This window comes from Salmo trutta, chromosome 10 (assembly GCF_901001165.1).
Source record: "Salmo trutta chromosome 10, fSalTru1.1, whole genome shotgun sequence".
Lineage (NCBI taxonomy): Eukaryota > Metazoa > Chordata > Actinopteri > Salmoniformes > Salmonidae > Salmo > Salmo trutta.
The window spans coordinates 23,127,666-23,249,561 of record NC_042966.1 but is presented as its reverse complement, the minus strand read 5'-3'; the positions used below and the strand labels follow the sequence as shown (position 1 = coordinate 23,249,561).

At 44.2% G+C, this 121,896-nt stretch overlaps 3 protein-coding genes, 1 long non-coding RNA gene and 1 other non-coding gene across 10 annotated transcripts; 2 read left to right on the top strand and 3 right to left on the bottom strand.

Moving 5' to 3' along the window:
- Positions 1 to 1,132: 1,132 nt before the first annotated feature.
- Positions 1,133 to 1,207, bottom strand: trnaa-ugc (transfer RNA alanine (anticodon UGC)). Its single transcript has one exon. It is a non-coding gene; the product is annotated as a tRNA-Ala (tRNA).
- A 2,676-nt stretch (positions 1,208 to 3,883) lies between these two features.
- On the bottom strand, positions 3,884 to 5,679 carry LOC115201419 (putative sodium-coupled neutral amino acid transporter 10). 2 transcript variants are annotated; one of them, XM_029765026.1, is made up of 3 exons: positions 5,537 to 5,679; positions 5,102 to 5,261; positions 3,884 to 4,018 (listed from the first exon to the last, which is right to left on the bottom strand). In XM_029765026.1, the coding sequence occupies exons 1-3, from the start codon at positions 5,669 to 5,671 to the stop codon at positions 3,897 to 3,899; spliced, it is 417 nt and encodes a 138-aa protein (XP_029620886.1). In that variant the 5' UTR covers positions 5,672 to 5,679; the 3' UTR covers positions 3,884 to 3,896. The 2 variants fall into 2 exon arrangements, with proteins under 2 accessions (XP_029620886.1, XP_029620887.1); XM_029765027.1 differs by having other exon boundaries at positions 3,884 to 4,015; positions 5,537 to 5,673.
- A 25,769-nt stretch (positions 5,680 to 31,448) lies between these two features.
- ndufaf8 (NADH:ubiquinone oxidoreductase complex assembly factor 8) lies at positions 31,449 to 33,998 on the top strand. Its single transcript, XM_029765031.1, has 3 exons — positions 31,449 to 31,755; positions 32,831 to 32,941; positions 33,034 to 33,998. The coding sequence occupies exons 1-3, from the start codon at positions 31,675 to 31,677 to the stop codon at positions 33,052 to 33,054; spliced, it is 213 nt and encodes a 70-aa protein (XP_029620891.1). The 5' UTR covers positions 31,449 to 31,674; the 3' UTR covers positions 33,055 to 33,998.
- A 1,001-nt stretch (positions 33,999 to 34,999) lies between these two features.
- On the bottom strand, positions 35,000 to 63,027 carry LOC115201395 (putative sodium-coupled neutral amino acid transporter 10). 5 transcript variants are annotated; one of them, XM_029764983.1, is made up of 17 exons: positions 62,814 to 63,027; positions 62,343 to 62,614; positions 61,846 to 62,009; positions 61,608 to 61,701; positions 57,773 to 57,916; positions 56,950 to 57,074; positions 46,643 to 46,745; positions 46,280 to 46,462; positions 46,048 to 46,159; positions 44,692 to 44,798; positions 44,229 to 44,388; positions 41,337 to 41,534; positions 40,743 to 41,123; positions 40,525 to 40,635; positions 38,494 to 38,514; positions 36,408 to 36,545; positions 35,000 to 36,245 (listed from the first exon to the last, which is right to left on the bottom strand). In XM_029764983.1, the coding sequence occupies exons 2-17, from the start codon at positions 62,436 to 62,438 to the stop codon at positions 35,101 to 35,103; spliced, it is 3,282 nt and encodes a 1,093-aa protein (XP_029620843.1). In that variant the 5' UTR covers positions 62,439 to 62,614; positions 62,814 to 63,027; the 3' UTR covers positions 35,000 to 35,100. The 5 variants fall into 5 exon arrangements, with proteins under 5 accessions (XP_029620843.1, XP_029620841.1, XP_029620842.1 ...); XM_029764981.1 differs by lacking the exon at positions 56,950 to 57,074 and adding an exon at positions 55,337 to 55,461 and having other exon boundaries at positions 62,814 to 63,026; XM_029764982.1 differs by lacking the exon at positions 56,950 to 57,074 and adding an exon at positions 55,337 to 55,461 and having other exon boundaries at positions 62,824 to 63,026.
- Positions 63,028 to 104,068: 41,041 nt separating this feature from the next.
- On the top strand, positions 104,069 to 108,744 carry LOC115201425 (uncharacterized). The gene is made up of 2 exons (XR_003879740.1): positions 104,069 to 104,621; positions 108,382 to 108,744. It is a non-coding gene; the product is annotated as an uncharacterized LOC115201425 (long non-coding RNA).
- Positions 108,745 to 121,896: the final 13,152 nt, after the last annotated feature.

Genomic DNA, 121,896 nt, shown 5'->3' with positions numbered 1-121,896 from the left:
TTTTCCACTGTCAAAGAGTATTGATCAAGTGTCCATCTCTGCTGCTGCTCACTCAACTGATCATGTCTGGGAGAAACGTGTGGACTCGCAGTCAAGAGAGGATGAGATGTCCCAGTGTTTCCCCTACCATTGTTTAACCAGGGTGGCCCGCCAAGGAATTTGTCTTGTGGCCCTGGATGATGCTTTGGGGGCCTCTGTGCCTCACTAAGAAAAACAATCAAGGGGAAACACTGCCTTGAACAATAATGTATATATTCTAACCAGCGCAATCATCCTCCAACAGAAGTTTGATCTAAATACTGACTTTTGAATATCATGTCCTCAGGCTGCAGCTTATGGGAAGTGTGTGACAGCTACTACCACAGGCAGACAGGAGCTGAGAAAGGACCTGTGTGTTAAAGAGTTTGATGCTCTGAAGTCTTGCTTCGTTACAGCAGTGAGTGGCATATTACAGGTGTTCCATCATTTTTTATTACATTTTGTCTGTCTTTGATGTATAAATTCAATTGACTTGATAATCTTGTCTTACAGGCCAAGAAGGGAGTGAAGTAGACCATTCCGCCCAACACATCTCTGCTGGACATATAGTGCATTCGCAAAGTATTACGGCCCCTCCCATTTTCCACATTTTGTTACGTTACAGGCTTATTCTAAAATGGATTAAATATTTATTTTTCCCTCATCAATCTACACACAGTACCCCATAATGTATTTTACCCCCTTTTTCTCCCCAATTTTGATCTTGTCTCATCGCTGGAACTCCCCAACAGGCTCGGGAGGCGAAACATGACCTGCCAAACAGGGCATTTCTTAACACTCGCCCGCTTAAACCGGAAGCCAGCCACACCAATGTGCCAGAGGAAACACCTTTCAACTGACTACCGAGGTCAGCCTGCAGGCGCCCGGTCTGCCTCAAGGAGTCGCTAGAGTGCAATGAACCAAGTAAAGCCTCTCCGGCCAAACCCTCCACTGACCCGGACGACGCTGGACCAATTGTGCGCCGCCCTATGGGACTCCTGATTTACACATTTTTACACATTTTAGTCATTTAGCAGACGCTCTTATCCAGAGCGACTTACAGTAGTGAATGCATACATTTCAATTCATTTCATACATTTTTTTTTCTCGTACTGGCCCCCCGTGGGAATCGAACCCACAACCCTGGCGTTGCAAACACCATGCTCTACCAACTGAGCCACAGGGAGGCTGATCACGGCTGGTTATGACACAGCCTGGGATCTATCCCGGGTCTGTAGTGACACCTCTAGCACTGCGATGCTTTAGACCACTGCGCCATTTGGGAGGCCCAAATGTTTGCAAATGTATACAACAAAGAAAATGTAATACCTTAATTACATAAGTATTCAAACCACTTTCTATGAGACTCGAAAATGAGCTCAGGTGCATCCTGTTTCCATTGATCATCCTTGAAATGTTTCTACAACTTGATTGAGGCCACCTATGGTAAATTCAATAGATTGGAGATGATTTGGAAAGGCCCACACCTGTCTATACAGTGCATTCGGAAAGTTCTCAGACCCCTTGACTTTTTCCACATTTTGTTACGTTACAGCCTTATTCTAAAATGTATTAACAATTTTTTTCCCTCATCAATCTACACACAATACCCCATGATGACAGCAAAAACTTCCCACAGTTCCAACCAGTGCAGTTGGTCCCACAGTTGACAGTGCATGTCAGGACAAAAACCAAGCCATGAGGTTGGAGGAATTGTCCGTAGAGCTCCGAGACAGGATTGTGTCAAGGCACAGATCTTTTTGAAGGGTACCAAAAAAATCCTGCAGCATCGAAGGTCCTCAAGAACAAAGCGGCCTCCCATCATTCTTAAATGGAAGAAGTTTGGAACCACAAAGACTCTTCCTAGAGCTGGCCGCCCGGCCAAACTGTGCACTCCGGGGAGAAGGGCTGATGGTCACTCTGACAGCGCTCCAGAGTTCCTCTGTGGGGATGGGAGAACCTTCCAGAAACCCAACCGTCTCTGCAGCACTCCACCAATCAGGCCTTTATGGTAGAATGGCAAGACGGAAGCCACTCCTCAGTAAAAGGCACATGACAGCTCGCTTGGAGTTAGACAAAGGGCACCTAAAGGACTCTCAGACCATGAGAAACAAGATTCTCTGGTCTTATGAAACCTAGATTGAACTCTTTGGCCTGAATGCCAAGCGTCACGTCTGGAGGAAACCTGGCACCATTCCTACGGTGTAGCATAGTTGTGGCAGCATCATGCTGTGGGGATGTTTTTCAGTGCCAGGGACTGGGAGGCTAGTCAGGATCGAGGGAAAGATTAACGGAGCGAAGTACAGAGAGATCCTTAATGAAAACCTGCTCCAGAGCGCTCAGGACATCAGACTGCGGGCGAAGGTTCATATTCCAACAAGACAACAACCCTAAGCACACAGCCAAGACGATGCAGAAGTGGCTTCGGGAAAAGTCTCAATGTCCTTGAGTGGCCCAGCCAGAGCCCGGACATGAAACCGATCTAAAATCTCTGGAGAGACCTGAAAATAGCTGTGCAGCGTCCTCCAGCTCAGCATCGTTCTTCCTCTTCTCTATCTGGACCTCGTCATGAGGGATGGGACGGCTCGTGCTGATGGGCCTCCCCACCAGGTACCGCCACACCTGAAGGGAGGGAGGAGGGGGACACACAGGTATAACACATGGGTTTTCAGGTGTTGATGTAAATAGTATTCCGGTCTTCTGGAAAAAACTGAAAAAATCTACCACTTATAGATTACTGGTTTTCTTGTATGTTCTAGTCTAGTGGATTCTGCCTGGTTGTCAGTTCCCCTCTTCCCACTGGGATTCTCTGCCTCTAACCCTTTTACAGGGGCTGAGTCACTGACTTACTGGTGTTCTTCCATGCCGTCCATGGGAGGGGTGCGTCACTTGAGTAGGTTGAGCCACTGACGTAGTCTTCCTGTCTGGGTTGGCGCCCCCCCCTTGGGTTGTGCCGTGGCGGAGATCTTTGTGGGCTATACTCGGCCTTGTCTTCGGACGGTAAGTTGGTGGTTGTAGATATCCCTCTAGTGGTGTGGGGGCTGTGCTTTGGCAAAGTGGGTGGGGTTATATCCTGCCTGTTTGGCCCTGTCCGGGGGTATCATCGGATGGGGCCACAGTGTCTTCTGATCCCTCCTGTCTCAGCCTCCAGTATTTATGCTGCAGTAGTTTATGTGTCGGGGGGCTAGGGTCAGTCTGTTACTTCTGGAGTATTCTCTTGTCTTATCCGGTGTCCTGTGTGAATGTAAATATGCTCTCTCTAATTCTCTCTTTCTCTCTTTCTTTCTCTCGGAGGACCTGAGCCCTAGGACCATGCCTCAGGATTACCTGGCATGATGACTCCTTGCTGTCCCCAGTCCACCTGGCCATGCTGCTGCTCCAGTTTCAACTGTTCTGCCTGCGGCTACGGAACCCTGACCTGTTCACCGGACGTGCTTGTTGCACCCTCGACAATTACTATGATTATTATTATTTGACCATGCTGGTCATTTACGAACATTTTAACATCTTGACCATGTTCTGTTATAATATCCACCCGGCACAGCCAGAAGAGGACTGGCCACCCCTCATAGCCTGGTTCCTCTCTAGGTTTCTTCCTAGGTTTTTGGCCTTTCTCAGGAGTTTTTCCTAGGGAGTTTTTCCCAGCCACCGTGCTTCTTTCACATGCATTGCTTGCTGTTTGGGGTTTTAGGCTGGGTTTCTGTACAGCACTTTGAGATTTCAGCTGATGTACGAAGGGCTATATAAATAAATTTGATTTGATTTGATTTGATTCTATAGGGTTCTAACGGATTCTCCATGGTTCCAACGGGTTCTCCCTAGTTCCGTACCTGCGTCGGGGCGGTCCAGCTGTACCTCCTTCTTATTTTTCATGTCTGTTACTCCTTGTTCAGGTCCTTTGATCTGGGGGGGCTCAGCCTGCTCCTGCTGTCTCTCCACTGGACTGGCCTCTCTTCCAACACAGGCTTCACCTCAGGCTGTTTCACTGGCTTCTCTACTGCTGGGAGGGAGAGGGGGGAGAGAAATGGAGAGATAGAGACAAAAGAGAGAGAGAATGCAGAACATCATTTTTATCTATCTACTAATATGTGTGAGTGTGAGATCCACTAGATGGTAGCAGAGATCTAAACTATAAAGAGATGCAACACTAATGCTGAAATACAATACCTGCTACAGTACAGTCTAAGAGAGAATCAGGAGAGGATGGAGAGAAAATGACGAGAGGGTACAGAGAGAGAGAGAAACTGTTCCACTGGCCTCACTTATCTGCAACAAACAGGAACCAGGTTTGGAAGGAAGTGTGCGACTATCAGTGAGAGGGAGAGAGAGATAAAGAAAGGAAGAGAGTGATAGAAAGAGGAAAACGGAAGGCAGGATGGGGCTGTGTGAACTGTCCTTGTTCCTATGTGTGGAGCTCTTTCTAATTTTTACGACCCCCCCTCTTCTCCTCTTACTCAAACCCCTCAAGCCCCTAACCCCAGCCCTCCTGTCTCACTCATCTCTCCCCTCATTTCCTCTGTCTGTACCTCTCAATCCCTCCCTCCATACCACTTCCATCTGATACCCCTGTTACAGGAAAGAGCTAGCAGGCATTTCAGCTGCCCAGGAGAGGGGGAAGAGGAGAGGGAGTAGGTGAGGGGGAAAGAGGGAGAAGGAAAGGGGGAGAGAGTGGGGGAGATAAGGGGAAGATGAGAAACCACTGGAGTTTGAAGGGCATCATTCTGGCTCCATCAATGTCAAACGCTGTTTCTCTATTCGATATTATCAAGTGGTTATCCTCTACCCCCGTCTGTCAGTCTGTCTAGCTGTCTGTCAGTCAAAAACCCAATATATTCCCCCATTTATCCACGGTTCCATATTTCTTTGTTTTAAGATTGCTTTCACCTTTTGGCTCTTGCTCTCTATACTCTCACTTTTCTGCACCTCTCTCTCCAACAATGACATCAAAATGTGAACTTTGGAGTTTGGACCATTGCAGATTTGGAACTGATTAGAATAGAATAACAAAGAACAGAATAAAATGGAAAGTTCACTTGGCGATGGAACATGGTCTGTGGCTATAATGGTAATATATGGTCTGTACCGTTCCGTAAATCAGGACTATCAGGAAGGACTCCAAAGATGGCACTCTTGACCGATGTAGGGGGAGGAGGGGCCTGCTTGGGGGTGGAGTCACTGGCTGAGATTGACAACGTGGTAAGGGTGCTGATCAGCAGGATGCCTAACCCCACCCATAACACCAGCTATAGAGGGAGAGAGAGAAAGATTATATAATAATAAAATATACCATTTAGCAGACGCTTATCCAAAAGTCTGTATACATTTTACATATGGGTGGTCCCAGGAATCAAACACACTATCCTGGTGTTGCAAGCACCATGGTCTATCAACTGAGCTACAGAAGACCACCAGAGAGAGAAAGAAAATAAAAGAGAGAGAGAGGGATGTTGGTCAGTGATGCGGTTAGTAGGGATAGTGTGTGTGTGTGTGTGTGTGTGTGTGTGTGTGTGTGTGGTACCTGTGCAGTGAATCCATTCTTCTGTATCTTTCTGTAGATGAGGGCAGGGCAGATGAAGCAGATGAGGGACCCCATGGTGGCTCCAGTCAGTCCCAGGATGGTCTCCACTACAGACATAAGAGCATAGAGAAACATTTAGTTACACACACACAATCTGTTGGTTGGCTAAAGCGACATACTCTAGCTGACAGTGTACCACGTGGGTCTGTGCGTCAGCCAGGCTAACAGTCCTCATCCTCCTCATCCGCTCTCATCTTTCTCTCCACCTCTTCCTGCACCTCCACATCATACATACAGTACAGGGACAGAGCTTAGCCTTCCTGTTCAATCAGAAGTCAGTATCTCCATACCATCTTTCAACCCATCTGGCCCATGGCCCTGTCCCAAATGAAGCACAAACATACACCCCCCTGATCTAATCTAGTACAAGCTTCACTTCCAGAACCTGAATTTGAAGCCAGTACCAGTGCCATCCTCCTCCCGACCCAACCCCTCCCTCCCCTAGCCTTACCACACAAGATGAAAAAACATTCAAACTCACCCCAACCTTCACATCTAGGGCATTATTACAGCACACAGACTAACGGAAACCGTTAAAGAACAAGGGTGTGTTGTGGGGGTCTATGAGCCAGAGTGTGTGTGTGTGTGTGTGTGTGTGTGTGTGTGTGTGTGTGTGTGTGTGTGTGTGTGTGTGTGTGTGTGTGTGTGTGTGTGTGTGTGTGTGTGTGTGTGAGGAAGGGAGAATAATAGCGCTATCTTCCTGTCTGTTCGTCCAGAGGAGATAAAAGTAGAGGTGTGATTTAAGGAGTGTGTTAGAGTGTGACAGTCACTGAGTCATAAACTCATATTCACACACGTCGTAAAAAGCTTGAGCTACAACAACACATAAAACAACAACACTCCTATCATTGTCATGCGGATGACACAAGTACTTTTCTCCTTCCCCTCTTCTCACACCAAGTGGCAGCACGAATCTCTGCATGCCTGGCAGATATCTCAGATTGGTTGTTGGCCCACCACCTCAAACTCAACAAGACGGAGCTACTCTTCATTCCGGGTAAGGCTGCCCACTCCAAGACCTCTCCATCACGGTTGACAACTCCACGGTGTCTCCCTCCAAGAGTGCAAAGGACAACACCCTGTCGTTCTCTGCAAACATCAACGCAGTGGCACCCCAATGGCGGAACCAGCTTCCCCCTGAAGCTAGGACAGCAGAGTCCCTGATATGGTCACAAGACACAGGCCTCCTTATTGTCCCCACAATTTCTAAGCAAACAGCTGGAGGCAGGGCTTTCTCCTGTTGAGTTCCATTTTTATGGAATGGTCTGCCTATCCATGTGAGCGACGTAGACTCGGTCTCGATCTTTAAGTCTTTATTGAAGGCTCATCTCTTCAGCAGGTCCTATGATTGCGTGTAGTCTGGCCCAGGGGTGTGAAGGTGAACGGAAAGGCACAGGAGCGACGAACCACCCTTGCTGTCTGCCTGGCCGGTTCCCCTCTCTCCACTGGGATTCTCTGCCTCTAACCCTATTACGGGGGCCGAGTCACTGGTTTACTGGTGCTCTTCCATGCCATCCCTAGAAGGGGTGTGTCACTTGAGTGGGTTGAGTCACTGGCATGATCTTCCTGTCCAGGTTGGTGCCCCCCCCGGTTTCATGCTGTGGGGGAGATCTTCGTGGGCTATACTTGGCCTTGTCTCAGGGTAGTAAGTTGGTGGTTTAAAGATAGTGGTGTGGGGGCTTTGCTTTGGCAAAGTGGGTGGGGTTATATCCTGCATGGTTGGCCCTCTCCAGGGGTAACATTGGTGTCTCCAGACCCACCCCTGTCTCAGCCTCCAGTATTTATGCTGCAATAGTTTGTGTCGTGGGGCTAGTGTCAGTCTATTATATCTGGAGTACTTCTCCTGTGTTATCTGGTGTCCTGTGTGAATGTAAGTATGCTTCCTCTAATTCTCTCTCTCTTTCTCTCTTCTCTCAGAGGACCTGAGCCCTAGGACCATGCCTCAGGACTACCTGGCCTGATGACTCCTTGCTGTCCCCAGTCCACCTGGTCGTGCTGCTGCTCCAGTTTCAACTGTTCTGCCTGCGGCTATAGAACCTTGACCTGTTCACTGGACGTTTTACCTTGTCCCGGACCTGTTGTTTTCGACTCTCTCTCTGAATGATCGGCTATGAAAAGCCAACTGACATGTACTCCTGTTGCACCCTTTACAACCACTGTGATTATTATTATTTGACCCTGTTGGTCATCTATGAACGTTTGAACATCTTGGCCATGTACTGTTATATTCTCCACCCGACACAGCCAGAAGAGGACTGGCCACCCCTTAGAGCCTGGTTCCCCTCTGTTTCTCCCTAGGTTCCTGCCTTTCTAGGGAGTTTTTCCTAGCCACCCTGCTTCTACGTGCTTCTATCTGCATTGCTTGCTGTTTGGGGTTTTAGGCTGGGTTTCTGTATAGCGCATTCTGACATCGGCTGATGTAAAAAGGACTTTATAAATAAATTGAATTGATGGTATAATTGTGATAACATACAGAAACTCAAGTCCTTTTGTTCACCCTACCTAGAATACCTCACAATCAAATGCCGACTGTATTATCTCCCAAGAGAATTTTCTTTGGTTATAGTCACGGCCATGTAAACTCAGCAAAAAAAGAAACGTCCTCTCACTGTCAACTGCGTTTATTTTCAGCAAACTTAGCATGTGTAATATTTGTATGGACATTACAAGATTCAACAACTGAGACATAAACTGAACAAGTTCCACAGACATGTGACTAACAGAAATTGAATAATGTGTCCTTGAACAAAGGTGGGGGGGTGGGGGGTCAAAATCAAAAGTAACAGTCAGTACCTGTTGTGGCCACCAGCTGCATTAAGTACTGCAGTGCATCTCCTCCTCATGGACTGCACCAGCTTTGCCAGTTCTTGCTGTGAGATATTACCCCACTCTTCCACCAAGGCACCGATCCAACAGGTTCCAGACATGCCCAATGGGATTGAGATCCAGGCTCTTCGCTGGCCATGGCAGAGCACTGACATTCCTGTCTTGCAGGAAATCACGCACAGAACAAGCAGTATGACTGGTGGCATTGTCATGCTGGAGGGTTAGGTCAGGATGAGCCTGCAGGAAGTGTACCACATGAGGGAGGAGGATGTCTTCCCTGTACCGCACAGTGTTGAGATTGCCTGCAATGACAACAAGCTCAGTCCGATGATGCTGTGACACACCGCCTCAGACAATGACGGACCCTCCACCTCCAAATCAATCCCGCTCCAGAGTACAGGCCTCGGTGTAACGCTCATTCCTTCAACGATAAACACAAATCTGACCATCACCCCTGGTGAGACAAAACCGCGACTCGTCAGTGAAGAGCACTTTTTGCCAGTCCTGTCTGGTCCAGTGACGGTGGGTTTGTGCCCATAGGCGATGTTGTTGCTGGTGATGTCTGGTGAGGGCCTGCCTTACAACAGGCCTACAAGCCCTCAGTCCAGTCTTTCTCAGCCTATTGCGGACAGTCTGAGCACTGATGGAGGGATTGTGCGTTCCTGGTATAACTCGGGCAGTTGTTGTTGCCATCCTGTACCTGTCCCGCAGGTGTTGTTCGGATGTACCAATCCTGTGCAGGTGTTGTTACATGTGGTCTGCCACTGCGAGGATGATCAGCTGTCCGTCCTGTCTCCCTGTAACGCTGTCTTAGGCGTCTCACAGTACAGACATTGCAATTCATTGCCCTGGCCACATCTGCAGTCCTCATGCTTCCTTTCAGCATGCCTAAGGCACGTTCACGCAGATGAGCAGGGACACTGGGCATCTTTCTTTTGGTGTTTTTCAGAGTCAGTAGAAAGGCCTCTTTAGTGTTCTAAGTTTTCATAACTGTGACCTTAATTGCCTAATGTCTGTAAGCTGTTAGTTTCTGAACAACTGTTCCACAGGTGCATGTTCATTAATTGTTTATGGTTCATTGAACAAGCATGGGAAACAGTGTTTAAACTCTTTACAATGAAGATCTGTGAAGTTATTTGGATTTTTACTAATTATCTTTGAAAGGCAGGGTCCTGAAAAAGGGACGTTTCTTTTCTTTGCTGAGTTTATATCCACCCTCAAGCCCATACCACGACGGCCCTCAAAGAACTTCACTGAACTTTATGCAAATTGGAAACCACATATCCTGAGGCTGAATTTATTGTAGCTGGGGATTTTAACAAAGCAAATTTGAGAAAAAGGCTGCCGTAGTTCTATCAACACATCGACTGTAGTACTTGCACTGCTAAAACACTCAACCACTGTTACTCCAACTTCTGGGATGCCTACAAGGCCCTCGCCCGCCCACCTTTCGGCAAATCTGACCACGACTCCATTTTGCTCCTCACTTCTTATAGGCAGAAACTCAAACAGGAAGTACCCGTACTAAGGACTATTCAATGCTGGTCTGACCAATCGGAATCCACGCTTCAAGATTGTTTTGATCATGCGGACTGGGATATGTTCCGGGTAGCTTCTAAGAATAATATTGACAAATATTCTGATATGTTGACTGAGTTTATCAGGAAGTGTAAAGGAGATATTGTACCCACTGTGACTATTAAAACCTACCCTAACCAGAAACCGTGGATATTATTTGGGCAAAACTGAAAGCATGAACCACTGCATTTAACCATGGCAAGGTGACTGGGAATATGGCAGAATACAGTATAGTTATTCCCTTCGCAAGGCAAACAGGCAAAACGTCAGTATAGAGACAATAGAGACAAAGTGGAGTCGCAATTCAACGGCTCAGACACGAGACGTATGTGGCAGGGTCTACAGACAATCATGGACTAATAAAGGAAAACCAGCCATGTCGTGGACACCGATGTCTTTCTTCCGGACAAGCTAAACACCTTCTTCACCCGCTTTGAAGATAACACGGTGCCACCGACGCGGCTCGCTACTAAGGACTATGGGCTCTACCTCTCCATGGCCGACTTGAGTAAGACGTTTAAGCACATTAACCCTCACAAAGCTGCTGGCCCAGACGGTATCCCTAGCCGTGTCCTCAGAGCATGCGTAGACATGCTGGCTAGTGTGTTTATGGACATATTCAATCTCTCTCTATCCCAGTCTGCTGTCCCCACTAGTGATGGGCATTCCAGCTCTTTTCAGTGAGCCGGCTTGTTCGGCTCAGCTCACCAAGTAGAGCCGGCTCAATTGGCTCCCAAATGGCTCTTTAAAAAAAATATGTTTTCTATTTTTTCAAGTCAAACTGTTTGACTATGATTGGTGTTAAAACAATTATAATTAAATCATACTATACCTCAACCACAATGTATTTAAAAATGCGTTGGTTTGTTATAAAAAAGAATGCTATTAAACATTTGCATTTAAAGTATAACTTTTTAATAAACAAAGAGCATATAAATCTAACCATTCAAAACGAATACAATCTGAACAACATAAGAATATTGCACCATATCAAATAAAAATAAAAACAATGTGCAAAACTGCAGCATCCCACTTAAAACATTAAACTGGTCCCTCTTTTCTCTCTCTTCTTTATTGACATGTTATAACCAGCAGCACACAGCAATGTTGACCATATTTTGCTTTTATGAGAGATTTGCATTCAGCAATGCAAGCTGCCTCACTTTCGAGGGGCTGATGCGGTTTCTTCTCTCAGTAATTATTTGTCCTGTTTTCAAGAAGACCCTCTCAGAGGGAACGGATGTGGCCACTATGCAGTCTCCCTGTCATGACTTTAGTAAGCCGTGGGTAGACAGAGGCCTTGTCCTTCCACCAGCTCAGAGGATCTGCAGATCTTTGGAGGAGGGGCTCCTCCAAATAGGACTGGACCTCCATTATGACATCTGCTGAGGGATTCCTTCGTGCTGCATCCCCAGTTGCTCGCTCGTCAAACAGCATCCAAACAGCAGACCGTTTGTGGCACTACTGCTGGTGCTTCTGCTTCATCTGATCCCTCTTCTTCCTGTTGCCCTGGTGCCTGAGCCAGCTGACTGCTGGGGCTGTCCCTCCCTGCTGCTGAGGTTATTCTTTGAAGAGCCTTAATTGCTCTGGCATCACTGAAGGCTAACTTCTTAAACCTGGGGTCAAGTGCAGTGGTTTCTGATAGCACGTGATTATATTCCATTCTGTGGAACTTTCTGTCCATTGATGAACATAGGGTGTCCATCAACTCTGTCACATGTCCTGTGGTTACATTTGCTTCTCTCTGGCGGCTGGCTGTGATTCGCTGTAGACCCTTACACAGGAGTATCATTTTTGAGGCTGTCACATAGCTGAAAAGAGAGAACAGTAACTTATTAGTTCAGGTTCATGTTTTGTCTACTGACACTACATTCTCATCTACTGCTCATATACATATATAATACTGGATTAAATAATGATGTAGTAATAACTGCTTACTGTACCTCTCTCCACTGATCTCCACAGTGACCTGCTCAAAGGGTTCCAGGACTCTGCACACCTCCTCCACCACATCCCATTCCTCTTGGGTCAGAGCATCAACAGGTGCAATGACAATGGCCAGGGTAGAGATGATGGCATCCTTTGACTCAAGAAACCGCTTCAACATATAACATGTTGAATTCCACCTTGTAGTGCAGTCTTGTTTAGGCCTCAGCTCAGGCATCCCCATCTGGCGTTGTGTAGACTTTAGTTTTTCTGCACATTTAGATTTAAGTCATTTAGCAGACGCTCTTATCCAGAGCGACTTACAAATTGGTGCATTCACCTTATGATATCCAGTGGAACAACCACTTTACAATAGTACATCTATATCTTTTTTTGGGGGGGGGGGGGGTTAGAAGGATTACTTTATCCTATCCCAGGTATTCCTTAAAGAGGTGGGGTTTCAAGTGTCTCCGGAAGGTGGTGATTGACTCCACTGTCCTGGCGTCGTGAGGGAGCTTGTTCCACCATTGGGGTGCCAGAGCAGCGAACAGTTTTGACTGGGCTGAGCGGGAACTGTGCTTCCGCAGAGGTAGGGAGGCGAGCAGGCCAGAGGTGGATGAACGCAGTGCCCTTCTTTGGGTGTAGGGACTGATCAGGGCCTGAAGGTACGGAGGTGCCGTTCCCCTCACAGCTCCGAAGGCAAGCACGATGGTCTTGTAGCAGATGCGAGCTTCAACTGGAAGCCAGTGGAGTGTGCGGAGGAGCGGGGTGACGTGAGAGAACTTGGGAAGGTTGAACACCAGACGGGCTGCGGCGTTCTGGATGAGTTGTAGGGGTTTAATGGCACAGGCAGGGAGCCCCGCCAGCAGCGAGTTGCAGTAATCGAAACGGGAGATGACAAGTGCCTGGATTAGGACCTGCGCCGCTTCCTGTGTAAGGCAGGGTCGTACTCTGCGAATGTTGTAGAGCATGAACCTACAGGATCGGGTCACCGCCTTGATGTTAGCGGAGAACGACAGGGTGTTGTCCAGGGTCACGCCAAGGCTCTTAGCACTCTGGGAGGAGGACACAATGGAGTTGTCAACCATGATGGCGAGATCATGGAACGGGCAGTTCTTCCCCGGGAGGAAGAGCAGCTCCGTCTTGCCGAGGTTCAGCTTGAGGTGGTGATCCGTCATCCACACTGATATGTCTGCCAGACATGCAGAGATGTGATTCGCCACCTGGTTATCAGAAGGGGGAAAGGAGAAGATTAATTGTGTGTCGTCTGCGTAGCAATGATAGGAGGGACCATGTAAGGATATGACAGAGCCAAGTGACGAGAGATGAGGATTCCAGTGAGATGAGGATTCCTGAGAGATGAGGATTCCAGTGCCACCACCCCGCTGACCAGATGCTCTCGGGGTATGCGAGAACACGTGGTCAGACGAGGAGAGAGCAGTAGGAGTAGCAGTGTTTTCTGTGGTAATCCATGTTTCCGTCAGCGCCAAGAAGTCGAGGGACTGGAGGGTAGCATAGGCTGAGATGAACTCTGCCTTGTTGGCCGCAGACCGGCAGTTCCAGAGGCTGCCGGAGACCTGGAACTCCACGTGGGTCGTGCGCGCTGGGACCACCACGTTAGAGTGGCAGCGGCCACGCGGTGTGAAGCGTTTGTGTGGCCTGTGCACAGAGGAGAGAACAGGGATAGACAGACACATAGTTGACAGGCTACAGGAGAGGCTACGCTAATGCAAAGGATATTGGAATGAAAATGAACTAAACAACTGGGGAAGCGAGAGCGCAGGGCCTCCCTCACTAACCATTCACTGAAACACTCAAATAACTTTTCCAACTTCCACTTTAGAAATATAATTGATGTAAACTACAGTGGTTCAATGTTTCCAGGAATAGGCTCAAACTTAGTTTATTCAGCTAGATAACTTGGTACAGTATTCTTCCGTGAAACCCACCCAGTGCACTGTGTCCTATGACGCCGTAGCTAACTAGCATGCTAGCATCCAATAACACACGGTTAGCACCAATACACAATGTTAGCACCAATACTTGGTTACAACAAACTACCAATGGATCATACGTGTCCGTGTCTAGTTCCTTTCATAATGCAGAAGTGATTAAACGTTGACTAGCTAACACAAAGTCAGTCCTGCTAGCTACACAAGTGGATTACACGTCTCGAAAGTTCAGAAAGTTAAGCTTACGTTGCAAAAATCTTATTGACTAAAAATGATACAGTGCTGCTAGAGTTGGCTAGCTAGCAATGGCTGTGTTTACCTTTATCTTTGATTAACATTACACTAATCAAATCGTTCCGTTGTAATGTATTTAGTTTCTACAGTACTGCTAGTTGATAAAGTTGGCTAGCTAGCAGTGGCTGTGGTGTTGTGGTGTTGATGCCGTTTGGAAAACGGCGCGAACGAACGAATACAGCTGGCTAGCTAACCTTGTTAGTTTCTCAAAGCTACACCTTTATCCTTGATACAAAGACAGCAAACTATGTAGCTAGCTAGCTAATCAAATCAAATCGTTCCGTTGTAATGTAATGAAACGTAATATTACCCGCGGAGCGAAGTACAGCACGACTACTCACTCCAGCATCCGGTCCGCTCTGCACCTACTGTGCTCTTGTGGAAGTATTCCACAGCTGCTTTCACTTTGTCCACAGTGGGCTTCATCACCTTCAGAGCATCTCTTACAATCAGGTTGATTGTGTGGGCAAGACATGGATGATGCGTCCATTTAAAAATGTTCATGGCTTTGGTTATGTTAGCTGCATTGTCGCTAACACAACAGACCACTTTTCCATATACTTGCCATTCTTTAGCCACTCTCAACAGTTCCTCTGCCACGTTCTCTGAGGTGTGTCTGTCGCTGAACTCAAAGCAGTCCGGAAGACAGCTAGACATCGAAAAATCTTCAATGGAGTGACATGTAACCGACATGTAAGAAGTGGTTACCCTTGATATCCAGCAGTCAGTGGTAAGGCAAACTGCAGTAGCTTTTTGGACTCTTTCCCGCACTGAAGCCTGTGTGCTCTCGTACAGTTGTGGAATAGGTGATTTTGAAAGGGTTTTCCTGCTTGGAATTGTGTACATTGGATTTAGACTATTGCTATAACTTCTAAAACCTCTGTCCTCCACGATCGAAAATGGCTGGAAATCAGTGGCAATCATTTTAGCCAATGCAATAGCAATTTGGCCTTGTTTTGCTACAGACATAGACGTTTGGCATAAACTGGTTCATAGAAGACTGCGTTGCTGTGGGTCATGGAGTAGGCCTACTTGACTGAGTGGATACATCTCCACGTGTGGAGGTGCTGGCTCCACCACTATCACCAGCAGGCCCGCTGGTTTCTTGAAGCTCCGCTATAGCTAGCTTCACAGTTGGGTGCACAGTTCGCATATGCCGGTGTAGGTTGTGCGTAGAACCGGCTTTATATGAGATTTTGTTTTGGCAAATTCTACACTGTTCTCTAACATTGTCTACATTATTAAAATGCATCCAAATGCTACTGTGCTTCCGACTCATTTTCTAGCTGCTGTTTTCACAGCTGTCCTTCCTCTCTCTCCTCGGCTGCTAAGTGTGTGACTGAGTGAATTGGCTCGGCCCTTCCTCACGCATCTTTGGTTCATTGTTTGACACTGCATGTCTGATTGACAGGAACAACAGGTGAGGCTGTTAGTCTGAGCAGACAGTCAGAACGAATGTGTGCGCGTGCTTGAGCATTTAGGCCTATTTTATTTTATAAATTTTTTTGTTCTTTGAATTAGTTAATTCTATTCATTTAAATCTTTCATTATTCATATCTTAATTTTTTTATAAATAGATTTGACTCTTCTGATATGCGAGCCGGCTCCCAACGTTCACCTACAAGAGCTCTTAGAGCCGACTCGTTCGCGAACGACCCATCACATCACGTCCTCACATGCTTTAAGATGGCCACCATTGTTCCTGTATCCAAGAAAGCAAAGGTAACTGAACTAAATGACTATCGCCCTGTAGCACTCACTTCTGTCATCATGAAGTGCTGACACCCTAGACCCACTTCAATTTGCTTACCGCCCCAATAGATCCACAGACGATGCAATCGCCATCACACTGCACACTGCCCTATCCCATCTGGACAAGGGGAATACCTACGTAAGAATGCTGTTCATTGACGATAGCTCAGCATTCAACACCATAGTACCCTCCAAGCTCATCATTTAGTTCGAGGCCCTGGGTCTAAACCCGTCCTGTGCAACTGGGTCCTGAACTTCCTGATGGGCCGCCCCCAGGTGGTGAAGGTAGGAAACAACACCTCCACTCTGCTGATCCTGAGCACTAGGGCCCCACAAGGGTGCGTGCTCAGCCCCCTCCTGTACTCCCTGTTCACCCATGACTGGGTGGCCAAGCACGCCTCCAACTCAATTATCAAGTTTGCAGATGACACAACAGTAGTAGGCTTGATTACCAACAATGATGAGACAGCCTACAGGGAGGAGGTGAGGGCTCTGGGAGCCAGGAAAATATCCTCACACTCAACATCAACAAAAGAAAGGAGATGATCGTGGACCTAAGGAAACAGCAGAGGGAGCACCCTTCTATCCATATCGATGGGACCGCAGTGGAGAAGGTGGAAAACTTCAAGTTCCTCTGCGTATAGATCACTGACAAACTGAAATGGTCCACCCACACAGACAGTGTAGTGAAGAAGGTGCACCAGTGCCTCTTCAACCTCTGAAGAAATTTGGCTTGGCACCAAAAACCCTCACAAACCTTTACAGATGCACAATTGAGAGCATCCTGTCGGGCTGTATCACTACTTGGTACGGCAACTGCACTGCCCGCAACTGCAGGGCTCTCCAGAGGGTGGTGCGGTCTGCCCAACGCATCACCGGGGGCAAATTACCTGCCCTCCAGGACACCTACAGCACCCGATGTCATAGGAAGGCCAAAAAAATCATCAAGGACATCAACCACCCGAGCCACTGCCTGTTCACCCCACTATCATCCAGAAGGCAAGGTCAGTACAGGTGCATCAAAGCCGGGACCGAGAGACTGAAAAACAGCTTCTATCTCAAGGCTATCAGATTGTTAAATAGCCATCACTAGCAGTTAGAGGCTGCTGCCTATATACATAGACTATAAGGGCACAGGGTGAGACCCAGATGCAGACACGGGAGGCAGATGGTTCGAGTTTCTGATGTTTATTAGTATCCAAGGGGCAGGCAGGAGAATGGTCGGGGATAGGCAAAAGATCATAACAAGGTCAGAGTCCAGGAGGTACAGAGTGGCAGGCAGGCTCGAGGTCAGGGCAGGCAGTATGGGCAGGCAGTAACGTCCCAGAGCACATCGTTTACCAGGTCCTGGAAGACTGCGTTGGTGAGTCCAAACGGCATGACCAGGTACTCATAATGTCCACTAGCAGTGTTGAAGGCTGTCTACTGCGAAGTCTGCCACACTACGGGAGTCTTGACGTAATTTAAGTAGTTTTCGGGCTGCCTCTCTCCTGGATACTGGAGAATCGAACACCTTCCTCACATCTGCCATGAAATCTTCCAGGTGACGACAAATGGCGGATTGTTGCTTGCAAACTGCCGTAGCCCAGGAGAGCGCCCTTTCCGTCAATAGCGTAGTAATATACGCTATCTTCGACCGGTCTGAAGGGAATGTTAATGGCTGTAGCTAATAAATAAGGGAGCACTGAGAAAGAAAACTCTGGCAGGATCCTCAGTTTCAGGATCCCCAGAATATCACTCCGGGGGAGGTGAGCGGGGTTCTCGGGGAGCCGGGGTAGGCTGTTCAAACCCACCACTTATAGTAGACAGATTACTGGGTGATTAAGAGGTCTCAGAGGTGGCAGGCTGCCTATGAGCTAACTCACTGATTTTCTCCGTAATCGCCTTGAACCCTTGATGTGGCGTTCGGTCAGGGAATGAAGCCCTTCCAAAAGGTCCAGCAGTTGCTCCTCATGCCTCCCCTGCAGGGAGACAGTGTGACGGAGCTGGTCCAAGTCTGCTGGGTCTGCCCTGGCTAGTTCGTACTATAAGGGCACAGGGTGAGACCCAGATGCAGACCCGGGAGGCAGATGGTTCGAGTCTCTGAAATGTATTAGTATCCAAGGGGCAGGCAAGAGAATGGTCGTGGACAGGCAAAAGATCATAACTAGGTCAGAGTCCAGGAGGTACAGAGTGGCAGGCAGGCTCGAGGTCAGGGCAGGCAGTATGGTCAGGCAGGCGGGTACAGAATCAAGGCAGGCAAGGGTCAAACCGGGAGGACTAGCAAAAAGACAGAAAACACAGGTATAAATACCCAGGGAATAATGGGGAAGATGGGTGACACCTGGATGGGGTGGAGACAAGCACAAGGACAGGTGAAACAGATCAGGGTGTGACAGACTTGAAATGACTGGCCACTTTAATATATGGAAAACTAGTCACTTTAAAACCTGTTTGGGATAGGAGGCAGTATTTTCACGGCCGGATGAAAAAAAGGTACCCGATTTAAACTGGTTACTACTCTTGCCCAGAAAGGAGAATATTCATATTATTAGTAGATTTGGATAGAAACCACTCTAAAGTTTCTAAAACTGTTTGAATGGTGTCTGTGAGTATAACAGAACTCATATGGCAGGCAAAAACCTGAGAAAATTCCAAGCAGGAAGTGGCCTGTCTGCGAATTTGTAGTTCTCCTTTTGCTTCTCTATCAAAACTACAGTATCTGTGGGGTTATGTGACACTTTCTAAGGCTTCCATTGGCTCTCTAAAGCCTTCAGAAACCGGATTGAGGTGTCTCCTGTCTCTGGGCAGATAATAGCAGCTCAGTTTGTCAGTGGACTGCCTGGTGACAAAGAGATTGGAGATGCGCATTCAAGAGACCACGCCATTTTTTATTTTCCTCTGTGGATGAACACAGCATTGTACGGTTGGAATATTATCGCTATTTTACGAGAAAAATAGCATAAAAATTGATTTTAAACAGCGTTTGACATGCTTCTAAGTACGGTAATGGAACATTTTGAATTTTTTGGCCTGGAAATGCACTCGCGCGTTACCCTTTGGATAGTGATCTGAACGCACAAACAAAACGGGGGTATTTGGACATAACTATGGATTATTTGGAACAAAAACAACTTTTGTTGTGGAAGTAGCAGTCCTGGGAGTGCATTCTGACAAAGAACAGCAAAGGTAATACAATTTTTCTAATACTAATTCGGAGTTTAGTGAGCCCCGAACTTGGCGCGTGTCAAAATAGCTAGCCGTGATGGCTGAGCTATGTACTCAGAATATTGCAAAATGTGCTTTCGCGGAAAAGCTATTTCAAAATCTGACATAGCAATTGCATAAAGGAGTTCTGTATCTATAATTCTTAAAATAATTGTTATGTATTTTGTCAACGTTTATGATGAGTAATTTAGTAAATTCACCGGAAGTTTTGGCTGGGAATGCATGTTCTGAGCATCACATGCTAATGTAAAAAGCTGTTTTTGGATATAAATATGAATTTGATTGAACAAAACATGCATGTATTGTATAACATAATGTCCTAGGAGTGTCATCTGATGAAGATCATCAAAGGTTAGTGCTGCATTTAGCTGTGTTTTGGGTTTTTGTGACATGTTTGCTTTGAAAATGTCTGTGTGATTATTTTTGGCTGTGTACTCTCCTAACATAATCTAATGTTTTGCTTTCGCTGTAAAGCCTTTTTGAAATCGGACAATGTGGTTGGATTAACGAGAGTCTTATCTTTCAAATGGTGTAAAATAGTCGTATGTTTGAGAAATTGAAATTATAGCATTTTTGAGGTTTGTATTTAGCGCCACGCTCTACCATTGGATATTGGCGAGGCGTTCCGCTAGCGGAACGTCTGTCCTCAACAGGTTTTAATAATGTTTACATATCTTGCATTACTCATCTCATATGTATATACAGTGAGGGAAAAAATTATTTGATCCCCTGCTGATTTTGTACGTTTGCCCACTGACAAAGAAATTATCAGTCTGTAATTTTAATGGTAAGTTTATTTGAACAGTGAGAGACAGAATAACAACATAAAAATCCAGAAAAACGCATGTCAAAAATATTATAAAATTATTTGCATTTTAATGAGGGAAATACGTATTTGACCCCTCTGCAAAACGTGACTTAGTACTTGGTGGCAAAACCCTTGTTGGCAATCACAGAGGTCAGACGTTTCTTGTAGTTGGCCACCAGGTTTGCACACATCTCAGGAGGGATTTTGTCCCACTCCTCTTTGCAGATCTTCTCCAAGTCATTAAGGTTTCGAGGCTGACGTTTGGCAACTCGAACCTTCAGCTCCCTCCACAGATTTTCTTTGGGATTAAGGTCTGGAGACTGGCTAGGCCACTCCAGGACCTTAATGTGCTTCTTCTTAAGCCACTCCTTTGTTGCCTTGGCCGTGTGTTTTGGGTCATTGTCATGCTGGAATACCCATCCACGACCCATTTTCAATGCCCTGGCTGGGGGAAGGAGGTTCTCACCCAAGATTTGACGGTACATGGCCCCGTCCAATGTCCCTTTGATGCGGTGAAGTTGTCCTGTCCCCTTAGCAGAAAAACACCCCAAAGCATAATGTTTCCACCTCCATGTTTGACGGTGGAGATGGTGTTCTTCGGGTCATAGGCAGCGTTCCTTCTCCTCCAAACACGGCGAGTTGAGTTGATGCCAAATAGCTCCATTTTGGTCTCATCTGACCACAATACTTTCACCCAGTTGTCCTCTGAATCATTCAGATGTTCATTGGAAAACTTCAGACGGGCATGTATATGTGCTTTCTTGAGCAGGGGGACCTTGCGGGCGCTGCAGGATTTCAGTCCTTCATGGCGTAATGTGTTACCAATTGTTTTCTTGGTGACTATGGTCCCAGCTGCCTTTAGATCATTGACAATATCCTCCCGTGTAGTTCTGGGCTGATTCCTCACCGTTCTCATGATCATTGCAACTCCACAAGGTGAGATCTTGCATGGAGCCCCAGGCCAAGGGAGATTGACAGTTCTTTTGTGTTTCTTCCATTTGCGAATAATCACACCAACTGTTGTCACCTTCTCACCAAGCTGCTTGGCGATGGTCTTGTAGCCCATTCCAGCCTTGTGTAGGTCTACAATCTTGTCCCTGACATCCTTGGAGAGCTCTTTGGTCTTGGCCATGGTGGAGAGTTTAGAATCTGATTGATTGATTGCTTCTGTGGACAGGTGTCTTTTATACAGGTAACAAACTGAAATTAGGAGCACTCCCTTTAAGAGTGTGCTCCTAATCTCAGCTTGTTACCTGTATAAAAGACACCTGGGAGCCAGAAATCTTTCTGATGTAGAGGGGGTCAAATACTTATTTCCCTCATTAAAATGCGAATCAATTTATAACATTTTTGACATGCGTTTTTCTGGATTTTTATGTTGTTATTCTGTCTCTCACTGTTCAAATAAACCTACCATTAAAATTATAGACTGATCATTTCTTTGTCAGTGGGCAAATGTACAAAATCAACAGGAGATCAAATACTTTTTTCCCTCACTGTACTGTATTCTATTCTACATTACTCATCTCATATGTATATACTGTTTTCTATACTATTCTACTGTATCTTAGTCTATGCTGCTCTGACATTGCTCGTCCATATATTTATATATTCTTAATTCCATTCCTTACTTAGATTTGTGTGTATTGGGTATATGTTGGGAAATTGTTAGATATTACTTGTTTGATATTACTACACTGTCGGAGCTAGAAACACAAGCATTTCGCTACACCCGCAGTAACATCTGTTAAACACGTGTACGTGACCAATAGAATTTCATTTGATTTTATCTTAAATAATCGCACCTTGCTGATAGCTACTTTATTGAGGAAAATCTTACTTACTATGATTGAGACATGTGGTTGTCAGACCTAGCTATCTTTAGATAAATGCACTAATTGTTAGTAGTGCTGGATTAGAGCACCTGCTAAATGACTAACATGTAAATGTTAGGTAGACATGCAGAACATGGAATAACAACAATATAATGTACTTGGGGATCGAGGGTAACCTAATCCCACTGACGGGATTGCTAGCAAGGCGGGAAATTCAAAACATCAAAAATCGAATAATTTCAATTTCTAAAACAATCAACTATTTTACACCATTTAAAAGATAAACATCTCCTTAATCGAACCACATTGTCCGATTTTCAAAGAGGCTTTACGGCGAAAGCATAAAGTTAGATTATGTTAGGAGAGTACATAGCCAAAAAAGTACACACATCCATATTCAATTCAAGGACAGGCGTCACCAAAAGCAGAAAACCAGCTAAAATTATGCACTAACATTTGACAATCTTCATCAGATGACACTCCTAGGACATTATGTTAGACAATACATGCATTTTTGTTCTATCAAGTTCATAATTATATCCAAAAACAGCATTTTACATCGGTGCGTGTCGTTGAGAAAATGTGTCTCCCCCAAAACTGCCAGTGAATTTACAAAAAAATACTCATTATAAAACGTGGTTAAAGTATTAAACTGTTATTCAAAGAATAACGGTTGCATTCTGAATGCGACCGCATTGACAGATTTCAAAATAACTTTACTGGGAAAGCATACTTTGCAATAATCTGAGTACTCTGGTCAGAAAAATACACTAGGCTATACAGCTAGCCGCTATGTTGGAATCATCTAATACTGAAAGATTAGTGGAATCTGTGTGGGTAGCTGGACAGGTAGGATGACTGACAGTGAGGGTGAACAGGTGGTCACGGGTCAGGTGACAGAGAAATGGATGAGACTGAGGCAGGAATTCCTTTAACCATAAAGTGGTATATTTACTGAGTAGTCTGTGCTGCATAACAAAGGAAACAGAATAACGTGTATCCAATCAAATCCATCATCACAAAGATCTAATCATAACAATCATTCATTGTTAACATCATTTAGGGAATTCAACAATCCAGTTAATTAATAAGTCAATAGGAATCGTCGGTGAGTAATTTAGGCTCGTAACTATTTATCATAAATCATGAAAGAATAATACAAACAGTGATCGGTTATTCAATCTATAAATCACCATTAGTTGGATATCAGAGCCGATCAGTTCAACAAACAATTACTTTCTTATTTCACCCTTTCAAGTGTCTTCATGTGTACACGGAATTTCATTACATATTAACTATACCAATTGCATAATTGTCCTATTATGATCCGTAGGGCCGGAATCATTGACCATTCACATTAGACAAAATGTTTGAAGCGTGCGCTCCAAGCCACGCGATAATAACTTCAAACAACAACTGATGGCCCACTCTCCCGATCGTAACAGATAGTTCAGATGAAAGTTCAGATGAAAGTTCAGATGAAAGGTCAGATGAAAGGTCAGATGAAAGGTCAGATGAAAGGTCAGATGAAAGGTCAGATGAAAGGTAACAGAGTCGGTGGACTTACGTGGATTCATGGACGCACAGAACTTCTGGATTTGACAGAGTGAAGGAAGAGAAAGCAGTGCGATCAGGCGATGGTGATTTCCTCCTTTTATGGAGTGGAGATCTGTCGGACATTTCCACCTGACCTAATTAAAGCGCCCCTGGCCCAGCTGAGTAAGTGGCAATGAATTAAAGGATTATTCCACCAACTCCATGGGCTTTTTCTACAAATACCATAAATAACATTAGCAATATTCCCTTACCTTTAATAATCTTCATCAGAAGGCACTTCCAGGAATCTCAGGTCCACAACAAATTTTTCGATTAAGTTCATAATTTATGTCCAAATAACTCCATGCTGTTCCGTGTTGTTAGCGCGTTCGGTAGGCTACTCAAAATGGGAGGGAAAAGTCACGACGAAAAGTAAAAAAAAAAATATCTATTTACGTTCGTTCAAACATGTCAAACGTTGTTTAGCATCAATCTTTTGGTCCATTTTTAACTTGAAACATCAGTAATATTTCAACCCGACCTCTCCTGTGTCTTGAAACAAGTTTTGAAAAATGTCTAGCCTCACATGAACGCGCATGTGCGCGCAATAATGAAGTGACGACCTCCCAGGGACGTCAACTTCCCTTCTTTCTCATTCGGTCTCTGTTCATCATAGACGCTTCAAACAACTTTATAAAGATCGTTGACATCTAGTGGAAGCCATAGGAAGTGCAAAATTAATCCTTTGTCACTGTGTGTTTTATTGCCAATGACTTGAAAATAGTACAGCCACAAAATGTTCATTTCCTGCTTGTATTTTTTCTCAGGTTATTGCCTGCCATATGAGTTCTGTTATACTTAGAGACACCATTCAAACAGTTTTAGAAACTTCAGAGTGTTTTCTATCCAAATCTACGAATAATATGCATATTCTATTTTCTGGGCCGGAGTAGTAACCTGTTTAAATTGGGTACGTTTTTCATCCGGCCGTGAAAGTACTGCCCCCTAGCCCCTAGAGGATAAGAGCACCTGCTAAATGACTAACATGTAAATGTAAGGTAGACATACAGAACATGGAATAACAACAATATAATGTACTCACCCATGTTGGGCATGGCTAGTTTGCATGGAGACGTGCTGCTCTGGGGAGAGGCTGTGCCTGTGAAAAGTAACCTGGCTGTGTCCTGGAGACAGATAATGACAGGATTAGCATTGTGTGTGAGATACATAGAGGGATAGTGATAGGCTTAGACATTGTCTATCATTTTTTTGGCTTACCTGTGCTGTGGCCCTCACTTTCTGATACAGAGCAATGCCATGGATGGGTTCAGGGGGACCACTGTAAACTGAAGGGAAAAACCCACAGTCAGTATAACACTCATAGCTCTCTGAAATGCTACTGTCGTAAATAGAAAGATGAAACGGAGACAGTGAGGTGTGTTAGTGGTCATATCATCATCATCGTCATGTTCATCATCTCATCTGAGGCCTGCTGGATGAAGGTGGAGTTCCGTCTAACTGCTGTCAGAAAGTGAGGCGATCCGTGGCCACAGAGATGGACGAAGATCTTCCAAGGCGATTCATCATCTGCTGTTGCTTTTATCAGAGTGGGAGCCTGAGAGAGAGATCATCAGGCATGGCCAAGTGAACCCCAGAATAGAGCAAGGATTGCTGTCATGTCATAGCATCAATTATTTAAAAAACAAAGTTTTACTTTACCCCTTTTTCTCCCCAATTGGTAGTTACAGTCTTGTCCCATTGCTGCAACTCCCCTACGGACACGGGCGAGGCGAAGGTCGAGAGCCATGCGTCCTCTGAAACACGACCCTGCCAAGCCACACTGCTTCTTGACACACTTCTCGTTTAACCCGGAAGCGAGCCACACCAATGGGTCGAAGGAAACACAGTTTCGCTTGCGATGAGGTCACCTTGCAGTCACCCGGCCTGCCACAAGGAGTAGCTAGAGCGCAATGGGACAAGGAAATCCCAGCCAGCCAAACTCTCCCCTAACCCAGACAACACTGGACCGATTGTGCGCCGCCTCATGGCTCTCCTGGTTACGGCTGGCTGTGACACAGCCTGGGATCAAACCCAGGTCTGTAGTGACACCTCAAGCACTTGGGAGGCCAAAGCATCAATTTTGTCTTTAGCACAAACAGGACACACAGGGTGGGTCCAGTGTGATACAGTGTGGGAAGAAATCATATCAACGGGCTGTAAAGCTCAAGTCTAGTCTGACGATGACATACGATTTCTGTTCAGAGAGTGTGATGTCATATGATGTGCTAGCAATCTAACGTTAGTTAGGCTGCTGTAGTGGTACAGTAAACAGTGGGCGTAATGGAATATACAAAACTATTTACTGTTTCCGCAAAACGTGACATATACACATTATATCAAAATATTATTTTTCTAAGTGTTTATATTTGTAAATAGCACCAACTTGTTGAAGGAAAGCCAGTCATTTCTTGAATATTGCTATGATTTTGCCATCCCGTTCTTCTTCTTCGTGAGGTTTAACGGCGGTTGGCATCCAATAAATGTTGCATTACCGCCACCAACTAGACTGGAGTAAAACTCCTTTGTACTTTCCTTGGACAAAGAGAAATAAGTCAACAAATACCCTACCATCTAACCCTACATTCATTAAAAACCCATCACCATACTCCACTATTTAAAACTACAGTATCTAGTCCTACCTCAGCCCAAAAGCCTGAAAGGATGGGACACGACCACTCAACACACCCTGTAACTCGTCTGACATCAAATCTCGTACATTTTGCAATCTTGACTGGAGGCTGCACTTCTCTTCAAATCAAATCAAATTGTATTGGTCACATACACATGGTTTGCAGATGTTATTGCGAGTGTAGCAAAACGCTTGTGAAAAGTTTCCTAAGGACTCGATTTGAGCCGACCCTCTCTGTCGGCGCCATCTTGAGGGACAGACAAGAGAGGCAGGGCTTGTAATGACAGGTAGCCAATCAAACAACAATGGGTAGTACTCATACAATGGAAAACAGAAAGGAAAACGAGCACACTGCTGCTCATGCTCCAGGTGATATTTATTTATAACAACATTTCAACCCTTAGGCCTTCATCAGGCATCCATATCCCAGGTTGGGGTAGAAGTACTCAGTGACATCACTTCCTGAAACAGGAGGTAAAAAATGTATAACATAGTTTCACAATATTAACATTCAATGTCTCAAAATATATGGTCATACACAGGGATTGTGATCAATATTTACAGTAATATACATACACATACAATATTCAGTTAGGAAAAAATTACTCATACAACATCATTGGCCCAATACTTTTGTGTTATGTGAACCATTGGGGAATAAAAAATAACAATCATTTTCCCCGTTGATTGACATGCAAGCAGAGGTCTTGAAGGCACAGGTGAACAAGAACACTGTTGTAGCTGTCTTTTTTGATGTGGGGAAGGCTTATGATATGATGTGAAAGGAGGGGTTGCTAATCAAGCTTGATATTATGGGGGTAGGAGGACAAACATATAACTGGATAAAGGACTTCCTGTTCTGAAGGTTTATCAAGATGAGGGTGGAGAAGTCTCTATCAGGCAGCTACCTGGTGGATGACGGTACCCCGCATGGGAGCCTGATTAGTCCTCTGTTGTTCTCAATCATGATCAATGATGTTCACTCTCAGGTACGGACAGATATTGGGAGGTCATTATTTGCAGATGAAGGGGCCTTATAGAAGATGGGAAGAAATGTGCCATACATAGTCAGGAAGGTACAGGAAGTGTCACTTCCTGACCAGTGAAAAGGGTCATTTGCCATAGTAGAATGGTCAGGGCGTGGCAGGGGGGTTGTTTTGGGTGTTTTGGGTTTTTTTGGTTCAAGGGGAATTTGTTCTAGTTTTCATTTTCTATGCTTCGTTTTCCATGTGTGGCCGAGTATGGTTTCCAATCAGAGGCAGGTGTCTTTCGTTGTCTCTGATTGGAAGCCATACTTAGGCAGCCTGTTTTCCTTTGGGTTTTGTGGGTGGTTGTTTTCTGTTTAGTATGATATGATACCTGACAGAACTGTTTGGCTGTCGTTTGTTTTTCTTTGTGAAGTGCTTTTTTCTTTCAAAAATAAAAGATGAGCACTCAACACGCTGCGCCTGTGACAGGAAGCAATTAATGAGGTAGAACGATGGGCATTAATGTCCGGATTCAGGTTCTCTGTAGAGAACTCAGACGGTGTCTAATCACATCTAATCCATCTGTGCTGAATGACTACCTCCCTTTCACCTTGACATCCTTAGTAATGAAATGCCTTGAGAAAATTATGAAAAGTCATATTCTCAGCGCCACCCAGAAGCTCCTCGACCCATTTCAGTTTGCCTATCAGCCCAGCAGAGGAGTTGATGATGCCATTCTTACTCTCCTCAACATGGTCTACAGACATCTAGAGGGTGTACTCTCCTCAACATGGTCTATAGACATCTAGAGGGTGTACTCTCCTCAACATGGTCTATAGACATCTAGAGGGTGTACTCTCCTCAGCATGATCTATAGACATCTAGAGGGGGTACTCTCCTCAACATTGTCTACAGACATCTAAATCAAATCAAATCAAATCAAATCAAATTTATTTATATAGCCCTTCGTACATCAGCTGAAATCTCAAAGTGCTGTACAGAAACCCAGCCTAAAACCCCAAACAGCAAGCAATGCATGTGAAAGAAGCACGGTGGCTGGGAAAAACTCCCTAGGAAAAACTCCTGAGAAAGGCCAAAAACCTAGGAAGAAACCTAGAGAGGAACCAGGCTATGAGGGGTGGCCAGTCCTCTTCTGGCTGTGCCGGGTGGATATTATAACAGAACATGGTCAAGATGTTAAAATGTTCGTAAATGACCAGCATGGTCAAATAATAATAATCATAGTAATTGTCGAGGGTGCAACAAGCACGTCCGGTGAACAGGTCAGGGTGTACTCTCCTCAACATGGTCTATAGACATCTAGAGGGTGTACTCTCCTCAACATGGTCTATAGACATCTAGAGGGTGTACTCTCCTCAGCATGATCTATAGACATCTAGAGGGGGTACTCTCCTCAACATGGTCTACAGACATCTAGAGAGTGTACTCTCCTCAACATGGTCTATAGACATCTAGAGGGTGTACTCTCCTCAGCATGATCTATAGACATCTAGAGGGGGTACTCTCCTCATCATGGTCTACAGACATCTAGAGGGTGTACTCTCCTCAACATGGTCTACAGACATCTAGAGGGTGTACTCTCCATAACATGGTCTACAGACATCTAGAGGGTGTACTCTCCTCAGCATGATCTATAGACATCTAGAGGGGGTACTCTCCTCAACATGGTCTACAGACATCTAGAGAGTGTACTCTCCTCAACATGGTCTATAGACATCTAGAGGGTGTACTCTCCTCAGCATGATCTATAGACATCTAGAGGGGGTACTCTCCTCATCATGGTCTACAGACATCTAGAGGGTGTACTCTCCTCAACATGGTCTACAGACATCTAGAGGGTGTACTCTCCTCAACATGGTCTACAGACATCTAGAGGGTGTACTCTCCATAACATGGTCTACAGACATCTAGAGGGTGTACTCTCCTCAACATGGTCTACAGACATCTAGAGGGTGTACTCTCCTCAACATGGTCTACAGACATCTAGAGGGTGTACTCTCCTCAACATGGTCTACAGACATCTAGAGGGTGTACTCTCCTCAACATGGTCTACAGACATCTAGAGGGTGTACTCTCCTCAACGTGGTCTACAGACATCTAGAGGGTGTACTCTCCTCAACATGGTCTACAGACATCTAGAGGGTGTACTCTCCTCAGCATGATCTATAGACATCTAGAGGGGGTACTCTCCTCATCATGGTCTACAGACATCTAGAGGGTGTACTCTCCTCAACATGGTCTACAGACATCTAGAGGGTGTACTCTCCATAACATGGTCTACAGACATCTAGAGGGTGTACTCTCCTCAACATGGTCTACAGACATCTAGAGGGTTCCAAATCCCATGTCAGGGTTTTGTTTGTTGACTTTTCTTCTGCCTTCAACACAATCCAGCCTTACATTCTGGCACAGAGACTCATTCGGGACTTATCTTTAGATGGGGGGCTGGTTTTGTGGCTGTTGGACTTCCTGAGTCAACGGTCACAGCGGGTCAAAATAGGTCCCCACGTGTCGGACATACGCAACACCAACACAGGCTCTCCTCAGGGATGTGTTTTGTCCCCACTTCTGTACATCTTGTACACTAATAGTTGTACAAGTTCCCATCCTGATAGACACCTCGTTAAATTTGCTGATGACACTGATGACACACATTGATCAGCCTGTTGCATGATGACGAGGAACACCATGGCCTGGTCCTAAATGACTTTGTAGAGTGGTGTGACCAATCACACTTTGCCCTCAATACCAATGGGACCAAAGAGATGTGCGTAGACTTCAGGAAGCATACAACATTTACCTCTGCAACATCTATCAGAGGTCAGAACATAGAGATTGTAGAGGAATACAAACATCTGGGTGTCCTCTTGGACAATAAGCTTCAGCGGAGTAAATGTACAGATCTCATCTACAAAAAGAGTCAACAGACTGTACTTTCTCAAAAAGCTGGGATCTTTTAATGTTAATCGTACTATACTGACTCTGTTTTACAAATCTTTCATTGAGAGTATTTTAACTTTTTGTATTGTTTGTTGGTTTGGCAATGCCACTGTCAGCCAGAGAAATATGCTGAGAAGGATTATCACCACAGCAAGCAAGGTACTTGGAGTCAAACAGGCAGGCCTGGATGAGATCTTTAAGGTCAAGGCCTTCAGCAAGGATCACAAAATAATTTTAGACCCAAGCCACCCCCTGTACCTGGACTTGGAACTACTCCCCTCTGGGAGCAGGTTTAGGGCACCCGTCGGCAGGAAAAACAGAACTGGACAAGAATTTGTGCCAGGTGTGAAATCCCTCCTAAATAGCTCGGGCTAATGTTCCTATCCACCCAGTAAGGCCAGCAGGCTAGTCTCTTTTTATTGGTATGTAACTGTTATGAAAGTTGTATTGTCAATTTGTTTTGTTATTTAAATGCCACTTTAAACGTGTACATGACACTGCAACAAAATTTCCCCATGGGGGACAATAAAGTCAGTAAAGTAAAGTGTTCTTCACCAGGAGGAAGGTGGTAGATGAGGTACGCTTGAGGTTATTACATTTACATTTACATAATTTAGCAGATGCTCTTCTCCAGAGCGACTTACAACTTGGTGCATTCACCTTATGATATCCATGGGAGAAACTTGGAGAGGGTGGGGGCCTTCAGGTTCCTTGGAGTGTACTTTGACACTAGGCTGACCAGGGCAGAACACATTGAGAGAATGGTGGGAAACTGTAATGTGATGTGCTGTCTGACGATGATTGAGTGGGGGGCTGGCCGATCCTCATTGAAGAACATGTACTGTATGTTGCATTGTTCCAATCTGTAATAGGCTAGGGCAGTATAGCGTATGGTTAGGCAGCCAAGGACCACGGACATCCAAGGACATACTGGGTCAGCATTTGCAGTGCAAGAATGTGGGGTGGCAGTCAGGAAATGTATTACAGATCATCTGGCTGTATAGACGGTGGAGCTGATGGCTGTACTGTTGGCCTTGCAGTGGGTGGAGGAAGTCAAGGCAGACAGAGAAGTTATTTGCTCTTATTCATGTGCAGTATTGATGAGTCTGCAGTCCTTTAGCTCATGTAGCAGCCGGTTGAATAAGACTATAAATGTGATAGAAAAGCATCCAGCAGGAAAGTGTGATTATTGCCAGGAAACAGAGACAGTGGAGCATGTACTGATACAGTGTGGGCAGTATAAGTGGGAAGAGAGAGGCTGAGATCCAGTATGAGGGAGAAGGGTATACAGGAAATTCGTTTAAAGAGTATACTGAGTAGAACGTCATTAGATACAGTATCAAATATGTTGTTATTTTTTTTAAACGGTCTAGCAGGTATGATTCAGTTTCTCCGTCTCCGACCCACACTCCAGTACAGTAGGTGGCAGTAATGCACCATAACGTTGGTTGCCAATCGCCGATAAACCCCCACAGAAGAAGATGGACGTGGAAATTAACAAATCACGTTTGTAGATTACATGCGTGTCATTTCCTGATTCAGGGTCAACAAAATGCTGGGCGAGCCAATGATTTGAGTGGATATTTTCCTACGAATGCCTTTTATTTCTATGACACTTCGCTAATATTGTTCAAGAGCTAATGCTGAGGCATTAGATTGTTATTCAATTGATTGTGTTCGTTGTTTTTCCACTGTCAAAGAGTATTGAACAAGTGTCCATCTCTGCTGCTGCTCACTCAACTGATCATGTCGGGGACAAATGTGTGGACTCGCAGTCGGGAGAGGATGAGAAGGTTCCCAGAGCTGTTTGCCCAGTGTTCTGGTGAGGTGCGTAGCCACCAAACAAATTCATACAGAAAAAATATATAAACGCAATATGCAACAATTTCAACGATTTTACTGAGTTACAGTTCATATAAGGAAAGCAGTCAATTGAAATAAATAAATTAGGCCATAATCTATGGATTTCACATGACTGGGCAGGGGTGCAACCATGGGTGGGCCTGGGAGGGTGGTCTAGCCAATCCGAATTCGTTTTTCCCCACAAAAGGGCTTTATTCCAGACATAAATACTCCTCAGTTTCATCAGCTGTCCAGGTGGCTGGTCTCAGACGATCCCGCAGTTGAAGTAGCTGGATGTGGAGATCCTGGGCTGGCGTGGTTAAACGTGGTCTGCGGTTGTGGGGCCGGTTGACATACTGCCAAATTCTCTAAAACGACATTGGAGTTGGCTTATGGTAGAGAAATTAACGTCACATTCTCTAGCAACAGCTCTGGTGGACATTCCTGCAGTCAGCATGCCAATTGCACGCTCCCTCAAAACATGAGACATCTGTGGCATAGTGTTGTGTGACAAAACTGCAGTGACCTTTTTATCCCCAGCACAAGGTGCACCTGTGTAATAATGCCGCTTTAATCAGCTTCTTGATATGCCACACCTGTCAAGTGGATGGGTTATCTTGGAAAAGGGGAAATGCTCACTAAGCGTGATGTAAACAAATGTCAAAAATTGAAGTAAGCTTTTTGTGCTTATGGAACATTTCTGGGATATTTTATTTCAGCTCATAAAACGTGGGACCAACACTTTACATGTTTACATTTTTGTTCAGTATAGATGGCCACTGTTTGCCATACAATATCCAAAAGCATAAAGCCAAGTTAAGTTGTCATTCTGCCAATGTGAGAACTTGTCCCAGTGTTTCTCCTACCATTGTATAACTGGGGCGGCCCACCAAGGAATTTGGCTTGTGTCCCTGGATGATGCTTTTTGGGGGGGGGGAGGCTTGCAAAAAAAAGGGGGGGGAAACACTGCCTTGAACAAAAATGTATCTTTTGTGTTTCTGCAATCATCCTCCAACAGAAGTTTGATCTAAATACTGACTTTTGAATATCATGTCCTCAGGCTGCAGCTTATGGGAAGTGTGTGACAGCTACTACCACAGGCAGACAGGAGCTGAGAAAGGACCTGTGTGTTAAAGAGTTTGATGCTCTGAAGACTTGCTTCGTTACAGCAGTGAGTGGCATATTACATGTGTTCCATGTTTTATTACATTTTGTCTGTCTTTGATGTATAAATTCAATTGACTTGATCATCTTGTCTTACAGGCCAAGAAGGGAGTGAAGTAGACCATTCCGCCCAACACATCTCTGCTGGACATCAACGGGTGTATTCACTAGGAACTAAACGGAAGGAAACAGGAGGGGCCTACCTGAATTTGTTCAATAGAAACTCTCAATTACATTTTCGGTTTGCATCTGTACTAATGATTACACCCCAGGCAGTGGACCTAAAGTCCCCGTTGTTCCACAAACATCAAGTAGTACTGTATCAGTAATGCAATGGCAGGTGCTGAAAGATATCTTGACTAGTCCCACAAGCATATGTTTGACCTGTTGTTGGTCCCAGAGGTAATGCTAGCATGGTGTTTCTACTCTTCAATAGTGCGTCAAGGTCATACCGTTTGACTATGTAATAACATGTAGCCCACCACCGAAGACTTGCAGGACTGTGTATTTATAATGTACTGTATAAATATGTGAATGTGAATTGGTGTATGGGGGCTCTTTGGTTAATGTACACAACACACATTGACAACCAACATTTCATATTTTGACATTTTCATGGATATGAGTCGACCCAGACTTAAAGAAGTCATGAAGCCACTGTCGACGTCCTCCCTCTATGACGTCCATTTCATTCACTGTTCTTATGGTAGCCACAGCACAGAGTACCATTGTAGAAGTCCAAGCCACTGTTTCAAATGCTACAAGAATAGAGAGCGAGAGATGACGACTAATTGCACTCGAGTTGTGGAAATTATACATTTATATCTCAATACAGGCATTCACTTCCACCCATTAATTTCACCCCAAGTTAGGATAGAGGCACAAAGCAGTAGAGCCCTCACACACAGGATATGACAAAACAAAAGAACCATACTCCTTTTAAGTCACAAAAAAACACTGCTGGAGCACATGTAAGGCACTGGCTGAGGGAGAAGAACCACAACATGGAATGTAGAATCACAGAGTTATGGATTCAGAACGTCTATATAAAAAATAAAATCCTATTGGAATTGTACCGTACGTGTATGATAAGGATACACATTTCTACAGCACTACATTCTTATTTTTATTAATCCAAAATATGATTCTGTTTTCAAAATCAAGTCAAATTATCTGGAAGAAGCACTGAAGCTAACCAATTGATCCCTAATTAAAATGTTCTTTGAACGCTTTCCAAAAATATGTAAAAACCAGTACGAGGACATTTAGCTACAGTTCAGAGAATTACAGCACACAATAACCAACATACATTGGGTTTAACAAAACCACTACAGTAACAAAACACCAGCAAGTAACCTTTCCAGAACCAAAATGAAAACGCCAAACCACTTAGAAGTATCAAGGGATTTAAAATGACTAAAATACAAGTCATTGGATAGATGGTACATCGCTCTCTCAAACACAGGAAAAAAGAAAACTGTGGTATTGCATAGCTTAACATACATTCTAGTCCAAATCTCACCCCAGAGAAAACAAAAAATAAGTTAACATTTACATACAAATATACTTTTAATAAAGACTTTAGATTTATGGCAGCATAATACAGCATATTCTTATAGAATAACATGATCATTGCTACATTATCTTTATCATCACTATTATCCTGTATCTTCTGGAATCATGGAAGGAGCACTAAAGAAAGCACTAGTATTTGGTAATAGAAGCCCACAGACACATGAAGACACAGTGGCTGCATTTATACAGGCAGCCCAACTCAGATCAGATCTTCTGCCAATAATTGTGAAAAAGATCAGAATTGGGTTGCCTGTGTAAACGCAGCCAGAATGTTCCCTATCACATCAATGCATCTCACACACTCACACTCCTCCTGTACTGGTCAGGTATTGTGAAGACAGGTGGTAAGGCAATAGAGTGTGATCCACGGTACATGACTGTGTGGGGGAGAGAAAGAGCGTGTGTATGCGTTGTGATTAGTATGAATATGTGTACATAATATATGTATACAAGGAATATGTGTACAAGGTTAGAGCAGTCTGACCCAGTGTGTGTTTGTTTAAATATAGGGATTCGCACAGTCCAACCCAATGGTCCGTGAGTATATGTTATACCGTATTCATGTGCGTGGATGCCGTTACCCAGTCCCAGTTACGCATCTCTCTCAAGCTCAGAGGTCTGTTTAATCTGGCGTGTGTGAACCAGTGCTCCCCCCAGGGCTGCATGGAGATCTGACCCCCCCATGTCCAAGAAGGGCTCCAGCTCACCCTCCCTGGACTCCCCTGCCCCTCCAGCACCTCCTACCCCCAGGGCTCTCCTTCTCCTCCTCAGGTCCATGTCTCCTTGGTCCCTGGCCTTCTCGTGGATCACCTGGGGCTGGGCTTCCACAAAGTCCCTGGAGTCTGACTGGACGGCTGCCCTCTCCTTCAGGTCCCGTCCACTCTTCTTCACAGCCCCTAGTTCTCCTACTCCTGGTTCGACAGGTCCTGGCCCAGCTACAGCCAGTTCCTCCCCTGTTCCTCCCCTCTCCGCTCTCTCCATCACCTCTCTCTCAGTCTTCTCCTTCTCCCACTGGATCCTCTCTCGCTCCGCTTTCTCCTTATCCGCCCTCTCCCTCTCTGCTCGCTCCTTTCCCAGCCTCTCTTTCTCCGCTCTCTCCTTCTTTACTTGGCCTTTTTCCATCTCCTGCTCTCTCGCCAGTTTCCCTCTCCTCTCCCTCTCTAACCGTTCTTTGTCCACTCTCGCCTGCACCTCTCTATTGATCCTCTCCTCCTCCAGTGTCTCTTTCTCCATCCTCTCCTTGTCCTTGTCTACTGCCTCTACCGATCCTTTCCCTGGCCCGTCCTCAGCTTTAGCAGGTGGTGGCTGCTCCTTTCTGTGTTTGGGTTGGTCTGGTTCTACCTTCACCCCCTCTGCCACCTTCTGACCCAGCGGTACCCCTCTAGCTCCCAGCTCCCTCTCCTTAGGGGCCTCAAACACTGCCCCTGCCACCACTGCTGCTCCTGCCACAATCGCCTGTTTAGGGACTTCCTGGACTACTTCCTTGGGGATCACAGGGAGAACCACTTTGACGACCTGCTCTTCTGCATTCTTCTCCACAGGGAGGACCTCATTCTGGGGCTGGATGTGAGGCTCAGCCCCTCCGGCCTGTAGAGCTCCAGCTCCTGCTCCTTTGGGCTCCCCAGGCTCCTTGGCGTCTGAGGCCAAGGCAGGGCCATCTTGATCTGGGTCTTTGGGCTTGGATGCTCCCCCCTCCTCCTGTACTCCCTTCTCTGCATCAGCCTCTGGAGCTCCATCTGATGTAACACAAGATACAAAGACCATTATTTACTTTCCCTTTAACTGACCTACCATTTCAATGACTCGTACTCAGCACTTAGACATGCATCAGAATATAAACTTAGAACATGTACGAGAGTGCACATACTGAGCACGAGTGAGTGTGTGTGTGTACACACCTGTCTTTTTGGGGTGCATCTCCTGGTGCTGTTCCTGTATGACAGCCAGCAGTTTCTCCTGCTGGTCCAACAGTCTCTTCTGCTGCTCCTGCTGCTCCTTTATAACCTGCAGCAGAACGGCATGGTCCAACTGACCCTCTACATGGGGGGGGAGACAGGGTTAGAACACACACAGGGGGAGTCAATTACAAGTGAGAGGAGTTGGAATGTACCAAATGGCACAGCGATGGGGTGAAGTTCATAAATCATATAGTGCATTCGGAAAGTATTCAGACAACTTCCATTTTTCCATATTTTGTTATGTTACAGCCATATTATAAAATGTATTAAATCATCAATCTACATACAATACCCCATAATGACAAAGCGAATATCTTTAATATTTTTTTTTCTTTCAAATGTATTAAAAATAAAGTATTCAGACCTTTTGCTATGAGACTCGAAATTGAACTCAGGTGCATCCTGTTTCCATTGGTCATCCTTGAGATGTTTCTACAATTTGATTGGAGTCAATCTGTGGTAAATTCAATTGATTGGACATGATTTGGAAAGTCCCACAGTTGACAGTGCATGTCAGAGCAAAAACCAAGTCATTATGTTGAAGGAATTGTCCGTAGAGCTCCGTGACAGGATTGTGTCGAAGCAAATAGCTGGGGAAGGCGACCAAAAAAATGTCTGCAGCATTGAAGGTCCCCAAGAACACATCATTCTTAAATGGAAGAAGTTTGGAACCACCAAAACTCTTCCTAGAGCTGGCCGCCCTGCCAAACTGAGCAATCGGGGGGCCTTGGTCAGGGAGGTGACCAAGAACCCAATGGTCACTCTGACAGAGCTCTAGAGTTCCTCTGTGAAGATGGTTGTCCTTCTGGAAGGTTTTCCCATCTCTGCAGCACTCCACCAATCAGACCTTTATGGTAGAGTGGCAAGACAGAAGCCACTCAGTAAAAGGCACATGACAGCCCACTTGAAGTTTGCAAAAAGGCACCTAAAGACTCTCAGACCATGAGGAACAAGATTCTCTGGTCTTATGAAACCAAGATTGAAGTCTTTGGCATGAATGCAAAGCGTCACGTCTGGAGGAAACCTGGCACCATCCCTACGGTGAAGCATGGTGGTGGCAGCATCATGCTGTGGGGATGTTTTTCAACAGCAGGGACTGGGAGACTAGTCAGGATCGAGGGAAAGATGAACAGAGCAAAGTACAGAGAGATCCTTGATGAAAACCTGCTCCAGAGTGCTCAGCACCTCAGACTGGGGTGAAGGTTCACCTTCCAACAGGACAACAACCCTAAGCACACAGCTAAGATAAAGCAGGAGTGGCTTCGGGACAAGTCTCTGAGCCCGGACTTGAACCCGATCAAACATCTCTGGAGAGACCTAGAAATAGATGTGCAGCAACGCTCCCCATCCAACCTGACAGAGCTTGAGAGGATCTGTAGAGAAGAATGGGAGAAACTCCACAAATACAGGTATTCTAAGCTTGTAGCGTCATACCCAAGAAGACTCAAGGCTGTAATCGCTGCCAAAGGTGCTTCAACAAAGTACAGAGTAAAGGGTCTGAATACCTATGTAAATGTGATCAATTTTTAACTAATTATTTGGCAACATTTTTGACAAACCTGTTTTTGCTTTCTTATTATGGGGTACTGTGTGTAGATAAATGATGAAAAATAAACAATTGAATACATTTTTGAATAAGGCTGTAACATAAAATGTGCAAAAGTCAAGGGGTCTGAATCCTTCCCGAATGCACTGTATATTAAGCAGTATTGGTATCTACATCGGAGGGAGAAGGAGCATTCGATTTATCCAGACAAACAGCATAGGAATGTGTTTAAGGGTGGGGGGCTGGAGGAGGGATAACTCAGTCAAACTAATGTAGGGTATGGTTGCTACAATCAAGATGTGAGCAGTTTAGACAAGATGGGGGGCTACTGTGTGAGAGGGTGTGAGGTGGGTTAGGACTTGGGGGTTATGGCAGAACTAGAAAATATGACTAAACTGGGTACTACGCTCTCATCTCCAGACTTCATTAGTTGATTGAATGACCAGATGTGAATACAGTAGGAGAGAGAGGAGTTCATACCTGCAACCATCTTTTTTATCACTGTGACAGGAGCCCAGCAGAGGAAAAGAAAAGGAGCGAGAAAGAGAGAAAAGAAAGAGTGAGTCAGAAGAGAGAAACCAAAAATGTGCTGCGGAGTGTCCTGAGTGAATCAAGCCAAAGAGCGAGAAAGTCCCACTTCAAAAACAACCAGCCAAAAGCTTGTTGCCAAAGACACACTTGAGATGGAAAGCGAGAATGACAGATATAGAGAGAGAGAGAATCAGACAGACAAAGAAGCGGTACAAGTCAGAGAAAGAATACAGACATAGCATGGAATGGTACAATTAAAGTGGGAAGTTTACATACACTTAGGTTGGAGTCATTAAAACTCGTTTTTCAACCACTCCACAAATTTCTCGTGAACAAACTCTAGTTTTGGCAAGTCGGTTAAGACATCCACTTTGTGCATGACAGAAGTGATTTTTCCAAAATATTATTTCACTTATAATTCACTGTATCACAATTCCAGTGGTTCAGAAGTTTACATACACTAAGTTGACTGTGCCTCTAAACAGCTTGGAAAATTCCAGAAAATATCATGGCTTTAGAAGCTTCTGATAGGCTAATTGACATCATTTGAGTCAATTGGAGGTGTACCTGTGGATGTATTTCAAAGCCTACCTTCAAACTCAGTGCCTCTTTGCTTGACATCATGGGAAAATCAAAAAGAAATCAGCCAAGACTTCAGAAAAAAAAAGTGTAGACCTCCACAAGTCGGGTTCATCCTTGGGAGCAATTTCCAAATGCCTGAAGGTACCATGTTCATCTGTACAAACAATAGTACGCAAGTATAAACACAATGGGACCACACAGCCGCCATATCGCTCAGGAAGGAGACACATTCTGTCTCCTAGAGATGAACGTACTTTGGTTCGACAAGTCCAAATCAATCCCAGAACAACAGCAAAGGACCTTGTGAAGATGCTGGAGGAAACAGGTACAAAAGTATCTATATCCACAGTGAAACGAGTCCTATATCGACATAACCTGAAAGGCCGCTCAACAAGGAGGAAGCCACTGCTCCAAAATCGCCATAAAAAAATCCAGACTACGGTTTGCAACTGCACATGGGGACAAAGATTGTACTTTTTGGAGAAATGTCCTCTGGTCTGATGAAACAAAAATATAACTGTTTGACCATAATGACCATTGTTATGTTTGGAGGAAAAAGGGGGAGGCTTGCAAGCCAAAGAACACCATCCCAACCGTGAAGCACGGGGGTGGCAGCATCATGTTATGGGGGTGCTTTGCTGCAGGAGGGACTGGTGCACTTCACAAATAGATGGCATCATGAGCAAGGAAAATTATGTAGATATGTTGAAGCAACATCTGAAGACATCAGTCAGGAAGTTAAAGCTTTGTCGCAAATGGGTCTTCCAAATGGACAATGACCCCAACCATACTTTCAAAGTTGTGGCAAAATGGCTTAAGGACAACAAAGTCAAGGTATTGGAGGGGCCATCAGAAAGCCCTGTCCTCAATCCCATAGAAAATGTGTGGGCAGAACTGAAAAAGCCTGTGCGAGCAAGGAGGCCTACAAACCTGACTCAGTTACACCAGCTCTGACAAGAGGAATGGGCCAAAATTCACCCAACTTATTGTGGGAAGCTTGTGGAAGGTTACCCGAAATGTTTGACCCAAATGAAACAATTTAAAGGCAATGCTACCAAATACTAATTGAGTGTGTGAACTTCTGACCCACTGGGAATATGATGAAAGAAATAAAAGCTGAAATAAATCATTCTCTACTATTATTTCACATTCTTAAAATAAAGTGGTGATTCTAACTGACCTAAGACAGGGCATTTTTACTAGGATTAAATGTCAGGAATTGTGAAAAACTGAGTTTAAATGTATTTGGTTAAGGTGTATGTAAACTTCCGACTTCACTGTATATCCACTATAACAAGAATTTATCATAAATCCATCCATTCTGCCAGTCTATGAGCTGCTAACCCTGGTCCTTGATCTGTACTTCAATTCTTTACTTCTTCTTACTCTTCCACTTACCATCCATTTTGTCCTCCACTGCTTCCTCCCTCCCTTCCTTTGCTTCTGGAGCAGCAGCCACCTCCGCTGCCCCAGGAACCACTGCTACAGGAACTGGGGCCGCCGGCTCACCTAAACCACAGGGTCAAAGGTCAGGTGACTTCAAACATCTACAGCCAATCAAATCCCTGAGCATCTGAGTTGATAGAATGTTCTGGATAAAGACCAGTCATACGCACGTTTCCCAGCAGCATCTGGGGCTTTGGCCGAATCCTCAACCAGCGCCTGCTCAGCCACCATATCCTTCACAGCAAGCACCTCTTTCACTGGGCCAAGTTTCTCCACTTCCTTTAGGGGCAGGACTTCTTGTTTCTTCCCCACCCCCGGGTCAGGCTTCTCCAGCACCTCATTGAACTGCACCGCGGCCTTTTCCACTTCCTCCTTTTTCGCCACCAGTTCCTCCTTCTCTCCTCCCTCAGACTGCCCCTCTTCTCCTCCCGCTGCAGGTTGGTTCTTCTCCTCCTCCAGCTCGGCGTCGTTCTTCCTCTTCTCTATCTGGACCTCGTCATGAGGGATGGGCGGCTCGTGCCGATGGGCCTCCCCATCAGGTACCGCCACACCTGAAGGGAGGGAGGAGGGGGAATTCACACACAGGTATAACACATGGGTCTTCAGGTGTTGATGTAAATAGTGTTCCTGACTTCTTTTTTTTTAAACCTAGCACTTATAGATTACTGGTTTTCTTGTATGTTCTAGTCTAGTGGATTCTGCCTGGTTCTATAGGGTTCTAACGGATTCTCCATGGTTCCAACGGGTTCTCCCTAGTTCCATACCTGCGTCGGGGCGGTCCAGCTGTACCTCCTTCTTATTTTTCATGTCTGTTACTCCTTGTTCAGGTCCTTTGATCTGGGGGGGCTCAGCCTGCTCCTGCTGTCTCTCCACTGGACGGTCTGGCTCTACTGCAGCAGGGGCATTAGGCCTCTCTTCCAACACAGGCTTCACCTCAGGCTGTTTCACTGGCTTCTCTACTGCTGGGAGGGAGAGGGGGGAGAGAAATGGAGAGATAGAGACAAAAGAGAGAATGCAGTGCATTTGGAAAGTATTCAGACCCCTTGACTTTTTCCACATTTTGTTACGTTATATAGCCTTATTCTAAAATGGATAAAATCGTTTTCCCCCTCATCAATCTACACACAATACCCCATAAAAGACAAAGCAAAAACACCTTTGGCAGCAATTATAGCCTCAAGTCTTCTTGGGTATGATGCTACAAGCTTGGCACACCTGTATTTGGGGAGTTTCTCCCATTCTTCTCTGCAGATCACCTCAAGCTCTGTCAGGTTGGATGGGGAAAGTCGCTGCACATCTATTTCCAGGTCTCTCCAGAGATGTTTGATCGGGTTCAAGTCTGGGCTCTGGCTGGGCCACTCAAGGACATTCCGAGACATGTCCCGAAGCCACGCCTGCATTGTTTTGGCTGTGTGCGGAGGGTCGTTGTCCTGTTGGAAGGTGAACATTCGCCCCCTTCTGAGGTCCCTGAGCACTCTGGAGCAGGTTTTCATCAAGGATCTCTCTGTACTTTGCTCCGTTCAACTTTCCCTGACTAGTCTCCTAGTCCCTACTTTTGAAAAACATCCCCACAGCATGCTGCTGCCACAACCATGCTTCACCGTAGGGATGGTGCCAGGTTTCCTCCAGATGTGACACTTGGCATTCAGGCCAAAGAGTTCAATCTTGGTTTCATCTGACCAGAGAATCTTGTTTCTCATGGTCTGACAGTCTTTAGGTGCCTTTTGGTGGGCTGTCATGTGCCTTTTACTGAGGAGTAGCTTCCGTCTGTCCACTCTACCATAAAGGCCTGATTGGTGGAGTGCTACAGAGATGGTTGCCCTTCTGGAAGGTTCTCCCATCTCCACAGAGGAACTCTGGAGCCCTGTCAGAGTGACCATCGGATTCTTGGTGACCTCCATGACCAAGGCCCTTCTCCACAGATTGCTCAGTTTTGCCGGGCGGCCAGTTCTAGGAAGATTCTTGGTGGTTCCAAACTTCTTCCATTTAAGAATGATGGAGGCCACTGTGTTCTTGGGGACCTTCAATGCTGCAGATGTTTTTTGGTAGCCTTCCCCAGATCTGTGCCTCGACACAATCCTGTCACGGAGCTCTACGGACAATTCCTTCAACCTCATGGCTTGGTTTTTGCTCTGACATGCACTGTCAACTGTGGGACTTTCCAATAAATGTCCAATCAATTGAATTTGTGTGGGAACTCCTTCAAGACTGTTGGAAAAGCATTCCTCATGAAGCTGGTTGAGCGAATGCCAAGAGTGTGCAAAGCTCTCATCAAGGCAAAGGGTGGCTACTTTGAAGAGTCTAAAATATATTTGGATTTGTTTAACACTTTTTTGGTTACTACATATGTGTTATATCATAGTTGTGATGTCTTCACTATTATTCTACAATGTAGAAAATAGTTAAAATAAAATAAAAACCTTGAATGAGTAGGTGTGTCCAAACTTCAATGGTACTGTATGTAAATAAGGTATCTTTTTTTTAATCAATTTGCAGAAATGTCTAAAAAGCTGTTTTCGCTTAGTAAATATGGGGTATTGTGTGAAGATTGATGAGGAACAATTTTATTTAATCCATTTTAGAATAATGCTGTAACGTACCAAAATGTGGAAAAAGTCAAAGGGTCTGAATACTTTCCTGAATGCACTGTATATACCAATATGTGTGAGTGTGAGATCCACTAGATGGTAGCAGAGATCTAAACTCTAAAAAAGATGCAACACTAATGCTGAAATACCTGCTACAGTACAGTCTAAGAGAGAATCAGGGGAGAATGGAGAGAAAATGACGAGAGGGTACAGAGAGAGAGAGACCCATGCTTCTGTTCTACTGGCCTCACTAATCTGCAATAAACAGGAAACAGGTGTGGAAGGAAGTTGGCGACTATCAGTCAGGGGGAGGGAGACAGCGAGATAAAGAAAGAGTGATAGAGGAAAACGGAAGGCAGGATGGGGCTGTGTGAACTGTCCTTGTTCCTATGTGTGGAGCTCTTTCTCATTTTTACGACCCCCCCTCCTCTCCTCTTACTCAAACCCCTCAAGCCCCTAACCCCAGCCCGCCTGTCTCACTCATCTCTCCCCTCATTTCCTCTGTCTGTACCTCTCAACCCCTCCCTCCATACCACTTCCATCTGATACCCCTGTTACAGGAAAGAGCTAGCAGGCATTTCAGCTGCCCAGGAGAGGGGGAAGAGGAGAGGGAGTAGGTGAGGGGGAAAGAGGGAGAAGGAAAGGGGGAGAGAGTGGGGGAGATAAGGGGAAGATGAGAAACCACTGGAGTTTGAAGGGCATCATTCTGGCTCCATCAATGTCAAACGCTGCTTCTCTATTCGATATTATCAAGTGGTTATCCTCTACCCCCGTCTGTCAGTCTGTCTAGCTGTCTGTCAGTCAAAAACCCAATATATTCCCCCATTTATCCACGGTTCCATATTTCTTTGTTTTAAGATTGCTTTCACCTTTTGGCTCTTGCTCTCTATACTCTCACTTTTCTGCACCTCTCTCTCCAACAATGACATCAAAATGTGAACTTTGGAGTTTGGACCATTGCAGATTTGGAACTGATTAGAATAGAATAACAAAGAACAGAATAAAATGGAAAGTTCACTTGGCAATGGAACATGGTCTGTGGCTATAATGGTAATATATGGTCTGTACCGTTCCGTAAATCAGGACTATCAGGAAGGACTCCAAAGATGGCACTCTTGACCGATGTAGGGGGAGGAGGGGCCTGCTTGGGGGTGGAGTCACTGGCTGAGATTGACAACGTGGTAAGGGTGCTGATCAGCAAGATGCCTAACCCCACCCATAACACCAGCTATAGAGGGAGAGAGAGAAAGATTAGATAATAATAAAATATACCATTTAGCAGACGCTTATCCAAAAGTGTGTATACATTTTACATATGGGTGGTCCCAGGAATCAAACACACTATCCTGGTGTTGCAAGCACCATGGTCTATCAACTGAGCTACAGAAGACCACCAGAGAGAGAAAGAAAATAAAAGAGAGAGAGAGGGATGTTGGTCAGTGATGCGGTTAGTAGGGACAGTGTGTGTGTGTGTGTGTGTGTGTGTGTGTGTGTGTGTGTGTGTGTGTGTGTGTGTGTGTGTGTGTGGTACCTGTGCAGTGAATCCATTCTTCTGTATCTTTCTGTAGATGAGGGCAGGGCAGATGAAGCAGATGAGGGACCCCATGGTGGCTCCAGTCAGTCCCAGGATGGTCTCCACTACAGACATAAGAGCATAGAGAAACATTTAGTTACACACACACAATCTGTTGGTTGGCTAAAGCGACATACTCTAGCTGACAGTGTACCACGTGGGTCTTTGCGTCAGCCAGGCTAACAGTCCTCATCCTCCTCATCCGCTCTCATCTTTCTCTCCACCTCTTCCTGCACCTCCACATCATACATACAGTACAGGGACAGAGCTTAGCCTTCCTGTTCAATCAGAAGTCAGTATCTCCATACCATCTTTCAACCCATCTGGCCCATGGCCCTGTCCCAAATGAAGCACAAACATACACCCCCCTGATCTAATCTAGTACAAGCTTCACTTCCAGAACCTGTGTTTCAAGCCAGTACCAGTGCCATCCTCCTCCCGACCCAACCCCTCCCTCCCCTGGGCAGGTCTGTCTGGGCGCTGGGCCCAGGCCCCATCTCTCATCCTGGGAACCCAGGCTATATTGTGTCCCTCAGATTTAGTGTCTGTTCCCCCTGGAGTCCCTCCTCCCCCTTCCTCTCTATTAGCCTGATTAGATACACACACCCCAGCCAAACACAGCAGTGTGTGTGTGTGCCCCTACCCAAACACAACCCTAACAAATAGCCTTACCACACAAGATGAATAAAACATTCAAACTCACCCCAACCTTCACATCTAGATCATTATTACAGCACACAGACAACTAACGGAGACCGCTAAAGAACAAATGCTCCGCTGTGGGGGTCTATGAGCCAGAGGGGGTGTGTGTGTGTGTGTGAGGAAGGGAGAATAATAGCGCTATCTTCCTGTCTGTTCGTCCAGAGGAGATAAAAGTAGAGGTGTGATTTAAGGAGTGTGTTAGAGTGTGACAGTCACTGAGTCATAAACTCATATTCAAACACGTCGTAAAAAGCTTGAGTTACAACACACACATAAAATAACACATGCATCTTAAAGGCCTGCGGACATACAAACATAAGAACACACAGAACAGTCGCGCGCACACACACACACGTGGACACAAACATAAGATCACACAGAACAGTCGCGCACACACACACACACACACACACACACACACACACACACACACACACACACACACACACACACACACACACACACACACACACACACACACACACACACACACACACACACAACTGGACACACACATAGGTGAACACACACACACAGACACACACGTGAACACACATATGAATACACACACGTAAATGCCCGCCTGCACCACACGCACATACAAACACACACCATTGGGGATGAGGATGCCTCCCAGCATGGTTCCGAAGACGATGGCGAGGGTGATCATCTTAAAACGAAGTGGAGGCATGTACCCCCCTGCAGCAAACGTCCCGTCCTTCTGCTGAGGGACAAAAAGATTCATTATAACAGTATTCTACAGTAAAGCTCTTCTGTTTAGGGAATGATAATATCTTATCACTATTTACTGTGTGTGTTAACCTGTATTTGTGTATAAAGTCACCTGTTGTTCGAACAGCATGGTGTTGATGGCCTGTCTACAGGGCAGTATCATCATGGGGAAGCCCACCGCCACTGACATCATGAAGCCCACCCGGATCATCTCTGTCACCAGGTTAGAAGGGAAGTTCATCAGAACGTTACCGGCTATGTCGTCCGTGAAACTGACGTAACCAAAGAAGCCCACCTAGAGAGGAGGAGACGAGGGAAGGAATAGAGGAAGGAAGGAGGGAAGAGGGGAATATCAAAGTGATAAATTCAAAAGTCACGCACACACATACACACCTAAACCATCATGCAGGATAGAACAATGTACTATGCGGTGAAGACATCGAGACAGGAAGTGACATCAGCGTGCCCCACTCACCGTGATGTAGAAGGTGGTGACGACGTTGAGGGAGGTGGTGAAGATGGTGCTCATGCGTTTGATGGAAGGCTCGTCCAGACTGTCGTAGGTAGGCAACACCTGCCTGTAAACAAACAACCAGCGCACAAACTACAGCTGCCACATCAGACAGGACTAGACAGGGCAAATTTCAGGGCAAACTTTGTGCTCTACTAGAAAAAGCTAAAGTTTTAGTACAAACTTTGTAGTCTAGAGAGAGGAGACTGAAGATGCAACAGCTGTCAACATTAACTGGAGATAATTCAATGTTTTGGGGTTTTTAAAGATCAAAATCAAATTTGTATATTTGAATCAAAGAATAAGACATTGGTCGAGGCAAATTGGTCATGAGAGGGTAAAAAGGTTTATCTGACGGTCTAGATCTCTACTCATTATAGATGGTGAGATTGAACAGCGAGGATCAGCATTGGTATCATATTAGATGAACACACATGGTATACAGACCTCAGGGAGAGAAAAACAGCCCATTTCACAAAAAGGCAGTTGTGGTTTCCGCAGTGTGTGCGACACCGTGTGTGCATGTGTGCGTTTCGTGCGATGCCATGCACACGTGTATGTGTGTGTGTGAGAATGAGAGTGACTGAGGCTGTCTGTCAGTCAGGGAGGGGTGCAGTAAAGTGCTGGTTATTATCTCTCAGAAACAAAGAAGCGACAGAACCGGCTGTCTGTCATCAAGCAGCACTGTAAAAGAACAGGCCAGCAGCACATTAAAAGGGGAATTTACAGGCCTTCTATATAACAGCTAGTGATAGACTAGGGTTAGAGCATTATAACCTTTCTTGGCTGTCTTTTTGCACTCACTTTTGTGTGTGTGTGTGTGTGGGGAAAAAGAGAGAAAGAGAGAGCATACAGTTACCGTACCTCTCTACCGCATTCTCTCCCTTTCATTCACGCCCTCTTTCTCTGTTTTTTATGGGTGTGCAGCACTGTCCCACGGTGCTTTTCTTTGACGCCTGTTTAAACTCAGGAACTATTCCAACTTACAGCTGAGCTCAAATAAAACAGCTTACTGGAACTACATCTCAAACCTGTAGAGTACTGTACATTCTCTCAGTATCCCTCATTCCAATGTTTCTTCATTCTATTTATAGTTTACACCATCTGTAAAATAGTCCAATGTTAGTACAATGTATGTTTTCTTATTCGGTTTATACGGTCTGTAAAACAGTGTTCAATACCTATTTATTTGAAATACTTCTTGACGTCAAACTGAAACTAACACTCTAGCATGTGTGGGTAGAGGGACAGACATTGCTTATCTCGTTTGTTTGACTCCACGGCAATATCACAGAGGGACATTTTCATTAGTGTTTGTCTATTCTATGACTGCACAGTTTCAGAACTGTAGTCTTGGCCTGGTTAATGGTGATATTAAGTCATGTTATAAATGAACGTAAACAGCTTTAATAAAAGGTAATAAAAAGCGTATGTGTTGAAAGCTGTTTAATCAGTGTGTGAATACATTAGATGGCAGCCGTCCATTGGTCTGATTAGTGGTTTGGCTGAAGCAGCATGGAGTCGAGCAGCGCTCCGCTCGCTGTCTGACCACTGGCCAACAGAGGGCCCTGCCAAATAACATTCATCACCGCTAGTGTGTGTACACACACACACACACACACACACACACAAGGACAGGCCCGTGCGTGCGTGTACACACACACACACACACACACACACACACACACACACACACACACACACACACACACACACACGAGTATTGTTACCTCAGTGGGATAATTATTCTTGTTCCAGTCTCAGCACCAGTCAGCCTCTCAAAAAAACCTCACCCAGTAAACCTTACCCAATCACCTCCAAAAAACTCACATCAAACTCCCTTAAGACACTTCATACATGCAAACCGTCAGCATATGTACCAAAGTCAACCCCAAAATCCCAACACACAACCCAGTCCAACCCCAAACACACCCCTAACCCCACCACCCACCCAAAACCTTTCCCTCCCTTCCCCTTTCATCCCAGGCACCATGACAATGACAGAAGAGAGGAGGCAGCGACAGAACATGCAGATGGAGGTGAAGATGGAGGGATTGGATAGAGGGAGGGATGGGTAGATTATGCTGTTGAATTCCATGCTGTTACTGTCACTTGTCCACTGAAGCTTAACATTGTTGTCATCTATGGTCCACCAGGTGCCTTTAGAGAGTTCCTCAATGAACTTGACACCTTGATAAGCTAATTTCCTGAACATGGCTCACCGCTCTTCATACTGGGTGACTTCAACCTTCCAACGTCTGCCTTAAATTAATTTCTTTCCACCTCTTTCTTTCCCCTCCTTGCCTCTTTTGACCTCTCTTTCCCAGTCCCATCCCACTCATAAGGCAGGAAATAGGCTTGACATCTTTACTAGAGGCTTTTTGTCTACTAATCTCACTGCAACCACCCTCCAGGTCTCTGATCACTAATTTGTTTCCTTTTCGGTCTCCATTTCCTCCAACCCTACCCACTCAGCCCCTACCCAGATGGTTGTGCGCCGTTGCAATCTTCTCCCTCCTCTTCAATCCTATCATCTCCCCCTTCTGCTAAATCCTCCCTCCTGATTCTGCCTCTTCGACTCTACTCTCCTCTCCTTCTGCATCCTATGACTCGCACAATCCCCTTTCCTCCCAGCCGGCTCGGCCCTTCCCTCCTGCCCCGTCGCTGAGTGACTCATTGCGAGCTTACAGAACAGGACTGCGGGCATGGAGGAAGCTAAACTATTGGAGAACCTATCATCCTTTCACTCCCTCCTGTCTATCTTCTCTCTGTATCCACTGCTAAAGCCACTTTCTATCACTCTAAATTTCAAGCTTCTACCTCAACCCCTAGGAAACTCTTACACCTTCTCCCCCCTCCTTAATCCTCCACCCATCTCCCTCTGCGGACGACTTTGCCAACCACTTTGAAAAGAAGGTTGACAACATACGCTCCTCATTCACTCAGCCTACTGATACCGCTGATCCCACTCACACAGAACTACCCTACATCTTGACCTCTTTCTCCCCTCTATCTCCAAATGAAATCCTGTGAGGTCTGGCCACCCGACAACCTGCCTGCTTGACCCCATTCCCCCTCCCTTCTCTAGACCATCTCCGGAGACCTCCTCCCATTCCTCACTTCCCCCATCCCTGAACACTGGCGGGCCGAGCACATCGATGGGGCTGTAGTGGAGCGGGTCGAGAGCTTCAAGTTCCTCAGTATCCACTTTCTAAGGATCTATCATGGGCCAAACACACCAAAACAAAGACGTGAAGAGGGAACGACAATGCCTCTTTCCTCTCAAGAGGCTGAAAAGGTTTGGCAGTCAGATCCTCAAAAAGTTCTACAGCTGCACCATTGAGAGCATCTTAACTGGCTGCATCAACACATGCTATGGCAACTGCTTGGCATCGGGCCGCAAGGCGCTACAGAGGGTAGTGCGTACGGCCCAGTACATCACTGGGGCCGAGCTCCCTGCCATCAAGGACCTCTATACCAGGCGGTGTCAGAGGAAGGCACAAAGAAATTCTCATAGGCTCTTCTCTCTGCTACCGCATGGCAAGCGGAACCAATGCACCAAGTCTGGAACCAATAGGACCCTGAACAGCATCTACTCTCAAGAAATAAAACGGGTAAATTGTTAGTTAAATAGTTAACCAAAGAGCTACCCAAACTATCTGAATTGACCCTTTTTTCAAAACTTTTTTTTGGACTCATCACATACACTGCTGCTACTGTTTAATACCTATCACGTTGCATAGTCACTTTATTCATAGGTTATATGTACATATCTACCTCAATTACCTCGTACCCCTGCACATCGACTCGGTACTTGTACCCCATGTACACTACATGACCAAAAGTATGTAGACACCTACTCATCGAACATCTCATTCCAAAATCATGAGCATTAATATGACTTGGTCTCCCCTTTGCTGCTATAACAGCCTAAACTCTTCTGGGAAGGCTTTCCACTAGATGTTGGAACATTGCTGCAGGGCCTTGCTTCCACTCAGCCACAAGAGCATTAGTGAGGTCAGGCACTGATGTTGGGCAATTAGGCCTGGCTCGCAGTCGGCATTCCAAATCATCCCAAAGGTGTTTGATGGGGTTGAGGTCAGGGCTCTGTGCAGGCCAGTCAAGTTTTTCTACACCGATCTTGACAAAGCATTTCTGTATGGCTCTTGCTTTGTGCACAGGGCCATTGTCATGCTGAAACAGGAAAGGGCTTTTCCCAAACTGTTGCTAAAACAGAATCGTCTAAAATGAAAAACAGCCCCAGAACATTAATTCTCCTACACCAAACTTTGTAGTTGGCATTATGCATTCGGGCAAGTAGCATTCTCCTGGCATCCGTCAAACCCAGATTCATCCATCGGACTTGCCAGATGGTGAAGCATGATTCATCACTCCAGAGAACGCATTTCCACTGCTCCACAGTCCAATTGCGTCAAGCTTTACACCACTCCAGCCGACGCTTGGCATTGCGAATGGTCAACTATATATGCATTGCGCATGCCTGATGCTTTAAGCTCACTGTTTGATGAAATAAGACACAAATGACTCAAGAGGGAGTCAGAGATCAAGATAACAAGAAGGGGGGAAAATGAACCTGTCCCAACCATCCTCTTCCTGCTCCTACTGGCTTTCGCAGATTCTGCCGTTACTCTCCTGAAGTTGACGGTAACAGGCTAAACAAGGAGTCGGCAACCTTTCTCACGTGGAATGGCAATTTATCTTACCATGTCTACCGATCTGTGTGCCAGTTATGGTTTTCATTGAACATTTTCGTAGGACAGTTTCCTTTCGTTTATAATAACGTATTCGTATCTTAAAATCACTGTCATATGGTTAACCAAAATTCTATCCAAATCTAAAATGATAAACTATGTAAAAATAGCCTATAAAGCCAACAAATAAAAACATTGCAGCCTGCAGGTAGAAAATATCCTGATAAAAATAAATATCCTATAAATCGCATTGGCTACACATAGCCTGTCTGCAATAACCTTGAAACATTGTATCAACTATTAATTTGGGTCTGGCCTGAAGCTCCTTGTAACATTGTATACAATTCTGGGCCCTCAGAGTGTAAAAACTTTGTTAACTTGCTGTTTGAGGTGATGAAAACATTATTTTGAGAAGCTCCACAGCTCATTAGTGGTGGTGCATTAATAAGCCAATAAAAAATTACTAAAATGTAAAATGTAAGCCAATCAGAAATACTATCAGACCCCCAAATGGGCCCATTTTATATGCCTACATTTGCAAGCAGGCCAGGTAGCCTATAGGCCTTATTCTATGCGTAACCAGGTGCGCATCAACAGTGAAGAGGCAACTCCGGGATGCTGGCCTTCTAGGAAGAGTTCCTCTGTCCAGTGTCTGTGTTCTTTTGCCCATCTTAATCTTTTATTTTTATTGGCCAGTCTGAGATATGGCTTCTTCTTTGCAACTCTGCCTAGAAGGCCAGCATCCCAGAGTCGCCTCTTCACTGTTGACGTTGAGCCTGGTGTTTTGCGGGTACTATTTAATGAAGCTGCCAGTTGTGGACTTGTGAGGCGTCTGTTTCTCAAACTAGACACTAATGTACTTGTCCTCTTGCTCAGTTGTGCACTGGGGCCTCCCAGTCCATTTTCTATTCTGGTTAGAGCCAGTTTGCGCTGTTCTGTGAAGGGAGTAGGACACAGCGTTGTACGAGATCTTCAGTTTCTTGGCAATTTCTCGCATGGAATAGCATTAATTTCTCAGAACAAGAATAGACTGACGGGTTTCATAAGAAAGGTCTTTGTTTCTAGACATTTTGAGCCTGTAATCAAACCCACAAATGCTGATGCTCCAGATACTCAACTAGTCTAAGGCCAGTTTTATTGCTTCTTTAATCAGAACAACAGTTTTCAGCTGTGCTAACATAATTGCAAAAGGGTTTTCTAATGATCAATTAGCCTTTTAAAATGATAAACTTGGATTAGCCAACACAACGTGCCATCGGAACACAGGAGTGATGGTTGCTGATAATGGGCCTTTGTATGCCTATGTAGATATTACATTAAAAATATATATTATCTGCCGTTTCCAACTACAATAGTCATTTACAACATTAACAATGTCTACACTGTATTTCTGATCAATTTGATGTTATTTTAATGGACGAAAATGTGCTTTTCTTTCAAAAACAAGGACATTTCTATGTGACCCCAAACTTTTGAACGGTAGTGTTTATATTTGCCTCTGCTCGACTAAAGAAAATCTTGGATCGACCAACAGCCTATCGACCAAACAATCGACCAGTCGAATAATTGGGGTCAGTCCTAGTATATTGCCAAGTTATTGTTATTCATTGTGTATTTATTATTACTTCTCTATTATTTCTCTATTTTCTTTCTCTCTGCATTGTTGGGAAGGGCCTGTAACGATTTAACTGTTAGTCTACACCTGTTGTTATACGAAACATGTAACAAATAACATTTGATTTGGCTTGTCCCCTCTGACTTCAAAATGTTCACTCCCCTCCTTAAGAAACCAACACTCAACCCCTCTGACTTCAAAATGTTCGCTCCCCTCCTTAAGAAACCAACACTCAACCCCTCTGCCGTCAAAAACGACCTACCGGTATCCCTTGTTTCTTTTCATCCCAAAACACTCTGACCAACTCTCTCACCAGCTCTCTCAGAACGATCTTCTTGACCCTAACCAGTCAGGCTTCAAGACGGGTCATTCAACTGAGACTACTCTCCTGTGTCACGGAGGCTCTCTGCACTGCCAAAGCTGACTCTCTCTGTTCTCATCCTCCTAGATCTATCCACTGCCTTTCGACACTGTCAGGACTGGGTGTCTCAGGTTCTGCACACTCTTGGATCGCATCCTAGCTGACACACCGCTCCTATCAGGTGAAGAGGATCTTTGTCTGCACCACGTTCTCTCACAGGGCTCGGTTCTAGGCCGTCTCTTCTCTCTATATACCAAGTCACTCGGCTCTGTCATATCCTCACATGGTCTCGCCCATCATTTGTATGCGGATGAAACTCAACTACTTTTCAACTTCCCCCCCTACTGACACCCAGGTAGCGAAACGCAGATATCTCAGCTGGGATGACGGCCCACCACCTCAAGCTCAAAAAGAAGGAGCTGCTCTTCCTCCCGGGGAAGGCCTGCTTGTTCAAAGACCTCTCCATCACGGTTGACAACTCCACGTGTCCACCTCCCAGAGTGCAATGAACCTTGGCGTGGCCCTGAACAACACCATGTCATTCTCTGCAAACAGCAAAGCAGTGACTCAATCCTGCAGGTTCATGCTCTACAACATCCGTAGAGTACGACCCTACCTCACACAGGAAGTGGCGCAGGTCCGTATCCTAGACTTGTCCTCTCCTGTCTGGACTACTGCAACTCGCTGTTGGCTGGGTTCTCCGCTTATGCCATCAAACCCCTGAAACTTATCCGGAACACTGCAGCCCACTTGGTGTTCAACCTTCCCAAGTTCTCTCATGTCACACCGCTCCTCAGCACACTCCACTGGTTTCAGGTCAAAGCTCGCATCCACTACAAGACCATCGTACTTGCCTATGGAGCAGCTACCTTCAGGCTAGGCTCAAACCCTACACCCCAACCCGAGTACTCTGTTTTGCCACCTCTGGTCTCTTAGCCCTCCCACCCCTACAGTAGAGTAGCTCTTCTCTGTCCTGGCTTCCCGCTGAGTCCCTGCCCATCTTCAGAAAACAATCTGAAACCCTACCTCTTCAAAGAGTATCTTAAATAATCCCAAAGCACCCTGCCTCGCACCACCCCTACCCCCCAAATGAATACAACAAATGATTGCCTTTCGGTTGTCCGATCTAGCTATTTTAAGATGAATGCACAAACTGTAAGTCACTCTGTATAAGAGCGTCTCCTAAATGACTCAAATGTCAAATGTAGAGGAAGAAAATGCTCTCTTGGTCCATCTCTCGCTAGTTACATTGTAGATCCTACTCTTTACTCCTCAAGATCTCCAATCAACATCTCGTCTCCAGGCTTCAACAGCCGGTATGCAAGCAGTGCTGTTGTGATAAATAACATATTTTCCCAGGGCTAGAATGCAGTTCCTGGCAACACATTAAAAAACCCACACCGAAACAACATGATGCACTTTTGTTAGACAGATACAACTACAGCAGGCGACTGCGTCTAGAAGTAGAAGTACCTGGCGATAGAACAGGGAATGAAGTAGCCGATTGGTTAAGTGTGAAGCCGTGAAAGTGAAACAGCAAACTCCCCCTACAAACATCCCCAGCCCCTAACTCTCCATCCGTCATTTTGCAGACTAACCCTATAGCCTTTGTGTTGTCTTTATGAATGCTGGTAGTCATGCTCCATTCAGTATATTTATCAGTGTTCTACATGCAACAATAGCACATTTACAACATATTAGGAGCAGCATGAAAGAAAGACCACATGAACTATAATGTCCATTCTACCCATTCTATTTCTGTCTCTAGACTCTACATCCTGGTCATGTTCAATAGGCACGAAACAGGAAACTTTTGAAAACTTATTGGACAAGTTTAGATTATTTTTATGTTTTTTTTTTTTTTATAAAGTGTCTCGGACTTCTTTTTGTGCCTAATGAACACAACCCATATCCTATCACCCTTTCAGGGACTGCGCAGGAGGGGCGGGAAGGGACTGGGAGGTACTTACGACTGACAGGCGAAGGCCATGCCACAGATAGGGAGGCAGCGAAAGACACCGTCCCAGCGCACCAAACTGACCCGCCCCAGCCAAAAGCCACTGAGTAGCCCGTGTTTGAATGAGGACAGCACCATCTGAGGGAGGGAGGGAGGGGGGAGAGCAGGGGGGAGTTATGGCTTGAACCAAAAGAAGAACAGGAGGGTTGAAGAGGAGGAGAGAAGCCCATTCTGAAGGCCTGTCAGATCATGAGTGAAAGAATGAAGAGGGGAGGAACCGGAGAAAATGAATTTGAACACAACATTTAAAAAATGAGACAGAATATGCCATGTTGATAAAAAAAAGTCTCCTCCTGCCCAAATAAGGCTGTGACGATATCAGAAATCATCCTCTCGAACCTGTTAAAGATTTACACATGCTCAATTCCCAACTAGTAGGGCTGCATATTTCATTGAATGGTAATCTAAATTGTGATATTGACATGCGCAATATCCATTCGACAAGAGGCTGCGATATTTTGAAACAGCCATCTGTAAGGCCTGTATTTTTACTTTGGATTTATTGCCCGAGTTGACAGAGTTCTCTCCGCTCCGTCACTCAACCAGGCAGTTTCTCGTGCTCCAGATTCACTCTGCATGCATTGACCAAACAGCATGCAGTCAACAGATTTTTCCCAAACAAGAACAATGCAACTTTCCACCTTACTTCTTAATATAAATCCACATATTTTCTATATTATACTATTTGTTTGTGTAACTTGCTCTTAGTCGGCCTTAGGAAACTGCAAATATGCCTAAAGGTTTCCTGTTAGCCCCTAATGCTAATCCACTTGTTATTAATGAGAGACAGCTTGTTCTTAATCAGAGAGGAAATGGTGAAGAATATTGTAAAATCTTTGTATGAATGTACCTATCCATTTAAATCTAATTAGGGTCCCATGGGAAAGACTGACCAACACTTTGGTTCCTGCTGTCACAAACATCTCCTCCCTTACTTTTCATTTGTTGTCATGCGAAAAAAAACTGCATTCCAAGTGCCCACTGTATTCCAACCATAAAATTAAAATCATTATTCATTTTCTATGATTCCAACAGTTTAACCAAGTATTTTGATCAATAATCGCAAGTAAAATAGCAATATTTGGTACAAAAATAGCAATTACATTTTTTGCCCATTTCATGCAGCCCAACCAACTAAAATGCAGAATTTAAAGACTGATCAAGAAAATAAATAAATATTTCTGAGGGGCAGATGTTTTGATCGGTACGGCATTAACTGTCTGTAGTTGATTCCCATATCCAGCTCCAGAGGACCAGAGAAAGAGAGCTCCATGAGCATCCGCCACATCAGAGGATGGCAGTTTGGTTTGGGGGGGCAGGGGTTGAGCAATCAATAATTGTGCACCCCCTTGCCTCCAAACCATAGACACACAAACAACCTAAAGACAAACATGAATTTGAAGAGGGGAGAGGAAATGGAAATGCGAGGATTGGAGATTGAGAGGGAGGATGCTATTAGTTTTGGGAGGTGGTAGGTGGGTCGAGGATTGAATTTTATCCCCTTAGCGTCGGAGTTGATACCTTCCCCCAGGTCGGAGTTCAATGATTGTTTCCAAGGTTACTTACGGGTGACAGCAGAAGGTGGTGGCGATAATGGGCAGGCACTGTATGACGCCCCTGACCCGCCACAGGTGTATACGCTCGAACCAGGAGCCTGAGATCAGGCCGTAACGCAGAGAAGACATGACTATCTACAGCAGCCAGCCAGACAGCAGTCAGCAGCAACACAGGAGAGGAGAGAAACAATCACAAGGGAGAGGAAGGTAGAGAGAATCGTAAAGGAGGTGTCAGAAAGGAAGGGGGTGGGGGGGGTCAGGAACGGCAGTGATAGAGAAAGAAGTAGAAGAGGAAGGGAGATACATCAGTTAGAGGGTTAGTGGTCTGGACCAAGGTGGGTGGAGGTCAGGGCCAGGACTGGGTCTAATCCCAGACACGACAGTACTCCAACTCACAGTGGTGTTCAGTAAAGATGTCATGGTTTTACTACAGGAGGTTGGGGCAGAGCACAGGATAGCACAAAGAGGCTACACTATACTACAGTAGCAGTGCTAAAGGCTAACTGTGTAAGCAGTGCAAATACTACAGAAATACAGAGCCATCGACAATAACATCAACAACAATCACAACAATACTCCCAACATCAATACATTTCACAATAGGGTCAAAGAAAAGGCAAGGGAGTCACAGTGTCAACAGCCATGATTCTAACAGTGTGAAACAGGAATTAGAAACTTAACACATATCATCATGATAGTTCTTTGTAAAAACCTATCGAGTAAAATGTATATTAGCAAAACTCTTAACATTTTACCCATCTGAGTATGGCCCTCTTACACCTGCTGCAGGCAGCCCTGTACCCCTTCCCCTCCCCGTGTGGTTGCGGTCTCACCGTGAACATGAAGAACGTGTAGAACATGAGGGCCATGGCAGAGAAGGACTGGATAGATGACATCATGTTCCTCTGCAGACTGAGAGGCAGAACGATGAACAGAGACACCGTGATCAGCAGCAGCACGCGGAAACCAAATGACACCTGTGGAGGGTGAAAAAGGACACAATCTCTAACCAATCATATCACACAAACAATCAGTTCAAACAAATCAGCAATAGTACAAGGAAACCAAGTGTTGTGCAAAAAGTACCTTTGAGTTGTGGAGACAACAAGAGGCAACACGACAGATTTATTCAATCACTTGAAGAAGAACCAACCCCTATTTTATGAAGACTGAGCCATAGCCAGCTACCCACAGTGCATTCTGAAAGTATTCAGACCCCTTGACTTTTTCCACATTCTTACATTACAGCCTCATTCTAAAATGGATAAAATTGTTTCCCCCCCTCATCAATCTACACACAATACCCCATATCGACAAAGCAAAAACAGGTTTTTAGAAATGTTAGCAAATTTATAAAAAATAAAAAAATATGAAATATCACATTTACACAAGTATTCAGACCCTTTACTCTGTACTTTGTTGAAGCACCTTTGGCAGTGATTACATCCTAGAGTCTTCTTGGGTATGATGCTACAAGCTTGGAACAACTGCATTTAAGGAGTTTCTCCCATTCTTCTCTACAAATCCTCTCAAGCTGTCAGGTTGGATGGGGAGTGTCGCTGCACAGCTATTTTCAGGTCTCTCCAGAGATGTTTGATCGGGTTCAAGTCCGGGTTCTGGCAGGGCCACTCAAGGACATTCAGATACTTGTCCAACCGCTACTCCTGCGTTGGCTTGGCTGTGTGCTTAGGGTCGTTGTCCTGTTGGAAGGTGAACCTTTGCTCCAGTCTGAGGTCCTGAGTGCTCTGGAGCAGGTTTTCATCAAGGATCTCTCCGTACTTTACTCCATTCATCTTTCCCTCGATCCTGACAAGTCTCCCAGTCCCTGCCGCTGAAAAACATCCACAGCATGCTGCTGCCACAACCATGCTTCACTGTAGGGATGGAGCCAGGTTTCCTCCAGACGTGATGCTTAGCATTCAGGCCAAAGAGTTCAATCTAGGTTTCATCAAGCCAGAGAATCTTGTTTCTCATGTTCGAAAAGTCCTTAAGGTGCCTTTTGGCAAACTCCAAGTGGGCTGTCATGTGCCTTTTACTGAGGAGTGGCTACAATCTGGCCACTCTACCATAAAGGCCTGATTGGTGGAGTGCTGCAGAAATGGTTGTCCTTCTGGAAGGTTCTCCCATCTCCACAGAGGAACTCTGGAGCTCTATCAGAGTGACCATCGGGTTCTTGGTCACCTCCCTGACCAAGGCCCTTCTACCCCGATTGCTCAGTTTGGTCGGGCGACCAGTTCCAGGAAGAGTCTTGGTGGTTCCAAACTTCTTCCATTTAAGAATGTTGGAGGCCACTGTGTTCTTGGGCACCTTCAATGCTGCAGACATGTACACTTCCCCAGATCTGTGCCTCGACACAACCGTGTCTCGGAGCTCTACGGACAATTCCTTTGACCTCATGGCTAGGTTTATGTGCTGACATGCACTGTCAACTATATAGACAGATATGTGCCTTTCCAAATCACGTCCAATAAAAATAATTTACTCCAATCATGTTGAAGAAACATCTCAAGGTTGATCAATGGAAAAAGGATGCACCTGATCTCAATTTTGAGTCTCATAGCAAAGGGTCTGAATACTTATGTAAATAAGGTATTTATAAAACATTTATAAAATTAGCAATAATGTCTAAAAACCTGTTTTCGCTTTGTCATTATGGGGTATTGTGCGTAGATTGATGAGGAAAACAATATTTAATCCATTTTAGAATAAGACCAACGTAACAAAATGTGAAAAAAGTCAAGGGATCTGAATACTTTCCGAATGCAGTGTACGTTAAGCAGGCATTGGTTGCTAATGCATTTTCAAGTGTAACACCCTACGAAAACACAACCCGCAGACACAGAAATCACAGAGGCTGTCACCCATCTATCATATAGCCAAAGACATGACTCATATCTACACTTACATGCACACTAGTAATTCTATATTAAACTGATTATGGCACTAGGCCGAGTATGGCATTAGACACGTAAACACCTTACTCTGTGTATCTTAATCTGCGTAAATCATACTCAAAGTAAGCGTACACCAATTAAAAGCACAAGCTTCCTTCTTCTTTTGTGCATGTGACGCATGAACATTAAAACCAAGAAAAACTGAATGCATTAATCTTCTAAATTGTTTTCATATAGAAACTTTACATGTCCGAACTCAGAATCAAATAGGCTACCCTGATTTCAGATGTATCCATGTAAACAGGATCATTAGGGAAATCAGTATTCTTGCAAATAACCTAAATGTTTAAATATGACTATTCACAATAATCATATTATTGTGTGCATGTAACTGTAGACGGCTTCAAGAAGATTATTAAAAAAAAGCTGGACAGGAGCTAAAAGACTGCATTTCTCACATTTTTCTCCCAAGTCGCCATGCCAACACTATATAACAAAATTAAGGGCGAAGTTGAAACAGAGTTCACACGTTGTTTACAACCTAGCCCTACATTCCTTTAAAAACTCCACTTGATGAGTAGTTCCAACTGAAAGGTCGGTGCTTGCAAACATCGTAAGCTTCTTCCCCAGAGATCACACATGAGAAAACATCACTCTGGGGTTGAGAGAAGCTTTAGTCACCCGGGGCCTGAATGAGGAGCAGCAAGTCTGAATTACAATAACGGCGCAAACGCGGTAAAGGCCATCGCGTTGTTGACTGGACCAAACGCAGTAAAGGCCATCGCGTTGTTGACTGGACCAAACGAGGTAAAGGCCATCACGTTGATGACTGGACCAAACGCGGTAAAGGCCATCGCGTTGATGACTGGACCAAACGCAGTAAAGGCCATCACGTTGATGACTGGACCAAACGCAGTAAAGGCCATCGCGTTGTTGACTGGACCAAACGCGGTAAAGGCCATCGCGTTGATGACTGGACCAAACGCGGTAAAGGCCATCGCGTTGATGACTGGACCAAACGCAGTAAAGGCCATCGCGTTGATGACTGGACCAAACGCGGTAAAGGCCATCGCGTTGATGACTGGACCAAACGAGGTAAAGGCCATCGCGTTTATGACTGGACCAAACGCGGTAAAGGCCATTGCGTTGATGACTGGACCAAACGCGGTAAAGGCCATCGCGTTGATGACTGGACCAAACGCGGTAAAGGCCATCGCGTTGATGACTGGACCAAACGCGGTAAAGGCCATCGCGTTGATGACTGGACCAAACGCGGTAAAGGCCATCGCGTTGATGACTGGACCAGACTCCAATGTTTTGGTCACAGGCTGCACCTTGCAATCAGTAGGCTATGTGTTAGATGTTTTTAAAGCAATTTGACTTCATTTAAATTATAACAATGATTGGGCCTACTTATACATAATTACACAATCATAAGCTTTCTATTCCATCAGTTAATATGTAGGTGTAATAATCCTATTTGCCATCATATGTATAACAATATTGGAAAATATTTGTTTAATTTGTTTTTTATTCAGTTAGCACGGTATGTATTAATTCATATGATCTCATTTTAGAAGTGATGTTCTCTACCCAGACACTTGTATTAACCATGGCTGATGGAATTACCACGCTTTTAAAAATCTCAATTCATAATCGCAATATCTGGCCCAAAAAATGTGCACTTGGATATTTTGTCCAAATCATGCAGCCCAGATTGTATTCTCTATTGTATTCTCTGATTGCTCTGTAATTCAAAACTCATGACTCCTACCGGTAGGCCCAACAACTGGGCGAAGAAATTAGAGCCCAGGTCAGCGATGACGACATAGAAGGCAATACAGGTCCCCAACATCAGACCTATCATACTGTAGAGGAAGAGCGAGAGGGAGAGAGACCAAGAGAGAGGGAGGAAGAGGGAGAGACATTCAGATATTAGCATTTGATCAAGGCTCTAAAGTCACAAGATATACATCACAACAGTATTGGCTCTCAAAGGAAAGGACACATACCTGGTCTCCACCAGTGTTTTGCCTGGTTTGCCATAGGCATGGAAAGCTAGGCCAGCATAGGTCCTGCGTTTGGTGCTGTTAGCCGTGTGGACCAGAAACATACACGACTGGTGGGTCATCCACGAACAGAAGAACAGCAACAAAGTCCCCAGCACTATCCCACACTAGAGCAAGAGAAGCAGAGACAGAGAGGGTTATTTCAAAACTGCAAATATGGAAACTCTGTCATACACATTTCATATTGACAGGGGCATGATGGGGGCCTAAAACTGCAATTCGGTACAAAGATGTCAAGATCAGCATAAAGCATGAGGTGCACAGCCTGCATAATGCACCTGTTAAGGCGCGTGGAAAGGTAAACACGGAACAAATGTTCACTCATTAACTGCCATCACACTAGTAGCTGATCGTGAGTTCAAAGTCGCTACACACGATAAGATAAACTACCTCTGCAATGGAATAATCGTGTGACCGGTGTAAGATAGCGGAAACCGTACCTGTTTGAAACAGAACGGCATGGTCAGAACGCTCACTCCAACGATGCTGTTGACCACGTTCATGATCAAACCCCAGTTTGAAGCCGCCGCCGTCATTTTGAATGGTTCGTTTTTCTTCACCACACAAAAAAACGTTCAACACTACGTAGAGAAATGACCACGGTAAAGTGGCGGCCGTTATTTGGTCCAAGTAACGATGATGACAGTAGTTGAATCCGTCTGATTCTGCTTTTTCCAAAGCGTATCCTTTTCCAGAGTTATGTGACGTGGCGCTAGTAGGATAGCAAGAGAAACAAAAACATACCGACAGGCAAACTAGATCATTCAACTAAAATACATGTAGCTATATATATTTCATGTCACGAAATAAAATACGTTTATCTGCATCGTGCATGCACGTTCAAAAGGAAAAATTGACAGCTGAAAGGAAATCGAGCTTTTGTTGTTGCAAAAACTTTGTTCAACACACACCTAACCTTACAGTATTCGATTCCCTTGATGTTGAAGCTTATGTGTATCATCGGTGACTCGTCTACTCTGGTCCACTTGGTTAAAATAGACCGTTATCAATGTATATCCATCACATAAAGCGATAAAGTTTTATTTTCATATTGACCATGAGATAAACAACTACAAAAGCTACGGAAATCACTATTTCCTGAATGTGTAAACAGGAAGTATGAATGTGGCTCTTACTCTTCTTCGTCTTTAAGGTTTTATGGCAGACTACACCTATTGGTGTATTGCCGCCACCTACTGTACGGGTACTGAACGAAAAATAAAAATACCAACGTCATATACAATACAAACAAAATAAATCCCCCAAATCCCCACCCCACTCCAGGTGCCTGTGTGGAAGGAACATTCATCGACAGGATTCCTTGTAATGCCTCTGCTGTACAATCGAGGAGTCCCGCACTCACAACGATTCCTATTTTCTCTGATTTGTTCTTTGTTAGAGCTGTGCAGTTTATTACCAATGCATCTGGCTCTTATTATACCAAGAGATACTTTTGATGACATGGGAAAGTCCTTTAAAATCGTATTAACGCCCATTGTGTAAGTTGTCCATGCGTCGCACGATGCATTCTGGGCTACTTTGGGACAAGGCGAGTTCTCCTTCAAAGAGGCAATAGGCGTCAATTGGGCGCTTGCTTAGAAACCCAACATTAGCATGAAATTCGGGAACAAGGAGTACAACATTACAAATCTTTTCCGAGATGTAAGATAACTAACCCATTCTCTATAATAACGTATAGCTTTGGAATCGTGGCATTACGTACTTTTGTGGAAAATAGTGAAGTTTCTCGACTCCTGACTTTGAGAAGGGATTGCGTGACGCAGAATGACAACGTGAACACAATTAGTCGATAGTCTGCTGGGTGGGGTGTTATACGGTCTTGTTCATTGCCAATTGGGATTCCTATCTCTTTTGTCGTTGCATCGTGACAAGACTGTTCATGATGCGCTTGGCCATCCTCTAGCGACCAGGCGTGTTGCAGCATTCCGGAAAAGTAGAGTCCCTAGATCCAACCAATGAACTGTGTTTGCGCAGCCGCAACCGTATGAAAAACCTTCAGGCAGAGAATAGACAATCTTATTTTCTGGTGTTAATTATGCATGTGATTAATTGTCCTGCACACACGATCAAAAAGTCCAACAAACTCGACATAATAGTATCTGCGGCTGAAAGGTTTTTGGGTTTCCAGGACTTCATTACCAAACATTGCAAAGATTACTGTCCGAAGATCTAGAGCCAAGTCAATTTTTTTAAACTGCATTGTTGGTTAAGGGCTTGTAAGTAAGCATTTCACTGTAAGGTCTACACCTGTTGTATTATATATTGTCCGGACCTCTGGGCTCAATTCTTGGGCCGACTCTCTTCTCTGTATACATCAATGATGTCGCTCTTGCTGCTGTTGAGTCTCTGATCCACCTCTACGCAGACAACACCATTCTGTATACTTCTGGCCCTTCTTTGGACACTGTGTTAACAACCCTCCAGACGAGCTTCAATGCCATACAACTCTCCTTCCGTGGCCTCCAACTGCTCTTAAATACAAGTAGAACTAAATGCATGCTCTTCAACCGATCGCTTCCTGCACCTGCCTGCCCGTCCATCATCACTACTCTGGACGGTTCTGACTTAGAATATGTGGACTACTACAAATACCTAGGTGTCTGGTTAGACTGTAAACTCTCCTTCCAGACTCACATCAAACATCTCCAATCCAAAGTTAAATCTAGAATTGGCTTCCTATTTCGCAACAAAGCATCCTTCACTCATGCTGCCAAACATACCCTCGTAAAACTGACCATCCTACCGATCCTCGACTTCGGCGATGTCATTTTCAAAATAGCCTCCAATACCCTACTCAATAAATTGGATGCAGTCTATCACAGTGCCATCCGTTTTGTCACCAAAGCCCCATATACTACCCACCACTTCGACCTGTACGCTGTCGTTGGCTGGCCCTCGCTTCATACTCGTCGCCAAACCCACTGGCTCCAGGTCATCTACAAGTCTCTGCTAGGTAAAGTCCCCCCTTATCTCAGCTCACTGGTCACCGTAGCAGCACCCACCTGTAGCACGCGCTCCAGCAGGTATATCTCACTGGTCACCCCCAAAGCCAATTCCTCCTTCGGCCGCCTCTCCTTCCAGTTCTCTGCTGCCAATGACTGGAACAAACTACAAAAATCTCTGAAACTGGAAACACTTATCTCCCTCACTAGCTTTAAGCACCAGCTGTCAGAGCAGCTCACAGATTACTGCACCTGTACATAGCCCATCTATAATTTAGCCCAAACAACTACCTCTTCCCCTACTGTATTTATTTATTTATTTATTTTTCTCCTTTGCACCCCATTATTTCTATTTGTACTTTGCACTTTCTTCCACTGCAAATCTACCATTCCAGTGTTTTACTTGTTATATTGTATGTACTTCGCCACCATGGCCTTTTTTTGCCTTTACCTCCCTTATCTCACCTCATTTGCTCACATTGCATATAGACTTATTTTTCTACTGTATTATTGACTGTATGTTTGTTTTACTCCATGTGTAACTCTGTGTTGTTGTATGTGTCGAACTGCTTTGCTTTATCTTGGCCAGGTCGCAATTGTAAATGAGAACTTGTTCTCAACTTGCCTACCTGGTTAAATAAAGGTGAAATAAAAATAAATAAAAAAATGTGGCGCATGTGACAAAGACAATTTGATTTGATTTGATTTGAAGATGCTCTTCCTTCTCAGGCACCAGGGCCTGTAGGGATGGGCATTGGCAGTTGAATCTGAATAAAGGAGTACATTGAGTTTAGTTTAGTTTATTTCATTTACTTTTATGTTAATTCTTTTTTGCTGATATACAGCCAAAACAGTAGGTGGAGGCATGCACCTATAGCATTTGTTTGCAGACCACAGTAATATCAAAGAAGAAGAACCCATACAGTAGGTGGCGGCAATACACCAATAGGTGTAGTATGCCATAAAACTTTAAAGAAGAATAGATGTTCTTTGCTTCAGTTTTGTGTATTTCTTCCAAATGTTACAGTTATGACTGGGGGAAAGGAAGATGATCCTAGGCTAGATCTGTGGTTAGGGTAACTTCCCTGAGCCCTAGTGGTTATTGTGTCATCTGACGACCAGGAAGGTGTGGGACCAGAGGAGGGGGATGGCCCGAGCACTTTACCCCAGTAAGGGCTCTGGGGAAGGGGGATTTGACAGGCAGGGATTCGATAGAGCTTTCGATGGTGGGAGAGGGAAGGGGAAAGAGTGTGTGTGTGTGGGTGCATGCGCAAGTGTGTGTGCGTCCCGGAGGTATGGGGAGGTTAAGACACGAAAAGCCTGGCCATTGTGCTCCAGTGACCCCTCAAAATCAATGTGACAGACTGGTTGATTGGCTGGAGGGTCCTGGCTGTCCACACCTAATCCCTCAAGGTAGGCCCATGGCCTCGGTTGGGATACGGCTGGGGTCTGAGGGAGTGTGTGTGTGTGCTTGCGTGCAATGAGGCCGGCAGAAGATGGGTGCATGAAGGTATGGAAGGCAGTTGCCTTGCTAAGACTGGCGGAGGCAGGACCAGGTACATGGCCGGCAGTTGTAGTTAGGGCCATTTTTCTGGGGACACATTTCAGGGCAGATTTGGGAGGATAATCCAGTCGGGGTGAAATTAGAAACAGGCATCTGGATTTGACCTACTGACCTCTGTAGGTGACCCCAGGTCGTGGTGGGGTCGCGGGACACAAAGCAGAGCGCTGACCCCTGAGAGGTCAAGCATGCGGACGGCTGAATGGAGGCCTTTCTGGGGCCAGGCATGCACACGATTTCCCATGAGCACCGGGGGCTTGAGGTCCTAAGTCTGCCCAGGAAACCAGTGGAGGGAGGGAGGGAGGGAGGGAGGGAGGGAGGGAGGGAGCCCTCTGCTCCAGTAATCACAGTTAATTACAACGCAGCATTAGCCCTGGCCATGAATGGGGTTTTCAACCAGCCTCCTATACAGAGAGAGAGACTGCATGGCCCTGCCTATCCAACTGAACATTGCCTACCTTTGTGCCTCTGGCCCCTCAACATTCTATTAACCCCCTGTCATTTGACCATCAGTAATACACTGGGGGCTAGAGGCTCTAATGACCACTCTGCTAATAGGCTACTAGACTACAGATAGAATGAAGGAATGGACAAAAGATGTCTTCTGGGCTGGATGGTTAGGTCTGGTGTTGTTGTTGTTAAATGGGGAGGCCATGTAGAATCGGAATGAAGCTTTAAAATGCAACTTCAGTTCATTTTAGTTGATTCTGCCTTTGAAAAATGGAGGGTTATGTTCTAAGTATTTGGGTCATGAAAAAGCTAGTTATGGGCATTTCCATGGAAAAGGACCCATGAGCACCAACATGTGAAGTTTAGAGGAACATATCAAATTGGGTGTCAAATAAGAGTCCATATTTTTTAAAATTAAGGCATAGAATACATTTTCAACCATTTTTCAGCTTATAAATTAGGTAGTACTGTAAGTGCTTTAATTTCTGGATAAACAGATGTTGGCAGGGAAAACATATAGCAGAAAAAGTCTTAAAAGGTAATACATCAGAAATACAGCAAAATACAATAATGTTGACGTGAAGACCCCTGCCAACTATACTGAACACATATATAAACGCGACATGCAACAATTTCAAAGATTTTACAGAGCTACAGTTCATATAAGGAAATCAGTCAATAGAAATTCATTCATTAGGCCCTAATCTATGGATTTCACACGACTGGGAATACAGATATGCATCTGTTGGTCACAGATACCTTTAAAATAAGGTAGGGGTGTGGATATGAAAACCAGTCAGTATCTGGTGTGACCACCATTTGCTTCATGCAGCGCAACACATCTCCTTCGCATAGAGTTGATCAGGCTGTTGATTGTGGCCTGTGGAATGTTGTCCCACTCCTCTTCAATGGCTGTGCGAAGTTGCTGGATATTGGCAGAAACTGGAACAAACTGTCATACACGTCGATACAGAGCATCCCAAACATTCTCAATTGGTGACATGTCTGGTGAGTATGCAGGCCATGGAAGAACTGGGACATTTTCAGCTTCCAGGAATTGTGTACAGATCTTTGTGACATGAGGCTGTGCATTATGAACATTCAATTCTCTGGCAACAGCTCTGGTGGACATTCCTGCAGTCAGCATGCCAATTGCACGCTCCCTCAAAACTTGAGACATCTGTGGCATTGTTGTGTGACAAAGCTGTACATTTTAGTGTGGCCTTTCATTGTCCTGTGTAATGATCATGCTGTTGAATCAGCTTCTTGATATGCCACACCTGTCAGGTGCATGGATTATCTTGGCAAAGGAGAAATGCTCACTAACAGGGATGTAAACACATTTGTGCACAAGATTTGAGAGAAATAAGCTTTTTGTGCGTATTGAACATTTCTGGAAACTTTTATTTCAGATAAATGAAACATGGGACCAACACTTTACATGTTACTTTTATATATTTTTTCAGTGTAATATCAACACTTATATTTCGTTTTGGAGAAATGTTTTACCTTCTGTAAGTTTAAGAAATATTGCCTTGTAATTCCGTTACCAAACCCCACATATCTTGAAGATATTTTCTAATTTCTCTCCCTCATGAGGAGGGAGGGTAATGAAAGTTCACAGAAGTAACAAGTAATGGTAGACCTACCAATTAGTTCCAGTGATTATTTTTTATATCTATTTTGGTTAAGAATTGTTAACTTATTCAGACGCGTAACTCTGTTACCAAATCAACAGAATTACCCCAAAATCAATAATGGAGTTACTGCAACTGAATTGGCTACAATGGGAAATCATAATATTCACAAATCACAGTTTGGTCACCTGCTACAGTCCTCCCTTCTACTGGAATACTGTTATGTTCAGCTCATAACTGTTTTCTTTGTCTTTCTGTTTTCTGGTGGTCAAACCAAGAGTGTGAGTCTGGACAACCCTTCATACTCTCTCTCCCTCTCTGCCTCTCACTCTCCAGTTAATGTAATCTCTCCCAGCTCTTACTGACACCTACCGATGGGCTCCCTCTTTTCCCATTTACTGTAACCAGAACCAACTGAGCACCTATCGACACCGGACGTCCATGGACGTTGGAAAGTAGTTGACATTCGGTCAGTCCACCCTGACCTTGATGTTAACGTCCACAGACTTTCATTTAATTTGATAGGTTCAGATTTGGTCAAATCAAATCAATCATAGATGTATGTTTCACAAGTTTGGATAGTATAGTGAGTAAAGCACAGAGTACAATACAGTACCAGTACAGTGAGTAGAGCACAGTAAAGTACAGTCCAATACAGCAGTACAATACAGTACAGTAAAGAAAGGTAGTGTACAGTACCGTAAAGAAAGGTAGTGTGGATATCATAAGGTGAATGCACCAATTTGTAAGTCGCTCTGGATAAGAGCGTCTGCTAAATGACGTAAATGTAAAATGTAAAGAAAGGTAGTGCACGGTACAGCAGAGTAAGGGAATTTTACTGTAAAAAAAGTTAGCATTGCACAGTTCTTCCACTAAATTCGTTTTTGTAATTTTTCAGTGGAAATTGTTAAAAATAGTTATTGTGCACGGAGTTGTATTGTTTGTTAAACTTTGAAATCAATGGTTTTTGTTTGGCATACATTTTAAAGTGAAAAAAAACTGACTGAAAGCGTAATTCCGTTACCGTGGAATCCTTAATCCTTTTCTTAATGTTGGCAGGTTTAATGCATTGTGATGAAGTTGTTATATCAAATATATACAGACACTCTTATAATGTCTTAATAAAGTTCCGTTATGGTCCTGTCTAAATAAAATCTATTTTCTGTGTGTGGAGCGGGAGCTTGGGACAGTAAAAGTGTCAGTGTAACATTTTTGGTAAGGAGGACAGCTCAATCCTCCCTCTAACACTCTTCTCCTATACGAATGGTGCCTCTTTCTAACCGTCACCTATTTTAGGCCTGGACACACACACACACACACACACACACACACACCCTCTTTCTATGAAATACCGCCTAAACTGACCATAAATCCAGTGTGTTTTTAAAAGGCCAGACTCATAAAGAGGAGAGGTGGAAACGCTGCACTGATGGCCCCTCTACACTGTCTACATCGGCTCAAACACACAGATACACACACACACACACACACACACACACACACACACACACACACACACACACACACACACACACACACACACACATACACACTCACACACACACACACTCACACACACACACACACACACACACACATACACACTCACACACACACACAGATACACACGTATGGGAACACACATAGGGATGCACACACGTACAGATACATACACACAGTCACACACACAGAACGATGTATATACACACACACACGCACAGACGGTATATTACCCTCCGGGGACAGCGTGCAGTGTGAATGGCGGAGACTGTTACCTGTGTGAGTGAATGGAACAGAGCGTCTGTGTGGATTCATGCTGGGTCTCCTCTATTAAACCAGGCTATAAGGTACAGTGTGTGTTTGAGTGCTGACACTCCTGCCCACACCTATGATCTACAGCCCGTGTGTGTCAGTGTGTGTGGTGATGAGTGTAGTTCAGTGTAGGGAGGAAATTCCTTCACATTTAAATGGAGATATAATTCTGTTTGGTGGAGTTCGAAATGTAGAAAATCAGGGATCTAGGGATGATCATTTACACAGGGTTTTCACTTTCACACTGACTGTCCGGGGTAAAACTGAAGTCACTCAGTGATTGGCGGAAATGAACCCTGCCATATTTCTTCCTACTTGACACCACCCCCACCCCCACTCACTCCCTTCATCCCTTCTTCCATCCTTTACTCCATCCTTCCATTTCTCTCTTTCATAACTTAGTCTACCAACACTCTGTGATTAGACTTTACTGCCTTTACTGGGGTGAAGTTGACCTCAACCCTTACTGAGCTAAGAGAAGTCGATGCCATCTTGGTCCTGTTGTTGACCCCTCACCTCTGCTGGTTTCCAGTTAAGCCCATTGACTGTATAGACAATATTCATCAACTAGGAGTTACCGGTAGATGAACTGGATTCATTAGTTAGTTTAACTCGCACACCTATCCTCCTTTCTCTCCTTTTTTTCCTCCTCTGTCTCACTATTCTGCATCATCCCGCAGCCCCTCATACTTTCTTCTCTCTCTCTCTCCTCTATATGTCTTCCTCCTTGCTCTCTCATTCTCCAAACTCTCCTTCTCTCACTCTCTCCTTCCTCTGCCCCCTTTCCTCTGTCACTCAACTATGCGTGTGGATGGCCCCACAGCAGCTGGTGGCTGAGAAGCAGTTGCTTCTGGGGAAAAAAACATTAAGGTTCTCATAAACAGGAAATATCTCTTTAATACCAGTAAATAGAACACAGACGCAGCCATTCATTATCCCAGGCGAACCCTGACCTCATAACATGGCTGCTTGTCCTGCTTCATGACAAAAATGTGAAGCAGCAGTGAACATTATGTTCAGCAATGTAAACAGATCATGATGGAGACTGTGGATCTTCATTATAAGGGAATGTGTAATGTATTACAAATTGTGCAATAAGGTCTAAATCATTAAGGTCTGAATCATAACTTGAGATGTGTACACTTAACACTGAATGTGTGTTCCTGGTTCCTGCCCAGATCCTATTTGTGTTTTGTCTGTGTACTCCTCACTCAATAAATATTTGTCGCCTACAACCCTGACCACACTAAACACTTTACAGTCCAGATGATCCACACACATCCCCCCTCCCCTCTTCTCCCATACTTAGTTCTAGTCTCCTTCCTTTCTTCTTCTCTCATCAAAATTCAGCTGTTTAATTCACTGTCGGTGGACCTGATTGATCTGCTTCCTACATATTTGAAAAACATCAACTTAAAGGGTTATTTTAGATCAGAGAGAGAAATGAGATAGAGGAGAAAGGGAGCGAGAGGGGGAGAAGAGGAGAGCAGTACCGCTGTGGTTTAAGAAGAAAAGACACGGGTTCCCTTTGTGGTTACATGTTCTGCCCCTCTTTTTGAATAGAACAGAAACAAGGGAGCAGCTAGCTATTGTAGGCCCACATAATGGGGACTTTTATTTACTTTCCTGAATGCAGCCTCTGCCAGAGACTCTTGTCTCCCTGTCTCTCTCTCTCTCTCTCTCTCTATCTCTACGTCCGTCTCTCTCTCTCTCTCTCTCTCTCTCTCTCTCTCTCTCTCTCTCTCTCTCTCTCTCTCTCTCTCTCTCTCTATCTATCTCTACGTCCGTCTCTCTCTTTCTCTCTCTCTTTCACAGACTCTTTGTCGGATCCCTCTGTGTTGGAGTATGGAGTCATGCGTACATGCATGCCTCTGATATCCAACCCCCCAATCACCCACCCACAAGGAAAACCCCATAGGGGAGAGAGATGTGTATCCCCCTGCAACATGTGGGTGCATTTATATATGACCTGTACCTCCTCTGTCCCCCTTCGCCCGAGAAACAAACACACACACCTAGATCACCTTTAGTCCACACAGAAATGCATACAAGGCTCTCCCTCGCCCTGCCTTTGGCAAATCTGACCATAACTCTATCCTCCTCATTCCTGCTTACAAGCAAAAATTCGAACAGGAAGTACTAGTGATGCGCTCAATACAGAAATGGTCCGATGAAGCGGATGCTACGCTACAGGAGTCCTTCGCTAGCACAGACTGGAATATGTTCCGGTACTCATCCAATAACATTGAGGAGTTTACCACATCAGTCACGACCTTCATTAATAAAGTGCATTGACGACATCGTCCCAACAGTGACCGTAAATACATATCCCAACCAAAAGCCATGGATTATAGGCAACATTCACACTGAGCTAAAGGTTGGAGCTGCCGCTTCCAAGGAGCGGGACACTAATCTGGATGCTTATAAGAAATCCTGTTACGACCTCCGACAAGACATCAAACAGGAGAAAACAGGAAAAACGGCAATACAGGAGTAAGATCAAATCCTACTACGCCGGGTTTGGTGCTCGTCGGATGTGGCAGGGCTTACAAACTATCACAGATTACAAAGGGAAAACCAGCTGCGAGCTGCCCAGTGATAGCCTATCAAACAAGCTAAATACCTTCTATGCTCGCTTCGAGGCAAGCAACTCTGAACCATGCATGAGAGAACCAGCTGAACCAACTGTGTGATCACGCTCTCCGTAGCTGATGTGAGTAAAACCTTTAAACAGGTTAACATTCACAAGGCCGTGGGGACAGACGGATTACCAGGATGCGTACTCTGAGCATGCGCTGACCAGCTGGCGGGTGTCTTCACTGACATTTTCAACCTCTCCCTGAACCAGTCTGTAATGCCTAAATGTTTCAAGCAGACCACCATAGTCCTTGTGTCCAAGACCGTGAAGGGAACCTGTCTAATTGACTTTTGCCCCGTAGCGCTCACATCTGTAGCCATTAAATGCTTTGACAGGCTGGTCATGGCTCACATCAACACAATCATCCCAGACACCCTGGACCCACTCCAATTCGCATACCGCCCCAACAGATCCACATATTACACAATCTCTATTGCACTCCACACTGCCCTTCCACCTGGACAAGAGGAACACCTATGTGAGAATGCGGTTCATTGACTACAGCTCAGCGTTCAACACCATAGTGCCCTCCAATCTCATCACTAAGCTAAGTACTCTGAAACTGAACACCTCCCTCTGCAACTGGATCCTGGACTTCCTGACGAGCCGCCCCCAGGTGGTGAGGGTAAGCAACCACACATCCGCCACACTAAGCCTCAACACGGGGGTCCCTCACGGGTGCATTCTTAGTCCCCTATTGTATTCTCTGTTTAGCCATGCACGACTCCAACACCATCATTAAATTTGCTGACGACAGGACGGTGGTAGGCCTAAGCACCAACGATGATGAGACCGCCTATAGAGACTCCTGCCACCCAAGTCACAGACTGTTCTCTCTGCCACCGCACAGCAAGCGGTACTGATGCACCAAGTCTGGATTTAACAGGACCCTGAACAGCTTCTACCGCTAAGCAATAAGGCTACTAAATAGTTAACCAAATAGCTACCCGAACTATCTCCGTTGACCCTCTTTGAACAAACTCTTTTGACTCATCACGTACTGCTGCTACTGTTTATTACATTTTTACATTTTAGTCATTTGGCAGACGCTCTTATCCAGAGCAACTTACAGTATTGAATACATACATTTCATGCATTTTATTTTTTGTACTGGCCCCCCGTGGGAATTGAACCCACAACCCTGGTGTTGCACACACCATGCTGATGTTGCAAACACCTTGCTCTACCAACTGAGCCACAAGTGACTATCCTGTTGCCTAGTCACTTTAACCCTACCTATATATACATGTCTACCTCAATTACTTCGTACCCCTGCACATGAACTCAGTACTGGTACCATGTGTATATAGCCAAGTTATTGTTACTCGTGTATTTATTCAGCGTGTTATTATTTGTTTCTATATTTTTCTCTCTGCATGTTTGGGAAGGGTCTGTATTGTAAGCATTTCACTGTTGTTTTCGAAGCATGTGACAAATACAATTTGATGTAGGGAGGAAATTCCCTAAATCCTTAGCTGCTATCCAGCCGCTGATCAGTGTCCCCTCCTGTCCAGACGCCACATAGTTAGTAGTTAGGCCATGGAGGGTTTTTTGGCCAATCCTGCTGCTGTGTGTGTGTGTGTGTGTGTGTGTGTGTGTGTGTGTGTGTGTGTGTGTGTGTGTGTGTGTGTGTGTGTGTGTGTGTGTGTGTGTGTGTGTGTGTGTGTGTGTGTGTGTGTGTGTGTGTGTGTCTGTGTCTGTGTGTCTGTGTCTGTGTGTCTGTGTGTGTGTCTATCCAATAGAAAATACTATGTAGCTATGGGTTATTCTATGCAACTCTCTGTAACGTTATGTAGCCCTATTTAGTTTCTGTATGCCTGCCTGCCCTTCCCTCTTGTAGGTACATGCTGTATTTGGAGCCCTCTCCCCTGGGGCTCAGAGTTACCTGCATTCAAAAGCAAGTAAACTACCACATAAAGATCATCCTTCATTTCTCTTGAAGTCACTCACACACACGCACACGCACACATACACACACACCTCTGACCCTGTTTGAGGTCACACAGAGGGGGACCAAAATTAGTTTCAAATGTTGGCATTATTTATTATTGGGTGTCATCTCACTGTACAAATCCCTTACAGATGTTTGCCTCCTGTGCATGCCTGTGTGTGTGCATGCCTGTGTGTGTGTGTGTGTCCCTGTGTCTGTGTGTGTTTGTGTGTGTGTGCTTGCACGTTTGCCTCTTTGCGCGCGTGTGTGCGTACGTGCCTCTTTCTGAGTGTGTGCACATGTCTATGTTATGACCAATCATATGCTGTATATCCTACAGGTGTTACAGTTTACTGATATGAACCTCTTTCCCTCCTCCACAAACTGAAGAGAAACTGTCCTCTTATTCTACAGCTGGCTGCCAGACATCCCAATGCAGACTCACAGACCTCCATGCAGATTGATCAACAGTTTCGGTAGTAATTGTAGTAGATCTGTATGTTGATCAGCTGGTAGACCAATGATAATCATTAAATATTTTACAAATATCTGTTTGCCGCCATTAGAACATTATATTGTTCACACACTATCCATACTCCTCTGCTGCCTCCTTCCTGCATCAACATGTAGTGTTATGTATTTACCAGTAGGGGGGGCCCCAAAGCATCCTTTCAGTCTCTCATCCAGAGTGATATCATTGAAGTATAGAGTGAGGTTGCTCATAGATCCTGTTCTAAGGTCAGTTTTGTGCTTTCACGTTAATTAATGTTTAAGTTTAGGATTGGGGGAGGGGAAGCTGTGGGGGAAACTGACCTAAGATCAGTATCTAGAGGCACCTTCATCTCCCTACTCCTCCCTCCATTTCTGTTTCTCATCCCATTCCAGCCTGTTGCATAATCTTCTGTTTGTCATGGCAACGCTGGATTGTTTGAGATTCCAACCAAGTCATCTGTTATGTCACCTGATCTCACCCTGAACTCTCTCTGACACACAGACACATACACATACACACACTCTTTCAGGCTGATGTCATTGCAAACACAGAGTCAGTTCCTGGAGAGGGCTGTGGCTGCAACAGTGTGATCTTCTGCCATGATGTCATATTGATGTGTGTGTGTGTGTGTGTGTGTGTGTGTGTGTGTGTGTGTGTGTGTGTGTGTGTGTGTGTGTGTGTGTGTGTGTGTGTGTGTGTGTGTGTGTGTGTGTGTGTGTGTGTGTGTGTGTGTGTGTGTGTGTGTGTGTGTGTGTGTGTGTGTGAGAGAGAGAGAGAGAGAGAGAGAGAGAGAGAGAGAGAGAGAAGTAATGGTTAGGTTAAGGTTTCTGTACATAGGTTCCATAAACAACTACGTGTGTGACAGTGTTTAATGTCATCCATTTCATCGGCAGGTAGGGAAGGGGAGGGGGAAAGACACACAACCCCCCCTTAAACATCTGGTTTGGCCATCGTTCCCTCTCTACTGATGTACCCCCTCCCCCTTTCTCCTAATCCCTTTCTCCTCACCCCTCACAAACACTAACTGTGAAGTTACAAATATTAATACTAAATAGGACTTATTAAGTGTCCGGTTTCATAGGGAAGATCCATCTTAAACCCCCCACGACCGCAACCTGCACACATTGTTGGAGGTAAAAGAACACTGTTAAACAATTAAAGGCAGATTGGCAGCACTGTTTCTATTAGAGAATTAGAAGTCTTGCTGTATAGGTTATAATGAAGCCATGAATGGTACATAAACTGTTGCATCAGCTTTTCAAGCTAGTCATCAGAAGAAAAAAACATTCAAGTATAATGACAACCTTAACCTTTGCACAATAATTTTGGTTGATGTCAAACTAGGGAAAAATACTCAGATTTCAACACTAAACTTTTCAGTGCTAACTTTTTCAATGCCAAATGCCATGAAATGTTTTCAGCTGTGCCATAAGATTCAAGCGGGTTGAATAAAGCTGAAGAAAGTGTGAAGAAAAAAAGAGGGAAATGTAGAAGTGCAGAGCTTTTAAAAAGTGACAACAGACAGGAGGGAGGAATTTGTATTTATTTTCATTGTCTGCGTATTAAAAAAACATCCCATGGTCAAGCACTCAGCATACAGAGACAGAAGGCTAGCAACAAGCGCCCTGTTTCCACCACGGCAATGCAGTTGTGCGCCTAGCCGTTAGGCAGGCAAGGAGGGGGGGGTATTTTTGGTAGGGAGGGAGGGATGTGGTCCAACAGAGCTAGCCACACTGACTGCACCCCTGTACAAAAGAAGACGCAACTCGAACTTGAATGTCTGTGTCTCTGTTCGAGGGGGCCCAGACCATTCCCCTCCCCCCTCTACATACACACACACATTAATTCTCCCCGTAGTGTTCTGGTCTCTCCACTCTCGATCATTGGCAAAGTAAACCCCCAGCACGTGAGGGTAATAAATGGACTATCCCACACCGGATACACACGTTAGGGAAGACCCCCTACCATTCCCTCACTCTCTCCTATCTTTTTCTTATTTTCTCTCCCTCTCTCTCCCTTTTGTCTTCACCTCTTCTCTCTCCCCTCGTTTATTCTTCCCCAGCCATCTCCCTCCTCTCTTCCTCTGCTGGCCCTGCTGACCTCCCCTGTCTCCTTCCTTCCTCTGAAAGCAGAACACCTGCCCCCTTCGTCTGCCCCAGTGGTCCTCTGGCCTGTCAGTCTCAGCCATGGGCCCTGGCTTGCATTGCTGCTGGCTGGGGTCTGGTTATCCCTGCCTGGGGTCTGGTGCCTGGGATAGGTAGGTGTGTGTGGTTCCACTGGACTCACTGGACTCCCCCATGACCTTAACATCTGACACTGCCCCCTGGTGGTGTGTGTGTGTGTGTGTGTGTGTGTGTGTGTGTGTGTGTGTGCGTGCGTGCGTGCGTGCGTGCGTGCGTGCGTGCGTGCGTGCGTGCGTGTGTGTGTGTGTGTGTGTGTGTGTGTGGTCTTGTTCTTCTATCCTCCTGCGGACCTGAAATCTGCAAAAGTCCCCACAAGGATAGTAAAACAAGGAAAATGATCGCTTGTGGGGACATTTCCCACATCCCCACGAGGACAAAGACTATTTTAAGTTTAGGGGTTAGGGCTAAAATGAGGTTTTGGTTTAGGGTTATAGTTAGGTTTAGGATTAAGGTTAGGGAAGATTGTAGGTCCCCACTAGGATAGAAAACGTTTATGTCTGCTTCTGTCTGTTGGTGTGTGTAGGCCTACATATGTGTCAGCGCAAAAAAAGGCAATGACTACAATGCCAAATGTGAGTTCATCTCTTTATTATTGGATATTATGATAACATTGTACATTACATTGTAACACAACAGCACAAAATGACACGAGACGTTGGCACATTTCAATTCAAACCGTACATTATAATAGATCAGCATAGAATAGTTATCAGAGGGGGTTCTAACCATTCACTGGAAATACTGAAACTCTGGGAGGTCCACAACTAATTAAATAAGCACCACTGCTCTTCTCCCTACAACCCCACACCCGACTCTCCTACACCTTGGAGAAAGAGAGAGGGAGGGAGGAGGGAGAGAGAGACGGGAGAGCAGGATAGAGACAGAGAGCTAAAGGTTCAGCAACAGAGGATTTGCGTGTGCTGATCTTTTTAAAATGATTTTTATTGCTGTCAAAACATTTGTAGTGGGATTTAATACAGGATGGAGGGTGGAGGAGAGGAGAGGTATAAAACGCCTCTCATCCATGGCCCATACCGCTGAGGGGGAGATTGAGAGAAAGAAAGAAAGAAAGAAAGAGATCGGGAAGAAGAGGCATGTCCATAGGTACAAGTCTGACAAAACATTTGTCATAGCCTCAATAAATTCAATTGCATTTACAGTTTATATAGGAAATCCTGAAATTACTTAGCTACTATATAAATGTCCAGACTATCATTAAATTACTTTCTGTCCCCATCATATTTTAGTAAAAGATTTGATGAATTGTATTATGTAAATTGAAAACATCATAAAATCAAGAATTCATATTTGGCTCAATTACAGATTAAAAAATCGTACAAAAAAAACTAAAACATAAAAGGCATTGAAACTGACAGGGGCATCAATTTGTACATACCAACCATCAACATTGTTCATATTAAGGAATGTAATTTATAGAAAAGGTGGCAGGCTATTGCTGTGACTTTAGATTGTTTAATCAGATTTTTTTTCTTTAACTATAAATCGGCATTTTTATCTCTAAATACACGATTAAAACAGACATTTGACCCATTGAAATTGAATCATAAAACAGTCCTACTTTTAAAGTAGAAGGTAAAATCACTTGACCAGGCATGGACTTCACGTGCCAAGATCCACGATGGAGATATGCTTCTGACGCACGTGCGCAATTGTCCTATATTCTAGCTACCTCAATAAATGTACCTTAATAATATTTCTCTTCACAGTTCCCAACACGCCTCGTCTCGCCCTGTTAACATGAATGTGTCTGCGAAATGAAAGGCTGAAGGAGGGAAACATTGAATCGATGTTGTTGTTTTATCACATTTTTCTACACCGACGAGGTAATTGGGTAAGGCTTGTACGTGAACATATCATGGTACATCTGCAAATGAAAAGCCTTATAGTTGCCTAGTATGCATACGCACATAGAAGAAACGGCTATTGAATGTGCATGGTTGGATCCATGGAAGCCTACTTGCAACAACAGCTTGTGAAATCCATAGTTTACCAGATTGAAACCAGAATGATGAAACCATGTCATTCTGTTCCATTATCGAAGTTATTTCATTAAATAAGTACGAGTTTATATCGTATGTAGGTGTACTTCTAAAATATCTGAGGTCTAGAAGGTAGACCCCTGCTTCTCTTTCAGCACTATGGCCTGCAGACCTGGGATAGAAGCCCTGCGTGTCTGTCTGTCAGGCCACGTCCCCCCCTTCTGTTTGTAATTATTGTTTACACTGTTTACCGCTAAACCATATTTTCCCTGTTCTCATTTCACGGTCGACAGCAACAAAATTATTTTGTTATTCGCAAATGTGTACATTTTTATTTTCCAACGTCTGGTAAAAAGGATAACTAGCAATCTAGCAATAAAACAATTTGACCTTAAACACTGACGCCTTGAAACAAACCTGGTTATTTAGACTGGAATTTGCAACAAAAGCGAAAGATGGTTTACCAGCGAGACTAAATGTGGTAAATGTATGCATATTTTACATAACGATTTTGCCTATTATTGCAATTTGAAAGATCCTAGTATGTGAGAAAGACTACCAATTTATAATTCATTGCAGTAAATCGCAGCGGAGACTGCATTTAATTGACGTTGTATTGTATTTCTTAGCTGGGCGCAGTATGCCTAGGGTGAGGATTCGCTCTCTGCCCGTCCCAACTCAGCGGGGTGGCGAGAGAAGCCCCCGCCGCGATGGAGGCCCCTTCCCCCGCTGCAGGCAGGCAGCTACTCTGCCTTGCTGGCCACCAAACAATCAACTGGTAGCGAAGGAAGGCATCTTGCATCTTTGACCACGGGTAGTTCTGGCCTGTCTTGCCTAAGAAAACTGTGCAGGCCTATCATCTACGTCGAGAAAAATAAGAAATACATTCTGATGCAGCCAAGTCCCCAAGGCAAAGTAGGCCTACTGGAAGTATTGTAGATTATCAGAGACGGTAGCCTAATGATTTATCTATGCAAATAAGGCAACTTAATGATCTGAACTGAAATCGGTTGACTACTTCGACGTGGCTGCTGCTATCCTCTACTATGGACCACACTATCTCCACTATTTTTTTAAAATCACATAACCTCTAGTCAAAAGTTTGTGCGTGATACAAAACATGGTGCAGTTGTATGAGGCGAGATGGTAGCCAGCTGGTATAACGCCCATATAAGCAGCTCATAGGCCTATTTGTGGAGAAATCCCCAAGCTGTGTAAAATAAGGCTCTCTTGGCCTATCCCCTGATGAACAAATAATGTTTCAGGAGGCTGGTGGGTTTCTTCAATATTTAAGACGCGTTCAGCTTACAAAACATCGTGCGTAAAGGGCCAGAGTACAAAATGGGGGTTTGGAACGCAAGCCTTCAAAGGACAGCCTACATCTACGGAGTCTGAATAGTCCTTGCTTTCTGATTTGAAGTGTTTTCATCACACCGGTGCTTCTCGTGAAACAAATGTAGTTGTTTAGAAACATATTCTATTAGCCTTTGTAGTAAATTATTGCAAGTTAAATGCAGGGGCTTATAGGCTATAGCTTCCTGCCATGTCCAAGTTGTTGATCAGTAGCCCTACCTCATTACATGATTCTGCAGGTCTCAACGCTATAATTGCCCCTTCCCCTCACATATTAGATGTAGGTATGTTTGGAATTCTACAACGAATTCGAGATAATGTTTTATCTTTACGCACAACAAAATATGTTCCTAATGTAACATTTTGGAAGTATTTGAATACTCGAAATACAAATAAAATTCTCAAAGCTTGGTCTATATCAAGGACATTGTAGGCTACATTTCTCTAAACTGGGAGGTGTTCTTGCAGCCATACCTAAATGTGTGATATACTATATTTACTGTAGGCCTGCGTTTTATATAAATATGAATATTTATACTTATTTTTGTATTTATATATTATTATTAATATTACACTGAATTTGGGCCTACTGGAATTTTGATCATATTTTTTTCTTTCAACAAATAAGCCATGGTTACTGACAATCTTATCTAAGGGGACTGAATTGTTTGTTTGGCTAGCTAAACGCTACGGAAAGTGCCCCCATCCAAAAGTAAAACATACAGCCCCCAGTTTTCTTCTGTGCATTTATGCTCCTAAAGAGTCATGCAATAACCATCTAACTACAATATATGTCTTAACATTTACATTTTAGTCATTTAGCAGACGCTCTTATCCAGAGCGACTTACAGTAGTGAATGCATACATTTCATGCATTTTTTGTTGTTGTACTGTCCCCCCGTGGGAACCGAACCCACAACCTTGGCGTTGCAAACGCCATGCTCTACCAACTGAGCCACAGTGAAGAGACAAATTAGAGGTAGCTCTACTCTTAAGATACTCAGGGTTTGTCCTATAGCCTACATTGAAATTCTGAAGACATTGTCTTGTAGTTATCTCTTTTTCAAGTGTTTTTTTTTCTTCATTTACGTAATGTAGCAGACGCTGTTATCCAGAGCGATTTACAGTAGTAAGTGCATACATTTTTGTACTGGTCCCCTGTGGGAATCGAACCCACATCCCTAGCGTTGCAAACACCATGCTCTACCAACTGAGCCACACGGGACAATGTTAACTCAAACGAGATCAATGTCGTGAAAATGTTGATATTCTCTTCCTAATATATTTAAGGTTAGGCCCTGTGTTCAGACTGGCGGTGTTATTATTATTGCTATTATCGCCGTCATCATGTCCATAGTCAAAAGCTCCCCCTCCCGCCGCAGTCACTTCGAATTAACTTCACTACAGCCGTGCACAGGTCCCTGCTTGAGCCTCCATAGGCTCCATTCCATTCCTCAAAAACGTTACGTTCAAACGTTCTGACAAAAAAAAGAGCTAGAGCTATTTCTAATTTGTCTCAATGCCCACTTGTTGTTAATCAAAAGCACACCACATAATGCAGACTTGTGTGTGTAGGCCCTATATGTCGTTCATAATCGACAATAAATAAACACGTCTTTTATTCTATGTGAATGGTAGTGTGCATGGTGGAATTTTGTTTAGGCCAAGATTAAACCAAGCAGTCAAACTGTGTTAAAGGCCTGTATGTGGGAACACGATATGAGAGAAGATAGTGAAGCAAGACGTTCCAAAATAACGTTTTTTGTTATAGCCTTATTATTATAATCATCATAATTATAATACATGTATAATAAGGATTTGTATACATTTTGAGAAGTCTCTTTAAACTCTGACTCATTAAGGTTTCTTTGTTTTTGCAATATGTGTTCACTTTAAGTCATGTTTATAAACACTAACTTGGTCATTTAGGATTTTATTTAAAAACAAAATATCATTCAACACTAACCTTTTGTAACTTTTTATTTTGCAGACTCTACTTTAGAATCTACTGTGGCCTTGACAACAGTGACTTATTTTTAAACACATTTAATAATGAAGAAATAATATTGCTAAAATTGTTTATTCTTAGATCATATATAGGCTTAATAGTAATGCAAAATAAATTGTAGCATTATCAAATAATGCAGTGTCAACGACTAGATACTAATCAATTAACATACTAATGTGCACACAAAATTGGCAAACTTAGTCATGGTTTTTAATTATACTGTATCACACTCACACATTAAAGTAGTCTTATCTATAAACAAATTGTAAAATCAAGTCAAATGAGTTGATTTTGAAATAAAATCTTCTAAACCTTTTATCCTCAAAAACAATTCAGGGTCACACCATGCTTAATGTTTAACCAGATATAGTTGATTGTATTGAAGTAAAAAAAAAAAAACCGTTTATGGTTAACAACAGGCTATATAGTCTTTATCTATATAGGCTACACAAAGGATTTCAACATGGAGAAAGAGGCGCGCTCACCCCGCCCGTTTGATCGATTTTAAGGTTTTATTGCTGTGGATTTTATGCCTTCAATGCACCAATGGCTCCTACAGGAGTGAAAGGGCACTTTCACAACAGTTCTGTAGATATGTATATATCTTATTAGTATATCTGGTTAGTATTCTACTCAGTTTGATATTTAAAACCAAGGAGAATTAAATGTACATAGTGAAACAAATCGAATTATTTCAAATTGAATAGAAACGCGTCCTAAACAACATACTTTGTTATGTGTATGGTAAATAATTGTATTACTGACATGCACACAATTTACAAATGCTGGATAATAATCTTTCTCAAATTGTCCATATTATAGTCAATAAGATATTAATTACTATAGCCTACATTTTCAAACTAACTATAGAAGTTATATTGTCTTTTTCATAATTCTACATTAAATTGTTGCAGATAATTTCATGCATTTTATGTTCTGTAAAGACTATCCAAATGAGCGAATACAAAATAAATTCAGATTAATGAATTAGCTCTGCAATCTGCATCACAACTATGAATGAATAATATAATAGGGGGGAGGGGGGAACACATTTAGTACATTGCCCACCTTTTCATGTTAAAAATAAATCCTTTGCAGCTCCGATTATTATTTGACTAAATATTTTCCATAAAGCGTTGCAATTGATTTGGAACTCATCTATATATGTTAACGCAAACTGGATAAAAACGCAATTGTTCGATTTTCCAGGATTTAAACTCATTCAGAGCTGGCAGATTGCATGTAACATGAGAAGTGAGCACGGATGCAGTTTAGCTCAAGAATACAAATATACCACATTATGCAAAAATTTGAATCTCGCGCCCTGGAGCTGACACCTCCTTGTCATGGGGGACGTTCCAAACGGCGTTGTGTCGCGCGCATAGGCTGCGTTCCTATGTTGTTGTAGAATTCGAATATGAAACCAATCCCTGGTATTTGCCGGTAGCCGAGCATGTTCCTTACGAAAACACACGTTACCAGACTAAATGTTTTGGCGTTCTTGCGTTTTTCTTAGTGAAAAGGGGTTGATTTGGGGTATCGATGGTGCCTTGTCCAATGTCCCCATCCCCCCTCTCTGAAAAGCGAACAGTTTTTCCGCAAGACGACTTTCCTTTGCCCAAAATTCTCCCATATCGAAGACCTAGATGCCCTCTTCAGATAAATATCCTCCCGCGTTGCCCTGGTCCACCCAGTCCTGGACCAGCCGTGTGCTTTACCTCTCACATTGCCGTGTAGCCCTATCCATATCCAAACAACGCCATTACCTCTGTTCAAGTGTTCTTGCAGACTGCACGGCAGCTGGGCTGCCAGGGGAGAGACGCGAAGAAGCGATCTCCCCCTCCCCTTCTCTTCTCTCAGCCGAGGGGGGGGGGGGGGTAGTTGGAGGGAGCCCCGGTGCGCTGAGCTGTGTAGCGTTCTGTAATCGTTGCTTCGAAATCCCGCATGAGGGCACGTGGGTTAAAGGGGGATCTGCATATTCACGCGAGGAGAGGAGATGAAGAGTTGGATTGGCAGCTGGTTTGATGGGGGAAATTCTACTGTGTTGTTGTTATTATCCATCTATAGATTATAGTATAAATATTACATCTAATTGAAAATCCATTAACCATTATGAATTCAGAGGTTTTCATCATGATTCAGCATTTGCCTTTAGGTCAGACAATCCCTCTAGCTATTATTGGGTGAAGTGGATCAGTCAAAAATCACACATTACCATAGCTAATACATACCCATACAAATGTATGGAGTCACCAAATTTACAACATTTATCCTCCGTCAAAGTATAGCTCCCCCCTCTTCACACTCCCATGGTGCCAGAGCATTAGCGGCTGTTCTGTGTTCTGCTGCAGCTCTCAGTTAGACAGAGTTGTTGTGGACGTGAACAGAATCTTTGACATTTATTGCGCAATGCTTTACAACATGACTGGAGCTATAATCGTATCACCAGCTAAGTCTTGCTCTCTTGAAGTAGTGGATATACGCTGGGTGGACAAGACATTAGGAACACCTGCTCTTCCCATGACGTACACGGACCAGGTGAATCCAGGTGAAAGCTATGATCTCTTATTGATGTCACCTGTTAAATCCACTTCAATCAGTGTAAATACAGGGGAGGAGGCAGGTTAAATAATATTTTTTAAGCCTTGAGACAATTGAGACATGGATTGTGTGTGTGCCATTCAGGGGGTGAATGGGCAAGACAAAAGATGGAAGTGCCTTTGAACGGGGTATGGTAGTAGGTGCCAGGCGCACCGGTTTGAGTGTGTCAAGAACTGCTACGCTGCTGGGTTTTTCACGCTCAACAGTTTCCCGTATGTATCAAGAATGGTCCACCACCCAAAGGACATCCAGCCAACTTGACACAACTGTGGGAAGCATTGGAGTCAACATGGGCTAGCATCCATGTGGAACGCTTTTGACACTTTGTAGTCTCATGCCCGACAAATTGAGACTGTTCTGAGGGCAAAAGGGGGTGCAACTCAATATTAGGAAGGTGTTCTTAATGTTTTGTACACTCAGTGTGTAGGTGATTAGTTGACATCTGTGTGTCTCGTCTGTGTGCACAGCACATTCTCCAGTGTTAAATTTGAAAGTGTGGACCCGTGTAGACACTGGAAAGTGTTAAATTATCACACTGCTTGGTGTAAAGCCTTATTTCCCAGAGTTCCTTGCCTTTTCAAGTGAATTGTAGAGTTACCACCCATGACTCTTTTTTTGTTTGTTTAAAAGACATGGTAGTTGCATTCATACATGTTCAGTCCTTAGGACATCACCAAGTGAGATATTGAGTGAATGTACAAATGTAATTTGTATTATTAAACACAATACAATATATATTTCATAAGACCTTATTTTGAGGGCCTACACTCTAAACACAACATTTAACTCTGTAAGTGTTGAATTAACACTCATGGGTGTAAAATAACCCCAATGTTGTTGTTAATATCCAGAGTTGAACCAAAACAATGGCCATTATTATCTTATTTCCCAGCATGCTCTATTGCAGGTTAATTTTAAGAATTGTTTGTTTCAATATCTATGTTTTAGCATGTACATTGATTTATTAATGAACGTTATGCTTCTCAAATATTTTGAAACTACACTGAACAAAAATATAAACTCAACATGTAATGTGTTGGTCCAATGTTTCATGAGCTGAAATTTTCCATATGCACAAAAAGCTTATTTCACTCAAATTTGGTGCACACATGTGTTTACATCCCTTTTAGTGAGCATTTCTCCTTTGCCAATATAGTCCATCCACCTGACAGGTGTGGCATATCAAGAAGCTGATGAAACGGCAGTATCATTACACAGGTGCACCTTGTGCTGGGGACAATAAAAGGTAAAATGTGCCGTTTTGTCACACAATACCATGCCACAGATGTCTCAAGTTTTGCAGGAGCATGCAATTGGCATGCAACCGGCCTCACAACCGCAGACCACGTGTAGGACCTCCACATCCGGCTTCTTTACTTGAGGGCGTGTGTGTGTGTGTGTGGGGGGGGGTGCTGAGGAGTATTTCTGTCTGTAATAAAGCCATTTTGTGGGGGAAAACTCATTCTGATTGGCTGGGCCTGGCTCTCCAGTGGGTGCACCCCTGCCCAGTCATGTGAAATCAGTAGATTAGGGCCTAATAAATGTATTTAAATGGAATGATTTTCTTATATGAACTGTAACTCAGTAAAAAAAATGAAATTGTTGCATGTTGCGTTTATATATTTTTTCAGTATAATCCAATATGTTACTTGGATTTATTACACCCGTTACTGAAATGGCTGTTCCAGTTTAGATTATTTTGGTAGTCTCATATTTCAGTCTTCCCAAACCTGGCAGTTGTTCTGAATGCAGGATGCGGGTGATAAAGAATTCACAAAGTTGGATATCCCCAAGCTGGCCTGGGTAATGTGACAGGTTGCGTTAATCACCCACCATGTTATGTTGTTCAGATTACCCAAACATGGGTTCATTTGACCATCAATTGTGTTTCTATTAAAAAAATTGTTGAAGACTTCAGTTACCCAAATCATAGACTGTTCTCTCTGCTACCGCACTGCAAGCGGTACCGGAGTACCAAGTCTAGGTCCAAAAGGCTGGTTCAAATCCAGGCTGTATCACATCCAGCTGTGATTGGGAGTCCCATAGGATGTCGTCCAGGTTTGGCTGAGGTAGTCCATCATTGTAAATAAGAATTTGTTCTTAACTGACTTGCCTAGTTAAATAAAGGTAACATTAAAATATTAAGACTTCTGAACAATTATTCAAATGCACACCCAGACTAGTTGATCTGCTGGGTCATATCTCAATAACCCAGGATCAACAAACCAACCTTGCTCTTTTTAAAACAACCCAACTAAGTGACCCAATCCAAACAACCCAGTATTTCTTAGTGTAAACCCTCAAAATAAGTCCTTATGAAATACATATTGTATTGTGTTAACTAATTCAATTTTAATGATACAATATTCACCTAGGATCTCACATGGTGAAGTCCATGGGACTGAAAATGGATGTATGCAACAAGCATGTCTCTCAAGAACATTTTTATTCATGGGTGGTAACTCAAAAGGCAAAGCATTCTGTGAAATATGCAAATAAAGCTTTACACTAAACAGTGTTAATTCAACGCTGTTCAGGTTCTACATGGGCCAACACTTTCAGTGCCAATATAACACTGGGGAATTTGCTGTGTGTGTGCTCACTTATATGGAATGTGCCTACCTGGGTGAGAGTTTATACACACATTCTCTCTCTCTCTCTCTCTCTCTCTCTCTCTCTCTCTCTCTCTTTCTCTCTCTCTCTCTCTCTCTCTCTCTCTCTCTCTCACACACACACACACACACACTCTTACTCTCTCTGTCTCTCTCTCTCTCTCTCTCACACACACACACACACACTCTTACTCTCTCTGTCTCTTTCTCACACACACACACACACACACACACACACACACACACACACTCTCTTACTCTCTCACTTTCTCTCACACACACACGGCACATGTAGCACCGTAAGTGAAATAGGCTACTCCACCCATAGAAAACCAATTTATTCAGTGTAGTGCTATAGGGTCGGGGGTAGGTGGTTGGGGGACGGGGCTGGAGGTCGGGGGTAGGTGGTTGGGGGACGGGGCTGGTGGTTGGGGGACGGGGGTAGGTGGTTGGGGGACGGGGGTAGGTGGTTGGGGGACGGGGGTAGGTGGTCGGGGGACGGGGGTAGGTGGTCGGGGGACGGGGGTAGGTGGTCGGGGGTGGGTGGTTGGGGGACGGGGGTAGGTGGTTGGGGACGGGGGTAGGTGGTCGGGGGTAGGTGGTGGTATTTTAGATAAATCACTCTAGGGTTGCTGAACAGTCAGTCCTCACCTATGTAAACGCACCCCTGAGGGCAACAGATTCATCTGCAAGAGGACTATTCAACCTCACCAGCCCACACACCCTCCCCATAGACACTCACACATACAACACATTTCCCCCTCCCCATATCACACACACACACACACACACACACACACACACACACACACACACACACACACACACACACACACACACACACACACACACACACACACGTACACACACGTACACGTACACGTACACACACACATACGCTCACACACATACGCTCACACACATACGCTCACACACATACGCTCACACACACTGTGACACCCCCTCCCCCCACAAATACACACACATCATCCCCATTCACACACACTCCCCCCCCCTCCCCTTTTCCCCATGTCCCTTTTGTCTGGATGCAAATGGACTTTAACCCTGAATTAATGGGTAACTCTCTAGAAGGAGGTAACAATGTGATGCTAGCCTGCCACTAATCCACTCACATGTATAATATAGAGTAAACTCACTGACAGTCACATCACTGCTGAGGATTTAGATGGCATTTTGGTGTATGTTTACATTTTCGTAATTTAGCAGACACTCTTATCCAGAGCAATTGCTTACAGGAGCAATTGGGGCTAAGTGCCTTGCTCAAGGGCACACCAACAGATGTTTATCCTAGTCTGTTCAGGGATTTGATCCAGAGACCTTTCAGTCACTTGCCTGACGCTCTTAACCATTAGACTACCTGCCACCCTATAAATGTCACAGGAAGATAGCAGCAGGATTAACATTTTCATAAACAGTTGTTGCTGTTGTGGAAAGGAGAGGCAGATCTATAAATGTGCAATGTTCTATGATAAAATGCTTCTCCTTACTCTTAAACCTCAGTGGGTATTGTGGAATGAACCAAGTCTTTAATTTGGGGCACATTCTCACAAAACACACACACACTGCTGCATATTCAGTCTCTTGTAGAATGGAAAGGCAGCAGGAACAGTGAAAGGATGGGGTCAGGGGTACAGAGCACTAGGGGTTAAGGGGGTAAGGGGAACCTGTGGGGGAGCGTAGGGGGTAGGTAGTCAGTAGGGGACCATATGGGGGTTGGGTGGGGGTAGTAGTAGTAGGAGGGGCTCAGTACCATTACCCTAGGACAAGGCATAACTGCAACACAAAAATGTAACTCAAGTAAGGTTGTTCAGAGGTTGTGTATTCTGACCGTTCATCTGTGTGTGTGTGTGTGTGTGTGTGTGTGTGTGTGTGTGTGTGTGTGTGTGTGTGTGTGTGTGTGTGTGTGTGTGTGTGTGTGTGTGTGTGTGTGTGTGTGTTTCTGCTTATTCCTCCTACCCCTCCTCTTCTAGTGCACTTGCTCGCTGTCCCATATAACTCAATGTTCCTGGGGGCCCATAAGCCCAATCTATGAAATATCACCCCTCTGTTTCACGTCAGGAACACACTCCCCCTACGATACCACCAATGTAAAAATTAATCTGAGGAAGAGGCCACCTGTTGCCAGGGACGACAGAGGAATAGCGAAGTAGGAGAGGAGGAAGGGAGCAGTGGGATGGAATTATGCAATGAATGTTTTTAATGCAACAGCTCATGTAAAATCAAAATACATGTCATATAAACGTGTGTAGGTACAGCTTTATGGAAAGCCTATGCTGATGTTCAGGGTCATCAAAAGGTTAGGAGGCACCTATATGTAGTAGAAACTGGTGGTGGGTAGGTAACCCTTTTAGCGGAGCAGGGGGATAAAAGAGAGAATGATTAGTATTGTACCATTTCCTTCTCCCTTCTTCGAACTGCCCTGAATTGTTCATTTTGCAAACTGTTTAATATGATGTTCTAAGAACACTAAATTGCCGAGTCTCGGGACCATGTTGTGGCAGTGATGCCCGGGTCAGCTGGCGTTATCTTGAGATCTGCCTCGGGCCTGGAGAGATGGAGATGGATCAGACGGGGAAGAAATTAAATAGGAAAGGAACGTTGGCAAAGAAGCAAGAGGGAGAGAGTTGGCTCTTTGTCGGGACGAACCTATTGGGTCAGCGTTTGCATTGACCTCTTAACCCACAGCTGGGTCTGAAAAAGATTTCGGACACAAACTTTATTTTTCTTCTCTCGGCGGGCAGCTGCTGTGGGGTGACCATCGCTATCGATCACATTACTTACCACGCCACTCCTTGTGATGCTGTTGAAGATATGAGGAGAGAGGGAAATAAAACGTATGTTTTTTAATGATGGAACGGAGAGGAAGATAAAGACAGAGAGAGAGAGCGAGCGAGAGGGACAGAGGAAGGGTATAGGCAACAACCAACTGCGTCAGCAGAGAGAGGAAGGGTGACAAGGGAGCCGTTGTCTCTGTCCCGGAGGCTGCACCAGCAGCTGCGATAAAAAGAGTTTAGACTGAAACCCTGGAGAGGAATGATGGATGGATGGAGGGATGGAGGAAATGGTAAAGAGGGCAGAGAGGGCAGAATGCCTAGCCTGGCATTTAAGAGACGGCTCTGTTCGCAGCCTCGGTGTCCTGTACTGTAAGACTATTTTATGGGGTACATGCATAATGTGAGAACGTCAAAGGGAAAAATACCTATATCCTCAATAATGGGAAGCTTGCAGCTTGACCATCCTCGACTACTGTGCTGTACTGGAATTTTATGTAACATACAGTACATGCATATTAGCATGTCAAAGACCTATAAAAGGGGGTTCTGTAATTTTGGCCTTTGCCGTGGCCTGCTTCTTAACTGTGGCACTATAAGACTCTCTCCTATGTCCTCTGTCTGTCTGACTACCCACCCAGGCAGCCACACATCATGGACTCACATGTTCTGATCGCGGGCGGCCCAGTGTTTTTCTAAGTCCATTCCTTGCTGTGGTTAAACCGTTTCTGTGTGTGTTCTATACCCACGTGACGAATCACGAGGACTCCAAAAACAAAGGGGAGTGAAGTTTGTGGTTGAACTGAACTGAGTGTGTGTGTGTTTGCATATGGCCTTTTCCGGAGCAGGCTCTCTTCAACTCCAGTTCTAGAGAGCTCACATGACCATGTATTTATTTTACAAGGCCGATGCCAAGGAACCATCTTAAGTTACCCATAGACACTGATCTGGAGTCCGTTTTTCCATTTCACCCCTAATGGTTAAGGTTAAGATTCAGGCAGGGTTAAGCTGATCTGAGATTTGTGCCTGAGGGTAACTTGTACCCAGAGTGTCCATGGCACCTTGAAGTGTTTTCTGTTTACCAGAGAGCAGTCTGTTGGCCCAAATTGGAAGCAGAAACAGGTTGAGCGCCTGATTCTTAACCCGCTCCAGCTGTGGTCCTGCCTGCTGCACCGCCCCCGCACCGCTCCACCCACGCTCGCAGTCAGGCTTTCATGGCCCTGTTAGGAACCTGCAACTGAATTATACACCCCATACACACACACACACACACACACACACACACACACGTTCAGCAATACCAGGAGCATTCACACATCACCAGCAAATGTGAACCAAGTTTGGTTTTATCTGTGGACAAACTGCCCACTAAATCAAATCAAATGTTATTTGTCACGTGCGCCGAATACAACAGGTGTAGACCTTACAGTAAAATGTTTTCTTACGAGCCCTTAACCAACAATGCAGTTTTAAGAAAATAGAGTTAAGAAAATATTTACAAAATTAACTAAAGTAAAAAAAATAACACAATAAAATAACAATAATGAGGCTATATACAGGGGGTACCGGTACCGAGTCAGTGTGTGGGGGTACAGGTTAGTCGAGGTAATTTGTACATGTAGGTTGGAGTAAAGTGACTATGGATAGATAATAACCAGCGATAGCAGCAATGTAAAAACAAAGGTGGGAGGGGTCAATGCAAATAGTTTATTAATGTGATAACACAGTTTTGTTACTTTATTTAGTTTACATTTGTAATTGTTGTTGGATTGCATGCTAATATTGCCTGTGTGGTATAGGACACTATTTATTAGGGTTTTATTTTGTATTACAGAACACACAGTGCATCAGGGTTTAGTCGCTAGAGCGGGCTAGAGGTCAACTTCCTGAGTCAGGTCCTGGTCAACCTGACCATCCCACTTCCCTTCCCCATAAATCCTACCAAACATTTGTATTCCAAAAGCATGACAAAACCCTAGTGTGTGTGATTCAAGTACAGTGAAATGCCTTTCTTGCAAGTTAAAAACCCAACAATGCAGTAATCAATATCAATGTTACACTAAAAATAACATAAGGTAGAACAAAAACACCTCAACAAATAAAAATAAGAAATAAGAGCACAAGAAAGTAAGAAGCTATAGACAAGGTCCGTTCCAGGGTCAGTTCCAATACCATATTTACAATGTGGAGGGATACTGGAGAGATAGAGGTAGATATGTCTAAGGGTAATGTGACTAGGCATCAGGATATATGATAACACAGAGTAGCAGCAGTGTAAATTAGGATTGTATGTGTGTGTGTGTGTGTGTGTGTGTGTGTGTGTGTGTGTGTGTGTGTGTGTGTGTGTGTGTGTGTGTGTGTGTGTGTGTGTGTGTGTGTGTGTGTGTGTGTGTGTGTAGAGTCATTATGAATGTGTGTGTAGGTTATGTGTTGAAGTGTCAGTGTTTGTGAGTGTAGAGTCCTGTGAGTGTGCGTAGAGACAGTGCAAAAATGTAAATGAAATACAAGGGTCAACTCAGATTGTCTGTGTAACCATTGTATTAGCGGTCTTATGGCTTGGGGATAGAAGCTTTTCAGGAGCTTGTTGGTGTCAGACTTGATGCACCGGTACCGCTTGCTGTGCGGAAGCAGAAAGAACAGTCTATGGCTTGGGTGGCTGGAATCTTTAACGATTTTCTGTGCCTTCCTTGGTGTATGTGTGCGTGTGTGTTTTTAGATTTTCCGGGCTTTCCTTTGTGTGTGTGTGTGTTTAGATGTAATTGATTACCTGAAATTATTTAAGCCTATTGTATGTATGTTTTGAGATTTCTTTCATATGAGCTTCAGTTTATTGCCAGATGGCACCACATTAGAGATATGGAGATATCATCTTTATCTCTCTCTCTCTCTCTCTTTCTAACACACTCACACACACATGGTCCCGAGACAGAGCAAGCTCTTTCCCTCCAACCGGTAGTGTAGAGGTTAACCTCGTGACGTCATGATTCCTGGGGCGGTGACCTATGAAGGGGCAGTTCAGGCTGGAGGAAGGACAGGGAAAGAAACTCTGACTATCAAGTCTCACATCCTACTTTAGGCTACACGTTTGTCATTTATTTTCGAGACGCACATTTTCAAAGTTTTTTGTATATTTTATTTTCTATTTAGTACTGAATTGCTTTTTTATGCAAAAGTAAACTTATTAGTAAACGGCTCAGGACTGTGTGTTTGTGTCCTCTTTGCTTTTAAATTTATTTGCGTGGTGAATCCAGATGGGTAATATGTGGGTTGTATTCTCTCCATGGCGAATAGTTGATAATCAGTATTTTTTTACTTTAGAGCGGCAAATCGCACCTTTTATGCACAAGCTCGTCGAAACCGTTTAAACCTGATCAAAGGTCTTCGACGGGCGCAAGTAAACGCCATGGACTTTTACGCGTGTGCTAAATAGTTAGGGGTTCCTTATAACTCAGACCGTGTGTTTGTGTCCGTCATCTTTGAAATGGCACAACAGTGTGCTTCTGAAAGTCTGAGAACCGTGAAATTCTTGTGGTAGGACGCGAGCTGGGAGAGGGGGTGTGCCGAAACTTGTTTTTCTGCTGCCAGTAGCCTAGTTTGATAGATGTAGGGTCTTTTTTTAGAGGCAAGAAAAGGTGAAAATTCTGACTGGAGGCTCCGATGGGACTCGATGTTAACCAGCTAACGTTATATCTCTCCAAGACGGGGAAGTCTTCGCTCTCAATCTCTCTGTCTCAGACTCCTCCATAGATCCGGTCCACAACTACAATCAGAAATGCAAACAAAACAATAATGGCACCGGGAAGGTGTGTGTTTGTGTTTTCGGTAGGCTATGTGTGTATGTGTTGGGAGGGAGGGAGGGGGGCATGTGCCCCCACCCCTAATTAAAAACGGCAAGAAAGCTTTGTCCTGGACAAGGAGAGGGAGAGATGGGGATTGCGTTACGTTCGTCTTTCCATCAATTTTCTGTTTAATGTCAACGCTCGAGCTCCATTGTGGGAAGAGAGACGCGTCATCCAGCCATAAATTTGCGATTATACAGTCTCGAGGAGACTGTTCGGACGGATTCCGTCTCGCGCGCTCACAGGCACAGGATCCGGTGTTTCTAAAACACTATGTGCAGAGTTCTAGCGAACGGAAAACCCCCAAAAGATGATTTCTGAAGTTATTTCTTTGGAATAAACAGTACTAGGAAAGGAAGTGGAGAGGTATTAGAACATTATGCATATTAATGCGGATGACCTTTAATAAATCACTGATTTGATTAGATAGACTAGTTAGATTACACTTGCAGGGATTAAGACTGTTTGAAGATTTACATTTTAAAGAGGGTAAGGTTTTACACCTTATCTATATTTTTGTTTTATTCTCCCTTCTGCGTAAATCAATAGCGATATCGTGTGTTATAAATAGGCTACAGTTTTGTTCGGGACCGACTGTCGTTTTTATAGGTAGGTGTTTTCTACTTTCCACATTTTTATTTATCATTGTCACTGTGAATTACAGAATAAAAACAAACTGCTGTATTTTGCACGGATGACGTTTTAAAACGTTGATAAACTCTGACATAACGGCTTGAATAGACTGGAGTGTTATAAACTGGTTTAGATGGTTTTATTTTGTCATAGGCTTTGCGTTTCTAATTGTGTCTTGTTTAGATGGATTGCAAACGCTGCAAGGACACACATGAATTTAAATCACAACGCATTATTTATTTAGTCAACATGGAAGTATTTTGTATGTTTTCCATTTATCAAATAAATTACTGCTCTTTGTATCCGATTCAAATATGCACTTTTGGAGATTCTAACACTGTAATAATGATTTTAGCACGCATTTATTTTCCCACAGTCTCTAGCAGCTGAAATATAACATTCGTAGTAATAACCTTGTGTCAATTGTTCCGGAGTTGCTATTTATTCACCTCTTATAGCACAACCTTTATGGCTAATTTTGACTGCGTAGCACTGCCCTTTCTCGAGACAACAACAGTTTTCCTGTAGCCTATTTGCACATTGAAACGTTTGACACTCTGACCACCTTTGTTGTAGACTACCTAAATTACTTAGGGTGACTTTAGAGTAGGATATAAGTACACCTACATACACCGATCATGTAGCCTGTGTTGTTCATTTGTAGCCAACTTTTAGGCTTGGATATGACTGAGTGAGCCTCTTACGTCGGCCACATTTAAAAAGTAGAATAATGACAATCTTTACTGATTTGGCATGGTTTTGGCGGGTAGCACATCGCTCTAATGTAATGTATGGTTATAAACAATGGACTTTTTTAAATCCATAAAACATTTCATATGGGTTGCTTATTATTAAGGTATTGGTCACACACACGCACACACTCCTATTTGAGGAAGGACAGGATGAGGCCTATAGAGATTTTGATGCCTGACCATCGAACTATGTAAAGACAGTTTGTCGCTTTCTTCGTGCAATTGGGTAGGCTACTTAAAATAGTTTTATATGGTAATGCGATAAGTTGATGCGTATCTGATTGATCACAGTGCGTCATGTGCGAAAAGAACACTTCGCTGGTTCCTGAATCCCCACCACACACGCCCACACGCACGAGCCGAAACGTACACACTCACACACACACTTGAAGGAACAACACACACACTTGAGGGAACAAACGTCACATGATTATTTAAAATATCAATGGTTGAAGCAATGTTCAGTTGTTATTGTTGTTTATTTCCTGAAGTTGGGAGAGATTTAACCCGGAGATGGTAAACAACAACATGTCGACATGTTGTGACCATTTTGTGACTCTCTTGTCTTAGCACATTGAGGTTTCGTGCAGTCACTTTTTTATTTATGTTCTCTGTCAGAGGATTTGGAGTAGACTACGTAATTTGACAATTATTGATTAGCTAATACAACAAGCAATACATTTGTGGCATAAGGCCTTATGTGAGGCCACTTTTCCCCAAATTGTTTTATAGTAGCCTATGTTTTGTAGTTTCACTTCCAGAACAACTGAAACGTATTGTAAAGTTTAAATTGTAAAGTATGATTTCAATATAAAATGATCCATAAACAATAACTTATTCGATTAGGGCCTACATTAATTACGCCAATTATTACCAATTAATTAATTATGACATTTAATAATGATTGCATTTTGAAATAAACCAACAGCATGCTTCAACGATTAACATGTTTCATCATCTAAATGATGTAATTTTATAATGACCCACACATGATCCAGTAGTCTCCACTGGCTTATACCTTCACCTTAAATCGATTAAATAATAGTTTGCGCCAAACCAAAGCTTTTAGCATGTTCAGGTTGCTATAGTAGTTTTTTATTTTGCGTAGTTTGACGTTTAGCCTCTTCTATAAAACAGGTCGTAATGAAGGAGGCATGTGCCATTTATAGGAGCTGGGCATATACTTCCACTAATGAGGTGCAGGTTTGCTTCTATCGATAAACCGGGACCAGGGACTTAAAATTACAAATGATGGTCTTGGCAGCTTGGCAGCTTCCTGCTCAACGATGTTTATCTGATAGGCCTAACCAATGTTGATGCTCTGGTCTATGTAACCTGTAGACGTATGCTTAGTAATAATAACTTACAATTTAATAACTCGTACTTCCTATCCAGTCATGCACTTCTTGTATTCTTTTGCACTATTTCAATTGCACATAGAACGTTGAGGTGGGAAATATTCAGTGTATTCCTTAATTGTAATCGACGACCTAGAGTCGGCGAAAACCTCAATTTTATAAGGCCTTGACTATTGACTTCGCGTTCAACATAGGCCTACACTTTAGTCACCTGTCCACACAAGAACGAGCCTCTTCTTTAGCCTCTTCCTCCTCCTCCCCCTGCAACCGAAAATCAGAGTATATCCTATCTCACATCTCTGAACGCAGGCCTAAGCAAATCGTGTCCAGTCATGTTGTGTGTGTTGAGAGTGTGTAGGTGTGAAGCCAGGGGTGTCATACTTTTCACTCGGTCATATTTTATATGAAGCAAGTCTTCATAGACCCCATGGCCATTCCCCGGCTTGTTCTCTGTTGAAAAGGGAACGCCAATTTGCTTCCCCCGGTCGAAGGATGCCAGTAAAACTGCTCGAACCCTAATTAGCGAAAATGATAGCTTTGCTGCGAGTCTCCGAGGTGTACAGATGAATGCACGTTAACTTGGACATATAGGTCTTTAGTCCAGGTTGGAACCCTCGTCACTAGTCAGCCACACGCATATCTCCTGTATATTTAATCCCATTCTGTGTCCATATCTACTGACGGTGCTACAGTTTTGTTCTGGCCTAAACTGCGTTTCCACTATCTGTGTTGCGGTCCAAAGGCTTAAGGTAGAGTCAGGCCTAAGCTGGCAACTCTTTTGGGGGACTTGATGGAACGTCCAGGTAATAGGCTCTATATTGAGGCTTTAGAAAGCTGCTTTATGTATGTTCAAATGCTGATAATGAGGACATGTTAGCCTACATGATGGCGACCTCGGTAATGGATGGCATTCTGTCCCAGTGTATTGCCCAAGCCCATTGTAACCTCCTTGTTGTTTGGCAAGCTGTTCAAAAGCTGAAACATGCTGGCATTCTGTAGGTTTGTGAGGAAAATTAGGCTGTTGTCCTTGACATGACCAATTTATTTATACTCTTTTGTGGTTAATTTTACTTTGTCGATTTGTAATATAATTCACTCACTGTTATAAATGTAAACTTTGGCTATTTTGTAGACTTTGGCTATTTTCCGTGGTCACCAAAATATGTTGATGTGAGAGAAGCATTCAGCCATTCTGAAATTATAGACCTAAAAATGAAGTTGAAGAAAAATATCTTATTTGTCTTTTTTTTTTAAACTATGTTTATACAAATGTGTGCTCAATGCGGCTAACATTGGAGATATTTGGTTTAGAACCATGCCTGCTGTAGCTTGTAGTGTTTTAGAACATATCGGCGATGGCCTGTGGTGAAGTAGCTATCTATCACGGTGACCAGAAATAGCAGCTTCTCATGCACACACTGAGCTTAAAAGGTCACGTTGCTTTTAGGCTGAAGTTCTAGTCCATCATGTCGTGTTTTGGGGACGGTGTCCTCACCAGGGTCTTGGGACCTGCACATTCTGTCTGGGTGCATGTGGTTATACCAAAGTTGAATTTATTGATATAGATGTATAGGCCTAAAAACACACAAACTGAAGAGTTTCTGAGTTGCAGTCTCCACACACCCTTGTTGACCAATCAGCCATCAGAATATAGGGCTTAACGTTTATATGTTACTCCTAGAGCCCCAGACATAGACTACACCTACATTTAAGAACTTGTTTTCAGTAAATGTTATTTTAGTAATAACCGCAGAGAAATTTCAATTAACCTATTTTGCCATATTTCAGTCGGTCAGTAATTTCATCAGTCTCGGAAGGATCAGCCTATACCTTCGACTTGTTAAGGCGTTTCCCTGGTGAAAAGCCTGTTTGGAATTCGTCATCATTAGTGGACATCAGAAATATTTTCGTAAGAATAGAATTGTTGCCCGCTGTAGAGGCCCTCCCGTAGAGATCTTCAGTTGGCCCTCATTTACCTCGCCCTGTCTGTCAGTGTTTCCCCTTGACTGCGAATTGCACTGGGAATATGTAGCTATACCCTTCTTAAGTTAATTCAGCTTTACCTTAGGACCATTGCATCTATACGTGACACACCTTATTTATTTAGAATACCCAGTCGTTTTACGCACACACTTGCGCACACGCTAGAAGCAGCAGGCTCCCTTTGCCTACAGACGTTGCCTCGAGCGCGGAGGCGAGTGAACAGTGCTGTGCGGACGTCCTTTGGTTCTAGAATGGTCACGGTGAAAACACAGGTCAAACAGAAAGACGCTCGTCTCTCCAGCGGAAATGAAAACTCCAGCCTGGCTTTTTGGAAGTGGGCCTTTGCTGGCAAAAAAAAACGCCCCGCTCTAGTAGTTTGGGTGTCAGAGGGGACGGGGAAGGGAAGGGGGGAAAGTGTCAGTCAAGAACGCTTTATTGCTCGATGACAATCCCTCGCGCAGGACCGGTCTGTTTCAAGAGTAATCAGTCAATCCGCATTAATTATCCGCGCGTCCCCTCCTTATAGTGTAGCTCGCGCTGGCACACAGACAAGAGAGAAGAGAAAAGTGTGTGTGTTATGCTTTCTACACACACCGAGCAGACGAGCACCCACCCAACCCCCCACCTTTTAAGTGAAAAAGAACCAATAAAAATCAGGCAGTAAAGGGCTTTTTCTTGTCACTAAATAAATTAAATGCAGATTTCTGTTTTAAGTGCGGGACCCCTTTTGTGCAGGCGAGGAACATGCTTCTTTATTGTCCCGATGTCATTAGTTTTAAAGACAACAGTGCTGGAAGATGGAATGGGAGAGGGAGGTTGGAAGGTGATTTCTTCTATATAAAAAAATCACAATGAAATGAATGAAAATGATATATTTTTATCTAGAGGAAGGCGATTCTGTTTATCACTGAGTATGCATGCACCACCTAACTCGATGAAAGCATGTGAAATGTAGGTTGAATAGAAAACATTAGAGTGATTTTACTAATGTAGTATTTCACACTTAGGCTATAGGTCTGCGTGTATCAGCCTAATGGACACTAATGCATAAATTACAATACTGAAATGTATATTTGGCACATTTGGGGCTGGACAGTGAATCCTCAATTTTGAGGAATGGAGCAAGTCGGTGCTCACAATATCGATGATCAGATGTTGTGTGTGTGGACAAGTGGTGGCTCCAACCCATCGACCGGCCTATGGGGTCAGGACCCATGGAATGCGGGGTGCATATGCAGATCGCGACGCGATTACATCATTGAATTAATACGTACAAGTCTAGGCTCCTCGTTTTTACATGATTTGATTTGAATGATATTTATTAGTTAATGACATTGCCATTGTCCACGGGAGATGACGTTGGATCATGTTTGATGCCGCTGGTCAGATGTTGGGATTTTGGTGTTTGTTGTAGTTCTACCAAAAGGAGATTAATTGAATAATGCCGATATAAAGAGTGCATATCTAATATTTTCTCTGATGTTTGAATGCTCATTAGATCTACCCCAGAGATGCAGAGTGATTATTTTTGTAGTCTGGGATTTTTTAATGTTGCCTAAATTATGTTTTTGCAGTCAATTACAAATTCTAACATTTGTAAAAAATGTATGAAAACTAAAACACTAACATCTTGATTAGATAAGTATTCAACCCCCTGAGTCAATAAGTAAGAATCACCTTTGGCAACAATTACAGCTCTGTCTTTCCGGATAAGTCTCTAAGAGCTTTCCACACCCAGATTGTGCAATATTTGCCCATTAGGCCTATTCTTTTCAAAATGATTCAAGCTCTGTCAAATTGATTGTTGATCATTGATAGACAACCATTTTCAGATCTTGCTATTGATTTTCAAGTAGATTTTAAGTCAAAACTGCAACTCGGCCACTCAGGAACATTCACTGTCTTCTTGGTAAGCAACTCCAGTGTAGATTTGGCCTTGTGTTTTAGGTTATTGTCATGCTGAAAGGTGAATTCATCTCTTCTAGGATTTTGTCTGTGCATAGTTCCATTCCATTTATTTTTCATTCTGAAAAAGTCTCCAGTCCTTAACGGCTACAAGAGAACCCATAACATGATACAGCCACCACTATGCTTGAAAATATAGAAAGTGGTACTCAGTAATGTGTTGTATTTGATTTTTCCCAAATACTTTATATTCAGGACAAAATGTTAATTGCTTTGCCACACTTTATGCAGTGTTTTGGAATATTTGTATTTGGTACGGGCTTCCTTCTTTTCACTCTGTCAATTAGGTTAGTATTGTGGAGTAACTACAATGTTGTTGATCCATCCTCAGTTTTCTCCTATCACAGCCATAAAACCGTAACTGTTTTAAAGTCACCATTGGCCTCATGGTGAAATCCCTGAGCGGTTTCCTTCTTCTCAGGCAACTGAGTTAGGAAGGACGCCTGTATCTTTGTAGTGAATGGGTGTATTGATACACCATCCAAAGTGTAATTAATAACTTCACCATGCTCAGAGGGATATTCAATGTCTGCTTTTTTTTACCCATCTACCAATAGGTGCCCTTCTTTGGAGGCATTGGAAACCTCCCTGGTCTCTGTGTTTGAAATTCACTTCTAGACGGAGGGACCTTAGTGGGCTACAGAGATTTGGTAGTTATTGAAAAATCATGTTAAACATTTTATTTTTTCATTTATTATTAATTTGTGCAAATTTGTGCAAATTTCGAAAAACATAACTCCACTTTGACATGATGTGGTATTGTGTGTTTGTGTGTAGGCTAGTGACAACCAAATCTCAATGTAATCCATTTGAAATTCAAGCTGTAACACAACATCATTTGGAAAAAGTCAAGGGATGTGAATACTTTCTGAAGGCACTGTATGTCAGCATTGTTGTAGCATTGCGTAATAAACTAATACGTTATATTCATTGTCATTATTATTATCATTAGGCTATTATTATTAGCTCTCTTCGGTTAGTGAATTAATTATGAAATCCTCCACCATTAAAGCAATGGGACCATGCTGGTTCATTCTGAATCATGCGAGATTGGATTTAGCCTATTCTTTAGAGAGAGAACATTTAAAACAATTTATTCTCTCCATATTTTCAGCCCTTCTTGAGATATTGTTGTTTTCTTGTAGCAAGCAATGTATGTAGCTAATCCCAATTCATGGTAACAAGTAAACCCACACCCATGTGAGGTATCCTTGAACAGTTATGGTAATACTCCAATTTGCGATTGTAACGTATCCTACTTACTGCGTAAAGTCGGAAATATCCACTTACTTAAGCATGGTTATTGAATAGCTGGCAATAAAAACGTACGCTAACGTTTTAGAAACACGGATGAAATGACATGAGTCCAAGGTTTTCTACCACCGAATCCGAATCGACCTCGCTCTCGCTCTTTATCTCTTTTGCAAACTAATCGTTTTTGTGGTTCGTATCTTGGAAAAACAGCATTCCCATTTCAAATAAGAGCTAAATAGTTGTTTCCTGTCATTGTAGCCGTTTTACCTTCCATTTTCTTTATGCAACGTTGTTATTCCATCGCATTAATCCGCAAATCTAGCCTCTACGTTTAATACAACATGTAATTTCCCCCTTTTTAACGTATTCCCTTTGATTTAGTCACTCTTGACTCTCCTTTTGCGCTGGGGCCAACGGGGTTCGCCGTGGGGGCGCCTTGAAACAGCCTCTCCTTATCTCCTTTCATCGTTCAACCCGGGGCCGCCTTGAAACCGCAGGGCCAGTAATTGCTTTTTTCAGGCAGCCCAGTGCGGACTGGCCAGCAGCCAATCAGAACCTTGTTTACACTCTGTGATTGACAGCACTCTGGCAACATGCCAACCAATCAGACACTTTACACAGACCGAACGCTCGAGTTTTAACCCTTTACTTCCATTAAAAACAAACTGGGAATGGACTGGGAATATTAGCCTATAGTTCATAGATTTTTAACATGGAAACACAAAAGGCCATATCCTTCCTTTTTTAATTGACTAAATTAGGGAACCGTGAGCAAAACTAACCCCGAGGACAGTAATGCTATCAAATTACATTGTGATTCGATTTCCCTAAACCTGTGTGTGTGTGTGTGTGTGTGTGTGTGTGTGTGTGTGTGTGTGTGTGTGTGTGTGTGTGTGTGTGTGTGTGTGTGTGTGTGTGTGTGAGTGTATGTGTGTGTGTGCGTGCGTGCATGTGTGTGTGTGTCATGACAGTAAACATAAACAGACCCCAAAGTTTTCACATCCCGAGTTATTTAGTCTATTAGAATCAAATTTGAATTGCTCCTGCATTTCTGTTGTTCTTTAATGACCTTTTAATCTACTTGTTTTCTATTATATTTACCAAATGTTACAAACATATATTTGTAGGCATATTTTATAAATATGATAGTCAGGTTTAAGACATTTTAATACATGTGTTATCAAGCAAGTTATAAATAAATTAAACTGATCATCAAAACCTTTTGTCTATTTCTGGTGACACAAGTAAGGCCTAAGTGTGAAGCTATAAAAAAATGTTATTGTAAAACAATAAAAACTAAAAAATGCCAAACATGTTTTATTGTTTTAACCTATTTTGGTGATTGACGTGTAGGCCTAGTTAATGTGATCACAAAAATATTCAGTTGACTCTCTAGTGATCAAAAAGTGTATATTTTCTGCTTTTCACTCTCAGTGCTGTGCTGCCTGTCTCCTTGCATTTGCGTGCAGGGCATGCTGTTCTCTGGAAAGGGCTTGAATCAAACGCCCGCCGTTTTGTTTTGCGAATCTAGCAACTTCGCCATTGGTTTACGGCATCATCCAATCGGAGACTCTGTTTATCACGGGGCGCGTCTCACGGGCACGCTTCTCATTGTGTTTACCAAACCAATGGGCGAGCGCGTTCCCCTACTGTCCCTCCTTCGCGCGTAGTTGTGGCACTAGCGGATACAGTGGGAGAGTTTCTGTGTGGATGTGCGATCTTCGATTCACTAGAAGCCTGTACTTCTACGATGCATCTCTATACCTCAACTGCACAATACAATCTGCAGACTAGGATGTAACTATTTCCACGTTTTTCTTTGTTGTACGCCGCTTTTTTTCATTTGTATGTTTTCGTACTATTTTTTAAATCATTAATTGTTATGCAAGGAATAACTTACCAGTAAGTAATGTCTTTATTGTATCCATTTTGAATGTGTGTGAGAATAAACATTTATACTTTCAAGTGCTGCTTTTAAGAGTCTTTGTAGTAGAAATTTGTGTTATTTTAGACTGAGAGGGTCTGGAGCAATTATACTTAAAGAATATGCATGAATTTAATTCACACTGCATATACATTTTATTGTTTTGTAGTAGTCCAGTAAGCCTATAGTAATAATAATGAAAGTAATAACAGTAATAATATTGCTAACAAAATAATTATAATTATAAATAGTATAATGACAAATACAATAGTGAGCATGGTGTTATATTATACTACAACAATTCATGACAATGTAGCGATTTTAATAATTGTACTTGAGCCAAGTTGCTCATGCTGTTGACAACCTAAACGTTGGTTGTTGTATAGACAATTATTATTGTACAGTTAAACAATCATCTCCAATTACTCTCTCATGATGAGATGAGATGCCACGTTTGAAATGTATTGTATTTTAATATAGTTTACAGTTATTTGCTTGTATCCGTTCTATTCTTTTTCGCGGTTCAGATACCACCATTTGGTGCTAAATAATGGATTAATTCTATTGTAGTTTTGTTGTTTTAATATCAGTAGTTGATTACATAGGCTTGGCCTACTACAGTTTTTCACAGTTGTTATCGAGGGGGCTTTGCCAGTAGAGAGATCTTGACGAGTCCCACCCGGCCGTTTTCGCTGTGCTTGGAGTGTCTCTCTCGCTTAACTGGCATTTGAATATCTTGATTTAGTATGCCAGTTATGGCTTGTGACTTTGCTTTACTGCAAAGTAGTGAATTGCGCTGAGTACGCTCTTGGGCCCAACGGAAAGCCGTGTAGAGAACACATGACAATGATAGCAGTTATGTCCTTACGAGAGTCTATTCTTTTTCAGAAGATGTTTGGGCTTTCTATGCCCAAAATGCCGTACTTGTATTCCAATCTCATGCGGGGGACTGGGAAAAGAGGAGAAATCAGTGCTTGTTCCACCTCGGTGCTTATGCAGGCTTTTCATGTAGCCTATTGCCATTCGACTGGTCGTTTTCGAAGGGGGATTTTTTTTGTCTCCTGATAGTTTGACCCTTTGGGGCAGCGATTGAGGGGGTGAAAGAGAGAGAGTGTCTGTCACAGAGGAGTGGAAGGAAAGGAAGTCTCAGCGTCTCCTAACCCAGAGTAGCCTACTCCCACGTTGATCCCAGATTTAAATAGGCCCAGGCTACCTTGTTTTTTAATCAGATTTTAATAAGTGATTTTTAATGTGATGGGCTCTCGTCAGCTCTGTGACGCTCTTGAAGGACGGTAGGCCTTGGCTCCTACATTGAATGTAAATGTTGTTTGGGTCGAATTGCATAGTTTGAGTGGCTTCGTGTTAACGTAGAATGTGAACATTTTAGACGTTTGTTGACGACGAATAATGTAAAATGTATCAGTGTCAAATGAGAGGAAGCCATGTATCTTTGATTGTTTCAACATGAAATAACATAATTGTTTTCCATATAGTCCCATTAGCCTACTTATTTATAACGAAAATAAATAACGTTAACCGCGTCACCAGGAATGTTTATCAATTTTTTATGTGACTATTTGAATTGAAATGGCATTTTTTTAATTGCATTTAGTAATTATAGTTTTATGTAATTGAATGAAACATAACATTTTAGATCACAGTGTGCGGCGTGTAGGCCCTTCCTAACCAAGACCATTTTGAAACGATTGTCAACATTTTGAATGCAAATACTCTCTCTACCATACACATTGTCATGTTCAAGGATTTGGATACGTGCAAATCTCTCACTGAGCACCGTGTACACACCACTAGCGTTTCTCGGGGGTGGGGGGCAGTGCCCCTGTGACAACAATTTTGGACCCCCTTGTGGCCCCCCTAAATGTGCAGTATGAAATAATTTTTACATAATACATTTTTGCTATAGCTCTTTTTTTACATCCGTTATTAGACAGTGGCAACGATGATGATTATGAACATGGTCTTTTGCCTGCTAATGACTGCAATGCAGTGAAGAAAACGATATGACAACAATAACGTCTAATGTAACTGGCCCCTCTAACAGTACAACTGGCCCCAGCTTGGCCCCCCCAGTTGAAATGGTCTAGAACCGCCACTGGTACACACGCACACACGCACACACACACACGTCAGTAGCCTATGCTGCGTGAACTTATAGGCCTATGTTCTGTCGTTTTGAGAGCCTTGTTTTGCTCAGGATAGAATTCCTGAAAGTTTGACTAGAAGACATACTGTTCTAGTAGAATGTTCGCTGTATACTTTTCTCCTTGAAACAGCAAGGGGACCAGTTGGTTTAGCTCGCCATTTGATATTTTCTTTGTTCTCTTATCTTAGATTTTATTGATATCATTGATGTTCACCAATCACCGTATCAGCCTCTATGTGCCCTGAATGGACGTGCTATGGAAGGGGCCTAATACATTGCCCAATGAGGTGTGTTTTGTGAACATAGGCCCACCTATCCATATTTGAGCGCCATGGGGTATTCCATTGAACTGAATGACTAGGGCTATAAGGCACACATGGGCATGTTGATTCCCATTCCTATATGTATTATTACGTGTCTCTCCCTGGCGGTAACGTCATTTAGTTAGTTGTCTTATTATTCCTATATTTATTCTTACGTCTCTCCCTGGCGGTAACGTTATTTAGTTAGTTGTCTTATTATTCCTATATTTATTCTTACGTCTCTCCCTGGCGGTAACGTCATTTAGTTAGTTGTCTAATTATTCTTGGTTGCACCCACCCATGCCTACATGCATAATAAGTGATGCCATTGTAAAAGGGTGAGATGCAATGCTGACTTAGCTATTCAGTTACATTTGCTTTAAACAAGCGATTTCAATGCTTCTTCTCAAGCACATTCACTGGCATGTCAGTAAAGAAAAACAAATGTACAGACAGTCAATTTATGAGCTCGTCAAACATCACTGACATGTCAGGATTGTCCCAAGTCTAACAAAATACCGTAGCTGATCCATTTCATATATCTATGTCGACATTTAAATCTTCATAGTATTTTGTTTACCTCGACATATGTATAATGTATGCTCATTTTAATGATTCGCAGTAGGCTATGGTCGAGGAAACTATTTTGATGCTTGAAGTTTGAGAAGGGGAACATTTGGTCTTTAATGGGCTGACTGAAAGATCAAACATTTGTTTCAGGCTTTATCTGGTTCCTTCTATCAGAGAGGGTGAGATATAGCGCCCCCCCCCCCCCCCCCCCCCCACACACACACACACACACACAGACTGACTCACATCTAGGTTTCAGAATACACTGATGCAGTATAGCTTTATGGTCCCCAACAATAAAACAACCCGTAGTTTAGGATGACCACTTCTTTTGTTGTTCAGTTTGTAGCCTACCCGTCTCTTGTCTGCAATGGAGACCAAAGTAGGCGGTTTGGGACTCGGCAAACGACCAGACTTGTAGCCTATACTTTACTGTAGACTATTTGTTTTGGGGTTTAATTTAGTCAAACCTTTATCATTATTTTTTATTGTTTTATTTAACCTTTATTTAACTAGGCAAGTCTGATATTTTACTGATTTCTAAAAACACTTAAAAGGTATACTTTTGTTATGCAAGGTAATAGTTTTGTTGGCAACATTACACAGCATGCGTGTGAGAATTACATGCCTAAATAATTATTTCAGAGTTTTTGTCCCATTGTTTTCAGTGCATTGACGTGGTCTTGTTTTTTCTCATTGTAGAACATGACCGGGACATACTTTTTGGTCGGCAAGGCAGAAACTCGACTGAATGCAAGACGACCTATCCGAAGTTCATAAAAGGGATTATTGCATCTGGGAAGCGTTCGATGCTTCTGGCTTTTCCTCTGGATTGGGGGATTTATTTCTTCTCGACAGAATGGAAAGCCGGGATTTCGCTCCTCCACACCACCTCTTGACAGAGCGGGGCGCGTTGGTTCACCATGCCGCCTCTCGGATAGCTCCTGGCGGCCACAGCACCGTGCAGCACCCCGCTCATTTCCAGCCCGGAAAATACTATCCCTCTCACATCTCCATGGCCCCACATTCAGGTTGGTGTGAATACGAATTTGTTATGCAAAATAAGATGAATTATACAATTGTATTAAATCCTCTAAGGTGTTTTTTGGCTGTTGGAAAGTGCTAACCTACAGACAGTTTATATTGTCTTATTTACCGCCCCCCCCACCCCACCCCACCCCCTTAAAAACTTAACTCTGACGTTTTTCAGTTAAGAACGAGAATTTATTGGAAAAGGAAATTAGTTAGTCGATGTGGTCATTCAGGAAATTAGCACTTGCTGTGGACTCTTTAGATATTTAATGTTCCAGTTTTAGTCAAAATGACGTTTTATTGAACTGTTTAGTGTTGTTTCTTACTTACCTGGTCAGAACCGATCCACTGGGTAAACACTGGTTGAAATAACGTTGTTTACACGTAATTTCAATTCAATTACTTTTAACCAACGTGGAATAGACGATGAATTGATGTCTGTGCCCAGTGGGAGTGTACTTTAATATGAAAAAGAATCGTGCATCTTGTCAAACTAAGCACAAAATAAGATTATTTTGTTGAATTGCAAATTTAGTGAGATTAGGCCTATTCTAGACAAGACGATTTCTATTAAGAACACAATATACAACGTTAGGCCTATTTTTAGATTACAGCCTATTATAACCTAGAGTATTGCATAATTCAGAAATATGATGTGATTATTCAGAAATCTATGGGATTATTATTATTATAATTGATTTGCTTTCAAGTGACATGGAATCTTATTTTATATGGTTTGATAGTTTCACTCAAAAATGTCAGTTTAATTAAATGGATTAATCATACTATTATAATTGGGTTTTAATCAATTTGTAACTTAATATTGCCTTATTTACCATCCATCATTTGTTATTTGCTAAAATGATTTGTGTATGTGCGCAGGCTCTGTACTGCAGGCCTATTTGGGTGAGTGTGGTGCGTGTGGAGGTGGAAGGGGTTAAGCGCGAGCTGGTGCGTTCCATTCGGTTGTCCGTGAGGCCCCGGGACTGTCCTGTGTCTGGGACCGGGGATCAGTCCGGTGGGAGCGGAGCTCGCGCTAATAGAGGTGCACGTAATACCAGAAAATCCAGTTTCTGTTATTCAGCACGGACGTGACGGGGCGAGAATGGTTTGACAGTGCATGCATTAGATTTTAAACGTAGCTTTGGTATCCTGCCCCGAAGGAGGAGGAGAAGCGGGGAGGGGACTGGTTAGGTGTGTGTCTGTGTGTGTAGGTTGGGGGAGGGGTGTCTGCTGCACCTAATCATGTATTGAATCATATAACCGAGCGGATGTGTGTAGAAATCTAAAATAAATGTGTCTTGAGTGAAATCACATCAATGACTTATTATGTTGAGATTAAGAACCTGTGTTGTTGTCCTAATATTTCTGAAAATGACTTTTCCAGCCATAGATGTTGGTCTAAATATATTACGCCTATCAATTAAATGATGCATTTGAATCGTTTTGTCTCTCCTGTAATAGGCGAGGTTCACAGCATATATGCCTTAAATCTACGAGACTAATGGCATACTAGAAAGAACATCCAAGGAAGTAATTTAGGCATATGCGTTTCTTTTTTTCTTCACTTTCAAAGAAGATATGCCAGGCCGTCTTTGTAAATAGAAATGTAGTGACTATACCTTTTGAATGAAGATTGAATGAAGTTAAAATAACAAAATAAAAGAAGATGAGAATTATGGTTAAATTGACAAATTAAATAGAGACTGTATTTATTCTCACCACTCATGTTTATCAGAACAACTTGCGTTACAATTATTTGCAGGTGTCTTATTCAATAGGTTAATTGGGGCTTAAAAAAAAAAAAATCTTTAGAAGTTTTAGGACTTTGCTATTTGGCACAGAAGAATTCAGTAGTTATGCCAAGTGAATTTAATGTAGAATATTTCCATAACGTTATTTAATCATTTGTTTGTGAATATTTTATAATTATGACTTTTTTGAGGTCTAAGGGACATTTTATTATATTGTTTGTATATAATTTAATCCCTCAATAGAGAAAATACTAATATCGTAGTAAATGAGTGGTGTATATGCCTGCCTGGGTTATCTTGGGCCCCTTCTTACCCTAAAATACTGACGTTTGAAGGTGATTGGTGTTCTAACCATAGTTCTAAAGTTTGAGGTTACTGAGGCCATATCTAGACGACACTGGTCACATACAATATCCTGCTCATGCGCACATCTGTCCTGTTGCCTTTATGATCATCTTACAGCATATATAGCTGTGTATTTGGAGAGTGTTAGGAATTGGCTGCTCTCTTAACTTGTACAGTCACTTTGGTGGTGAGGCTATTATCTTACCACAGAATATTATTGTAATAATAATAACTATATTAAATGCTATTATATAGTCTTTTAGCATTTATATAGTCTGTTAACATTTCTATAGTTTTCAAAGTGCTTGACATTGTATTTTATTATATTTAGAATACCAGAGCTTCGGTATTCCTTCATTATTCCTGATGGCCGACTGACATTCTGATGGGGATTGTTTTTTGGATGGGCTTCTGGTGTAATGGGGCTGGGGAGGGGGAACTTTGTGTTGCCCCCCCCCCCCCCCCCTGAGATTCAGATAGCTGTCTGCCTGGCCTAGGCCTCTGGGCAGGGGGTTGATGTGATGTGAGGTGCAGGCAGGGCAGGGGGGTAGGCAGGGGGAGGAGGAAAGGGTTTCAGGGTTTGGGGGTTAGTTAGATCTCCTCTCCCTGGGACTACTCCCTTGCCAAAACACACACACACACACACACACACACACACACACACACACACACACACACACAAAGAGATTCACCAATGTTTTGCTTCTGCAGCAGGGTAATTCCAGAATCTCATTTTTAGATATGGAGAGGAAAAATGACAATTTCCTTCTTTTGTCATTGTTGTTTGTTCTAAATCTGTAACATGATCCATCTATAACGTCCATGTCCTTATAAGGATCAGCATGGTGTCTGTTGACGAGGTGACTGAGTTATAACTGTTATATAGCATAACTATAAACCTCAGCCCCTCCGATGAACACCAGTGATATAGCGCTGGCAGTGAGAGTTTGATATCTGAACTAGGACTCTTTGTCTTTCTACTCCTCATATCCATTTTCTCTCGTATGCATTTCTCTCTCTCTCTCTCTCTCTCTCTCTCTCTCTTTTCTTTCTTTCTTTCTTTCTTTCTTTCTTTCTTTCTTTCTTTCTTTCTTTCTTTCTTTCTTTCTCTCCCTCTCTCCCCCCTCTCTGTGATGTTAGCCTCTAGGCAGTAGTTGTTTCAGTGCATGTGTGTGTGTGTATGTGTGTGTGTGTGTAGACAGACACAGTTGTCTAGTCTGGAGGTGTATAGTTGTACAGGTGTGCTATGGGTGTGGCTGAGCCTGTCCATGCACAGGTGTGTCACTTCTCTTCTCAGTCAGAGGGGGGGGGGGGGGGGGCACGCTTTTGAGAGGGAAAGAGGCCAACTCTGATGTAGTCATTGTGCCCTTGAAGCTGCACTACATGCACACAAGCACACACACACACACACACACACACACACACACACACACACACACACACACACACACACACCACACACACACACACACACACACACACACACACACACACACACACACACACACACACACACAAACACACACAGCAGCTCAGGCTTAGTGCTGTAATAATCATGTTTCAGAGAGACCTGCAGACCTGGCTGTCAGACCCTCGTTGGCTCTCTCTTTCTTTAATCTATCTCTTTTCCTCTCGCTCTATTCTTCCCCCTTTTTTCTCCCTCTCGTCTCTCTTCCTTTCTCCTCAACTGCTGTGTCTAGTTATGTCAGCGCTGGCTCCTACACTGTGTCGTGTGTTTGTGCAGTGTGTCGTGTGTGTGTGCTGTGTGTCGTGTGTTTGTGTGCGCTGTGTGTGTGTGTGTGTTTGTGTGCACTGTGTGTGCGTGTGTGTGTGCGTGTATCAGACGCTGTCTCACACTCCGCAGCCCTGTCCAGTCATCCTGATGCTCTTGTAACAGCTCTCGTTGCGACTCAGAGCCAGCGAGCAAGCTGATTGGCTAAGGTGTTTCAGGTGCTCTAGCCTTGGGGTGCCATGACTTTGATCGCCACGGTTGCAGAAACGAGACACCCTGTTCTCTCTCCCTCCCCTCTACCCCCCCCCCCCCCAAATCCAATGGCAGACTAGCTAGTGCCTTCTGTCTGTGTGTCTGTGTGTCTATCTGTGTGTCTGTCTGTGTGTCTGTCTTTAGAAAGTGGAGGAGAACAGTGGAGTGGGCCTCTGATCATAGTTAAAAGGATAGCCGTGGATCTTTTCTAGAACAGTTTTAAAAGCCTCTACGTGAGTAGGGAGAATGTGTCTCTATAGCCCAACACACCGGCCCTTATCACCCACCACAGGTCTCACTATTGGAGATTTCTGCTCACATTGTTGTAATACTTGGAGGAGAAGGAGGAGGAGGGAAGGAGGATAAGAGGAATGAGCATATGAAGAAAGGATAAAGGGATGAGTGAGAAGGGAAGAGTAAGAGAGGAGGAGGAAATAAGGAAGAGAGGAGTTAACTGGACGAAGAGAGAGAGAGAGCAGTTGGAGGGAGAAGAGAGAGGGAGGGAGGGAGAGAAAGGAGGAGAGGAGAGGGGGAATAAAACAGCAGGATAGGAGGGTAGAAAACAGCAGGAGGGTGACGATGGAGAGAGAGTAGAGCGGGGAGGCTAGGAGGAGAGAGGGAAAGGAGGAGTGGAGAGGGGGAAGAGAGAGAGAGCGAGAGTGGCTGAGCGTTTCCACCTGGTTGATAATCCAGTCAGATTACCGCCGCCTGACAGAACGGACCGTCGTCCCCGGAAACTCATCCGAGCGTCTCCGCGGGAACACGCTGGCTCATAAGTGGTGTGTGTGTGTGTGTCAGTGATGAGTCAGCAGATCTGCTCAGCCATTGGCAGAGACAGAGACAGACCCCAACCCCCTTCACCGTCCTCCCCAGGGAAGAAGACTTCATATGGGGCATGGCAGCTGAGGCAACCCCCTCTACGGTGCTGGAGATGGTGGTGGTAGCGTTAGCGGGTGGTTGGGTTGGGTTGGTGGTGGGGATCATGTGGTTTAGCCTACGCTTGGAGACGGTGTACAAGAGCTCTTCTCCTCTTCTACTACTACACACACACACACACACACACACACACACACACACACACACACACACACACACACACACACACACACACACACACACACACACACACACACACACACACACACACACACATATGTATGTTGTTGTATGGGGTGACTAATTCTACACTGAATCTGTTCTGCAGGGTGTTTGTCAGTAGTGCTGCTGTAGCACGTATTAACGTAATGTAACCAGTCAGTTTTTGGTTGTAAAATTCTGGGATGTGTACTGATGGACGATGACTGAAGATCTATATGAATGAAAAGACCAGCAGGAATTCCCTCTACTTCTCATCCCCTCTCTCTCTTGTCTGTACTTCTCTCTTTCACTCAATCTCTTTCTAGATCGCTCCCCCCCGATGTTGTTAATAGCCCATCCCGGTCTCTCTCGGCTCGTAGCCAGCTCACTAAATCAGAAACGATTGGAGGATTTGGCAGAGGGAGTAAGAGCTCAGCGCAGCGCCTTTGAAGTCAGAGAATGAGAGAAAAATTGCATTTTAAACAGCCCGCAAAACACAACGCTAAAAGTGCTTCTTGTTCTTTAGGATGAAGGGGAGGTGTGTGTGTACCGGTATGTGTGTGTGTGTGTGTGTGTGTGTGTGTGCAGGCGGACAGTGCCTGGTGTTAATGGTGTTATTGTGGATTGCTACCTCTTGCCACTGTTTACATGAGCCAGAGCGATGACATCATTTAACAGGGACAGACATGATGTCATCCACGACGGGATTCCTCCTTGGGCGGCTGGTCTGGCACCTGAAAAACACACTAGTGTCCAGAGATGCAGCCACGGCAACCCTCACTACAGCAACCATCAATACCTGGAGATAGCCACCTGAAATGGCCCTGAAATGTACAGCTGAAATGTGTGTGCTTCTTATTAGGTTAATGTCAGCTCTGTTTACTGCATCTCAGCTCTATTTGATTCATTTGGCTCATTCATATTGTAATGTAGTCCATTGAGCAGTGTTTGTGTGTTAATGTCAGGGTCTTAGATGGATGGAGAGGTCCTGGGTTCACAAAGAGGTGAGGGAATATAGAGGGACAGTGAGGAAAAAGGGGCATGGAGGATAGAGGGACAGTGAGGATAAAGGGCATGGAGGATAGAGGGACAGTGAGGATAAAGGGGCATGGAGGATAGAGGGACAGTGGAGGATAAAGGGGCATGGAGGATAGAGGGACAGTGAGGATAAAGGGGCATGGAGGATAGAGGGACAGTGAGGATAAAGGGCATGGATGATAGAGGGACAGTGAGGATAAAGGGGCATGGAGGATGAGGGACAGTGAGGATAAAGGGCATGGAGGATAGAGGGACAGTGAGGATAAAGGGGCATGGAGGATAGAGGGACAGTGAGGATAAAGGGGCATGGAGGATAGAGGGACAGTGAGGATAAAGGGGGCATGGAGGGAATAGAGGGACAGTGAGGATAAAGGGCATGGAGGATAGAGGGACAGTGGAGGATAAAGGGGCATGGAGGATAGAGGGACAGTGAGGATAAAGGGCATGGAGGATAGAGGGACAGTGAGGATAAAGGGCATGGAGGATAGAGGGACAGTGAGGATAAAGGGCATGGAGGATAGAGGGACAGTGAGGATAAAGGGCATGGAGGATAGAGGGACAGTGGGATAAAGGGCATGGAGGATAGAGGGACAGTGAGGATAGGGCATGGGAGGATAGAGGGACAGTGAGGAGAAAGGGCATGAGATAGAGGGACAGTGAGGATAAAGGGCATGGAGGATAGAGGGACAGTGAGGATAAAGGGCATGGAGGATAGAGGGACAGTGAGGAATAAAGGGCATGGAGGATAGAGGGACAGTGAGGAAAGGTCATGGAGGATAGAGGGACAGTGAGGATAAAGTGCATGGAGGATAGAGGGACAGTGAGGATAAAGGGGCATGGAGGATAGAGGTGACAGGTGAGGATAAAGGGGCATGGAGGATAGAGGGACAGTGAGGATAAAGGGCATGGAGGATAGAGGGACAGTGAGGATAAAGGGGCATGGAGGATAGAGGGACAGTGAGGATAAAGGGCATGGAGGATAGAGGGACAGTGAGGATAAAAGGGCATGGAGGATAGAGGGACAGTGAGGATAAAGGGCATGGAGGATAGAGGGACAGTGAGGATTAAAGGGCAGTGGAGGATAGAGGGACAGTGAGGATAGGGGCATGGAGGATAGAGGGACAGTGAGGATAAAGGGGCATGGAGGATAGAGGGACAGTGAGGATAAAAGGGCATGGAGGATAGAGGGACAGTGAGGATAAAGGGCATGGAGGGATAGAGGGACAGTGAGGATAAAGGGGCATGGAGGATAGAGGGACAGTGAGGATAAAGGGGCATGGAGGATAGAGGGACAGTGAGGATAAAGGGCATGGAGGATAGAGGGACAGTGAGGATAAAGGGCATGGAGGATAGAGGGACAGTGAGGATAAAGGGCATGGAGGATAGAGGGACAGTGAGGATAAAGGGGCATGGAGGATAGAGGGACAGTGAGGATAAAGGGCATGGAGGATAGAGGGACAGTGAGGATAAAGGGCATGGAGGATAGAGGGACAGTGAGGATAAAGGGGCATGGAGGATAGAGGGACAGTGAGGATAAAGGGGCATGGAGGATAGAGGGACAGTGAGGATAAGGGGCATGGAGGATAGAGGACAGTGAGGAAGGCATGATGATAGAGGACAGTAGGATTAAAGGGCATGGAGGATGAGGGACAGTGGAGGATAAAGGGGCATGGAGGATAGAGGGACAGTGAGGATAAAGGGGCATGGAGGATAGAGGGACAGTGAGGATAAAGGGCATGGGAGGATAGAGGGACAGTGAGGATAAAGGGCATGGAGGATAGAGGGACAGTGAGGATAAAGGGCATGGAGGATAGAGGGACAGTGAGGATAAAGGGCATGGAGGATAGAGGGACAGTGAGGATAAAGGGCAATGGAGGATAGAGGGACAGTGAGGATAAAGGGCATGGAGGATAGAGGGACAGTGAGGATAAAGGGCATGGAGGATAGAGGGACAGTGAGGATAAAGGGCATGGAGGGTAGAGGGACAGTGAGGATAAAAGGGGCATGGAGGATAGAGGGACAGTGAGGATAAAGGGGCATGGAGGATAGAGGGACAGTGAGGATAAAGGGGCATGGAGGATAGAGGGACAGTGAGGATAAAGGGCATGGAGGATAGAGGGACAGTGAGGATAAAGGGCATGGAGGATAGAGGGACAGTGAGCATAAAGGGGCATGGAGGATGGAGGGACAGTGAGGATAAAGGGGCATGGAGGATAGAGGGACAGTGAGGATAAAGGGCATGGAGGATAGAGGGACAGTGAGGATAAAGGGGCATGGAGGATAGAGGGACAGTGAGGATAAAGGGGCATGGAGGATAGAGGGACAGTGAGGATAAAGGGGCATGGAGGATAGAGGGACAGTGAGGATAAAGGGCATGGAGGATAGAGGGACAGTGAGATAAAGGGGCATGGAGGATAGAGGGACAGTGAGGATAAAGGGGCATGGAGGATAGAGGGACAGTGAGGATAAAGGGCATGGAGGATAGAGGGACAGTGAGGATAAAGGGCATGGAGGATAGAGGGACAGTGAGGATAAAGGGCATGGAGGATAGAGGGGACAGTGAGGATAAAGGGCATGGAGGATAGAGGGACAGTGAGGATAAAGGGCATGGAGGATAGAGGGACAAGTGAGGATAAAGGGCCATGGGAGGATAGAGGGACAGTGAGGATAAAGGGCATGGAGGATAGAGGGACAGTGAGGATAAAGGGCATGGGAGGATAGAGGGACAGTGAGGATAAAGGGCATGGAGGATAGAGGGACAGTGAGGATAAAGGGCATGGAGGATAGAGGGACAGTGAGGATAAAGGGGCATGGAGGATAGAGGGACAGTGAGGATAAAGGGCATGGAGGAAATAGGGACAGTGAGGATAAAGGGGCATGGAGGATAGAGGGACAGTGAGGATAAAGGGCATGGAGGATAGAGGGACAGTGAGGATAAGGGCATGGAAGATAGAGGGACAGTGAGGATAAAGGGGCATGGAGGATAGAGGGACAGTGAGGATAAAGGGCATGGAGGATAGAGGGACAGTGAGGATAAAGGGCATGGAGGATAGAGGGACAGTGAGGATAAAGGGCATGGAGGATAGAGGGACAGTGAGGATAAAGGGCATGGAGGATAGAGGGACAGTGAGGATAAAGGGCATGGAGGATAGAGGGACAGTGAGGATAAAGGGCATGGAGGATAGAGGGACAGTGAGGGATAAGGGCATGGAGGATAGAGGGACAGTGAGGATAAAGGGCATGGAGGATAGAGGGACAGTGAGGATAAAGGGCATTGAGGATAGAGGGACAGTGAGGATAAAGGGGCATGGAGGATAGAGGGACAGTGAGGATAAAGGGCATGGAGGATAGAGGGACAGTGAGGATAAAGGGCATGGAGGATAGAGGGACAGTGAGCATAAAGGGGCATGGAGGATAGAGGGACAGTGAGGATAAAGGGGCATGGAGGATAGAGGGACAGTGAGGATAAAGGGCATGGAGGATAGAGGGACAGTGAGGATAAAGGGGCATGGAGGATAGAGGGACAGTGAGGATAAAGGGCATGGAGGATAGAGGGACAGTGAGGATAAAGGGGCATGAAGGATAGAGGGACAGTGAGGATAAAGGGCATGGAGGATTGAGGGACAGTGAGGATAAAGGGGCATGGACGATAGAGGGACAGTGAGGATAAAGGGCATGGAGGATAGAGGGACAGTGAGGATAAGGGCATGGAGGATAGAGGGACAGTGAGGATAAAGGGGCATGGAGGATAGAGGGGAGCATAGGGACGACGGTTGGGATAAAGGGCAGGGAGGAAGAGGACAGTGAGGATACAGGGCATGGAGGAATAGAGGGACAGTGAGGATAAAGGGCATGGAGGATAGAGGGACAGTGAGGATAAAGGGCATGGAGGATAGAGGGACAGTGAGGATCAAGGGCATGGAGGATAGAGGGACAGTGAGGAATAAAGGGCATGGAGGATAGAGAGGGACAGTGAGGATAAAGGGGCATGGAGGATAGAGGGACAGTGAGGATAAAGGGCATGGAGGATAGAGGGACAGTGAGGATAAGGGCATGGAGGATAGAGGGGACAGTGAGGATAAAGGGCATGGAAGGATAGAGGGACAGTGAGGATAAAGGGCATGGAGGATAGGGGGACAGTGAGGATAAGGGCATGGAGGATAGAGGGACAGTGAGGATAAAGGAGCATGGAGGATAGAGGACAGTGAGGATATAGGGCATGGAGGATAGAGGGACAGTGAGGATAAAGGGGGCATGGAGGATAGAGGGACAGTGAGGATAAAGGGGCATGGAGGATAGAGGGACAGTGAGGATAAAGGGGCATGGAGGATAGAGGGACAGTGAGGATAAAGGGCATGGAGGAAAGGGACAAGTGAGGATAAAGGGGCATGGAGGATAGAGGGACAGTGAGGATTAAAGGGCATGGAGGATAGAGGGACAGTGAGGATAAAGGGCATGGAGGATAGAGGGACAGTGAGGATAAAGGGCATGGAGGATAGGGACAGTGAGGATAAAGGGCATGGAGGATAGAGGGACAGTGAGGATAAAGGGCATGGAGGATAGAGGGACAGTGAGGATAAAGGCATGGAGGATAGAGGGACAGTGAGGATAAAGGGCATGGAGGATAGAGGGACAGTGAGGATAAAGGGCATGGAGGATAGAGGGACGTGAGGATAAAGGGCATGGAGGATAGAGGGACAGTGAGGATAAAGGGCATGGAGGATAGAGGGACAGTGAGGATAAAGGGCATGGAGGATAGAGGGACAGTGAGGATAAAGGGCATGGAGGATAGAGGGACAGTGAGGATAAGGGCATGGAGGATAGAGGGACAGTGAGGATAAAGGGCATGGAGGATAGAGAGGATAGAGGACAGTGAGGATAAAGGGCATGGAGGATAGAGGGACAGTGAGGATAAAGGGCATGGAGGATAGAGGGACAGTGAGGATAAAGGGCATGGAGGATAGAGGGACAGTGAGGATAAAGGGCATGGAGGATCTGCCTGAAGTTGAGGGAGCATGATCCTTTTATTTGATTCTATTCTGTTGTTTTCTCTTCTCTCCTTTCTTTCCCCCCTGTTCTCCATGACTAACTCTTTATCAAATGTACTCTATCTCTCAAGCCCTTTTTCCTGTATGGACTGGAAACTGTTCACTCTGACCAACTCTATATTGGAACATATTTCTTGGCCATGAGGGTTACATAAATCCATAAGGTTGAGTATAAACTGTTGTTTATCTGGTCCAGCAATGGCCAGTGTGTGTGTGTGTGTAGATGTGTGTGTGAGCGAGTGTGTATGTTTTGTGTGCATACAAGGAAGTGACTGTGTGGAACAGTGTGGAACGGTACACCGTAACACATGAAAGCGTTAAGTATATTCAGGATCCTCTGTTGAATATACATGCAGATCTGTGAGTGTGTTCCTGTCTCCTGGAAGCTCTCACCCGACTGCAGAGAGAGAGAAAGAGGGTGAGGAAACAAGAAAAGAGAGAGACAGAGAGAAAAAAAGAGAAAAAAAACAACAAAGATCTGTCATCAGTCATTCATGGATAATCAGTCTCATGGGACACACACACACACACACACACACACACACACACACACACACACACACACACACACACACACCCTGCCGCCAGGGTCCTAATCCTTTGGGGACTCATTGTGCCTGTGTGTATGCCTATCTACATTTTGGCTGTTCACTGATTATTAAAACCAAACTCTCGTTTTTTGCTTCGTTCTCTCTATCTTTGATTGCAAGTTTAGTATTTCTCCTCCTTTTTGTCTTTAGTTTCTTGTCACTTTGATCATCATCTGTTGTCCTTTTCGATCATTTTCATAAGAGTATGTGTTTTATGTTGGAAGCCTGCATGCATGCATTACGTGTGTGTTTTTGTGCTTACTTATGCATGCTGGAGTCGAATGTGTGCCTATCAGTCAGTGTTTTTCTGTGCATGTGTGTGCACGTCTATGTGTGTGTCTGTCTGTGAGTTGTACCCAAACCTCTTTGGATTCAATGCCTCCCCCCTCTTCAATAATGCCTTTATTGGCAGGAAATTCCCATGTAAATATTGCCGAAGTCAGGGAATATGAAATGGGACTAGATTGAATAGCTTATATATAGATGAGGTTAGGTTAGGCTCTCTCTCTCTCTCCTCTCTCTCATTCCCTCATCTCTACTGCTCTCTCTCTCTCTCTCTCTCCTCTCTCTCATTCCCTCATCTCTACTGCTCTCTCTCTCTCTCCTCTCTCTCATTCCCTCATCTCTACTGCTCTCTCTCTCTCTCTCCTCTCTCTCATTCCCTCATCTCTACTGCTCTCTCTCTCTCTCCTCTCTCTCATTCCCTCATCTCTACTGCTCTCTCTCTCTCCTCTCTCTCATTCCCTCATCTCTACTGCTCTCTCTCTCTCTCCTCTCTCTCATTCCCTCATCTCTACTGCTCTCTCTCTCTCTCCTCTCTCTCATTCCCTCATCTCTACTGCTCTCTCTCTCTCTCCTCTCTCTCATTCCCTCATCTCTACTGCTCTCTCTCTCACTCTCTCCTCTCTCTCTCATTCCCTCATCTCTACTGCTCTCTCTCTCTCTCTCTTCTCTCTCATTCCCTCATCTCTACTGCTCTCTCTCTCACTCTCTCTTCTCTCTCATTCCCTCATCTCTACTGCTCTCTCTCTCACTCTCTCCTCTCTCTCATTCCCTCATCTCTACTGCTCTCTCTCTCACTCTCTCCTCTCTCTCATTCCCTCATCTCTACTGCTCTCTCTATCTCTCTCCTCTCTCTCATTCCCTCATCTCTACTGCTCTCTCTCTCTCTCCTCTCTCTCATTCCCTCATCTCTACTGCTCTCTACTGCTCTCTCTCTCCCTCTCCTCTCTCTCATTCCCTCATCTCTACTGCTCTCTCTCTCTCTCCTCTCTCTCATTCCCTCATCTCTACTGCTCTCTCTCTCTCACTCAACTCTCTCACTCAGTCTCTTTCACTCACATGCTCTC

Bases quoted from the DNA above. Each gene is read 5' to 3' on its own strand.
- LOC115201419 (XM_029765026.1), bottom strand. From the start codon at position 5,671: ATGTTTCTCTATGCTCTTATGTCTGTAGTGGAGACCATCCTGGGACTG. The intron at 5,262-5,536 runs GTACCACACACA...CTCCCTCTATAG, and splicing joins AGAATGGATTCACTGCACAG to CTGGTGTTATGGGTGGGGTT. The intron at 4,019-5,101 runs GTACAGACCATA...TCTCCCTCCCAG, and splicing joins TAGTCCTGATTTACGGAACG to CAGTAGAGAAGCCAGTGAAA.
- ndufaf8 (XM_029765031.1), top strand. From the start codon at position 31,675: ATGTCGGGGACAAATGTGTGGACTCGCAGTCGGGAGAGGATGAGAAGG. The intron at 31,756-32,830 runs GTGCGTAGCCAC...TCATGTCCTCAG, and splicing joins TTGCCCAGTGTTCTGGTGAG to GCTGCAGCTTATGGGAAGTG. The intron at 32,942-33,033 runs GTGAGTGGCATA...CTTGTCTTACAG, and splicing joins AGACTTGCTTCGTTACAGCA to GCCAAGAAGGGAGTGAAGTA.
- LOC115201395 (XM_029764983.1), bottom strand. From the start codon at position 62,438: ATGACGGCGGCGGCTTCAAACTGGGGTTTGATCATGAACGTGGTCAAC. The intron at 40,636-40,742 runs GTGCGTATGACT...CCTGTGGTTTAG, and splicing joins CCCAGATGCTGCTGGGAAAC to GTGAGCCGGCGGCCCCAGTT. The intron at 36,546-38,493 runs GTATGAACTCCT...CCCCCCATGTAG, and splicing joins GATAAAAAAGATGGTTGCAG to AGGGTCAGTTGGACCATGCC.